This window comes from Alexandromys fortis, unplaced genomic scaffold (assembly GCF_014885135.2).
Source record: "Alexandromys fortis isolate MF-2015 unplaced genomic scaffold, M_Fortis_MF-2015_v1.1 scaffold_28, whole genome shotgun sequence".
Taxonomy (NCBI): Eukaryota; Metazoa; Chordata; class Mammalia; order Rodentia; family Cricetidae; genus Alexandromys; species Alexandromys fortis.
The window spans coordinates 8,633,207-8,773,106 of record NW_026067901.1 but is presented as its reverse complement, the minus strand read 5'-3'; the positions used below and the strand labels follow the sequence as shown (position 1 = coordinate 8,773,106).

At 49.4% G+C, this 139,900-nt stretch overlaps 4 protein-coding genes across 15 annotated transcripts; 2 read left to right on the top strand and 2 right to left on the bottom strand.

The window, feature by feature from the left end:
• The first annotated feature begins 3,500 nt into the window (after positions 1-3,500).
• Positions 3,501-11,975, top strand: Mapk8ip2 (mitogen-activated protein kinase 8 interacting protein 2). Its single transcript, XM_050129949.1, has 12 exons — positions 3,501-3,867; positions 4,762-4,867; positions 6,095-6,373; positions 6,461-6,560; positions 6,639-7,880; positions 8,242-8,317; positions 8,438-8,610; positions 8,688-8,797; positions 9,699-9,806; positions 9,977-10,047; positions 10,665-10,763; positions 10,961-11,975. Exons 1-12 carry the CDS (start codon positions 3,803-3,805, stop codon positions 11,031-11,033), a joined length of 2,502 nt encoding a protein of 833 aa, XP_049985906.1. The 5' UTR covers positions 3,501-3,802; the 3' UTR covers positions 11,034-11,975.
• An 8,266-nt stretch (positions 11,976-20,241) lies between these two features.
• Positions 20,242-24,457, bottom strand: Arsa (arylsulfatase A). 2 transcript variants are annotated; one of them, XM_050130292.1, is made up of 8 exons: positions 23,758-24,451; positions 23,371-23,611; positions 23,041-23,259; positions 22,800-22,969; positions 22,349-22,473; positions 22,130-22,257; positions 21,796-21,898; positions 20,242-21,697 (listed from the first exon to the last, which is right to left on the bottom strand). In XM_050130292.1, exons 1-8 carry the CDS (start codon positions 23,973-23,975, stop codon positions 21,378-21,380), a joined length of 1,524 nt encoding a protein of 507 aa, XP_049986249.1. In that variant the 5' UTR covers positions 23,976-24,451; the 3' UTR covers positions 20,242-21,377. The 2 variants fall into 2 exon arrangements, with proteins under 2 accessions (XP_049986249.1, XP_049986257.1); XM_050130300.1 differs by having other exon boundaries at positions 21,491-21,713; positions 23,758-24,457.
• Positions 24,458-47,302: 22,845 nt separating this feature from the next.
• Shank3 (SH3 and multiple ankyrin repeat domains 3) lies at positions 47,303-120,159 on the top strand. 6 transcript variants are annotated; one of them, XM_050128577.1, is made up of 25 exons: positions 47,303-47,420; positions 48,577-49,229; positions 49,525-49,728; positions 50,706-50,777; positions 52,360-52,468; positions 52,556-52,707; positions 52,799-52,966; positions 53,043-53,159; positions 53,536-53,613; positions 55,146-55,212; positions 69,675-69,951; positions 72,665-72,858; positions 73,821-73,934; positions 79,231-79,306; positions 79,530-79,612; positions 80,001-80,125; positions 80,235-80,367; positions 81,305-81,385; positions 89,722-89,852; positions 90,406-90,490; positions 94,188-96,447; positions 115,043-115,249; positions 115,437-115,720; positions 118,756-118,901; positions 119,442-120,157. In XM_050128577.1, the coding sequence occupies exons 2-25, from the start codon at positions 48,942-48,944 to the stop codon at positions 120,063-120,065; spliced, it is 6,075 nt and encodes a 2,024-aa protein (XP_049984534.1). In that variant the 5' UTR covers positions 47,303-47,420; positions 48,577-48,941; the 3' UTR covers positions 120,066-120,157. The 6 variants fall into 6 exon arrangements, with proteins under 6 accessions (XP_049984534.1, XP_049984560.1, XP_049984543.1 ...); XM_050128603.1 differs by lacking the exons at positions 115,043-115,249; positions 115,437-115,720; positions 118,756-118,901; positions 119,442-120,157 and adding exons at positions 101,510-101,626; positions 104,202-104,342; XM_050128586.1 differs by lacking the exons at positions 115,043-115,249; positions 115,437-115,720; positions 118,756-118,901; positions 119,442-120,157 and adding an exon at positions 104,202-106,628.
• Positions 120,160-125,303: 5,144 nt separating this feature from the next.
• On the bottom strand, positions 125,304-135,273 carry Rabl2b (RAB, member of RAS oncogene family like 2B). 6 transcript variants are annotated; one of them, XM_050129658.1, is made up of 9 exons: positions 135,149-135,273; positions 133,428-133,581; positions 131,221-131,250; positions 129,883-129,962; positions 129,042-129,121; positions 127,089-127,200; positions 126,699-126,796; positions 126,341-126,424; positions 125,304-126,180 (listed from the first exon to the last, which is right to left on the bottom strand). In XM_050129658.1, the coding sequence occupies exons 2-9, from the start codon at positions 133,532-133,534 to the stop codon at positions 126,103-126,105; spliced, it is 669 nt and encodes a 222-aa protein (XP_049985615.1). In that variant the 5' UTR covers positions 133,535-133,581; positions 135,149-135,273; the 3' UTR covers positions 125,304-126,102. The 6 variants fall into 6 exon arrangements, with proteins under 6 accessions (XP_049985615.1, XP_049985624.1, XP_049985621.1 ...); XM_050129667.1 differs by having other exon boundaries at positions 126,699-126,793; XM_050129664.1 differs by having other exon boundaries at positions 135,063-135,192.
• Positions 135,274-139,900: the final 4,627 nt, after the last annotated feature.

Below are 139,900 nucleotides of genomic sequence, written 5' to 3'. Positions count from 1 at the left end.
AGGCATACAGGCATGAAACAAAACTAACCAACCAAACAAATAAAAAAAAAACCTCCTGAATTTTAAAGCCAGGTATAGTGGTCCATGCATGTAATCTCACCACTTGGGAGGCTGAGGCAGGTGGAGCTCTGTAAACACAAGGCCAGTATAGTCTACATATCTTTTTTTTTTTTTTAAGTATTACTAAATGTCTATGGTTTGGGAAGATAGCTCAGTCAGTAAAGTACTTGCCTCATAAACATGAAGACCTGAGCTTGATCCCCAGAACTCAAGGAAAAAGGCCAGGTTTGATGGTGTATATGCCATGTCTCAGGTTTAGAGAGACAAATAGGATCAACTCTGGGGCTCACTAGCCAGCTTAGCTGGTGTGCTCCAGGCCAAGGAGAGACCCTATCTCAAAGGAAGTGGATGACATACATTCCTGAGGAGATACCCAAGGTTATCTTTTGGTCTCCACATACAAAGTTGCTTTTGTCCTCCACATGCAATGCACACATGTATAATCGGAACTTTCTTTCCTGCCCACCAGTTTCCAAGTAACCACTCAGAGGCTTACTATTACTTATTATTTATAAATGCTTTGCTGGTGGCTCAGGCTTATTATTAGCTAGCTCTTACATTTAAGTTAACCCATATTTTTTTAATATATGCTTTGCCATGTGGTTTGTGGCTTGTTACCTCATTTTTTTACATGTCTTGCTTCTGACTGGCTGGCATCTCTCAGACTCCATCCTTCTTCTCCTATATCTCTGCTTGGATTTCCTGCCTGGCTCTATCCTGCCTTGCCATAGCCAAAACAGCTTTATTTATCAACCAATGAGAGCAACACATATTCACAACCTACAGGAAGATCATCTCACAGTACATATGTACATTTGCACATACATAAATACATGCATAAATAATAAAAATTAAATAAAACATATTTAACACAGCTAAAATAATAATAGAGAAGGCTGAAATAGATGTAGAAATCAAAATGAGCCAAATGTGTTGGTGCCTGTTTATTAACTCAGCACTTGGGAGGCTGAGGCAGTAAGATTATGAATTTGAGACCACAAAATAGCAAGACTCTGTTTTTATAAGTAAATAAATGGAAGTTTTTAAATGTATTTGAAATAGTTTAGTTTTATTGTTTTGGGACAAGGTCTCACTGTGTAGCCCTGGCTGTCCAGGAACTCACTATGTAGACCAGGCTAGCCTTGAACTCTAAGCGATCCACCTACCTTTGCCTCCCAAGTGCTGGGATTAAAGGCATATGTCACCACCACACCTGGCTTTGTAACTGAAATTTTAGTTGACTCTTTAATTTAATGAAATTTGAAACAGCATACAGCTTTATCCACAGATTGTAAACAGTTGAAAATTGTTGAGAATATTGTCTGAAAATACTTAGACAGAAATAAACATAAGAGGAGGTTAAAGGAGCCCTGGAGGCCAGAGACGGGAAATTCAGCATGAGTTTAATGGGAGTGCCGAAAGAAATGAAGGAATGGAGCCGAGGTCATATGTCTCGGTTTGCTTTCTTGGTAGAAGCGTTTCACTATGCAGCCCAGGCATACTTGAACTTTTCCTGCTTCAACATCTTAAGTGCTGGAATGACAAGCCTGTGCCACCGTGGTTGGCTCTGAGACAGTAAAGAGATAATGGGAAAAAATTTCTAAGAGGTAATGGTTGTCAGATTTTTCACTGATGAAAAGTGATTCATGTAATTAAGGTCAGTGAGCCTCATGAAGACATGTTAGACACGTTAAATAAATTTACACTGTGATGGAAACTTCAAACACCAGGGATGGAGATATTTTATGCCCAGCTGAAGAAGAAAGAGAATTGTTAATGTGTTGCAGTGGAAATGGACATTGAGGTAAAAAGAGAAGTTCTGATTAAAACGGTGAGGTTGGAAAACACTGAAGGTGATGAATAAGAGGGTCAGAGCCAATGTTAGTGGACTCTCTCAAATCCCCTCCCTTAAAGGTGTGCAAGCTACTATTGCCTTTTCATGTATCCTTTTTTGAGAGGGGTAAGGGTCTCACTATGTAGACCACGCTGGCCTTGAACTCATATGTAGACAAAACTGGCCTCAAACTCACAAAGATATACCTGCTTTTGCTTCTTGCATGCCATGATTAAAAACATGTGCCACCATGCCTGACTGTGCATTTTTGAAGGATGGACCTCGAGTGGTGATTCATAAATCATTATGCCAGGGGCTTTGCGTGTGTCACAGTATCTTTGTGCAGGGGAAGAAACTGAGTTCTGATGCATTGAACAATTAATTGGCTGATGTTCAGAAAGTTACTTGGTGACTAAATAAAGCAGGTACCACAATCTCTCAGATCCTAAGTCTAGAGACTGTGCTCTTGGCGACAAATAGAAATCTCACAAGTAAATTGGAGGTAAAAAGCTACCCCCAATGCTATTTATGCTTTTGGAATTTGGGTGTGATCACGGAAGAGAGAGGCTTGTGGAGGGTGTAGAAATTATAGACTAAGATGAGTTCAAGGTTGTGCAATTCCTAATGAATCCTGAAACATTCTGGAGACTTCGCAGAGAAGCCACACACCATTGGCCATTCAGAAATTAAGAAACTGGTTGACCAGGTGTTGCTACTGATCATCTGAGTTCCCTTTGCTCTGTGATTTCCAGCCTTCACACTCTAGTGGCTCCTGCTCCCTTCAAAGCTAATTCTGAGTGGAGGCTCCCTATCCCTTCTCTAGCTTGTCGTCCATCACCACTTTGATCTCTCTGTTTCACAGCTGGCGCCTTTTCTGCCCTTTCTCTCTATACAGAACTCCTTAGTAAGCCCACGTTTCAAATTGGAGGTTGTCCATACTCTGAACAGAGCCAAGAGCAGTGGTTCAGTTGAAAGAACACAGCTTCAACTTCTTCCAGTACCCACCAATATCTCTGTTCAGGTTCTGCAGACTGTACTACACACAGAAAGTTCAGTGTTGACCTCTGGATTGTGGGCTCTGAATCCAGACCTCTTTTACATCATTTGAGCCAGTGTCATTGTCCTGGCCCCGTTAGCACTGTCAGGGAAATGACTGCCCTAGCCGGGGTCAGCAAATTTTAGGGAGAATTTTCCTTTGGTCCCATCAGCACCCAGTGGAGAACAGCTCCGAAGAGCTCTGATCAGCACCCACGGGTGGACAGCTCCCTCTGCCACCCTTTTGGAGATCTAGCGGGTTAGGAGGTCAGGCCGGCTGGCCAACCCCGTTCTGCTTTTCGGATTTCCTGGGACATGAATGCTGCTCCTAGGGCCTCACCCACCCCCACTAGCCGCCCACCTCCCAGGAGCACGGCACCACGTAGATAACTAGAAGTGCGCAGACCCGGGCCGCCACGGTCCTGGCTCCTGGGTCTGTCGCACCCATTTCCCCGGCATCTTTCTCGGCTCCTGCAGAAACCTTCGGTCTACGAGCTGTTTCCTGCTCCCACCTATCCCTTCTCGCCTGTTCCTCGCTCTGACCACGCAAGCCACACGCCAGCGTTCCCGGCCAGAACCTCACCACCATCATCATCACATCACCACCACCACCCCAACACCCCGCATCCCCCTCGGCTCGACCCCCATCCCCCCGCCCCCCTCAGGCCCCGCCCTGCGCCACTCCCTCCCCTCACCCCTGCAGCGCGGCTTGCTGCCGCGGTGTCCTGGCAGGGCGCTGAGGTGTGTCGCCGGCGGGTGTCGCAGGGCGTGTCACGAGGTGAGTGGGGAGACAGAGGCCGCGAGCCTGAGCATCAAGGGCGCGCGGTGCTCCTCACCCCTCCCCCTAGCTGCCGGCCGGCGGTTCCTGGGAAGATGGCGGATCGCGCGGAGATGTTTTCTCTCTCCACCTTCCACTCGCTGTCGCCTCCGGGCTGCAGGTACGCACTCGGCTGGGTCTCATCTTCAAGTAGGTCTCCTCAGCCTGCTACCCCACCCCATCGATTGCAGCTACTCAGGCCAGGGGCCTCTTTGGTTTGCAGGCCTCTGAGTGATGCTGCCCATCCCCCATCCTGGGCTCCGGGTCCCTCCGTGTTTGCTCCCTGTCGCGCAGACCCAATGGTACCCCCTCACACAGACACACACCTTTCCTGTTGGGATACCAAGCCGCACCCAGTCAGGACAGATGACCTGGCAAGGGTGGGGTCCCTAGACTGACCCTTTGAGGGATTTTAGGCAGGGTGCCCAGCACCTAGTCCGTTCTTGACAGTGTCCTTTTGGCCTTGTTGTGTCTCCTTCCAAGAGGCTAGGGCCTGGCCCCTAGTCCCCAGGCCTGCGGAGAGTGAAATCAAGCTTGAACCTCCCGGAGTGGGATGGGGGATGCTGGGGTGGGATGGGGGATGCTGGGGAGGATGCGGGATGCTGGGGTGGGAGGGGGCTGGACCTTTGGGTGTAGGCCTGCTTGGTAGGAGGGGGATGGGGACAGAAGCAGAGCAGCTGGACCCCTCCCTCTCCTTTTGTGGCAGCTTCAGCTCCCCCTCTCCCTGTTGGCTCAAGGTGTCTCCCTTGAGGCTAAAGATGTGTGACCCACAGGGACTGGGAGCTGAGCTGAGGAAGAGTAGGAGGGGTTTGGGGAGTGATGGCTGCTCTGGGCTCATTTGTTGTGATGAAGGAAGGGATGCAGGGGCGAGCAGTGCCTGGGGTCAAAATGGCATGGCTTTAGCCTAGGAGTTGGGGGCCCCGGGAGCTGGACATTTCCCACCAAAGTCCTCAGGATCAGCTCTCAGGCCGGGAGCCTAGGATTGATGGCTGTCTTACCCTGGCACCCTCTTCAGGCCTCCCCAGGACATAAGTCTGGAAGAATTTGATGATGAAGACCTGTCTGAGATCACCGACGACTGTGGACTGGGCCTTAGCTACGATTCAGACCACTGCGAGAAGGTGGGGAAAGGGTTGGGTGTGCAGAACTGGCCTAGAGAGTAGCTTCACCTAGGCTCGGCTTCCCTAGCACCCTGTGGGTTTAAGAGTGTCTGAGTTCAGCTTCCAAGCAGGAAAGCCTCTGCCCTTGCTAATAGCCCTTTGGCATTTGTCTTTCCTAACATATGGGAGGCCCTTCGGGGGCCTTCTCTGTCAGATCTCCCCGACATGGTGCCACAAAAGATAGGAGATGTGTGCCTTTGCCAGGGTACCTCTGTACTCAGATCGCTTCCCACAGTGGTTTAAACTCTCCGGTCCCCATCACAACTCAGCTTCTGGGTCTCTTTTTTCTGTCTGGTCTCCCTAAAATCTTTTCCATCCTGCCTCCTGGTTCTGTCTCTACATGTTTCCATTTTCATTTGCTCTGAGAAAATGCCATGTGCCAAGTGCAGGGGGCTTCTAGGTGTTGGGAGCAGAGACACACACACACACACGCACACGCACACACCAGCTTTCAGTTTAGCAGGGGAGAAATACAAGCGAGAGATAGTGATCACCCAATATGCCAGTGGCAGGATTCCAACTGGACACAGAGTGTGATCAGGGGGAAGGGATTCTAATCCGGACTGCAGGAATCAGGAAGACTTCTTAGAGGAAATGTCGCGCATAACCCCGAGGTTAGCAGGAAGCAGGCAGATGGGGGTAGGTAGGAGGGTGTGTGTGTGGAAGAGAAGAATCGCTGGAAGAAGGACTAACTGTGCCAAAGACCCTGGGTTTGGTACAAATTTGGTGAATCATCAGAGTGCAGGCTCTCCGTATTGATACATACTTTTGTTACTTATTGATGATGTTCCCGTGGGAGAGTACACCAGTACATAATGTGGAGGTGAAGCAGTCTGCTGTGTAAGACAGATCAAATCCATGAGTTGTGGGTTGTTAAAATACTGTCAAAGCAACAGACTGGCAGTGTCAGATATGATGCGGTTTGGGGATGGATAAAGCTGGAAGCTTACTTAGGGTTACTCTGAGAATGTCTCAGAAATTTGGGCCCTTCCTGGAAGTGCAGTGATCAATATGTATCTTAAGCAGATTATTTTTTTAAAACAAACAAACAAAAAAGAAAAGTTTCTATGTTGATGGGGCGAAGTGGAAAGAGCTCTTTAGTTTCCTGCTTCCCCCTCTTCTCATACCTGGGACTCCATGATACTGTTGTCCTCTGTCCCAGCCCTGTCTTGTCCCTCCTTCCTGCAGGACAGCCTCTCCCTGGGTCGCTCAGAGCAGCCACACCCTATCTGTTCCTTCCAAGATGATTTCCAGGAGTTTGAGATGATCGATGACAATGAGGAAGAGGAGGAAGAAGAGGACGAGGACGAGGAGGAAGAGGAGGAAGAAGGAGATGGGGAGGGTAAAGCAGGGGGAGGATGTGGTTCCGAGGCACTTGCTGGTGAGCCCCTTATTCCCTCCCCTTCCTTAGAGGAGCCCCACAAGCACCGACCCACCACTCTCCACCTGACTACACTCGGGGCCCAGGTGAGCTTCCTGATACCCACCACAGGCCCCGCCCTCTCTTGATTGCTGGGGTGGTCTTCAGTCACACCACTTTGTCCTCCTACCTAGGACTCCTTGAACAACAACAACAACGGTGGCTTTACATCCGCACCTCCATCCTCCTGGCAGGAGACAGTGCTGCGTTCGCCAGCCCAGGAGCCCCTTAAAGGTGAGGGATGGAGACCAGTAGAAGAGGGAGGGAAAGGGAGGAGTGGCTGGGTGCTGAAAGGAGGCCCCTCTCTTTCAGAGCTCCCAGCCCCTCTCATGCCGGCAGAAGAGGAGCCCCATGAGGTACGGTCTCTGGTCCACCCTGGCTGTGACTGTGAAGGGAACCAACCCCCAGAGCCACCATTGTCAGGTGGGGCCTCGCCTTCCTCGGATCCTGGGATTGAGGCTGACTTAAGAAGCCACTCCAGTGGAGGCCACGAGGGTCGGCGAAGCAGTCAAGAGCTCTCGTCACCAGGCTCGGACTCTGAGGATGCAGGTGGTGCACGCCTGGGGCGCATGATCTCGTCCATTTCGGAGACGGAGCTGGAGCTGAGCAGCGATGGTGGCAGCAGCAGCGGCCGCTCCTCACATCTCACCAACTCTATCGAGGAGGCTTCATCGCCCGCCTCAGAGCCAGAGCCTGAGCCTGAGCCATTGCATGAACCTCCCCGCCGCCCTGCCTTCCTACCTGTGGGCCCTGACGACACCAACAGCGAGTATGAGTCCGGCTCTGAGTCCGAGCCTGACCTCAGCGAGGACGCCGACTCGCCCTGGCTGCTCAGCAACCTGGTGAGCCGCATGATCTCTGAGGGATCCTCGCCCATTCGTTGCCCCGGGCAGTGCTTATCTCCTGCACCACGGCTGCCAGAAGAGGCTGTGTCACAGGCCAACCGGGTACCCCAGGACTGCCAAGACCCCGAGGCAGTAGCAGGGCCCCACGTGGAGTTGGTGGACATGGACACCCTCTGCGGGCCACCTCCGCCGGCCCCCGCAGCGCCTCGGCTTGGCCCTGCGCAGCCTGGGCCCTGCCTTTTCCTCAGTAACCCCACACGGGATACCATCACCCCGCTTTGGGCCACACCGGGCCGCACTGCCCGCCCTGGCCGCTCCTGCTCTGCTGCCTGCTCGGAGGAGGAGGACGAGGATGAAGAGGATGAGGAGGATGAGGACGATGCAGAGGACAGCGTGGTCCCTCCTGGTTCCAGGAGTACAGGCTCTACTGAGCCGCTGGATGCCTCGCTGGTGTATGACGCTGTTAAGTACACACTGGTAGTGGATGAGCACACGCAGCTGGAGCTGGTGAGCCTGCGGCGCTGTGCAGGCCTGGGCAACGACGACAGTGAAGAGGACAGCAGCTGCGAGGCCAGTGAGGAAGAGGCGGGAGCCACATTGCTAGGTGGTGACCAGCTGCCAGAGGATGATGCCTCTCCTGACAGTCCCGACCTCACCTTCTCCAAGAAGTTCCTCAATGTCTTTGTCAACAGTACATCTCGATCCTCCAGTGAGTGGGAAAGTGGTGGAAGGTGGGAGGGGGGCAGCAGAGGAAGCCACCATCCTGGCCCCAGGCCCTATCTTGTCCCCCAAAGTGCCCAGGAGGCCTTAAGTTCTAGAGGTGGTCAAGGCTGGACACTTCCTTTTTTCCTGGGACAATGAGCAGTGATCCTCCCCAAGGGACAGGGAAGCCAGCCCACAGCCGGGTGCACTTCCTCCCTTCCTTTCTTGACTTAGGATACCCAACAGTGTGGTGCAGGGAAGGGATTTGGCTCCAGCCCAAGGCCAGTCTTTAAACACTTCCTTTCTTTTCTCCCTGTAGTCGGAGTCCCTAACTCTCCCTATCTCTGCCCCTCTTGTGTGTCTCTCAGGCACTGAGTCCTTTGGTCTTTTTTCCTGTCTGGTCAACGGGGAGGAGAGAGAGCAGACACACCGGGCTGTCTTCAGGTACATCCACTCCCTCGCCCCTGGGGACCCCCAGCCCCAGCCTACAGATTGCTTAGGACGTTGCGGTCTGTGGCGTATCTGAGGCCTGCCTGGTCTCAGTCAGTCTCTCCCTGACCTCAGGTTCATCCCCCGGCATCCAGACGAGCTGGAACTAGATGTGGATGACCCGGTGCTCGTGGAAGCTGAAGAGGATGACTTTTGGTTTCGTGGCTTCAACATGCGCACCGGCGAGCGTGGCGTCTTCCCGGCCTTCTATGCCCACGCAGTGCCCGGTCCTGCCAAGGACCTGCTGGGTAAGATGCCACCTACAAAAGGAAGCTGCCACCACAGACCTTTCTCCTGTCTCACCCCCTGACTTTCCTCTCCCCAGGGAGCAAGCGGAGCCCTTGCTGGGTGGAGCGCTTTGATGTGCAGTTCTTGGGCTCTGTGGAAGTACCATGTCACCAGGGCAATGGCATCCTGTGTGCAGCCATGCAAAAGGTCAGTGTGGAGATGGTGGCGGGCACAGGCTGGGGGCCCACCTGGATGTCACCCCAGTCTACCACAGCACAGCTCCTGTGACTCAGTGGCCTCCAGCCTTGAAAGGGGATGTTACTGGACTGACTCTTAGGCCTGATTCAGAAGGCTATGCAGAAAGACCTAGGGCAGAGTGAAGCAGCTGTGCCCTTTACCTCTGGGCCTATTGATTGGTAGCGAGCACCTTGAATCCCAGCACTTGGGAGGCAGAGGCAGGCAGACCTCTGTGAGTTCAAGGCCAGCCTGGTCTATAGGCAGAGCAGCGAGTTCCAGGACTGGCTCCACAGCTACTGAGAAACCCTGTCTCAAAAAACCAAAAACCAAAACAAATAACAACAACAAACAAACAAAAAAATCAACCAACAAAATAAAAACCCAACTCTTATCACCTTCTCTTCCCTGGGAGTTCCTTATTCCCTCATTTATCCACTCAGTGGACAATTATCAGTACCTTCTGACCTGACACCCCCCTCCCCCGCACTCTCTGCCAAACAACCGAGGCTAATGGACCCTGAGGAGCAGCATAAATCAACTCAGTATCAGATAGCTCCTGCCAGGCTTTGGGGATCAGGCATAAGGTGGCTGGAAGTGTGGGCAGAGAAAAAGTTCTTGGCACCTGAACCAAGCAAGAGAAGCAGCCTGGTTGTGACAGAGGGAGGCAAGCTAGGTGCAGGGTGCAACTGACTTGTTCGTAGAGCAAAGATGGCCAAGGTCATCCTTTTGTCTTCCAGAATTGTCTCTGGGGCCCTGAGGTGCCAAGAGTATTCAGATAATCTAAAATGAACAGAGGCATGATGAAGAGAGAGAAAGAGAGCCCGTGATGGGTTCCTCAAGACCCTCCCTTCTCCTCTAACTTCTCCCTCAGATTGCCACAGCCCGGAAGCTAACAGTCCACCTGCGCCCTCCTGCCTCTTGCGATCTTGAGATTTCTCTGCGGGGGGTCAAGCTGAGTCTAAGTGGAGGAGGACCTGAGGTGGGAGTGTGATAGGCTGGGGACCAGAGGGAGGCTTGGAGATAGTGGTGGTGGGGCCCTTAAAGCCCAGGGAAATGGTGGGGCAGGGACGGCAAGGATGCGTGTAGTGGGCGTGGTCTCGGGCTCGGTTTTTAGCCAATGTGGGATGATTCTGCTCACCTCTGCTCTAGTTCCAGCGTTGCAGCCACTTCTTCCAGATGAAGAACATCTCATTCTGCGGCTGCCATCCCCGAAACAGCTGGTGAGGACTTCCCTGTTCTTCCTACATTCCTTCAAAGGCCGAGGGTCACCTGGTCTCCCATCCCCGCCTACCCTCAGGGCTCCAACTGCCCTGATATGGTGCCCAATCCATGCCAGTCAGTCTAGACACTGATCCACCTGCAGTTCTACAGGGGTGAATCAGAATCCATCCCAGTTCCACTGTAAGGAAGATTGGAATGGGTGGATGGTTAATTTGCATGACTATGGCTAGGTGTTGGCTGAGGAGTAAGTAACAGAGCGAGCCATGTTTGTATAAGGTTAGGGATTACGGGGTGTTAGGTATTCAGATCACAGATTGCCTCCCTTACCTCAGTGCTGCCACAGACTGACTGTGTACCCTTTGGCAAGACACTAACGCTCTCTATGCTTAGTCACTATGGTACACCTACCTCACAGGGCTATTGTGTGTGAATTAATATAAATGCTTTATTAGCATCTGCTAGATACGGGGCAGTGCATCTGACTGGTCACAGTTTGGGGGTGGGGTGGGATCTGGAGTCTCAAGCTGCTCGCCTGGATCGCAGTCGCTCTGAGTACTGATGGCGTGCCCAGGGCTAGGGCAGTGCCCTGACACCTCCTTTGTCAATGTCTCCCCAGCTATTTTGGCTTCATCACCAAACACCCGCTGCTAAGCCGCTTTGCCTGCCATGTCTTTGTGTCCCAGGAGTCTATGAGACCAGTGGCGCAGAGTGTGGGGTGAGTGGGAAGATGGAGCCAGAGCCCAGGGAGGGAGGATACGGGGCATGGAAAGGCTCAGGTGCATGGGAGAGGCATGGGTGCAGGTTGCTAGAAAGGGTGCTGTGGGGACATGGTTGCTAGCGACGCCAGTAGTGCATGGCTGGGAAGAACTAGGAGGCGCTCTGGGCTGAGCACGGTCCTCTCCCTCTTTGCAGCCGGGCCTTCCTGGAGTACTACCAGGAGCACCTGGCATTTGCCTGCCCCACAGAGGATATCTACCTGGAGTAGCACCCACCTCCCTCAGCTCCCTTCTACACAGCTCTGGGTATCTCAAGGCCACCGCGGCTTGAGCAAGGACTGGATTGGGGACATTTGGAACCTTACTTTGTGGGAGTCTCTGGGCTGGGAACTCTTATCCTTTATCCCCAGGTCATGGCTTTCGGGAGCTGTTGGGGAGAGGAGCCTCAGCAGCCATACCTTTCTTCTGAAGCATCTTTTCTCTCGTATCCTCCTTTGTCCCGTTCCTCCAACTACCTTCCCTCTGTCTCCCAACCTCTTTCTGTGCCTGTAGACCTCGCTCTTTGCTCTCTCTTTTGGAGGTAGAACTTGAGGGAGGGGAGTAGGCTCAAGGTAACTGATGAAGTCAGGTCCCCCATGGTTCCCTCCCGCCCGTCTCCTGTGATTTATAAATGAATTTTAATTTTTATAGTGAATCTCAAGGGATCATCCCGTCTTTGATCGCAGGAAGGGGTACCCTAGCCCCAACCACAAGGAGCTCAGGGGAAAGAGGGAGGGGTTTCTAAGAGAACCTTTGGGCAACGAGGTGGTTCTTGATGCTCACCCAAAGCCCCCAATGCTGCTAGGAAGAGGGCACCCTAAAGGGTGCTCCCAACAGGTCATCTGCTTTGCCGCTAACACCCCTGCAGTCCAGCGAGTGAGTATCTGCCCTGCGTACGCCACCTGCTGTGTACGTGGGCCCTGCCCACGGCCTCAATAAACTCTGCTTGGTGTGACCCTGGCTGTTTTTAAGGTGGTGCCCAGGTGGGGGTCTAAGTCTCAGGTCCCTGCCTGTGGCAAATGGAAACGGAGGATCCAGGGCGAGGGGGTTATGGGAACTGGGAGACGTCTTCAGTACTTCCTGAAGCCCTGCTGAGGGTGGGTAACTGCGCGCTGTGCTAGAGCCGTGTTGGAGGTGGCGTTCGGAGGTCCTCACAGATGTCTTCTCCAAACACGCTTCATTTCCTGCAGAGACAGCCAAAGCCTTAAAGGAGGCACTGGCCACAGACCCTGTGTCTTTCCCATTGGGGTAAGAGGAGAGGCATGATGATCCAGATCATTGTGTGTGTGTGTGGGGTGTTGTGTGTGTGTATGTGTGTGTGTGTATGTGTGTGTGTGCACCATGAACAACTTGAGAAACAATGTCTGTGGGTCTTAAAACTGGTATTTTTTAAAAGTCTTACTCAGAAAGAAGAAAGTAGATGACTTTTTTTTTTTTTTTTTAACATGCCTGTAGCCTGTAGGTGATTCTAGATCCTCACCAAGATTCTCTCCTGGGACTCCTAAGTGACTCCAACCCCAGAAGAGTATCACTATGACAGTTGGGAGCCCCTGAGGGTAGGTCTGTGCCCTCTGACCTCTAGCAGTACTGTAGCAAGATCCCGGGTGAAGGTTCTGAATGAAGGAGTGATCAAAGGGACGTCTTGATTGTTTGCTACATAAACATCAGCTCTCAGCTGGTCATGGTAACACGTACTTACAATCCAAGGACACTGGAGGCTGGGGCAGGACAAAATGCGATCCTGACTCCACAAAGAGCAGTAACCATCAAAATCATCTTGACTTAAATGTTACTTCAGTGTGTCAACAAACAAAAAACCATTCACAATCTGTGTGAAGATCAGGGACGAAGACTGTGGAGTTGTCACCTTTTAGCTAGAGTGCCAGGACATCCCACACGTTCAAGAAGATTTGTAAATCCCTTTCTGCTACTTAGCAATGCTATAAAGAGGTAGACAGCCGCTTGGGGGTGGCATGAAACCTGTACCCCTGTGCTGGGTGATGGAGGCATGGCCTCCAGACCATTTCACTTCCAGTTCCGTGTCCTTAGTGACCTGTATCCCTCCTGGGGCCTGGCCTCCCTCCCATGACCGTCCAACACGTCTCTTTGGTTCTTCACATGGTTAACATCTTTCTTTCTGCCTAGCAATTAGGACAGTTGTGGACATGCTTGGCGGCCTTTCCTTGCTGTTTCCTCCTACCTCTCCAGCCGCCCCACAACCTGGGACTCCACTTGGTTTGGGCCTCCTCTCTCTTCTAATAATGCACTTGGCAGCCTGGGCTCCTTACCTGCATGCACTGTGCACACACATCCCTCTTCAAACAATGTCTCTAGTAACCTGGTAGCAATCTAGGAGCCCCACCTGCGTTGAGATGCACATACGTGCCACTCTGAAAAGCGGAATAAGTTTCTCCTTCCTAACATTCAGTGTGAGACTAGGGAGGCTGATTTGGTGTTCACTGGCTTGGGATAGATGTGCTTTAAGGCAAACTGTTCTGTAGGGGACCATTTAGGGAGAATTCCATATTTACCATTTTGTACCTATGCATAGTTGGGCATGCATGTGATTAAAACAAGATGCATTACAGGGAGAGACATGTGCACTGGACAAGGGGTTTATGTATTCCAAGCCTGCCCTTCAAAAGAGAACCACACAAAGGAAGCCAATAGTATCTCCTCCTTTCTTTAGTCTCCATAGAAGAAGCCTGTAGGCCACAACCTACTCATGCGGCCCGCAGTCACGCTTGACAGCATATCTGACCTGTATTATTGCTTTGCTTTGAATAAAATTACCTGGCTTATAATGTGTGTGCTTATTTCAGTTTCTCCACTAAGATGCCAAGAGCCTGAAAATACCCAGGTTACTGGTAATAGCTTTGTGTTGCCCATGGAACTGACCGTGAGTGCATGAACTCACAGCTCCAGCTGACCTCCCAATCACTCCCATAGAGTCACCCTGATAGCTAGTCACTGTTATTTGGAAAGGACCCCGTGGCTGCTCGGGGGACACCAGACACACTTTGAACTGAAGTTTTAATTTACAAGAGACTACCCCCCACCCCCTATATCCATTTATGTTCTGTGCTTACATTTTCCCCCCTCAAATCACCTAAACTTCAGGGCTGAGGATAAACCAGATTCCTGTCTATTGTCCCCACCTTCTCAACTTGGATCAAATTGCCTTGGGTTTCCTCCTGGGCCTTTGTACAAAACCCAGCTTCCTTGGGGTTCCCTGTCACCCTGGCTCCTGCATCCACCTGGGCAGATTACTGTCCTTAAATGCTGCAGCGATTCCTTTTAGACCTCAGTCTGACCTCCCTGCAACCTTCTCCAACTCCCCTCCCCTCCCCTGCTACTACCCGTGTTCTGTGTGCACCTGCTGTCCTTCCCTGCTTGTTGCCCGGTAACCATCCACCTGGGCATTAGGAGCTCTGGGCCTTGGTCACCTGCTTCCTTCCTTGGTGTTGCAATACCCTAGGTCCTCCAGACAGTGCAGCACCTGGTTTGATGCAAAAACCCCCAGAGCTCCGCGGGGTACTTCTAACTCTGGTGCTCTAACCCTGAAACCTAGGTCAACGGAAACACCCAAATAAAAAGCTTTCCACAGAGCACAAGATATGTTCATTTGTATCCTCATTTAAGGTACTGAACGTAGGCTAGAGTGCCCCATTGGGGGAATGTGTGCCTCCCTGCGTGAAGTCCCTGGGTCCAACTCCTAGAAATACAAATGGAAACAACAAAACCCAAACAAAAGGCATACAAATAATCTAACTACTGAGCAACAGGATTTACTGAATTTAGATATATTTACATAATTGGAATATTAAGAAGATATGAAAAAATGTAAATATTTCATAATGAAAACATGTTTACTAGTAAGAGATATGAAGAATCATAATACATTGCATGTTAGAAATTATGAGTTGAAAACTGCTGAGAGGAAACTTTAAAAGTTGAAGCCAAGAGAATGGCTGAGTAAACACATTGATTTCATTTGTCAAAAATTTAGAGGTTGCTCAGCTGAGCAGTATGTTTCTGCACACTTTGTTTTTTGTTATTGTTGTTGTTGTTATTGTTTGCAGACAGGGTTTCTCTATGTACCTTTGGAGTCTGTCCTGGCACTAGCTCTGTAGACCAGGCTGGGCTTGAATTCACAGAGATCCGCCTGCCTCTGCCTCCTGAGTGCTGGGATTAAGGTGATTGCATCACCACCACCGACTCTACACACTTTTTAATGGTCACTTGAGTTGCCTTTTAGGAACTCAAACACATTAAAAGCATCGTTCCTCCACTTGGGCCGTGTAATCATCCCATGGGTGGTCTTCTAACATCAGAAGGCCCCAAAACAAACAAACAAACAAACAAACAAACAAACAAACAAACAACAAAACCCCTCACTCACCAAGGCTGCATTCATGAACAGGGGTCCTATGAAATGAACAGTCTGCTGAGTGCTTCCCTGTGTTTTCCCACCAGGCCTCAGATCATCCTGTTTATCCAGTAAGTAGCACTAAACCTTACCCTCTGGAGGCTTACTTGAGATTTTGGGCTCCAATCTTCTTACATGTGGACCATTTTGTATCTTAGTTAGGGTTACTATTGTTGTGGTAAAACCACACTATGACCAAACCCACTTCCATACCACAATCCACCATGAAAGAAAGTCGGGGCAAGAACGGAGGCAGAACCATGGAAGAAGGCTACTTCCTGGCTTGTTCCACAAGACTTGCTCAGCTGCTTATACAAGCCAGTGCAACCTGCCCACAGGTGTCACTGACCACCCCTGATGGCCTGGAGCCACCCACATCGGCCATCAGGCAGGAAAATGCACACAGACTTGCCTACAGGCCCATCTATGGAGGCGATCTCAATTGAGAGTCTCACTCCCAAATGACTCCAGCTTGTGTCAGCTGACAAAAAAAAACTTACCAGGACACCTTGTAAATGAACAATAGTGACTCTCCTCTTCCGCAATGGAATGTTAGAAGGACCTGTCTCCTGAGAGTCTCATCCCATGCAGGTAACTGTAACTGCTTTGATTTTGAGAGGGTTTTTTTTTTTTTTTGGTTTTTCGAGATAGGGTTTCTCTGTGGTTTTGGAGCCTGTCCTGGAACTAGCTCTGTAGACCAGGCTGGTCTCGAATGCACAGTGATTTTGAGAGGGAAATGGCTCTGTCTTGACTGGAAGATAGAGCCTCACCTCAGCTCATACTGGGATGGTCTCAATTAAAAGTCTTATTCATTTAGGAGCAGTACAAAGGGTCATACTGTTCAGATAAAGCTCCTTCCTTAGAAGGGCCCTTTTCTTCTTCTTCCTCTTCTTTTTTTTTTTTCTCAAGACAGGGTTTCTCTGTGGGACAGTCCCGACTGTCCTGGTACTCACTCTGTAGACTAGGCTGGCCTTGAACTCACAGAGATCCACCTGCCTCTACCTCCCAAGTACCGGGATTAAAGTTGTATGCCACCATTGTCTGGTTAGGGTCCCTTTTCTTTCTTTTTTCTTTGTTTTTTGTTTTTGTTCTTTTTTTGTTCGTTCGAGACAGGTTTTCTCTGTAGCTTTGGAGCCTGTCCTGGAACTAGCTCTTGTAGACCAGGATGGCCTCGAATTTATAGAGATCTGCCTAGTTCTGCCTCCCAAGTGCTGGGATGAAAGGCTTGCACCACCACCGCCTGGCCTCCAGTAGAAACTTCTAAAAGGGAATTTATTATTTACTGGGCAGATATTGGGGTCAAAAGAAGGAAGAGCAAAGGAGACTAAAAATACAAAGTCCTCTTCCTTCACTGCTGATAGGTAGACATAGGGCTTCTTGACTCCTAAAAGGAGTGTGTGTTCATGGTGAACAAGAGTAAGACGAGTGATGAAACGTCTCGGGTTAAATATTTTAGCTCCCCAGAGAATGATGCTTGGCTACGGTATCACTCCCTTCCCAGACTGAGGCTGCTGCGTGTGTGGTGTTTGTTCTGATGATGATGCATTGTAACTGACAAAAGTATCTAGTTCGAGGAGAACCAACGGACTAAGCCACCCATTCCAAAACACAAATAAAAAAAGCCAGGCGGTGGTGGCACATGCCTTTAATCCCAGCCCTCGGGAGACAGAGGCAGGTGGATCTCTGTGAGTTCGAGACCAGCCTGGTCTACATGAGCTAGTTCCAGGACAGGCTCCAAAGCTACAGAGAAACCCTGACTCGAAAAAACAAAACAAAACAAAACAACAAACAAAGGGGGGGCAATAGATGGGGTCAGGGTTGAGAGTTTTCATAACCGAGAGCATCTAGATAATCTTGTGGCGTGGACCACATGACGACCATTGCTGCCTGACAAGGTTCTAGCATTTCAGCATTGCAGACCATACTTCTCCAGCACAGTTTACTTTCAGTTTTAACGATTCTCAATACTAATCCCCTTTCCTTTAGGAAATTTTGTGCGGGCTTTTGGTAAAAGGATAAAAATGTGTACAATGGTAGCCTCTAAACAAAATAATTCATCGGAAAAAAAATCCCCACAACCACGGAACCAGGAATCCCATTGTGCCCTCCTAATAACACCAAGTGCAGGCAAGTGAGAGATTTACTAGACACACCTGATCCCAAGGATGAACTGCCTACAGCTCAGCTCCAGAGCCTGAGGCCATTAAGGGCTACTGTTCAGTTAATAAATACAGAGAAATCAGAACGGTGGGGTATAATGGGAGGAGAGTAAGACTTTTCCTTTTGGGAGTGTATGAGGGAAACTGGCCAATAGAGTAAGACTAAGAAATTGTAGTGTCTGCTCCCCAGAAGTCCTTTTCCCAAGGCCAGGCGTTTGGATCAGGGTCTCCATTCCCTTGAGGACTTGAGAAAACTTCTTGCTTGATAAAGCACTCATTCCTCTATCTAGCAAGAGGAATTTGTGTCCCTTCATAAAAACATAGGACTGGGGCCAACTGTCAAGATCAATGCTAGTTCCTCAACTCCTGATCTCAAGCCACACCCCAGCTCACATGCCCCTTGTCTGTGTGAAACTACGCAGTATAAAAGGTGTAATCTTTTCTCAATTAAAGGTTGCAGGCAGCCAACCTGATTCACCCTCAGATTGTGTCTGTCTTCCTCTCCTCAGAGCCTCCCTCCGCCCCCTGACACTCCACACATCCTCTTTGGGAACCCCCTGCGGAAGCTGGTCTCGGGCAAGGCAGTCTTGGTCAGGTCACTTTTTCAGTTCTTGTTCTCCAAGGGATGCTGCAGAAGTCACCACTGTCATTACTTAAGGGCAAGCCGGTTTCCAAGGGATTGCTCATTGCCATCCTAGGCAGTCGCCCTCATTTGAGGCATGATCTGTCTTGCAAAGCTCAGCTGTTGCTTTGTGGGTGGTTCGAATCCCTGGATAGAACGATGTTTATCAAGCAGTTCTAAACAGAACTGTCGTCCCCAGCACAAAGTGGGAAACACTGACTCAGGGGAGAAGAAAGTTAAAGAGGTTAAAAACAGAGCCAGAGAGGGGACAAAGTGGAGTCAGCCCAGTGACTTGTGCCCTCCTCGAAAACTACATTTGGAATTAGGAACACTGGGAGAAGAGGTGAATTGAATCCAGCATTAGTCCATGAAACATTCCCTTTTACTCCCCCTTCTGGTCACTTGGGAAAATGCATAGGCAAGGACAGCTAGGCCAGGGACAATACTTAGGCTCCTAGGGAGAGGTGCTGGCTCCCCCCGCCCCCCCATATCAACAGTATAGAAATGAGAAAGATAGAAGTCCTTTGATGGCACCTTGCCACAGCACTGCACAGAAAACATTATGAAATCAAAATCATATGGGTACAGCATCTGGAGGCCATAACTGTTTATGAGTGCATGTATAAATGTATGTATATATTCAAGTGCATGTGTATATGCTTGCCCATATCATCCATGTGTGAATACACCTGCTACTGTATGCACGTACCTGCACAAAGACCCATGCTATGCCTGTGTGGATGTGTGCATGCATGTGTCTAAACACATGTGTATATGTATCGGTATATCTGTATATTTGTGTGGGCACATGTAAGTACACACAGATGTGCCTCTGTGAGCAGATGTTGCATTAGGCTAAGATGATGAAAAACAAGCATTTATGCATGCCTACGAACATAACAAAGACAGAGTTTGTCTGTTAGAGTGTCTGGCTAACTCCTACCCCACAATTATGCTCTCATAGTAATATGACCAGTATTGCTTTGGGGGGTGGCTACTGATTTTATTGAAGTGTAAATTACAGAACGATATAAGGAAGTATGAAAATCCTGAGTGTGTGGCTGCTGATTGCTTCATTACATACATGTCTCATGTTACCTCTTGTTCAGACTGTAGAATGCCCAGGTTTCCTTTTGCCTGTCTAGGCAATACCCACATGCTGCACTCTGCAAGAGCCAGTGGTTTCTACGTCACAGAAATCCCACATGTGCCTGATGTCCCCGTGTTAAGATCATCTTTATATTTGAGCACGCCTTGTTCCAGCACTACGGTGTAGTATACATATGATGGGATCAGCATTAAAATACACTCTATGCTGGTGAAGGAATGGAGCAGAGGTTCTTCCCTAGGGTTGTACTCAGGTGCTAACAGGGACTGGTTTTGGTGGTGGTGGGGGGGAAGGTTGTTGTTTTTAATCTGACGTATGGATGACCCATGTTTCAGTTCTCTTCTCTCTTCACCTCAAACTGCGGTATCGATCATCTGACACCAGCCCTCCACTTAGATAAATTCCTGCTGGGTACCCGCAAAAACCCTCTACCTTGTGTGCATAGCCTGGGATGCAGCAGATCCTGGAGTGTGGCCAGTGTAGCTTCTTAGCCAGATAAGAGGTTATGGAAGAGTTCTATGGGAAATGGAGTTGTGGAAGACCTCAAGCAAACATGAGGTGTCCTTTCCCCGCAAAGTGGGTCCCGTATACTCCATTCAGGCCTCATTCGGACCAGGTCACGTCAACTGCAAGTACTTTTGATGCTCTCCAGGCAGGGCAGCTGGAGACACTGGTTTAACAATTGCCTGGTTCCGTCCAGGGCCAGCAGCATTGCTAAAGTTAGGTTCTCACCCATATCACCCCAACCTTTCACTACCAGGACTCCTAGTCACATGCCACTCCTGGACCAATCACTGCTCACCATCTTGAAGGAGAGAGGCTGAGTGCCTGACTCCTGGAAGTTTGTCCCCATTGAAAAGAGGCAACAGTAGAAATATTGCTGGAGATATCAGGACACCCTGAGGCTTCTGTTCTGAGGTGACCAGTACTGAGGGGCACTTGGGATGCACAGCACACCCTGCCATACAAACACAGCCCAAAGGTCTCTTTCTACAGAAGCTAACATCTGAGGCAGAACAGTGCCATAGGAAAGAACAGCCAGGCCAGCTCGCAGTGGGCCTGAGGGAATGGTGGGTCACTGAACGACTCTGGAATTTGAATATGGTGGACTCCAACCCAATAGACTTCTTCTTTTGACATTTATTATTAGTATTATTGTTGTTCATGTGAGTGTGATATATGTAAGTTCAGACATGTGTGGGCCACAGAGCGTGTGCAGAGGTCAGTGCACAACTCTGGGGATCTGGTTCTCTTCCTATCTCGCTGAGGCGGGACATCTCTTGTTTCTACTATGCTGCATACTCTAGGCTAGCTGGCATACAAGATTCTGGGCAATCCTCCTTTCTTCCTATCTTCCCTGAGAATGCTTCCCTGGGATTACAGGTGTGGGGCCCCTTTTATCAGGCTTTTTCACGTGAGTTCCTGGGGATTGAACTCAGGTTGCCAGGCTCACAGAGCCAGCATTTTTACCCACAGAGTCATCTCACTGGCCCCCTGACAGATTTTTTTTTTTTTAAGATTGCTTTGTAGAAAATTAGAAGGGATGAGGAGACTTGAAGTATGCGCAATGGAGGAATGCAGAGCTGGGGAGGCCGGCGAGCCCTCAGGGGCTGTCTCAGGAGCTGCTCATGTTCCTTCTTGGGACCTAGCAGGGCCCCCAATTCCTAAACTCTATCTGGAATGAGCAGTTTATCACCTAATTCCAGATGACAGATTTCTTGTAAGACCCAAGGTGGCCAGCTGCAGTGCCTCTAACAATGCTTCTTGAGGAAAATCTATGTTCCAAGGATTGGGCACTTTTAGGGTCTCCTGGATACCATGCCCTCACCACCCTTCCCTCACAGTTCCTGGCACCTGAATGCACTACTGGCTTCTGTGAACAGACATGCCCATTGCTTCTGTGATGGACACGTGCAGATCACCAGGGCAGGGCAAATTTCAGACCCTGGATGCCCGGGTTCAAATCCTAGAGCACGTTCTTTCTAGTAAGGTGACACTGGACTTGGACAGGTCCATGAGATTTTCCCCATGTCTCAGTTTCCTCATTTGTAGCACAGGAGAAGAGCACTGATCTCAGAGTTACCACAAGGACTAGATGAATTAGCACACCTGCAAGTCTCAGCTGATGTTATTACACTACCAGATACAAACTACACACTTGCCCCTGCCCTTCTTCTGGTGGACCATCACACACTCAGGATACGGTTAGGGGTCCTGGGCTACCCTTGGGGGACCCCTGTGATTTTCTCCAGGACCTTAGGACTGGGAGTCTGGGCAGTGGCAGCAGGCTGGGTGGGGAGTGCAGCTCGGTTGACAGCAGATCTGCAGGGCAGGGTCCTCACCCTTGGCTATCTGGCTGGGGCTGAAGGTCACAGTTGCATCGTACTGGGCCTTGAGTAGCTTGAGGTGTTTCAGAGCCTGTAGAACTTCTGGGGAGACCTCTTCCATATTTTCCAAAAGATTGTAGTTCTCACCAGGGTCCTCAGACAAGTCATAGAGGAGCGGGGGATCATGAGCAGTAAGAGGGCTGGCAGCGTGACAGGCAGGATCGGAAGTGGTGTCGCTGTGGGCAGAGCCTGGGGAGGGGGCCAGCTTTTTATACAAGAAGGGGCAGAGGATAGAGCAGCTAGGGGCCAGCAGGGTTGGGGAGAGGAAGCCAGGGAGAGAGAGTTACCCTGAGTGAAGAAATGAGCCTTGTATTTCCCACTCCGCACAGCAAAGACTCCATGAATCTCGTTTGGGTAGGGCGGGTAGAAGAAGACAGAGTTCCGTTGGCTCTGAGGGAAAGTCAGGGTCACAGGGTAGGGAAGATGTCTAAGAGCTCTTGTGTAAGGCAATGGTAGTGGACCCCCTTTTGGCCCACCCGGGAACTTGAGAGGTGGTACTCAGAGACCACTCATCAAAGGAGACATGAGGCGTGGACTCTCCTCTGCCACCGCCCAGATTCATACCTAAAGGAGGAGCAGTATGGAGTAGTGGAGTTGGGATCAAGGGATTATCGGACCTACCTTGCCTGTGCCTAGCAGCAAGGAGCTGATGTCAACACCATCCAAGGTGACATTGGGCAATGGAGCTCCAGTCAGGGCTGCCAGGGTAGGCAGCAGGTCCAGAGAACTGGCCAGCTCATGGGTTACACCTGTGGACAGATGGCTGTTTGGTCACTCAGATACCATCAAGGCTGTGGAGATGGGGTCAAGGGTCTACAAAAAGAGGGCCAGAGGACTGACCAGGCTTAATGTGGCCTGGCCAGAAGGCCAAGGCAGGTTCTCGGACACCACCTTCATAAGTTGTTCCTTTCCCACATCTCAGGAGGCCAGAGGAGCCACCTCTGGACATACGCATCAACTCGGGACTAGGACAAACAAGGAAGTTATCAGTAATGAGGGGCCAAGGGCCCTCACCCACCACTGGTGACCACCAGCCCCATATTTTAAAGTTATAAATCTTGCCAAGAATGACTGTCATATGTCTGTTTCCTCCTTTTCCTACCAAGACCAGCAACTCTGTGTACCTGTGGTCCCCAGAGGTCCCCATTCTGTGACCCATGGATTACTGTAACAAGATTAGCATCTCTCTTAAGAGCCTTTTATAACAGTCTTCAACAAACAGCTAGTGTGGATGGACCCTAGAATCCTCACCTATGATCAAGCAATGTGCATCCCCTGCTCTGGCTCGTACCCATTATCTGCGGTGAAGATGACCAGTGTCTCTCCGAGCAGACCCAGGTCTCCCACAGTTGTCATCAAGGCCCCTACAGCTGCGTCCAGCTCCATCAAGGAGTCCCCAAAAGGCCCACGGCCTGAGCTCTCTGCGAAGCTTTGTCCACTGAACTGAGGGTAGTGGGTGTGCTGGGGGCAGAGAGTGGAGTCAGCACTGAGCAGTCTTGGGCAGCCAGGAGGGTGAGGCCAGGGTCACTCACGTGGGAAGCGTAGTACAGGAAGAATGGTCGGCCCTGGCGCTGGGCATCAGCCATGAGGTCTCGGGCGAAAGACACATAACGGGCCTCTAGACCAGGCAGCCAAGGGGGCTGGGCCTCCACAGACAGGTTAGCCAGCAATGGGATGGGAACCAGGCCTTGGTCACAACCACCATCGCAGGGGGTGTTTGGTGGGAAGCAGGTTAGGTTCTGACAGGGTCCCTAGGGAAACAGTTCCAGTGAGGGAGATCTGGCTATGGGTTAGGGGACATTGATAAGAAGATTTTTTTTTGGGGGGGGGGAGGCCAAGGAGGGCCCAGGTAAGGTTTGTACCTGGTCATGGGAATACGGGATGCCTAGGAATCGATGGAAACCTTGATGTGGGGGCAGGAAGGCCCCTTCTGGCCCCACTCCAAGATGCCACTTGCCAGCCATCCCTGTAAGATAGCCTCGAGCAGCCAGGATCTCAGCCAGGGTCACCTCCTCCAGGGGCAGGCCCCCTTGGGAGCTGGGCCCCAGAACTCCAGGGTACATTCCTGATCGAACTGGGAGCCGGCCAGTCAGGAGAGCAGCCCTGTAGTACAAGCCACATAACCCATACTCTGTGAGACCCACAGGGAAGAACATAGAGAGGCCAGGGACAACTGTGGATCCACCCACAGAAAGACCCAAGTGGGATGGGCGAGGGGGAGGGGAGAAGGGTGAAGGTCCCTCACTCACCGAGATGGTGTGCACAGAGACACAGGCACATAGAAATCTGTGAACCGCATTCCCCCTGCAGCCAACTGATCCAGGTTGGGGGTGGTGGAACTGGGGTGCCCATAAGAGCCTAGGTCCCCATAGCCCAGGTCATCAGCAAAGAACAGCAAGATGTTAGGTGGGCTGGCAGTGCTCAGGCCTGCAGCCAATGCCAAAAAGATGGCCTCCAGGGCCCCCATGGCAGAGATACAGATGGGCCTATGTCTTCAGACCCGTGGTAGGGAAGGCAGAGCTATTCCAGCAGGCTCGTCCCCTGAGTCCCCAGGCCAGCTCCCACCCCTCACCTGAGTCCCCAGGCCCAGTCCTTCTCCTCCCCTGAGTTCCCAGATCCAAATACTCCTTCTATCAGAAGGCCCACTTTCTGAAGCTTCAGCGAATCTGTCAGAACTCGGGAGGTGGTGGTCTGGGGAGTAACTCCTCAGAGCCCCTAAAGGACCAGGGCTTCTTTAGATTCACGCGCGGGAATCTGACCCTGTTCACCCAGGCTTGAGATCAGGAGCAGACGACACTTCACGTTTACCCGGGGGAGCTCCGGCGCCATGGGATAAGGGCGGTTCAGAACTGAGGAGGAACTGGTCATAGACAGCGTCGATCTCAGGCCGTCTGGGATACGCCCGTGGTCACGAGACACTCGGCTGCTCGGGAACGGCGGGGCTGGGATCAGGCGGTAGCGAGTCGGAGCCGGGTGGAGCTGCGACGGGGCGGGGCGGGGCGAGGCGGGGCGGAGCTGGGCAGCTGAGCGAGGCAGGTTTGTGTGTCGATTGGCCCTTCCGGGGTTGAGCTTGTGAGGACCTGGGCTCTGGGAGGGGTGGGGTGAGACTGGGGGATTGCTCGCGCGCTCCGGACCCTTTTCTGCGCCGGTTGGCGTGTCCCGTGCTGGACTTGGTAACCTGCGCTCTTTGCTCCTGCGCGGTGGGCTCAGCTGCTAGACTGTCTAGCCGTGCACTACATCAATTATCTGGCTCTCCTGCTGGCTCCCGTTTTCAGTGCGTGTCTGGAGTTCCTCTGGCGAGGGGTGGTTTGTTAGTCCCATTTCCCCAGATGAGATATTTGAGGGATCCTTGTTGAAAAGACCTCAGCATCCCCTTCTAAATGAGCAAAGCAAAGAGGAAAACCATGCAGACGGGTTGAAACGAAATCAGGAAGACGAATCGGATTAGGCTGCCGGCTTTTTGCTCACAACCACCTTTGGTACATTTTTGTGAAACACAAGCTATAAAATCTTTTAAAAATCCTTTTCCTTTTACATGTGTGCCTGGTGTTTAAGGTTGAATGTGTGTGTGTGTGTGTGTGTGTGTGTGTGTGTGTGTCTGTGGTGTTAGAGGTGGGGTGTGTATCTGTGGGATTTGAGTTAGCATTGTACGTGTCCTGGTGTTTGAGGTTGTGTGTGTGTGTGTGTGTGTGTGTTTCTGGCTGGTGTTTGAGGTGGGAGAGTTGTCGAGTCCGAGTGTGGCATGACTCGGTACATTAGTTTTGAGGAACTCGTGGAGACAACATGACTTGTTTCCAACTCTTTGTTTATGCAGTCTTGAACTACACCATTTTGGGGACCAGTTTTAATTGTCAAGGGAGAATAACAGATAAGCCCATCTGAGGGTGGAAGTGTGGGTACTTAGTGTACTTTTAACATCTAAAGGTCCCTGTGGTAATTGGATTTCCCAGATCACTCCACCCACAAAAGTCCCTGACCTGAGTCACTTTTCCAGGGCAAGTTTCTTCCAGGGTATTTCCCTGCATGTGGTTGTTCCTAGAGCAGTAATTTGTCCAGAGTCTTGGCCTCTTTCTATAAACTAGAGTTCCACTGGAAGACTCCTGGCATTTAGAAGGCCATGACCTCAGTACCCAGGAAGGAGAGACTTTCCCTGGTTACTAACTCTGGAGCCAGGGGGGAAGATAAACAGGGTTCTGGAGGGCCTCCCGACTACAGTAGGGGTCAGGACTCAGATTCACGTGGGGAGAAATGACCCTGTTCACCCAGAGGTCCAACACTGACTCGGGGTTGGGTCAGGGGCAGACACCCTGTGATACTGGGTTGAGGGTGCCCTCTGGCAGGCAGAATGAGAGATTTCAGAACTGTAAACTGGTCATGGACTTCCACTGAAGTCTGGCTGCCCGGGCATCTGGAATTTTCCTGATGAAATCTGCTAGATCACAAACACCACAGGTGCAAAGTTTGGGTGGCCGAGACCCCAGAGATGGCACAGAAAAGGAACCTGGTCTGAGGCTGCTGTGGCAGGGGAGGGGGGGATTGGGGCTGAGGGGACGGGGGGGGGGGGGACAATCTTCAGTTAGTGATTCTCTTAGAGTCACATTCCAGCACGGTTTCTGGGCCTGCGCATAGGGTGTGTGGGGGGGGGCGGGGAGTTGCCGGTAGGTCTTCTATTTAGAGTCAGGACAGAAAGCTCTTCTGTGGCCCAGAAATCTTTGAAACTGTAAATTGGAGCTCACACAGCTGGTGGGCACTGTGGATTGTAATTTGAAAGGAATCAACCAAAAGCACTTTCTTCTCTTTCAGTGGCAAGCTGGGAACTACCCCAGGGCCTGCCCATTATTTGCTGGGAGAGCCTGTGTGGGGCTGTGATGGTATGCAAATTGTGGTACTTTTCACCTAGGTTCCTGACGACCCTCAGGTGCCTATACACGTGAAGGCTGCTGGGGCTCAGCTCTGACCTGGAGCCTTGGAAAACTTGGAAAGAGTCTGCTGCCTGCTCTGTTCAAAGCTAAGCTCTGAAGGCCAACCTGACTTTGGAGATGTGAACTCTTTTTTTGGAAATAGCCTGCTAGGGTTCAGGAAGTGGCTTCAGATGATGCCTGGGGTGTTGCTAATTTTGGACAAACGCCCACAGTTGAGAAAGGAACCTTGCAACGAGGGGCAGGTCTTAGTTCTGTACCTTGGAAAGGGATGGGCGAGGCTTCTGCATGGGGGTAAGAGGGGGTTATTGTAGCCCGAGTAGAGTCTGTGGCTGTTCTTGCACCAGCTGCCTTGGGGACCTGGAACACATCAGGCTGACACCTTTCCTCCCCCATTACCGCCCCATGATATGTCGTTGCTGTAGTGTGGGGGTTGGGATGCTGAGCAGGACCAGAAAGGTAGTTCTCCCAGAAGAGGAAACATCCTAGCTGAGAACTGAGACCTGATGGAGACCAATTGATATCACAGGGCTTTGTGGGGGGGGGAGGGGGCTGGAGAGATGGCTCAGCAGTTAAGAGCATTGCCTGCTCTTCCAAAGGTCCTGAGTTCAATTCCCAGCAACCACATGGTGGCTCACAACCATCTGTAATGAGGTTTGGTGCCCTCTTCTGGCCTTCATGCATACATGCAGACAGAATATTGTACACACAGGGCTTTGGGGATTGCTGAAGGCAAGTTTTCAGTAGAGTTGTGATCAGAGCTTAGGTTTTGTTATAATCACAGATCTGAGGGAAAACCCTGAAAGATCCCCCTCAAACATACTTAGGGGAGGGACAAGAATTGCTGTCAGGTGACACAGAGATGACCGCTGGAAATCATGTGACCTGTGAATGACAGTCTGCTGGGCAGGTAACTAGTTTCTAAAAATAAGTCCTACAGTATAGAAAAATGAAAAAAAGATGTTGTAAGCATTTTATTAGGAATGCTGGTTCTGCCACAGCAAAATTCCTTCCCAATGCTTTCACAGAACCGAACAGAGCTCGCAAGAAGGACGTCCCCAAGCAAAGCCAGGCCCCAAAGTGACTACAGAGACCCAGGAGTCATGGTAGCCAGGAGCCAGAGTCAGTGTGGCTGTGAGGAGGGCGGGTTGAGATGCAGTTATCAGCGTATACCATACAAGTCCAAGGGCCTGGGAAGTGCACAGGCTGTGAGATGAAACATGGGTAGATCGACAACCAGGCCTTTCTGAAGAGGGAGGAGTCATTTCAAGTGAGTCTGGGGAGAGAAGACTCAAACACGATTTCACAAATCTTCCTCAACCAAGTCTTGAAGCATGGATATTGGAAGGAGTTGGTCCCAAATCAGATGGACCAATTTGCTGATTATTGGTTTTGGAATGCAAGGGTGGTTGGAAAGGCCAGAAGGACTGTTTCTACTTGGCTAATTAAGAGCGGGGTTTAAGAAACCTATGAGAACGATAGCAAAATATTAGGAGCTCCTGGATTTAGCGGAGAAAAAGACAGGAATGTGCATTGTGGATCATCAGCTCAGCTCTCTCCTGGGGAGGGGGGCGGCTGGAGGATATCCTCCAAGACTTTAACAGGTGTACTGTGGACGTGTGTTGAGGGGAACAGGACCTGCAAGAATGAGGACCTGAGCCCAGATCCCCAGCACCCACACAAAACCTGGGAGGCCAGCTCCTGTAGCACCCGTGCTAGGGGAGGGATGGAGACAGATGGGTTCTTGGGGCTTGCTGCCACCACCAAACCGTAAGTTCTGGAGAAAAAGCTGGGCAGAGATGGCGCATGCTTTTTCTTTCTTTCTTTCTTTCTTTCTTTCTTTCTTTCTTTCTTTCTTTCTTTCTTCCTTCCTTCCTTCCTTCCTTCCTTCCTTCCTTCCTTCCTTTCTTTCTTTCTTTCTTTCTTTCTTTCTTTCTTTCTTTCTTTTTGTCTTTCAAGACAGGATTTCTCTGTAGCTTTGGAGCCTATCCTGGAACTAGCTCTTGTAGACCAGGCTGGCCTCGAACTCACAAAAATCCGCCTGCCTCTGCCTCCCGAGTGCTGGGATTAAAGGCGTGCGCCACCACTGCCCGGCCCTGGTGGACCTCTGAGTTTAAGGCCAGCCTGGTCTACAGAGTGAGTTCCAGAACAACTAGGACTACAGTCTTACAAACAGATAAATAAAAACCAAGGAGGAAAGCAATAGAGAAGACAACTGGCATTAGCCTTGGTCGTCTACAAGTTCATACACATCACATACACATATATTACGCACATGTGCACATGTGCATACATGCACACATGCTCACATGTACACATGCATGCACAGCAACGTCCTTGGAAAGCCCTGAAGAGGCTGCTTGTCAGGCAGGAATGAAGGAGAAATGCAGCTAAGAAGCAGAGTGACGGAGTGAAGAGGATGCTGGTGGGCCAAAGACCACGTGATTAGCCAGGCTGGTGAGGTCACCTTTATCAGCACGCAACCCTAGGTAGCCTCCGACACCTTTGACTCACTGACCATGAAGTCACCCTAGCCTAGAACAAAACAGAAAGCAGCATTGGGGACGGTGGAAAAGATCTGGGTTTTAGGAATATGTCCTGGACTTGGTCTTAACACAATGGAGCAATTCCTGGATATGAGTCATTCCTGGATCCGGAGCCCTGTATTGAGTGCCAATCCTGTTGGAGACATTCAAGGCCACCCCCTTCCCCAAGGGAAGTACAGGCTTTAGGCAGAAAAGACGTGCCTTAGGGGAGCCATTCCATGCACTCAGGTTATTGGCTTTGGCTAGGAATTTGAGGTCCTTAACAAACACTGATGGTCTCTAATTCACTGGCAGATGGGGATTTTCAGAAGTCAGGTGATGTACTGTATTTTGTTTCTTGATATTCTGCCTTGCTATGTTGATACCCATGCTGGCTTCAGACTCATGGGCTCAAGTAGCCTTACCACTTTAGCCTCCCTGGTATTATGGTTGAGACTGTATGTATCACCATGCTTGGCTGGGACATTCATTTTGGATCACAGACCATCTTACAACGGACGCAGTGGATATATGGAACATCCCGTGTCAATTTCCGATTCTCAATCCTCTGAGCACTCAGACAAAGAGTGCTCAAGCTCTCTTTGTGTGTGTGTTATTTTATAATGCTGAAGATTAAACCCAGAACCTTACAAACGCTAAGTAAACATTACCTGTGAGCGACACTCAGCTTCCACACCAAGTTTTTACACCCTTCACATCCCCTCAAATCCCCATAGCTTCTCAATGCGTTTGTCTTACTGGTTATAAGAGTTCTCAATGCATTTGTCTTACTGGTTATAAGAGTTCTTTGTGTTTTCCTTCTGTGTCAAGTGAGCAAGCACTGACTTTGGCAGACAAAAATCCGCAAACCTCAATAACTTACGAGTGGCATTTATTTATTGCTCACAGTGAGTCTACATCACAACATAGGTAAGGCTTGCAGATACTTCTTGCTCCTTGTAGTCATTTAGGAACCCAGCTAAAGGAACTGTATCATTAAAATGTTTTAAATTATTATTTTACTTTAGTTTTTGTATATGGGTCTTTTGCCTGCATGTGTCTGTATACCATATGTGTGCCATGGCGGGGAGGCCAGAAGGGCTTTAGTCCCCTGGGACTGGAGTTACAGATGGTTTTAATAGTCATGTGGGTGCAGGGTATTGAACCCTGGTCTTCTGGAAGACTTAAACCGGTGCTCTTAACAGCTGAGCCATCTCTCCAGCCCTGGAACCAACCAATCAGCAGGAGGACTGAAAGAGTGTGTCACTCAGAAATCAGAAGCAATACGATTGTCTCAAGCTTGAGGCTAGCCAAGCCAATCATATCTACAGAACAAGCGTCTGTTACAAATAACAACAAAACCACACACACACATGAACAAATAAAATTGTAAAACGTCTAAATAAGTTTTTAAAAACAGTTCCATAAGATTAAAAAAATGCACTGTGCCATATAGTGTAGGATTTCAACCCCAGCACTTGGAAGACAGAGGCAGGAAGATCTCTGAGTTCCAAGCCAGTCTGACTTACAAAGTGAGTATCAGGCCTGCTGAGACTACTCAGTGAGACTTTGCAAGACCCCCAATTTTTTTTTTTTTTTTTGGACAAGGTTTCTCTGTGTAACATCCCTAGCTGTCCTGGATCTCACTTTGTAGATCAGGCTGGCCTCAAAGTCAGAGATTGTCTGTCTCTCTCTGCCTCTCAAGTGCTGGGATTAAAGATACGTGCTACCCCTCCCTGCCTGGTTCCCACCCCCCAATTTAAAAAATGCAATTAAAACTGAGCATGGTAGAGCCTGCCCATCATCTCAGCATTTGGGAGGCTGAGGCAGGAGCATGGTAGAGCCTGCCCATCATCTCAGCATTTGGGAGGCTGAGGCAGGAGCATGGTAGAGCCTGCCAGTCATCCCAGCATTTGGGAGGCTGAGGCAGGAGCATGGTAGAGCCTGCCCATCATCCCAGCATTTGGGAGGCTGAGGCAGGAGGAACACTACAAGTTTGAGGCCAGCCTGGGCTACATAGGGAATTTCAAGACAACTTTAGCTACAAGAGTGAGACCATCTCAACAAAGAAACAGCTAGACAAAAAAACCAGATAGACAGAACTAACCAAACAAAATAATGTATCCCAGGCCTGGCTTAAATTTCTGAGCTTCTTGTATCGCCTTTCAAGTCCTGGGGTTACAGATAGACATCACCACATCCAGCAACCGCCCTCATTCTTAAGTGAATAGAAACTGTAATTCTAAATTTGTGTTTATTTTCTTTTTCTTTTTCTTCTTCTTTTTTTTTTATTTTTTTGGATTTCTGAGACAGGGTTTCTCCTTAGCTTTTTGGTTCCTGTCCTGGAACTAGCTCTTATAGACCAGGCTGGCCTTGAACTCACAGAGAGTTCTGCCTCTGCCTCTGCCTCCCGAGTGCTGGGATTAAAGGCTTGCGCCACCACCGCCCGGCTTGTGTTTATTTTCAATAGCTCTTAATTAATTAATTAATTAATTAATTTCTCATATGTATGTGCTCAAGGAGAGCTCACAGGACAGTTATAAAAGTCAGTTCTCAAGCTCCTTCAGCCCCTAAGACTGAACGCAAGTCATTCAGGTTGGCAGGCTTGGCACCAAGTGCCTTTGCCCACTGGACTGTCTCACCGGCCCTTTTGGCTTTTTGAGAAAGGCTCTGGCATAGCCCAAGCTACAGCTTGAACTTACTACCTAGCTGAGGAAGACCTTGACCTCCTGCCCTTCCTGCCTGCTCCTCCCCAGCGGTAGGTTTACTTCTCGGGCTACCACTTCTGGTTTGCGGCCCTTTTCTTAACCATCATTGTTGTCTCTGGGAATGTTTTCTAAAACTGACAAATAAGTTTTATTTTATATTTGTTTTATACAACACATTATTTGGAAATTCATATAACACTACCAAATCGAATCAGTCTCTCTCTCTCTCTCTCTCTCTCTCTCTCTCTCTCTCTCTCCCCCCCCTGTATGTTTATTGTCTAACATATATATTTTTTTTCTGGTGAGAAAATTGATCTCAGCTTTTGTTCCTCACCAATCCTGAGGATTGAATCTGGGGTCTCACAAATGCTGAGCAACTGCTTTACAAATAATCTCAACAATATTCTTTTCCTTTTAAAAAAATTAGGAAGACATTTTATTTTCAGTTTCCTCAAAGATTATTATAAACACAGAGGAAATATCATTCTAATGTATCCCAAATTAAACCAAAGACATATCATCCAAGTGAAAAAACACTCGCAAGGCCAGGCATGTGGTACATACCTTTAATCCCAGCACCAAGGAGGCAGAGGCAAGTAAATCTCTGTAAATTCAAGGCCAGGCCACTGTAGGAAGAGAGACTCTGTCTCAAGTCAAAACAAACTAAAACTGTGACACGAAGGGTTCTTTTACTTTGCAATATTTTCACTATTTATTTATTTATTTATTTATTTATTTATTCATTCATTCATTCATTCATTCATTTTGCATTGGTGCTTTGTCTGCATGTATGTGTGAGGGTGCCAAATCTTGTAGTTACAGACAGCGGTAAGCTGCCATGTGGTTGCTGGGAATTGAACCTGGGTCCTCTGAAAGAGCAATCAGTGCTCTTAAGAGATGAGTCATCTCTCCAGTCACCTCACTGTTTTTTTTTTTAAACCACTTTCAATATTTGGTGTATAGGTCAGGTTTAGACTTAAAAAAAATTTAAACGGGTGATGGTGGTGCACGTCTTAATCCCGGTCACTCGGGAGGCAGAGACAGGTGGATCTCTGTGAGTTCGAGGCCAGCCTGGTCTACAGAGAAAGTTCCAGGACAGGCTCCAAAAGCTACAGAGAAACTCTGGCTCGGAAAACAAACAAACAATAAATTTAGGTTTCTTTTTATAAATTTTTAAAAAATTTATTCTTCTCTCATACAATATATCCTGACCACAGCTTCCCCCCTCCCCTCTTCTCAGACTCCTTCTTCCTCCTCTCCCCCCAGAGCCACTGCTCCTCCATTTCCCTTCAGAAAAGAGCAGGCCTCCCAGGAATTTCAACTGATGGTATAACAAGATGCAACAAGACTAGGCATAAACCCTCATATCCAGGCTGGATGAGGCAACCAGTAGAAGTCAGAAGGTCCCACCAGCAGGCAAAAGAGTCAGAGACACCCCACTCTCACTGTTAGGAGTTCAACAAAAAACCCCAAGCTAATGCCTTAAAAATACTTATTATTTAGCCAACACGATTTAAAAAAAATATTGAAGTGGTTAGATTTATACGATCTTGTTTCAAAAGTTACTATAAGATGTTAGAAATTAGACAGGCTGATCCTGAAGAAAGTCTATGAATACAGATCAGTGGAAGAATAGAGTCCAGAAATAGGCCATACATATGTGGCCGGCCGATTTCCAACAGAAGTGCAAAGGCAATTCAAGGTAAAGGGACAGTCCTTCAAAAAACCGGTGCTGAGCTGTACCTAGAATAGGAAGACCGTAGAAAGTAGAACAGTATTACAAGGGCCGTCAGTGGAAAGGGATGGGAGGTGGCTGGTTAATGGTCGCCTAGAAGGTTTCCTTTTTAACCGTGTGTTAGTGTACAGTTGTGTATATGAGGTATGTGCATATGTATGCAGCTATCCATTTCTCGAAGTTTCTCATGCCCCATGAAAGTTTTATGCTATGCAAATTTTACTGTAATTTTTTTTTTTGAGTCAAGGTCTTGTTATGTATCCCAGGGTGATATTAAACTAATCCTGCCTCAGTCTCCCAAGTGCCAGAGCACAGCTATGCCACTACATTTGATATAAAAGTACTTTATTTTTTTTTAAAATTTATTTTACATAGCAACCACAATTCTTCCTCCCACCCTTCCCCCAGTCTTCCTCTAGCCCCGCCTACCGCCCCCCCATCCACTCCTCAGAAAGGGTAAGGCCTCCCATAGGGAGCCAACAGAGCCTGGCACAAACTGATGAGGCAGGACCAAGCCCCTCCTCCCTGTATTAAGGCTGAGCATGGCATCCCTTAGGGAAGGGGCTCCAAAAAGCCAGCTTATGCACCAGGGATAGATCCTGGTCCCACTGCCAGGGGCCCCTCAAACAGACCAAGCTACATACCTGTCTCCTATATGCAGAGGGCCTAGTTTGGTTCCCTGCAGGCTGCACAGCTGTCGGTGTCGTCCCAGTCCCCCACACATTGCTCATATCTTCCCTCCTCCCTCTCTCAACTGAACTCCCAGAGCGAGACCTGGCTGTGGATCTCTGAATCTGCTTCCATCAGTTCTTGGATGAAGGCTCTATGATGACAATCAGGGTCACCAAACTGATAACAGGGGAAGGCCAGTGCAGGCACCCTCTCCACTATTGCTAGGAGTCTTAGCTGGGGTCATCCCGTGGATTCCTGGGAATTTCCCTAGCACCAAGTTTCTCCCTAACCCCAGATGGCTCTCTCTATCATGAAAGTATTTTTAAAGGGGCTGGTGAGATGACTCAGTGGGTGTCCTGGTTCATTCTTATTGTAAACTAGACAAGGCCCAGAGTCACAGGGAAAGAGGGAACTTCGCCTGAAGACTTGCCCAGATCAGACTGGCCTGTGCCCATATCTGGGAGACATTGTCTTCATTGATAATTGATGTGGGAGGGTGCAGGCCACCACGGGCAATACCTTACCTGGGCAGGTAACACTGGACTGTAAAAGAGCCAGCTGAGCACGAGCCAGTGAGGAACCAGTAAGTTGTGTTCTTCCATGGCTTCTGCTTCAGTCCTTGAACTGACGTCCCTCAGAGATTGATCGAGTCCTGGAAGTGTAAGCTAAATAAACTTTTGGTCATGGTGTTTACCACCCCAACAGAGAGAAAACTGAAACCCTGAGTTTGATCTCTGGGATCCACACAGAGAAAGAGAACCGACTCCTGCAAGTTCTTTTCTGACCTCCACACTCAGTTACATGTAAGTGGCTCCACCCCTTAAGTACCTGGAATGAATAATAGTTTTAAAAGGCTTTTAAAATTAGAGGGCTAGGGGGTTGTAGTTCAGTGGCAGAGTTCTTGTCTAATGTGTATGAGGTCCTGGAATTGGTTCCCAGGACACACACACACACACACACACACACACACACACACACACACACACTTAACTCTTTTTATGTGTGTGTGGCGCTAGGATTGAACCCAGATCTCACGCATATCAGGCAAACATTCTACTACTGAGGTATACCTCCAAACTCTAAAAAATGTTTCTGAGCAACTTGACACCCCTGGGGTAAAATATAAGCATCTACTTTTTTTTTGACACCAGAACTAGAAATAAAATTATTCAGGGACCTAAAAAAGTAAAACTGTTGGGCTGGACGTGGTCGCAGACACCGTTGGTCCCAGCACTTGGGAGCCAGAGGCTGGCAGATCTCTGTTCTCTGTGAGTTCTATGACAACCTAATCTACAGAGTCTGTTCCAGGACAGTCAGGGTTATGTAGAGAAATCCTGTCTCGACCCCACCTCACCTCCCTCCCCTCCCCCCTCAATAAGAAGAGAAACTATTGGGAGTGCAGCTGAGTGGCAGAAAGCTTGTAAAACACACTAAAGTTCCTGCACTGGGCAGTAGGCGTCTGAGGAAGGCAGGAGGAATAGGAGCCAAAACTATAAAACACAGGGGAATCTTTTTGTTTTTTGCTTTTGGTTTTTTTGTTTTGTTTTGAGAAAGGGCCTCACTATGTATCCTTGGCTGGCCTGGCACTCATTATATAGATCAGGTTGGCTTCAAACTCATAGAGATCTGCCCATTTCCACCTCTGGAGTGGTGGGATTAAAGTTGTGTGCCACTAAGCCTGGGAAAAATTTGTTGACTATGATGGAGGTAAAGATTTCTCGGGTAGGACTCAAAGAATTTTAATAATGATATTAAAAAAAAAGAGCATTGAATTCTATAATAATGAAAACTTAAGCAATGTGGCGTGGCATAAACCGATAATGCTTGACCAGGCTGAGGCAAGACCGCAAGTTCAAGAACAGTCTGAGACACATACTAAAACTGTGTTGAAGCACCAGAAAAAAAAAAAAAAAGAGGAACATAGCAAAACCAAAAGAATTCACTGTGGGATGTGGTGGTGCCCACTTTAATTTTGCCATTCTAGAGGCAGAGGCAGGTGGATGTCTGTGAGTTCGAGGCTAGCCTGGTCTATTTGGTCTATATAGTAAGTTCCAAGCCAGACAGGGCTACATAGTGAGATGTCTCAAAAAAAATTCCACAAAGTTATTATGAGGCATGAAGTTATAGTGTTTTATTAGGTTGTAAATATTATTTGGAGGCCAGTCATGGTGGCACATGCCTATAATCCCAGAATTTGAGAGGCAGAGGCAGAGGCAGGTGGATTTCTCTGAGTTTGAGGTCAGCATAGTCTACATAATGAGTTTTAGGATAGCCAGGGCCCTGTCTCAAAACCAAAATAAATAAATGAATAAATAAAAATTATTTGGAGGGCTGTGAGATGGTTCAGGGAGTAAATGTACTTGCCAATTAGCCTGATAACCTGGTTTTGATCCCTGGAGCCCACAGGGTAGAAGGAGAGAACCAACTCCTGCAAGCCTCCCCTTACCTCCACATGTTACAGACCTCGTTAAGAAAAAGCGTTTTATGTGTAAGGCTGTTTGCATGTATGTTTGTGCATCACATGTATTGTATGCCTGTGGAGGCCACAAGGGGGCATTGGATCCCCTGAGACTAAAGTTACAAGTGGTTATTAGAAACCATGTAGGTGATGGGAATCGAACCAGTATTCTCTGGGAGAGCAACCAGTCAGTGCTCCTAACTGCTGAGCTATGTCTTCATCCCTGACCTAAACTCTTGATCCTCTTGCCTCAGTTTCTTGAGTGTTGACCTTCCTGAGATCAATACACTAAAAGAGATAGTTCATGAAAGATACTTGGAGGCCAATAAGCCCATAAAATATGGCTCGGTATCAGATAGTGATCTAGGAAATACAACTCAGACCTACTATGGGCGAACAGCTTACAGTTATGGGAAGACTGAGGCCTAGGTCTTATGATACCAAATTCTGGTCATGACACACACAGAGGAAGTGGGAGACGCTGGAATGTAAGCATGCTGTCACTCCAGGAGCCTGCTCAGGATTTAAAAAGCTAGCAAGTATCTACCACAGAGGTACAGCCATTCTTTCAACCGGGAGAAACAAGGAGCGTAAGTTTAGATCAAAAAGTGTGTGACTTTTGTTTATGCTGCATTTGTTTAACTCTGTGTTGAAGCTGTGATTCTTGGCCTGTCTAAAACACTTGATGGTCTCATAAGGAGCTGAACGGCCAATAGCGAGGCAGGAGCAGGGATAGGTGGAGTTGGCAGGCAGAGAGGAAAAATAGAAGGAGAAATTTGGGAGGAGAAGAGAGAGCAAGGAGCAAACAAGGAGAGGAGGATGTCATGGGTCAGCCACCCAGCCAGCCACAGAGTAAGAAGGATGATGAGATATACAGAAGTAAGAAAAGGAAAAAGCCCAGAGGGAAAAGGTAGTTGGGATAATTTAAGTTAAGAGAAGCTGGCAAGAAACGAGCTAAGCTAAGGCCAGGCATCCATGACTAAGAATAAGCCTCCATGTGCGATTTATTTGGGAACTGGGTGGTGGGCCCCTCAAAATGTCAAAAGAGTAAAACATCGCACAACTTCATGGCGTTCCAAAATGAGGCTCGAATAGCCAACTAGAGCCTGGGAAAGCTGGGGGGGGGGGGAAGTGGCTCCTTTAAGAGTTTATGTCTGCTGGTGAGCACTTGAGCAGCCCGTACGTTAAGTAGTACCAAAAATGAAGTAAAAATGCCTGCCACAGCACAGGTCCCGGTATTTTAGTGCTCTCGGAAGGTTGAGTGCATTTCCTGGTCACGTATCTCTGGCCTGCTTGTGAGCTTTGGACTTGGCTTTCACTACCCTACCTGAGAGTGGGCAAAATCAGTTGCTAGTGCCCGTGGAGGATCCAGATATGAGAGCAAGGAAAGAGATATCTGGATTGAGGGAGCCATTCTGGGGTTAGCAAGAAACCTGGCCCTAGAAAAATTCCCAGGAATCCACAAGGATGACCCCAGCTAGGACCCTAAGCAATAGAGGAGAGGGTGCCTGAACTGTCCTTGCCGTGTAGTCAGACTGATGATTATATCTTAAATATCACCATAGAACCTTTGTCCAACAACAGATGGAAACCCACATCAAAGCACTGAATTGAGCTCCTAAGGTCCAGTTGAGGAGTAGAAGGAATGAGAATATGAGCAAAGTGGTTAAGGCCATGAAGGGTTTATCCACTGAAACAGTTTACCTGAACTAATGGGAGCTCACCAACTCCAGCTGGACTGGGAAGGAACAAGCATAGCACCAAACTCTGAATGTGGTTAACAGTTGGAGCAGAGTGAGGGGGCCACTGGTAGTGGCACTGGGATGTATCTCTACTGCATGTCCTGGCTTTTTGGGATTCTATTCTCTTTGCATATATACCTTGCTCAGCCTAGATGTAGTAGGGAAGCCCCTGGACCTTCCACAAAGCAAAGTGCCTTACCCTATTTTAGGATTAGAGAGGGGTGGGGTGGGAGGGTGTATGGAGGGAATGGGAGGAGGGGAGAGAGTGGGAATTTGGATTGTTTTTTTTTAAATAATAAAAAGTAAATAAAGTTTGCTTGTGCAGTCAAAAAAGGCTAAAAAGATATGCATTAAAAGAAGTTCACATGGAAAAAAAAACCTCTAAACAGGTTCTAGTGTGTTTTACGATGCGTGTAGGATTAAGAAATAAAGAAAATGGGTTCAGGCAGTCATAGAAAGAAATAAATAGATTAAAAACAATGTCTTTAAAGAGACAGTAAAAGTAACATAAAAGAAAAAAAAAAGCATGTAAAGATGGGAACCACACAGGGAGTCTGGACCCTGTATAATATTGTGTTGATTTTGAGTTTTTTGATTGCCGAAAAGCAAAGGACAGCTGCTAAGAGACCTGGAACTGAAAGAGGGGATGTTGAAATAAACCAGCCTAGGCATTTTAAGAATGCCTCAACTTTAAAAAAGTAAAAAAATGAATTTGTCAGCTGGGCAGTAGTGGCACATGCCTTTAATCCCAGCACTCGGGAGGCAGAGGCAGGCAGATCTCTGTGAGTTCGAGGCCAGCCTGGTCTATAAGAGCTAGTTCCAGGACAGGCTCCAAAGCTACAGAGAAACCCTGTCTCGAAAAAAAAAATGTATTTGTCAAATGGAAACCAAAAATGCTTTGGAGAAGCAGTTTTGCTTTTGTTTCCACAGTAAACAAGAGGCTGTGGATAAATTCCAGGTTGATTTGTACCTGGTTTGATCAGGGGAGACCTCTTGAAACCTTATAGGTGATATCTATCAACAAAGGTTATCACTGGTGGTCTTCCCAGGGCTTGGCCACTATTTCAAATTTTCCATCTGGGACCCTAAAAATATTTTGTCCACATTCAGCAAGAAGCCGTCTAGAGAACACAACATCCACATTCCCAAGAAAAAAGGGGGTGTGGGTAGCCCTTGGTTATTTTGTGGGTCATAGATGTTTGTTGTACTTAGGGGAATATAAGATAAAAAGACAACTATTAATCTCAGATATTTTGCATTGGCATGGATTTTGGTATTTGGGTACAAATTCAAAGTCAATTTTGTTACTCTATATATATGTTTTTACTCTTGTTTAAAGAACTTTTGTAGATTGATACAAATTTAAGGTAATTTTTGTTATAACACACTGTATATTTGTTTCTTCTCTTGTTTAAATGATTTTGTATATTGATACCAATTAAAGGTTACAGTATTACATATTGTATACATATTTTTGCTCTTATTTAAGGTATTGTACCTATGCAGTTCATTTTAAAATTTAAGGTAAAATTGTAGTTTTGAAAACTATTATTATGAACTATTTAGAATAATCAAGAAACACAGGCCAGTATCTAGTCATCTATAACAATCAATTTTGTAGATGATGCTAGGTATGTTTTCCAGATCATATAGAAATACATTTAGATCCATAGATTGTCTTTAAACCTTTCAAACCTGCAGAATATGGGTTTCAAAATGTTTTGTTAATTTAGGGCTTTTCATGACAATGAGACACCTCTGCTCCTGGCAGTACCAATTTAGAGACAATAGGGACAAAATAGAGACAATAAAACTTCTTATGGAGTTTGCTTTCATTGTAGCAAGATTAGCCACTGAACAAAGAAATTGCTCTTGCCTTTGCTGACTACATGCTGTGCAGACTGGACATGCAGAACCTGCTGTAAACTTTGCCGAAACAAGGTGGGATGGTCATTCAGGGTTCCTGTGTCACAGAAGAAACTGCCAGACATTCCGCAGGACACAGAGGAAAGTGACTGACAAAAGTTGCCAAAATAGGCAGGACAGTCTTTCAAAATTCCTGTTTCATTGAAAAGTCTGCCAGACAGTGTGTACCTTTAGGTTGAAGATAGATGTCCCAACAATGCAGAGGAACTCTGGGTGACTGTCCAGGCCGTCAGATGTCTCTGTCATTTCTAGAGTTTTTGGTAGTTGTTTGCAATGCACTCTTTGTTTACTCAAATAATATTATCTTTCTGGGGTCTTTGATGGAGTTGAAGGCAAGATAGTTACAGTTGCAGTTTTCTTTAGTTACAATAGAGAGTAAATTAGAAGTAACACTTTAGATTCAATAAGATAGGATAGACAATAGGATATTTTCTTTTAATTTAAAAGACACAAATGAACTGGAATTCATTACATTGTAATCTTTACTTGATAATTGTTCTTTTTGTGTACAGTCTTATTACATTAAAGTTAAAACCTTTCTTTTTTTGTTTAAACAAAAAGGGGAAATGTAGAATATTATTTTAAGGTGTGTTACTTTTGTTTGTGCTCTGGAACATTTGTTTAATGTTGCAAGGATATGTCTGATTAAATAAAATTCACTTGCAGTCTCGAGGCTGAGTCAGCAACTAACAGGAAGGAGCAGGGAGGAGCCAGGTAAAGAGGGTTTATGACGAGGGGCAGAAAAAACACCAGGACTTCTTGGGAGACTAGAGGAGGTGAGCTGCTTGCCATTCAGCATCTCTGGGAAGCAGGATTCTACCTTGAGTTCTTTAGTGAGACAAAGATTTAGATAAGTTCTCTTAGTCACATTGAAAGAGTCGGTGCCTGAGGGAGCAGAATTTCACAGCGGCTCCTGTGTCCTAGCTGCTGCTGCTGGTGGTGGTGGTGGTGGTGGGGTTGCAGTTGCTGACTAGGATAGCCATAGCTTAAAAGGCAGCAGAAATTAGAAAAGAGGACAAAAGTGTGTCACTGGGGGGATGGCTTTGAGGTTTCAAAAGATCAAAGTCTCAAGCTCTCTCTCTTCCTGCTGTCTGTGGATCACGATGTAAGCTCTTAGCTACTGCTCCAGCACCGTGCCCATCTGACTGCTTGTTGCCTGCCTGCTGCCTGCTGCCTGCTGCCTGCTGCCCACCATCATGGTTAACAACTAACCTGAAACTGTAAGCAAACCTCCAAGTAAATGCTTTCTTTTAGGAGTTGCCTTGGTCATGTCGTCTCTTCACAGCAACAGAACCGTAACTGAGACACTCACATAGTCACATCCTAGATAAATCGATAAGCAAAATGTGCTTTCTCTCTTTTTCTCGCCCTCCTTCTCTTTCTTTTTTCTCCTCCTGCTTTCCCAGAATGTGTTCATTCCACCCACAACTCCCTAGTCTCAGGTATCTGTAGTCCAGGACGGCTCGGAATTCATATTTGTGAATGTTCTGCTTCGTCCTCCGGAGTGCCGGGATCCAGGCTTGCACGGCTATGAATAGCTCCCACCGGTTTCTCGACTGCCTCTGTGACTTTGAGTAGACTTACTTAATCTTGTTTGTGAAATGCAGACCATAACAGTGATTTGCTCAGTGATTCTGTAACCACGGAATGAGTTAATACATGTAATATACTCAGAGTGGCATGTTAAGTGCCCAACATAATTGCTATTACTCATATCTTTTTAACTTAAACAGTTTTCCCAAAGCTTTGCCAAGATCTGGTTAAAAAAAAAAAGCCTCTCTGTGTGTGAAATAGTAACCGTTATCTACCCCGACTAGTTTTGGGAACCCTATTATCCTCTTTGTTCCTCAAGGCTACATAAATGCTGTTGGGCTGGTGGTCGTCCCCTGAAGGGACATATCAAGGTTCCTTGGGATTCTCACTTAAATCCAAGGTGGTTATGAATTTATAATCCTGAACCATCAAACCTTCTGTGAATCCACCTGCCACAGTAAGATACTCTGTAAGAAATCTCAAAGGCAGAGCGGAACAGCCTATCACCACAGTGTCACAGAATAAAACAAAAATTTAAGATAGTTACATTCCATTTTTATTTTCAAGACAGGGTTTCTCTGTATAGCTTTGGAGCCTGTCCTGGAGCTAGCTCTGTAGACCAGGCTGGCCTCGAACTCCCAGAGATCCACCTGCCTCTGCCTCCCGAGTGCTGGGATTAAAGGCGTGCGCCACCACCGCCTGGCGATAGATACATTTGAAAAGACTAAGAATGAAAGAAACTTCGAAATTGAAATAAGTGAAAACAAAAAAAAAGGTAAAAAAAAAAAGAACATGAAGATTTAAGAGTGTACCATGTGGAGTTTCTAAAAATAAAAATTACAGTTCCTAGAACGCAAATAGGGTTGATAGCAAATTAAACACAGTTAAAGAGAATTCTGTTATAGGAGTAAGAATTTCAATACTATCCAGAAGGTAGCACACAGAAAGAAAGCTTCACAGTGGGCTGGGGATGTAGCTCGATGGTAGAGTGCTTACTCAGCATGCATAAGGCCCTGGGTTCTAGCCACAGTACCACAAGAACGAGGGGAAAAAAAGACTTCAAAAAACTTTGAGGAAAGTAATTATTAGTTTAGGATTATAGTATCGACTCAGTTGTCATTCAAAAAATAAAGGTTATTGGCTGGGTTTGTGTGTCAACCTGACACAAGCTAGAGTCATCAGTGAGGAAGGAGCCTTAACTGAGAAAATGCCTTCATGAGAGAGCCAACTGTAAGGCATTTTCTCACTTAGTGATCAACAGGGAGGGCCCAGCCATTGTGGGTGGTGCCATGCCTGGGTTCTATAAGAAAGCAGGCCGAGCAAACTAGAGGAAGAGAGCTGGTAAGCAGCACCCCTCCATGGCCTCTGCATCAGCTCCTGCTTCTGGGATGCTGCCCTGTTTGAGCTCCTGTCCTGACTTCCTTCAGGGATGAACAGCAATGCTGAAGTGTAAGACAAATAAACCTTTTTCTCCCTGACCGGCTTTTTGGTCATGGTGCTTCATCTCATGGCATTTCATCTCAGCATTAGAAACCCTAGTTAGGACATCTGTAAGTATGGTGGTATAGATCTACAATCCCATCGCTGAGGCAGAGGCAGGAGGATTGCAAGTTTTAAGCCAGACCAGGCTGTTTGGTAAGACTCTGTGTCTTAGTCTTGCTGTGAAGAGACACCATGACCATGGCAACTCTTATAAAAGAAAGCATTTAATTGTTTACAGTTTGAGAGGTTTAGTCCATTGTCATGATGACTGGAACATGATGGAGGCAGGTGGACATGATGCTGGAGAAGCAGCTGAGAGTTCTATATCTGGATCCACAGGCAGCAGGAAGAGAGACTGGCCTTGGCATGGACTTTTGTTTGTTTATTTTTGGAGACTTGGTTTCTCTGTGTAAAATCCTGGCTGTGCTGGAATTTGCTTTGTAGACCAGGATGCCTTGAGCTCAGGGAGATCTGCCTGTCCCTGCTGCCTCTGAATGGACTTTTTGAAACCTCAAAGCCCAACCCCAGTGACACACTTCCTTCCTCCAACAAGGCCACACCTCCTAATCCTTTCAAATGGTACCACTCCCTGGTGATCAAGCATTCAGATCTATGAGCCTATGAGCTTGGCGATCAATTGTGTGTTCTGCTCTTGCAGGGGACTTGATGTCACAATCCTCTTCTGGTCTCTGGGGTCACCTATGCTGACACATACAAATTCACACCCAGACACAAATATACACATAATTAATAAAATACATCTTAAAATCTCAAACGAAAGCAAAACAAAACAAGAGTAGGGGCAAAATGAGACATTTTAATGAAAGACAAAGCTTTCACCACACTTTACAAGCCAGTCCTGGGAAATCTCTAAGGGATGTATTTTCAAGAGGGTGATTTAAGCTCCAGTTGTTTTAAGAGTGAGTGTCAAGGAAGAAGGGCAAGTAAAGAAACTCATCAACATACGATGAAGACTGAAGAAGTTCTTACTGTTTTACGCCGGGGAACAGTGACAAAAAACGGAAAGACAAAGACCTGTAGGATGAGAAGATCAATTGGAACTTGCTATAAATTCTTTTTATTATATGAGAAAGGGGATACTAATTAGCTTTAATTTTTATTAACTATGGAATTTAAGTATACTTGTGAAAATAAAAGAGACGGCATCATTTCCCACCCAACGGGAGAGGAAGAAAAGAGGAATGAAGAAAACTTGATTAATCGGGAGGTGGAAACAGAAGAAAGCCACACAGAAAGGACAGCACAAAATGCATGAGAGAAATTAGTTAAGATGATCAGTAATCCCAATAAACACATAAATGCAAATGGTTAGACTGCCTTTATTTTGGTTTTTAATGCTGAAAAAGGGTATATTACATGTATTAAACATATATCACATGTATTAAACCTTAAAAAAAAGATTTTAAACAATTCTATGTATTGGAGTGTGTTGCTTGCACTTTATGTATGTGCACTGAATACATGCAGTTCTTACAGGGGCCAGAAGAGGGCATCCGAACCACTAGAACTGGAGTTACAGATCACTGAGTCATCATGTTTGTGTTGGGAACTGAACTGGGTTCTCTCCAAGGGTTGTAAGAGCTCTTAACAGCTCAGCCATCTCTCCGGTCCCATCCCCTCCACCCCCCAGGGTTTGTATAGCTTTGGCTGACCTGGAACTCCCTCAGTAGATCAGGCTAGTTTTGAACTTGGAGAACCACTTGTGCTCCATGCCTGGCTTGCTTAGGTTTTTGAGATGTAATCTCATTATGTGGTCCAACTTGGCCTAGAACTTGTTATTTTTCTTCCTTCAGTTTCAGGATACAAGGGAAACCTCTGCAAACTGCACAAATATCAGTGTTGTTCAGACCATCTTTCCTGACTATAATGCAGGAAGAAATCATTAATCTTCCACAAAAATATAGTAAACATTTGAAAACCTAAATAAGCACATTCCTGTAATTCTCGAGCCAAACTATACGACATCAGAAAATCAGTACAAAATGAAATAAAAGCATTACATATCAACATTCTAACGCAAATGATATTGGAAATTAACAGTGCTGAATGCTTGTGAAGAACTTAGAGGAAAAGGGGTCACTGAAGCGAATCGGATAAATATCTAGGGGGTTTAGCAGGAATGAAAAGTAGAGAGAAACATAACAGTGTACAATGAAAGAAAAGAGACGAACAAACCCCAAAACTTGGAGGCTGATGCGCTGATGGTTAAGTCTGAGGCAGCCTGGGATACAGAGCAAGACTTTCTCAACCAACATAAAACACAAACCGAAAAAGCTGAATCTAAAGAGATTCTGATTCCTGGGGGGAAAAAATCAGACTCAAGATGAGATAGAATATGAATCTACCTTTAGATATTATATAACCAGGAGCAATAAAAACTACACACACACACACACACACACACACACACACACACACACACAGGATCCAGACAACTTTGTCGTTACTCCAGTACCCGAAGTTCCAGCTGCTGCACAGCAAGGAGGTCAAGAGAAGTTCGGTGTTATCTTGTAGACGCTAGTTTAATCTCTGGCTTACTTACAGTAAACAAACTGTGTAACACAGCTTGGACACAGCAGAAATGGAAAGGCTAAGACCTCTCTGCAGGGAGCCCACCTTCTGGCAGGGAAAGAGAGATGCTGAGCAACAAATTTAGGAATTACAGCGTGTCGAAAGATAATGGCAGCTTTACAGAAGAGAAACCAGATCAGTGCACTCAGTAAAGAAACATAGGGGTGAGGTGGGTCCACAAAGGGAAAGATGCAGGTTGGGAGAAGGACATCTAGGAGATGAGAACTTTCTCTAGGTGAGTGTAGAATACTACGGAAATTCAAGGAAGAGCTTCAGCAGGAGACAGGTTAGACTAGACAGAAGCTTGCCTGTGAGCCGTTCAGCAAGAGGTCCATGCACTCGGTAACCTAGGGGACAGGCCAGGGTCAGCTGAGTGGCAAGAGTGAGGTGTGTGCAGGGGTGATGGGTGGAAGGTGGAAGAGAGGCAAACCAGCTAGCATACAGAGGAGCCTACGGGTCAAGTGAGGTCAACCAGAGGACCCGAAGGTGGGATGGGAGTAGGAATGGAAAGAAAGATTATACTTAGGATGTGGAAGAGTCAGAGCATGGAGACCCCAGCGAATGCTAAGCAGTGGGCACTCGGAGCTGTGCGGCAGTGGGCTGAGGACTAGAGTTACATGTTTGCTCCCAATCCACACACCATGCACTATTCTGGATGCACTAGTCACAAGTCCTTCTCCACCCCCAACTCTCTTGAAGCTGTGTAGCTTAAAGTGCACTGGGAGGTGGGGAAGATGTGTGGATGGTCAAAATAAGATCTTTCTAGAATTTTGGCCCTGGTAAAGGAAGACGTAAGCAAAAGGCACTGGTATTTGAAGGCAGGGCCAGGCAAAGTGTCACCCTGCCTGGAAGATGGGGTCTGGCGGGCCTGTTCAAGAGACTAACAGTTTGCAGGTAGCTGGTTAGCAAACCGTCAGGCTGTCTCCCCGGAGGGGTTGGCAACAAAGACGCTAGGCCTATGAGGATAGTTAGATTCACCTAGCAAGGGGGTTGTCAGAGGAGGCTCAGGGGCTCCCATGAGGTCCAGTTTTGGACAGAAAGCCAGAAGGGGTAACACTCAGGACTCTGGGTTCATTCAGGTCAAGACAGGTTTACGGAATGTCCAAAAGGGGTCTGCTGTCAAATTTAGGGCACGGGATTCCTCCATTTCAGTCTCATCACTGGAGGATTCTGGTCATCATTTCCTGCCAGCAGGCAGCTAGTTGAGGGAAAAGGAAGGCTGGAAATAAAGGTAGGTGGAGATTTGCAGGGGAGGGATTGAGTTTAGCCAGGAAGGAGTTGGGGGCCTGGGTCAGGCGGAGAGGAAAGAGAGGAGGGAAGAAGATGGCCGACAGGCCAGGAAGCAGAGTTTCCTCTCTGGGCTGGGACACAGGAAACCCAGCCCTGAGCTTCCCAAGGTGCTTCCTGGAGATAAGAGAGACCCTATCCTGCTCCAACCCCTCTTACATCCTGCCCTAGCCCCTAGGGTACCCTCAGTTGCACCACTCAGTCAGACCTTGGGAGGGGCTTGGAGGTCAGGGCCTTCTGGTGCTTCACTTCCTCCAACACTGAGGGGTCCACCCAGGCTTGAGAGCAGCCGGGAACAGAGGCACAGAAGCGCTGGAGACTTAGTTCTGCCGGGTAAGAGTTCTTTTGAGGGGAGAGATTGTTTCTCAAGGGTAGCCAAGTGGGAATGGACCAGGTGGTCCATGGAGGACAGGGCTGTGGGGTTTGGATTGGTCAGAAGGTCCTGTATGGAGTCACGAAACACTTTTAGAAGGTGGTGGATCGGGGAAATGCAGGCTGTTTTGGGGAGCAAATCTAACCAATCACTGTTCTGTGTGGGGTGAGGGCATGTCTAAGGTGAACCAGGTGGTCAGGGGGGTGGGATTTGGTTAGGCTCTATAGGTGTATAGGACCAGGGCAGTCCAAGGTTATTCCTGGGATGTTCAGGAATAACCAGTTTTGTGGGCGATCCAGGGCTGCTCACGGAGAGGGTTGGGGAGGCTGGGGCTGAGGGGATGCTTCCTGCCACTGGCAGAGTTCCCGGCCAGGCTGCTCCGCGAAAGCTGTCCAGTGTGTGCCGTCAGCGATGTGTGGCTCTCTGGGGCCGTTAGGGGGTGGGGTGTAAGTCAAGGTAGGTGGGAGAGTGCTGTGGAAGGCAGGACTAGACCCTGTTATTAGTAAGGCAATTCATCCATTCAGGGGCTGCACCTTTCTGGGCATTCGGAGCGGGGTCCCCGCGCGTTGGGCACTTCCGAGGCAGTGCCGGGCTAAGGCTGGCACGCCACGCGGGCGGCGCCTGAGTTGGTTCACTCGCAGCGCTCCCCTCCCCGCCCACTCGTCACCCCCTCCCGCGTTGCCACGACAACGTGTGAAACTAAAATTCAGTTCCCCGTCGCAGGTGGAGACTAGTGGCGCCCCCTCCCCTAAGCCCTTCCTCGTAGGTCGCGCCCCCATCCTGCTGTCGCTAAGGTGACGGGGAGGGGGCGACCAGCTGCAGGGTTGGGCCAGCCAGGGTTGGGGAGGCCGCAGAGTCCGGACAGACCCCCCAAACTCGGTTGCAGCGGGGGCCGAGAGGAACACCCTGGGTGCGGCTAGAAGGGCTGATTTGGGGGGCCCTTCCGTGGCACAGCAGCTCCGCCCTGATCGAGCCTGGGGTCTGCGGCCCTCCACCCAGTACGATTCCCCGGCTGATCCCACCACCTCCTCGGGGTCTGGAGTGTGGGGTCGGCAGACTGGGGAGATTTCCACCCCGGGACACCAATTTTCCTGCTTATCTCTCCCTCTCCGTCAGCTTGTGGTCCTCTTGCCCCGACGCGTAGAGGTCCCTCACCCAGCTCCAGAACCCTCCGTCACCCTAGTACGGTGGTCTGCGACGCTCGCCTGCAGCGGAAGCGCGGCGTGCCATCCCCCCGCTGTGTCAGCCACTCCCCCTCGACAGCCACCCCCCCTCCCGCGCGGGCCCCCCGGCCCCCGCCCTCTGCACCACACGCCCACGCCGCCCGACCCCGCGGGGGACCCCAGTTTCCCGGCCCTGGGCTTCCCGTCCCCGCCTCCGACGCGGCCCCCTCCCCGCCTCCGCTCAGCTCCGGGCTCGGGCCCCCTCCCCCCGCCGCCCCCGCCCCCGGGGAAGGCAGGCGCCGCTCGAAGCCGGGGCCGATGCAGCTAAACCGTGCCGCCGTCGCCGCCGCCGCTGCGCCTGCGGAGCCCCCGGAGCCGCTGTCCCCCGCGCTGGCCCCGGCCCCGGCCCCCCCCGGCCCCCTCCCGCGTAGCGCGGTCGGCGGGGCTCCGGCGGGGGGTCAGGGGGGGCCAGGGCGCCGCGCGGAATCCCCGTGCGCTCCTCTCTCCGCCGGCAACAGTCCGGGCCCCGGCGCTAGCACCGGGATGGACGGCCCCGGGGCCAGCGCCGTGGTCGTGCGCGTCGGCATCCCGGACCTGCAACAAACGGTGAGCCCTCGCGATCTCGCCGTACCCCTGTGCAGCCCACTAGCGGTGACCCCCGCCGGGCGCGCCCTGCGCCAGGACCCCCGGCCGCGGCCACTCGCCCCTCCCCCGCCGCCTCCGCGGGACCCTCCCCATAGCCGGGGCGGGGCCCTGGAAGCCCAGCCCCGGGGCGGGGCCCCGGCCTCGGCGCGGTGGCGCGGGGTCCCTGCTCTTGCTCCCCCAAGTAGCCCTCCAAGCGGGCCCCGGGGCGGGGTGCCCTGCGCTCGCAGGTCCGTGCTCACGACTCACTCCGCTGCAGAAGTGCCTGCGCCTGGACCCAACCGCGCCCGTGTGGGCCGCCAAGCAGCGTGTGCTCTGCGCCCTCAATCACAGCCTTCAGGACGCGCTCAACTACGGGCTATTCCAGCCGCCCTCCCGGGGTCGCGCCGGCAAGTTCCTGGATGAAGAGCGGCTCTTACAGGACTACCCGCCTAACCTGGACACGCCCCTGCCCTATCTGGAGGTGCTGGGCAGACCAGGGTGGGGGGTGGAATGGAGCGCACTGGGTGTGATCTTTGAGCTCCGTGGCTGGAGCAGTGAAGGGCAGGCGGGGAGGAATTGGCAACAGGAGCGGTGGGGGGCTATGTGCAGCCTGAGCAGTGTGCTGAGAGCCAGAGGTGGGTACATTGAGTGCAGCGGGTAGGGTGAAGTGTGAGCTGCATGTGTGGTAAGTGGTGTGTTGCAGCTTAGGCGTGGAGAGCGGTGTGAGCAGTGTGTAGAGTACTTGCAGCAAGCAATGTGTGCAGCACACAATGAGCACCTGCAGCACATGCACTCAGCATGCGTGGTGTGAGCAGTTTGAACACGGGAGGGAGAAATGTGAGAAGGACTGAGCGCCTTAAGGGTCATGCGGTGTGAACAGTGTTCTCTGTGTGCACATCGGAGGTTAGCCGAAAATATTAACACCATTTATGATGCATTAAGGTGATTTGAGTGCCACTCCAGGATGGAGATTCGGTCCTCATTGGAAGGTCTTTGTGTGTATGTTTGTGTGTGTGTGTGTGTGTGTGTGTGTGTGTGTACCAAGGTCAGAGTTGGTCCAATCCTCGTGGTAGCACCAGGAATTGGGTTATTTCTACTTGGAGAGAAAGTGTCTAGGAATAGAAGCTTAGTTTCAGATCTTGGGAGAGAAGTCAAGTTTTCCAAGTCCTGGAGGTGGGAATGAGACAGACAGGCTGCAGGCCCGCCAGGCCATGAATTGGCCGAGTGAGTACTGTCTCCTCCGGACCACACATTGTTTCTGTGCAATGGGTAGTCTGTAGCTGCCAGTTGTTGTCTGTCCCCTCTGTAAGTGTGTGTCTGGGACTTGTCTGGCTGTGTTGCAGTGACAGTGTGGGCAGGAGGGTGGTGAGCAGGAATCAGCCTGCGGTGGTGGCCACCACCCCTTGCTCATTGGACCTGTGTGCGCGCCTTCTCTCCCCCTTTTCTTTATCCGAGCAGTTTCGATACAAGCGGAGAGTTTACGCCCAGAACCTCATAGATGACAAGCAGTTTGCAAAGCTGCACACAAAGGTAAAGCAGTCACTGGAGGGGACCTTCCATGACCACTGCCCCTCTATTCAGGTTTGGCCCAGTCTGCTTTCCCAGAAGTGGGTTTCAGGACCTGGTCCGGGGCTGGGCTCAGGCTCCATGCCCAGGACTGGTCTAGTGATGGGTTCCCACTAAATCAGAGTTTTGCTGGTAGTGGGGTGAGTGTCTTATTTGAGGCTGGGAGAGAGGGAAGAGGATAAGTGTCCAGTTCGTTGGCTGTGAGGACAAGAGGTCCTGTGGTTAGTGCTCCTTAGGACGAGGAAGAAGAGTTAGAGATCTCACTAATTCCTTCCCAGGAGGGATTAACCACCTCATTTCACAGGTGAGGCAGAGGGGTTGAGTCACCTGCTGTGACTGCCCACTGCCCAGTGAAGCTGGCTCAAATCTGCCTAGGTAGGCCCTGTGTGGCCTGTGTACACCTGTACAGTGTCTTTGCTCCTGGGGCCTGCACCCAGGTGTACCTGACTCTGTTTGCTTCTTTTTCTTTTGTATTTTGAGGGAGCACTTCACTCTTATGGGTGTCCAGAGGGCAAGGAGGGTGTCCTAGGCCTTTTCCAAGTCCGCCAGCTCTGCGGGCAAATGGGAATTTGCTTGTGGGAACTTCGCTGATGGTCTCTGGAGCTTCGGAATGGAACTTAGTGACCCTGCCTAAGGTCCTAGATCCTTAGGCTTCTGTCAGACTTTTCTGCTGTTCCAGGGCAGGTGACAGTCAGTGGCTCTGGCTCTGTATTGGGCAGAGACCACGTCAGAGAGAGAGGTATCTGTCTGCCTCCACTGGCCCTTGTGTGACCCTGTCATCCTGGGTTCTCTAGATCTTTTCTCAGGCCCACAGACATGAGGGATTTGCTTTTCAGTGAGTCTTGTCTGTGTTTTGGACGAGTCTGAACTCCTCCCTACAGCCCTGTCCTCTTGCTTGCCTGGGGTCAGGCTGTCCCTACCTTCTTCCCCTGTGACCTCGAGGCTGTCTTAATGTTCTTCCTAGATGATTTTTTGTAGATTCTTCCTCTGGTTTTGTCACTCTGACCCCATGATACTGGTCCACCAGGCACCCACCCTCTCCTGTCTATGATACCCGTTGTTTTTAGATGCCTGGGTGGGGACACTATGCCACCAGACAAGGCTAGTGAGGCTTTGCTGGGTGAGGGACGAAAAGACAAAGTCACTTTGTGGGTGCTCCAGGGGTCTACCACGGAATGTAGGAGGAGCTGGTCAGAGGAATGAGGCTAGAGTTGTTAGCATTCGGCTCCTGTTAGAATGGCCTCAGTGTTCTTTTAGGCTGAGGGAAGGGACTCAATTGGGGTCTGTGACTAAGGTGATCTGGCTGTGAGGCTCAGGCTGGGTTTGTAAGAAAGGCTTTGAAAGCACAAGGGGCTAGCCAAGATGGAATTGGCGTTGAGGTAAAAGTATGGGGTCGAAGATGAATAAGACAACAGACAGGTTAGACAGAATGGGGCTAGGGACAGTGTATGCCTTACAGGCGGTCGGGAGCTTGCTGGAGGAAGGGGGTGATGGGAAGATGACCATGACTGCCACACCCCACTGATTGGGATGGTTGGTGTTCTAGGCAAACCTGAAGAAGTTCATGGACTATGTCCAGCTACATAGCACAGACAAGGTGGCCCGCCTGCTGGACAAGGGGCTGGACCCCAATTTTCATGACCCTGACTCAGGAGGTAGGAGAAGAGCAGGGAGGGGCTGGTTTGTTTGTTTTTGTTTTTTGAGCGGCTGGGACTCTAACTTTTATTTATCTCTAAACCCAGAGTGCCCTCTGAGCCTTGCGGCACAGTTGGACAATGCCACTGACCTCCTGAAGGTTCTTCGCAATGGCGGTGCTCACCTGGACTTCCGAACCCGTGATGGGCTAACAGCTGTCCACTGCGCCACCCGCCAGAGGAATGCAGGGGCATTGACGGTTAGTGAGGGCAGGACCCTGGTCTGGAGGGACTCACGGGCTCATGCAGAAGGCTGGGCCTGGCATGGATCCTGAGGTGCCTTATCCTCAGACCCTGCTGGACCTGGGGGCTTCACCTGACTACAAGGACAGCCGCGGCCTGACGCCCCTGTACCATAGTGCCCTAGGGGGCGGGGATGCCCTCTGCTGTGAGCTGCTGCTTCATGACCATGCACATCTGGGGACCACTGATGAGAATGGCTGGCAGGAAATCCATCAGGTGAGCAAGGGGGCCTGGGCTGGGTCCAGGCTGTAGGCCTCTGTCTGGGATGCTTCAACACCTCTCTTCTCCTCAGGCCTGCCGCTTTGGGCACGTGCAGCACTTGGAGCACTTGCTGTTCTATGGGGCCAACATGGGTGCCCAGAATGCCTCGGGAAACACAGCCTTGCACATCTGTGCCCTCTACAACCAGGTATACCTTGAGACTCACCCCCTTCAGGTTCATTTACATTTTCTGTGTGTAGTAAAGTGTGACTGTATACCTGCACATACATCCCAGCCTGTGTGACACTTCGTGTGTATGTTCTGTGCCCGGTCTGGTTACTGGGTGGCCTACTTAAACATGTATGTTTTCTTAACACACATGTGTCAATATGTCTGCGTGTATGTTCTTAACAGCTAGCTCTCTGTTGAGAGCTGCGCACATAGCCCTGCTTAGCTCAGGCGTGCGTCTCTGTGTGTGCGATTCCTGTGCCCTGCACACCTGCGCATGCCTATCCACGTGTGTACCTGCCGTGGTTGGCCCTGCCTCTCTGCGGCCCAGTGTGATTGTTTTTGCCTCCCAACAGGAGAGCTGCGCTCGTGTCCTGCTTTTCCGTGGTGCCAACAAGGACGTCCGCAATTACAACAGCCAGACGGCCTTCCAGGTACAGGATGTGTAAGACTGACCCAGGGGGCTGCTCGTGTGTTTTACTGACTTTGAACTTGGATTCTTCTTCAGAGGGCAAGGAGGGAGTGCTCGCTCTGAGGACTGCCGCCGAGTGCTCAGAGTTTGAGGGAATGTTTGGTGTGGTGTAGCAAAGATAATAAAAACACAGAGACAGATGTTGGAGTTCAACCCGAAAACCAGAAAAGCAAAGCAGCCAACCCACTAGAGAAGTCTTTCCTCTACCGAGGCTGGGTGACCGTAGACTAAGCAGACTAAGCAGCCTAAGCAGCCAGAAACTTTAACTAAGCCTCTCTCCTCCCATTTAATATTCCCACTAGTGCTGGGATTAAAGTTGTGAGGCACCACCACCTGGATTTGTTTCTGCATTATTCTTTTGTAGCCCAGGGTGGCCTTGAACTCACAGAGATCCATCTGCCCGTTTCCCAAATCCTGGGATTAAAGGTGTGTGCCACCACTGCCTGACCTCTATAGTGGCTTAGCTTTGCCCTTCTGATCTTTAGGCAAGCTTTATTTATTAAAATACAAATAAAACATCTCTGTAGTGTGGTGGTTGCCTCTACCCTCCTCCTATGGATAAATGCCATATGACTCCAGGACTCTGGGGAAGGGCCGAATGGACAGGTGTGGTTGGCCTGATTCCCTGGAAGCAGGCAAGAGTGCAGAGGACTTGAGAGGGATATGTGACCGCTACACCTGACTTGACCCAGGTTATGTTTCTGAACTGTTAGTCGCCAGGCTGGTTGGCACTGGATAGCCAGGTAGTTTTGGAGGAGTTGAGGGTATCATGGGAATTTACGAACCATGAAAGCAGTGTGGAAAGGGGTATCTATTATTATTATTGTTATTATTATTATTTTTGGTTTTTCGAGACAGGGTTTCTCTGTAGGTTTGGAGCCTGTTCTGAAACTAGCTCTTGTAGAGCAGGCTGGTCTCGAACTCACAGAGATCCACCTGCCTCTGCCTCCTGAGTGCTGGGATTAAAAGAGTGCACCACCACCACCACCCAGCATGTATATATTATTCTTAATGGGAGCACAGGCCCTTGAGAATGTTAGAAAGGCAAGCTGTTAAGGCCGTGTCTGTGAGTGTAAGGTAGAGGTTGAAGATTTGGGCACATCTGGAAGTAGATACACCAAGGTGTATTAGATGGGCCAGGTTTGGGGACAGAGGTAGGAAGAATGAGGGCTGAGAAGCTGTGGGACCAGGATTGATATGGGAATCGTGGCTGCATATGGGGCAGATTAAAAGTTCTACTGTTGGGTTCGGGTTTGTTCATGTTTTAACTCTAAGCCTTGTGTCCCAGAAGCACTCTTGGACTTAGGCAGAGGAGGACAATGGGCCAACCCCAGCTGCTGGTATCCTGTCTCTTGTCCAGTAGAAGTGATGTGTCCACAGACATTGGCTGCTGTGACTTGAGAGAAGGGTGGCTTTGGGAAGATCCCAGTAGGAGCACCTGGGGTTTGGGGTGCCTCCCTCCTTGCCCTCCATGTGTTGATTTCTCTCTCCCAGGTGGCCATTATTGCAGGGAACTTTGAGCTTGCTGAGGTAATCAAGACCCACAAAGACTCGGATGTCGGTGAGTTCTGCCCACCCATAGATCCTTTCTGAATGTGCTGTGGCTGTCATAAGCCTGTCATACACCCTGATGGTGTATCAGGGTCTCCATACTCCAAGGCGATTGTCTGCTAGTGGCCCTTGCAGACACGGGAATGCAATGAAAAATGGCTTGTGGGGACCGAACGGAATTTTTGGTTGGGGCCTAGAGCAGGTCTGGGCTCTAGGCTGTGATGGCACGGACCCCGGTGGGCGACATCTAGAATGGGCTCTGTGCTTCCCATTGTGTGCTAGGGCAGTGCTTAGCTTTAACCTGCGGAGAGAGCAGGACACAGTGGCGAGGATGAAGACAGAAGTGGGAATAGGCTTGCGGCTATCTCCTTCCACAGAAGGTTTGAGCTCCCAGCAGGTAGCGCATAAAAGAAACTTGGCATATGTATGAGCGCTTGGAGGAGGACCAGAAGCTGCATGTGTAGTTTTTGCTTCACGACTGGCAGGCAGAAGGCTCCAGCCTATGCTTTGGTGTGTGTGTGTGTAAGAGAGACAGACAGACAGACAGACAGACAGACAGACAGAAAAAGTATGAGAGAGAGGTGTGGTGTGTGCGCGTGCATGTATGTTTGTTTCTGGAGCCCGGCTGTCTCATCCTGGGTACAGGTGAGTAAGTCTGCAGGGTACTGTGGGCCCCTCCTTCAGCAAAGGGTTGCTGTTTGGCTACAGCAAAGCCTTCTAGCTATAGGGATCCCTTAATGTTCTGGGTAGGCTTTTCTGCTTGTGACTCTTTGTGGAACATGGAGCCCCAGGCTCCCCTTTCTTTGTGAGCGTTACTTGAAGTGTCCCCATTTCTTGTTTCAAATTGCAGTGACATTGGGCAGCAAAGGGATGGAGCTGGCATCAGGGTTAGAATATTCCTCAGTTTATGACAGTCTGGCCTGGGGGTTCATCTTTGGTTGGGGTTAAGATTAAGGTCAGTTTCATGTTTAGGGCACTTCCTTGAGCTGTTCCTTGCTAATAAGGCTTGGTCATGTGCCCCTTGTACCTTGCAAGTTGGGGCCGTAATGGTGGATGAACTGAGGGTGGGTGGCTTCCCCAAGAGAGATCCTGCCGCAGTGCTAAGTAACTTCATGATTCGTGGTACAAAGCTGGGCCCTAGTTCAGGTAGAAAGTTTTTAGGTTGATAGAGACGCACGTGATAGCTACAGTTTGCTTGGGGCTGACAGCATCAGAGATGGAATTTTCTGGGATCATCCTGTGTGTGGATGCCTCGTTGCCCGAATGTCTAATCTTGAGAGAATTGTTGAATCTGTGGTGCCTCCCTTTGTCATAAGTGAAATAGAGTGTCTTAGGTACCGCCTCTTCTTCTCACCTTGGACTCCTGTAGCATTTGATCCTGGAAGGGACTGAATTCTAGGCAGTGACTTGTTTGTAACTGATTTCTCAAGAGATGAGGGACTTATTTAATATCTAGGATGAGCCGCAGGACTATCCCTCTGCCCTTTGTCCCAGGATTCTGGGGGTCACCAGCCGGGGCGCACGTCCGTTTTCCCAAAGCGTGCTTGCTTAGTTGGGGCTAGGCACATCGTGGCTGAGCAGAGTGGGTATCAGTGTCATCTGCTCTCACAACCGTATAGAGCACTGTAACATCTTAGTGTTACAGACCTAGGTAGATTTCTACTGCTGTGATAAAACACCATGAGCTCAGCAGCTTAGGGAGGAAAGGGTTTGTTACAGCACACACATTCCAGCCACACCCCATCAGGAAGGGAAGGCAGGCAAGAAGGCAGGAACTGAAGCAGAGGCCACGGAGACATGCTGCTTACTGGCTTGCTCCACACCGTGGTTTGCTCAGCTTGCTTTCTTACAGGCTCCAGAACCACCTGCCCAGGTGTGGCACCGCCCACAGTGGGCTGGGCCCTTCCATATCGGTTATTTAATAATAATGAAAGAAGTGCCCCGCAAACTTAACTCTAGGCCAATGAGATGGAGGCGTTTTCTCAGCTGAAGTTTCTTCTTCCTAGATGACCCTGACTTGTGGCCCTGTGCAATATGGGGTGGTCATGAGATTTACTGTGTATCTCAGTTCACCTTCCTAATGTTCTCTTGTGAAACTGATTATTGGGCCTTTATTTATTTATTTATTTATTTATTTATTTATTTATTCATTACAGAGAAGAAACCCAAATCTTAAAGGGTTAATGAGAAAACCTATCAGACCTGGGGACTCAGGGTCTGGGTTGCCCACCTCCCTCTGCACATATCCCTCCACTGTAAGGACATTTCTTAAGTGACAGCTCTAAGTTACTCTGTGTCCCTCTGGGGCTGTGGGACCCCACATAGGAGCTGCGTGGAACTCTCTGCCTGGCTGTCCTCCACTCCTTCCTCAGGGTTGTGTCTTGCACGCACTCAGGTCGTGTTTCAAGAGACACCTCCTTGCTTCTCTTTATGGACCAACAGACCCTTGGGTGGGACTCTGGTCAGTGGCTTTCTCTGCTTCCTGTTTCGGTTAGTGGGCTATGGGCTTTCAGTCAACCTTCTATGTATGCAAAGCATTCTATGTATGTATGCTCACGTGGACTGCCCAGCTCATGTTTTTGGTACGCGCCTCGGGCAATGCTTCTCATATGGTGACATCACCTGGAGAGCTTGTTCAGTGTAGGTTCTGAGTCTGGGCCTGGGTGTGGCCTGAGCATCTATACTGGTCACCAGCTCAAGGTGAAGCCTGCTCGGCCTATCCTGGCTCCACGCTTTTTATTATAGGTGTAGACAATCTTGGCGGACAGTGCTGCAGGCCAAAGCCTGCCCACGGTATAGTTTTTGTTTTTAAATCAAGGCGAAATGTTCCTTACTTAAAATTGACTACTTTTATTGACAATCCGGCAGCATTCCTTACATTTACAGTATTGAATGCCAGTTTTGTTGAATCCCAAAATGTTTTCATTGCTCCAAAGGGTACCTTAGATGTTAAGTTCTGTGTTGCCCTCCTCCCAGCCTGTCAGCTAAGAACATAATTTCTCTTGGCATTTACCTGTTATTGCTGTTTCGTATCAATGGAATTACACTATTACCCTTTCTTTGTGCCTTTGAACTTCATCTGCCTTGCAAGATCATTTCATTCCTTCTTATGGCTAAAATGTATTCTGTGTGCATGGTATTTGGCTTATTCATTCACCTACTGGTGGATATATAAGTTGTTTCTACTTTAAAACACACACATATATATAGTGTGTGTATGTTGTGTGCTTGTGTGCCTGCCTGCTTGTCTGTATGTGTACAGCATGCATACAGGTGCCCTTGGGGGCCAAAAGAGGGTACAGATCCCCTGAAACTGGAGATACAGACGGTTGTGAGCCACCCAGTGTGGGTACTGGGACCCAAACCTGTGTCCCTCTTCAAGTCAGTATCCACTCTTAAGAGCTGAAGCCATACTGGGCGGTGGTGGTGCACGCCTTTAATCCCAGCACTCGGGAGGCAGAGGCAGGCGGATCTCTGTGAGTTTTGGGGCCAGCCTGGTCTACAAGAGCTAGTTCCAGGACAGGCTCCAAAACCACAGAGAAACCCTGTCTCGAAAAACCAAAAAAAAAAAAAAAAAGGGGGGGGGCGGGGGGTGAAGCCATACCTCTGCTGGTCTTTACTTTTCGATTTATGAATATTGCTATCACAAACATGTTTGTACATGTGTTTATATGAATAATAGTTTATACTTCTTTTGGGCTTATCCAGAGGAGTAGAATTGCTAGGTGATATGTTAGTTCTTACATTTTTGAAGAGTTTCCAAACTGTTTCCACTAAACTTCTTTCATCTATCCGTGGGTTTCTAGCTTCTTTACCTTCTTCCCAATGCTTGCCTGCTTTTTTTTTTTTTAAATTGTAGTTACCCTGTTGGATATGGTGTGGTATTTCATTGTGGTTTGTGGTTTCCTAATGCCCAATGCTATTAAGCACATTCTCAGGAGTTTTTCATTTGTGTGTCTTTGGAGGAAAGTGAAGGCCTTTACTCACTTAAGTTTTTTTCCCCTTATTGTTGAATTATAAGAATTCTTTATTTCCTTTGAATATAGTAAAGAATATAGGGCCAGCAAGATGGCTTAGTGGGTAAATGTGCTTGCTGCTAAGCCTGGGAAATGCACAAGGTGCAAGGAGAGAGCTGACTTCTTCAGGACCTTGACGTGTTTCACAGGGCCATGGCATTTTGTTCATGTATGTACATATGCAAATAAATAGATGCAACAAACTGAAAATACATTGTATATGGTCTTGGTGTTGTTTGAGATAAGTTTTCACTGTGGCCCAGTTTGGCGTTGAGCTCTGTATGTATCCCAGACTGGTCTCAAATTCTTGACAGGTCTTCTGCCTTAGCCTCTGAGTATCCGGATTACAGGAAAGAAACTACCATGTCCTGCTTTGTTTCTTGCTCAGATTGGTTTTGAATTCTGGGCTCAGGTGATCTTCCTGCCTCAGCCTCTTCAGTAGCAGGGTCTATAGGTACTTGTTATCATACTCCGTTTTGTTTTTTTTAATTAAAATTAAAACAAATTCTCGTTGGGCGGTGGTGGCGCACACCTTTAATCCCAGGACTCAGGAGGCAGAGGCAGGCCGATCTCTGTGAGTTCGAGGCCAGCCTGGTCTGCAAGAGCTAGTTCCAGGACAGGCTCCAAAGCTACAGAGAACTCTGTCTTGAAAAACCAAAAAAGAAAAAAAATTCTCATGCTTTTGATGTTGTACCTAGGAATCTATTGCCAAACATAAGGTTGCACCATTTATCACTGATAGAAGAATACTTAAGCATGCTTACATTTTGTGGAGCTTTTAGTATTCTGCAACTCCTAAACAGAGGCTGCACTCTGCTGGAAGGAGCCTAAGGCCAAGTACTTGTAGAGACAAGACAGGACAACCTTTGTTTAGAAGTTAGCTGGTTGGTCTGATTACTGTAGTTTCTGGCCTCAGATGATGGGCTCTACTGTGTTTGGCATTAGAGTGCCAGAGCCACTCCCATTAACGACATCCCAGTGAGATGACCGGTCTCACTGTGTAGCCCCGCCTGGCCAGGAACTCACCATGTAGATCAGGCTGACCTTAGACTCGTGGAGACGGGGCTGGGATTAAAGACACTTACCACCATGCCTTTTTTTTTTTTTAAAACAAAAATAGTTATTCACTTTGACCAGAACTTGGGCATAAGTATCAATATAATGTGTCATTTCTAGATGGATGTCTTTGACTCAAATCATACTGTTAGATGTTGAAGATTGTTGTTGTTGTTGTTGATCTCATTTTTGTTGTTGGTGTGCTGTGGACGGCTGTGAAGACACATTTGAGACCCTAGAAGAAAATGTAGCACACTGGATGATTATGCTAACTATGAGGCAGATGCTCAAGATTACAGTATGCCCTTAGCCGGGGATTCTAGCAACCAAAGTATGTATACATCTTTTTGTTTTTTTGAGATAGGTTCTCTCTTCATCTTGGAACTCATTATATAGACTAGGCTGGCCTCCAACTCAGAGATCCACCAGCCTCTGGGATTAAAGGTGTATGCTGTCATGCCTTGCTCAAAATAATATTTCTATTGAACAAAAGCATAGCGAAGGTGAATCATTAGAACAAACAGAATCAGTCAGAGTCCAGAAAGAAGTTAGCCAAGATTTCTGGAGTTGAGTTCGAAGCGTTATTCTTGGCTTGCATCTCAAATGCCCGTATTTCTGGCACTGGGAGAAGGCTGACCTCCCTTGGTGGCCAGCGCTTGGGCAGGGTTATCCTCTGGAGTTGTGTCAAGGTGTCTCTCTCCAGCTTTGGAGTTTCAGGAACAAACAGCTCCTGTTCCTAGTGATTCTAAGTTGGAGAAGTGGGAAAACATTCAAATGGAGGAATATAGAAGATCAACATCCAGTTCGGTTTATAGGCAATAAATGATACTAATAACAATTTCAAACCAGTGAGCAGGCCCACAGTCTTAGAACAGTGTTCTGCGGTTTTCTCTGAAGCAGAACTCTCTGTAGCTATGTCCGTCTTTGAACCTTAGCCTATTTAGACACATTTAGTAGGAGAGGCTTGGAATGTAGCTAAAATTGGTAGGGTGCCTGCCCAGCTGTGCAAAGCGCTGGTTTGTATCACTAATCCCAGCACTCCGGAAGTGGAGACAGGATCAGAGGTTCAAAGTCATCCTCAGCGCAAGTGAGTTTGAGGCCAGCCTGGGCTACATCAGACTGTCTCCCAGCAACAACAATAACACAGCAACACATTTAGTAAGGAAAGTAGTTAACCACACAGGCTCTTTAGTTTGTTTTGCTGAAACTTTTGGCAAGGAACCTCAGTTTGGCTTTTTTTTTTTTTTAAGGTTTTTAAAATCCCCTCAGGTTTCTAGAGGAAACAGGCAGAAAGTGACATTTTACTCACAATAAGGCTTGGAACAGCTCTTGCAGGTTGGCATCCTGTGCAGATTCTCAAATCACATTCTAATCAAAGCTTTGGTAATAGGATCGGTTTCTCCAGTTGTACGCTATCGAAAACAGCACAGTTTCTTAGTGAACTTGTGCAGATAATATATTACCATGTAATACACATGCCCATGCTTAGCTCTAACAGTGCCGAGGATCCGGTGGAGAGAGAAAGTGAATATTTCAGGGTTTCTCAATGTAGCCCAGGATGTCCTGGAACTCACTCTGTAGACCAGGCTGGCCTTGAACTCACAAAGATTCGCCTGCCTCTCCCTTTCGAGTGCTGGGATTAAAGGCATGCATCACTACTGCCTGGTAAATATTTCAGTTTTAATTTTCAAAAAATCTCCAACAGGCCACAGACAGTGCAAAAGGAAAGCATAGTCCTTAAATCTAGAACATTAAAATGAAAAGTTCAAATAAACATAAAATTATTCACCTCATTTTTTTCAGTTAAAAAAACTTTATTAAAAAAGTCGCCAAAAAAATCACCCACTGAAATTAACCAGACTCAGATACTTCATCAGTGTTCTCCTTTTGTGTCATGATTTCTTTTTCTGTTTATTATTTTGAGACAGGGTCTTCTTATTCTACATCCCAGAAAGCCTGGAACTCATTGTGTAGTCCAGGCTCATCTTGCACTTACAGTGACCCTCTTGCCTCAGCTTCAGAGTGCTAGAATTTCAGGTCCAGACCCATGGCCCTACTTCTTGTTTTGCTTGGACTTGGTTTAGTAGTTGGAACAAACCACCAGGTATTTTTTTTCTTCCTCCTCTTCTTCTTTAGTCTGTTTTTCTCTCCCCTTTTCTTTCTCTGCTCTCTCTCCTTCCCTCCCTTCTCTTTCATTTGCCTTTTCTTGTTCTTTCTTTCCTCTTCCTGCCCCCACCTCTTCTCAGTGTTATTGCCCAGGCTGGCCCTGAACTCCTGGGTTCAAGCAGTTCTCTGGACTCAGCCTCCGAACTGTCAGGACTTCAGGCTCAGGCCACCATTGCTGGTCTCATTTCTTCATTACAGTTCTGACAATTCTTCTCCAAGCTAGTGGTATGATCGTGAAGTTACTGGGAACCTAGATTCCACAGTACTTGCCTGAGTCCAGCAGTGTTTTTGAAGGATAAGTGATTTTGGGCTGCAGCTAATTGCACATACTTTTAGAGAAGAATGACAATAATAACTGTACACTTGGCAAGACTCCCAACAGCTATGGCTGAAAGCTGGTGACAAAGTCAGAAAGGATCGGGTTTCTTTTTGTGGCTTACAAGATTTTAACGCAGCCGGACTTACACGACTGATAGGATTGTACCCAAAACAAGTCCAATTTCCAGGAATTTTACATACTTTTATAATATTTGTATTTTGAAATTATGTGAAAGTATAGTTTAAAATTTGGTACTGGGGTGGTGTATGCCTATGGTCCTAGTACACTGGAGGCTGAGGCGAGATAAGGACAAGTTTGGGTCCGGCTTCGGCTATATCCCCACCCTCGACCCCAAAAGGTTTAGTACTACAATGCTTTCCACACAATTTAACACATCAAACAAGATTAATTAATTCAGTATCTCTTTAACATTGCAGGGGCCTTTCTGGATTGTTAAAGTTAGTTTAGGATTAAAGACAAATCAAGGAGCCAGGCATAGTGTCAAAGGCCTTTAATTCCAGCACTTGAGAGGTAGAGGCAGGCAGATCTCAGTGAGTTCCTGTCTATCTAGGATACACAGTGAGACCTCTCAACAAACAAACAAACAAGCCCAAACCAAACAAAAACCCCAAATTACCTAGTGCACTCTGAAATCAGTAACGTATTTTTCTTTTGTCCTTAAGTCTGGTTGGCTAGTAGCCTGGGTAAGAAACACTTTAGGAATGACTTTCAATAGGTTTCTAGTTTTTCTAATTCACATGTAACCTGTATGTGGACTCCATGGGGCTTGTAGCCATGGAGCTGGCGATCTTCAGGGTGACACCAGGTCCTAGCAATGTGTTTAGATTATACATGAGCTCAGGTTGGCACCTATGAGAGAAAGGCAAAGTGTTATTTTGTTTTCAAGACAGGGTTTCTCTGTGTAACAGCTCTGGCCGTCCTGGAACTCAATCTGTAGGCCAGGCTGGCCTTGAACACTTAAGAGATTCGCCTATCTCTGCAACCCAAGTGGTGGGATTAAAGGTGTGTGCCACCACTGCTTGGCGGCAAAATGTTTTTTATCTAGACAGGATTACCTTTATTTATTTCTGAGCTCAAGATTTTGATGGAAGTCTTACAGTGGTTAAAAAGCAGACTGAAGACCTTGATTGTGGTGTGTGCTGTAATTCTGGAGGCAGAGGTAGAGGGGTAAGAGACTGAGGACAACCTGAGCTATGAAGCAAGACACACAGACAGACAGACAGACAGACACACACAGACAGACAAACATACAGACACACATACACAGACAGACAGACAAACATACAGACACAGACAGACAGACAAACATACAGACACACACATACACAGACAGACAAACATACAGACACACATATACACAGACAGACTCTCTCTCTCTCTCTCTGTCTCCCCCCACCCCCACCCCCACTTTATGGTTTCCAAGCTGGTAATTTTCCTTGGTAAGATTTACCCTTTGTCTAGAAAAGAGCAAATTCTGAGATAGAGTCCCAGTTGCTGGATTTAAACAACCTATTATTTCCTGTCTTCCTGGGAGTTTCCTACTGTGATCTATTCATTAGACCCAGTTAAGACACCCGAAGACTCCCTACAGGACCCAGGACAGTTTTATTTCAACTTCAGAAGTCAGTGTGACTTCAGGATCCACCGTTGAGTCAGAATACTCTCAAACAAACCCAGAGAATTTCACACAGAATGTGGTGCACAAGAGGGTTGGTTCTAAGTGGTGGCCAACAGGGCTCAGCAGCTGACCGCTCCTATTTGTGTGTGGCTCCGGTAATTTCTTCTTATATTAGATCTGATACAAGAAAAACCTAGGCATGTTTAAATTTTATTCTGTAACTCATGAATAGAGGGGCAAGAAACACTGCCAGGAGAAGCAAGATAAGAAATACGGTTTTGATCGCTTAGATGTTACTTGGTGCTTCCTAACTGGTGTCTAATTTCGGTTCACAGTTTACATTAGATGTTGATTTGCTCAGGTGGAATTCAAAGTGTGAGAGTCACCACGCTGAATGGCATCCCCCCCCCCCCCCCCCCCCCCCCCTTTTCCTCTGACTTTCACGCGCCCAGCTTTTATATTTAGGTCACTGATCAATTGTAGCCTAATTTTTGTATGAACTGTGAGTTCAGAATCGGCTTTCGTGTGTCTCTTTAGTTGTTTGGCAGTATTTGGTGAAGGACGTTTTCCTTTTCCACTGGTACTCACTGCTGGTGTGTAGAACAGTAGCTGGCTGTTACCAGTTTTTCTGTATTTGCTTTAGTGGCTTTCTTGGCACATTATTGGGATTTTCCCCTTCCTTCCTTCCTTCCTTCCTTCCTTCCTTCCTTCCTTCCTTCCTTCCTCCCTCCCTCCCTCCCTCCCTCCCTCCCTCCCTCTCTCTCTCTCTCTCTCTCTCTCTCTGTCTCTCTTTCTATGAAGCCTATCCTGGAACTGGCTCATGTTTAACAGGCTGGCCTCAAACTCACAGAGATCTGCCTGCCTTTGCCTCCTGAGTGCTGGAATTAAAGGTGTGCACCGCCACCGCCTGGAGTATAGGATCATCCTGTCTGCAAATGGATTTACTTCTTCTTTCTAATTTGGATACATTTCATTTTTTTTCTTTTCGAGACAGGGTTTCTCTGTGGCTTTGGAGCCTGTCCTGGAACTAGCTCTTGGTTGGCCTCGAACTACTGAGGGCTGAGGTTAAAGGCATGTGCCTCCATGCTCGGCCTCCCTTGCTTTTGTTCCCTTAGTGCTCTGGCTTGAACTTCTCTGCCATATTGAACAGCAGTCATGAAAGCAAGCATCCTGGCCTTGCTCCTTGTGTTTGAGGAAAGCTTTTGAGTCTTTGACCACTGAGTGTGATGTTAGCTGTGGGTTATAAAGACACCTTAACATATCAAAGAAGTTTCTTTCTGTTCATAGTTTTCTGATAATTTATCATTAAAGGGTGTTGGATTTTTAGTGATGATTTTTTCTGAATCAACTCAAATAGTGATGTTGTTTTTCCATTTTGTTCTACTGATGTATCACACTGGTTCCTGAAGTGTTTATCCTTGGAATGTTTTATCTAGCTTGGGGATCTAGAATACAAGTCAGTTAGGAATTGTTTTCTTCTTCCTGTTTCTTTGGGCGAGTCTGGGAAGGATTGATGCTGATTCTTCAAGTGTTTCTGGTCATGCCATCTGTTACCACCTTTTTGTTGTTGGTAGGAAGGTTGTGATTTCTCAGTCAGTTTCCTTGTTTTGAGTCCGTTGAGATTTTCTATTTCTTCTTGAGTCAGTTTTTGTAATTTGTGGATTTAAAAAATAATTGTCTGTCTAATTAGCTTATCTAGTTTGGTGGCAAATGATCGTTCATAGTATTATTTTGTGTTTTATTTATTTTGAAAGATTGGTGACAATACCAAGTCATTTCTGATTTTATTGTCTTTTTAATATATATATATATGTGTATGTTTTAAAGTCAGTTGTAGCTGGGCGATGGTGGTATACACGGTTAATCTCAGCACTCAGCACTCAGGAGGCAGAGGCAGTTGGATCTCTGTGGGTTCAAGGCCAACCTGGTTTACAAGAGCTAATTCCAGGGCAGGCTCAAAACTACAGAGAAAGCCTGTCTTGAAAAACCAAATAAATAAATAAGTCAGTTATAGCACAATTAATAACTCAGAGACAGATATTGAGGTTCAATCTGAATATCAGGGAAGCAGAACAGCCAGCCATTGGCTCTTACTTTACCTCAGTCTGAAATGATGATCCTGCCTCCAGGAATCCTCAGAATGAGACTGCCTGAGAGCTGTCTCCTGTCTTATATTCATTCCTCTCTAGTGCTGGGATTAAAGGTGTGTGCCACACTGCCTGGTCTGTACGGCTGACCGTTGCAGCTGTTTTACTCTCTGATCTTCAGACAAGCTTTATTTATTAAAATACAACTGAAATATTACTACAGTCAGTCTAGCTAAAAGTGTGTTGACTCCTTGCGTTATTTTTGTGTATGAAGATTCTGCCAGCGTGTATGTCTGTGCACCATGTGAGCGCCCTCGTGCCTGCAAAGGTCAGAAGAGGACTTTGTGGAGTTCCTGGAACTGGAGTTGTGGATGGTTGTAAGCTATCAATCATGTGGGTGCTGGGAATTGAACCCACGTCCTCTGCAAGAGCAACAGCTGCTCTTAATGGCTGAGCTATCTCCCCCAACACACCTGTATTTTTTGAGACAAGATCTATGTTACCCTGACTGTCCCGGGGTTCACTATGAAGACCAGGTTGACCCGTAACTTGCAGAGATACAACTGCCTCTGTCTCTAGTGCTGGGATTAAAAGTGTGTGCCACCACATTCAGAAGGCTGACTTTGTTGTTGTTGAGACAAAGTCTTGTTATGAACCCCTGGCTGGTCTTGAACTTGCACTGACTTTCCTGCCTTTGCCTTTCCAATGCTGGGATTATAGACATATGCTACCATGCCTAGATCTTCCAACTCTTTTTTTTTTTCCAATACTGGGATGGAACCTGACACTTGGGTATGCTAGACAAACACCTTTTTACATGGAGGTGTTAGCTATCTAGAAGTACTGCAGTTGAATGTGAGGCCCTAGATGGTTAGTCAGGTCTCACTGGCTTGGCTCCTGTGTCCTCATTTACGGTTTTGATCTTCTGTTCATAATCGGAAATGAGTATTGAAGTTTTTGGATATAAATTGTAGAACTGCCTGTTTCTCATTTTTGGCTTCGTATTTTAGTATTCAGGACAGGATTTCTCTGTGAAGTCCTGGCTGTCCTGGAACTCACTCTGTAGATGAGGCTGCCTTCGAACTCACAGAGATCCGCCTGCCTCTGCCTTCCAAGTGCTAGGGATTAAAGGCGTGCGCCACCACTGCCCTGCTTCTGTTTTTCAGGCAGTGGTATTTGTTTCATATATTTTGTTTTTATGTTCTTTGGTGCATATATGTTAATAGTTGTTAATATTCTTGATGAACTGACCTTCTTATTGACATATAATATATCTTTTTGACTCTTGTTACACACATACACACACTTTTTCTTTTGTGTGTGTGTGTATGTGTGTGTGCATGTCTGTGTGCAGATGTATGTGCTTGTATGACTGTATAGTCCTGAGGTCAATTTCCAGTGGTGTTCTTTGGCAACCATCCTGAATCTTGCTTGTTGAGACATGGCTTCTGACTGGACTGGACTGCTGATTAGGTTCGGCTAGGTGGCCAGTCAGCCCCAGGAATCTCCTGTCTCTGCCTCCTCAGCTCTAGGATAAGTGTATTCAACAACACCTACTTTATGTGGGTATAGGGAATCGAACCCAGGTCCTCATGCTTGTATGTCAAGCATTCTACTATATGAGCTATCTTTCCAGGTTTACATTTTTTTTAATTTAAAGTTTATTGTCTGATATTATTATGGTTTCTCAGCTCTTTTGGTTACTATTTACATATGTTAGTTTTTTAAAAAAATTATTCTAATTTTATCCATGCATAGTGTCATATACCTTTAATTCCAGCTCTTGGGAATCAAAGCCAGGCAGTTCTCTGTGGGTTGGAGGCCAGCTTGGTCTACACAGTGAGTTCCAAGACAGCCAGGGCTACATAGTGAGACCCTGCCTTGAAATAAAACACAACAAAGAAATGAAAATATTCTAACTTTCAATATATATATATGTCTTTGGATCTAAAGTGATTTTCTTACACATAACGTACAGTCAACATCTCGTCTGTCTTTAAAGTAAAGTTTTACTGGAACATAGACAAGCCCATTTGTTGACATACTGTTTGTAGCAGTTTTTATGGTGCCATGGTAGAGTTTGAGACATGGCAGTGGAGACTCTGCTTTGCGGATCCTGAAATAGTTACTGCTGGATTCTTTTTAGGATGTTTGCTGACTCTGGTCTAGAACGCCTTTTTTAGTTTCCTTGGCGATAGTCAATAGTATACAGTCTCACATAGCAGTAGCCTGGTGAGATCTGTCATGTGTAGCCTGATTTATCCCGAACCTTGTAAAGTGGGAAGTTCTAACAACGCATCTGGGCATTCCAAAGCCTTAGCTGCGTGAGAAGGGGAGCAAGTTTAAAACCTTCAGGTTAGGGTTGGAGGTAGCATGGCTGGGATGTGGTCACCCGGTGGTGACTTCATTCGTGTGGCTAACTGTTCTGATTTCCTGGGATCGGGACACTTCTGGAACACATTTTAGACTTCATTTGTCTCTGTAGGTTTATCTATACACAGGTAGGTGTGTGTGTATGTGTGTGTTGAAGCCAGGAGCCAACTTCGGGTATTTTTCTTCAGGAGCTACCCATCTTGATTTTGGAGACAGGCTCTCTCCCTAGGCTTGGGGCTCACTGATTATGTAGGCAGGCTAGCCAGGGAGCCCCAGGCATCTACTGCCTGGCTTCATGTCCCCAGTGCTGGGATTACAAGTGCATGCCAACATATCTGTTTTTTTCTGTGGGTGCTGAGGATTGAACTCAGGTCCTCAGTTTTTCACAGAAAGCACTTTACTTAATTACCTGAGCTATCTTCTAGCCCAGGATTTTAGTCTTAAAAGTTCAGTTGCCCTACAGAAAGAACTACAGACAACTGGGGTATACTGGGAGTGGGAGAAACAGTGTTGCCCAGAGAAGAGCAAACTGATTGGTTTTCTAGTACCAAATGGTTAACCCTGAAATCATCCTTATAAGTAACATTATATGTACTGAACAGCTTATATTTAGGAATATATATGCATATGCATATATGCATGTAGTACCAATGAAAAAAAGAGGCCATGAATTTGAAAGTAAGGAAGGGTATACGGGATGGTTTGGAGAGAGGAAAAGGAAAGGAGAAATGTAGTCACAAAGTTGTCAGCTGTCCCCCCCCCCCTCCCGGCAAATCACTTAGTCCTCAGAGTCTAACTTGTGCCCCTCTGCTCTAGTGCCATTCAGGGAAACCCCCAGCTATGCAAAGCGACGGCGTCTGGCTGGCCCAAGCGGCTTGGCATCCCCTCGACCCTTACAGCGCTCAGCCAGTGATATCAACCTGAAAGGCCATGCCCAGCCCGCAGCTTCTCCCGGGCCCACTCTCCGAAGCCTCCCTCATCAACTGCTGCTTCAGCGGCTTCAGGAGGAGAAAGACCACCGGGACAGGGATAGTGAGCCGGAAAAGGACATCAGTGGCCCTGCAGCAGGCAGGGGTAGCCACAACAAGATCAGGTAGGAGGGTACGAGTGGTCCTGGGGGGCATCAGAGTGGGCCGAGTGCTATGACCAACCAGAGCTGAAAGGCAGGGAAAGATGGTTCGTGGTACCTGCGCTGGCGGTGATGGGTGGGGCTCGTGGCCGGAGTTCCTGGGTGGCTTTACTCAGGCTGATCTCCGGTAGAAACTGGGGCTTTCTCTGGGGATAGCGGTCAGCGGAGGGAGTTGTGGGTGGAGAGGGTATGGTCCAGGTTGTTGTTAGAAAGTTCATTTGCAGCAGGGAAACTGGTGATACTGGTAGGAAGTGGGTTGGGACATGCCTTTCTATGTAGGCTCAAGGCCTGCAAGTGAGAGGTAGCGCATCCTCCCCCCCCCCCCCCCGCATCTCTGCAACCCAGGCCCAGCCCTGTAGACATACCTACTTTTAACCTCCCTCCTGAGTCCTGGAATTGCGAGAAACCAGGATATTTGCAGCACTGATTTCCCCGTAACTTAAGAGTAGGAAGCGTAGCCTGGAGCTCTTAGCCCTTTATAGACTTAAGAGTAACCACCTTGCTGGCTCCTCACCAGTCCAGTGCAAGGTGTTTCCTTTGAGAAGCTCTCTGGGGTTGCCTGTGAGGGTTCGACTTCTTAGACCCTGGTACGCTGTCTGTGTTAACCACTAGTTGTAGTCTTAAATTTGCCTGGCGGTCAGGAGCTATCCTTCTGGCCTCCTGCCGTTTCTCCAGAGCCAGGTCTAGAGAAGGTGTTTGGAAGCCTGTTGGATGCAAGTGTTACATAAGCAGCATGTTGTTTTCACAGTGTCGGCCAGCTCTTACAGCCCTATGGGTTGGTGTACCACTGGGCTGAGCAGCAGAGCCTGTCACTCAGCTAACCTCGATCGCTTAGGCTGTCTCTGTTGACATCATTGTACAGGCTGGGGTCCTGAGGCCCAGCTTGGGCCGGAGACTTGTTTAAAGTCACAGGGAGTAGGGATCAGCTGACCTGGGTACAGGTGTTTGGTAGAAGGCATTTGATGCAGATTACATGAAGCTTTCCCTTCTGCGTTGTTCCCCTGCGTATGCTGCCTGCTTCTAGGGCTGTAGGCGTCTCGGAAGCCCCCCCCCCCAAGGTTGTCAGTTTGGTTCCATATCACAGTTCTCCCCTGAAGCTTTTGCGTTGCCCCTCAGGTTTTCTAAGAATCGAATGGGTTGGTGGCTGAAAGAGTGCATTCTAGGATGTCGCAGTTTGCCAGGAGGGCTGCTTTCGAGTGGAACTGTATGGCTGCCACTTTGGTCCCTTTCATTTGTGCTTGCTGAAGCTTGCAGCAGGCACAGAACAAATGCCTCTTTTCTAGGGTCTCCAGCTCACCTGCTCTTTGGGAGGGCGGAATTCCTTCTTCTCCACATTTATTAGGTGACTCGAGTGCCCGATCTGTGTGTCTGTGCGTGTGCGCGCGCGTGCGTGTGTGCGTGCAGGCACCTAAGCTTGCGCAGCTTGCCTATGGCTCACCCCACCCCCCACCCCCACGCCCCAATCTCAGCAGTGGTTCTGAGGAAGTAGAAAGCTGGGCTTGGGGCTGAGAAGCACTTAGAAGAGTTGTGGTACAGGTTAAGGAGGCTTACCTGGTGTGACAGTGGTCTGTCTGGATGTGGAGAGCAAGTTGGGCGCACTGAGGAGGAAGAGACCCCTTCAGGCACAGGTTGCCTGTTTTGCAAACAAAACCAAAACGGATGGTGTTCATGGACCCTGGTGGGACTGCATTGGCTCATTGTTGCTCGCTGTTGGCTGAGCCTGGCATGGAGCCCAGAAATATGGTCTGTAGGTTTTTGCTCCAACACCATAGTGGAGCCCACAGGGGCAAATTTGAATCGGATTCAGTAACTTAATCTCTGGTCAAAAGGGCAGGGTCATAGTTGTCTAGGTGGTGTTAACAGTGTAGCGTATTTCTTAAGTCTCAGGGAGCTGGTCATTGGCAGAGCAGGTGAATTTGTCCTGTCTGGGAACTAGGGAGCCCAAGCAGGCTTTTGGGCAAACAGGAAAATCAAGACCTCAGAGTCTATACCCAAGCCCAGAGAAGTGGTATGGGAAAGGTGGTTAACATATAATGAGCATGGGCATTAGACAGGTGTCTAAGGCGAGAGGAGACAGGCCCGGAGGCAGGAGAATTGGGGCGCCCAGTGCATGCTGGTGGTCAGGGTGTGAGGAGGCCGGACCGCTGCGCCCCGCCTGTCCTTCCCTGATGCCCGAAGCCTCGGTGCCAGCCCTTCTCCAGCTCCTACCTGGCACTTCTGGCCGGCGTCCCCCGTGCGCCCACCTTCTGGCTCTCGTTGTTTCTCTCCAGCCGCCCGCGCGGGGGTCGGTCTGTTGGGGGCTCCGCGGACCCGGGGCGAGCCGGCCGCCGCCGCCCGCAGAGGGAGGAGCTGGCGGAGGAGGCGGGGCGCGGAGCGGCCGTGGCATGGAGCGAGCCCGGCGCGCCCGGGAGCGCAGCCCCGCGGCCCCCGAGCCCTGAGCGGGCGCGGTTCGTGCGCTGGCGGGAGCGGGCCGGGCGCGGCGGCGCGGCCCATGGAGCGGCCCCGGGCCGGGCCCCCGGCGGGCGGGCGGGCGGCGGGCGGGCGGCGGGCGCTGCGGCGGCGGCTGCGGTGAGGCCGGCGGCGGGGCCGGGCCGTGCGCCATGGAGGCCCCGGGCGCCGGCTTCGCGTGCCCGCTGCCCCCCGGCATCGCGTCCGTCACCTACGTGTTCGTCTACAGCCCCAGCGGGCCCGGCGGATCCGGCCCCGCGCCCGGCCCCGGCCCGGCGTCTCCCGCGCCCCCCGCGCCGCCGCCCCGGGGCCCGAAGCGGAAACTTTACAGTGCCGTCCCCGGCCGCAAGTTCATCGCTGTGAAGGCGCACAGCCCGCAGGGCGAGGGCGAGATCCCACTGCACCGCGGCGAGGCCGTGAAGGGTGAGGGGCGCGGGCGGGCGGGGTGAGGGGCGCGAGCGGGCTGGGGGGCGGGCCCCGGGGCACGCGGCCTAGTTCAAGTCATTTTGGGGTCTCTGTGGTTGGGGTGTCTCTGGGTCATGACAGCAAGCTGCTGTGCCTGGGTCTCTGCCTCTGGCCCTGGTCTTACGGGGCTCCTGGCATGAAGCTCTAGCCCTGTCATGGTAGAGGCTTGGCTCTTGTGGGGCGGTTCTTGTTGTGATGGGGGCCAACGCCAACTGGGTCCTTGTGTTGGAAGGACCCTAACCCATTACAGAGCTCCCACGCCTTGTGGGGTTCCTGTGTCACTCTGGGGCTTCTTCATTGGAAATCCTTGGGATACAGGTGAGGGGGGCTTGTTTTGTCATCTTCCGGGGATCTGTAACAGTTGTGGTTGTCCGTGCACAGTGCCCATTTCTTCCATGGATGATGCCTATTTTGGGGAGACAGGCCCATCTCATCATGGGGCCCCCTGTCATTATTGGGTTCCTACCTTGGGCACTGTGGCTCTGAGGTGGAAGTAGTTGTGAAGATCAGTCCTCCTGGTACATCATGTGGCTCACTCCACTGCCTGCCTCCCGATGACCCTGAGCTCTTGGCAGTGACTCTTGGGTGGACGTCAGTTACCATGGTTGGGGGAAGTGGTCACTGTGGGCAGGAGCAGTAGTGTGGCCCCTGCTTCTGCCTCTGTCCTCTTCAAGTGTGTCCATCTGTGTCTGTCTGTCTCCCACATGTCCATCCTTCACTGAGGCCATCTGTTCAATTCTCTCTTCCATGTGGATCCCAGAATCTTCCCAGGGAAAAGGCTAGGGGGAATGTGGGCTTGGGAAGAGAGCAGAGCCTGGGTTAGGGCCTGTGGGCACACCTGAACCTCAGGTGGCAGGGACGTGGGTGCCCCCCCCCCAGCTCTGCTTTGCCCTGACAACCTGTCTGGCTTCTTTCCCCAGTGCTCAGCATTGGGGAGGGCGGTTTCTGGGAGGGAACCGTGAAGGGCCGTACTGGCTGGTTCCCAGCTGACTGTGTGGAGGAAGTGCAGATGCGACAGTATGATACACGGCACGGTAAGTGACCCCAGTGTTGCCCAGGTAGCCCCCAAAGGGCGTATGCTTCTAGTCTCCCTTTGGTCTTCTTGGTAACAAATATGGACGTTCACTAAGACTGCGGAGTTAACTCAGTTACACTCAAGGTACATACAAATTTGTACATACACACTGCGGGTAAGCCTACATGTCCTTAGGAACATGATTGTGTGAACCCGACAACAGTGGAGAACCTTTGCCATGCCAACAGGAGGTAGACACTCATGGGCATCCTCTCTCCGTGTGGGGGCACTTGAGTCTCCAGGGATGGTGACCACCCCTCTGGCCCTGGTACAGTCTTTACAGAAATCCCAGGTTCTTAGAGCTCCGGATCACGAGCGGCTGGTAGATACGTAAGGAGGTCAATGCGAGAAAAGAGGCACTTTTCCAAAGTGGACAGATTGCCCAAGTGGGCAGAGCAGGAGGCCTGGACTAGCTAAGAGGAAATGAGGCCAGTTGGGCTCCAAGGAGTCATTCGGGGTCCTCTGGGGTTGATAACGTCTCAGGGAAGCTAGCTGATGAAGGATGGCCCCTGTTGTATAGAAACGGGAAGGTGAGGGCTGCGACTCGTGGGGCTGCTGAGCAGCTATGGACCAATGCTGAACACTTGGACTTCTAGGAAGGCTCCCTTTAGGCATCAGTGAAGCAGTGGCTGGTCCTCTGGAGCCCCCATGTGGGCTGGGTACACGTCCGGGATATACCCCTTAATTGAGTCCTCAGGTATGCTGGGAGGCCTCATGATCAATGATATTATTTCCGGTCCAGACAGTGAGTATGACAGTTGACATATTAGGGGGAATATGACACTCCTTCTAAGTGGTGGTCCGGGATGGTGATCAGTGGTATGTCTGGATCAGCGTACATGTGTCCCTTTCTCTGTACATAGAGGGTTTGGGCCCTGGGTTTAGGGCCTCTACCTTAAGTTGGCAGTTTCCCAGGGGAGCCCCCCACCATGTGGCCAGGAGCCTTGACTCTGTGTTCCACTTGAGGGATGCCTCGCTTACACGGGAGCTCAGTTGCTGGCCTCCTGCTGGATAGCTGCCTTGCTTTCTCTGCTAGTGGCTGGGAATATTGGAGGGAGTAGCTTCTCTTATTCACAGTCTGTGGAGAGTAGACGGAGTGGGATCCAGGTGAAAATGATTTCTGGGGTTTGGATCCTATTTCCAAGAGGACAGAGAAAGGGACAAGGGGTAGGAGAGGGGCTGCACACCTGTTGAATAGGAGCTAGTCTTGTGCCTTCCCGTAAGGATAGGGATACGGTTCTGAGAACCGTGGCTCCAGGAGGGAGCTTTGGAGTCAGGCTTCAAGAGGGGTGGATGTTTGTTTCTCTCCAAGCTGGACCTTATGCTGGCTCTTTGTGGCTATGGCAAGTATTGTCCCATGTCCTCCCCCGCCCCCAGCCCCACTCCGGGCATAGGCCCTTGAGAGTGGGTGATCCAGTTAGCCTGAGGAAGTCAAAGAGGACTTCAAAGCAGAGGTGTTGTTTAGGCTGACTTCTCTGGGTAGTTTGCAGGTGGGTCTCCCATGTTTATAGGGATCCAACACAGTGTTTTAGAACTATGCCCGTTGCCAACTTCTGTATTTGAGCAGTGCCAGACATGATTTTAGCATTTTTTATATGAATGAAATTGTATACATATTGTAGCAATCTTGGGAGGTGGGGCCAGTGGTCAGTATGTTTCCGGGACATCATTAACTGCAAGGGACAGGGATGTTTAATTTAGTTTTTATTTTGCTTTGCCAGCAGTTAGCTTTGTGAGGCATGGCACAGCTGGAGTAGGGAGCATGATCTTAGCGACCTGTTCTTGGGGTCAAGATAAAGAGTAATCTTGTAGTAGGAGCTGACTGAGCAGATTATTTTAGGGTGAAGATCAAGATCTGGGCAAGGCAGACCGGAGAGTAGGGAGTGTCAAGGTCACGGAGAAAGGAGAGGGCCACAAGGGAAGTAGTGACATTTTCTAGCAAGCACAGGACTCCTTAGCAGGGCCACAGCTGTCACAATGACCTGCGGGAGTGGGATTCAAAAGTACCTAAGTGGACGGGAGCCACGTTTGCGGGCCTTGCTCTAGCTGCCTTCTGGGAGTGGGGTAGGAGCAGTCATAGGTAGCCTTCCTCTGACCTCAGCTACAATGCCTGTCTTGCTGGTCTGGGCAGAACTTGTCTGGGATTTAGGCTGAGTTGTGCCAGAGAGCAGAGGGCATCCTACCAACAGGAACCTGTTTCCAACACCCCCGCCCCAACTCTAATTCAGGAACCAGAGTGGGAGTGAGGGACTTTTAAAGACCAAGGACTAAGGACAGGTGCTGAGGTGCTAGGTTAGGTCGGCATGAGCAGAGGAGACAACCTCTATAACCGGAAATGCTGAGGCCGGCGAGTGTAAGGATCTCGAGGCCTAACATACCTTCCCATGCTGTCTGCCTTTTCCCCTTCCAGAATGTTCCACTTGGGAGCTGGTGCTGGGCATATTCCTTTCAGCTGGCTTTCCCGGGTGTGATTAATAAGACCAGAACACGAATTTGTGTTATATAATAAATAGTTTGTTTGGTTGATGAAAATGTGCAAAACAGGAGGCTGTGTGATAGAAAGTGACCAGGATAGGACTGCTCCACTGTGCTTATCTCTTAGGGTCAGGGGTAAGATCTGGGTAGGGCACAGCAGAGGGGTGGGTGGGGTCAGCCAAAGTCATAAAGAAGGATGCAGGCTGCAGAGGAGCTGCTGTGAGGCTGGTGGGACTTGGGGCTTCCTGTCCACTGCAGGGCTCCCAGACAAGGTTCAGCTAGCATAGCATCTATGTGCCTGGGTCAGCTTGAAGAAGGATATGTTGGAGATTGGAATTTCAGGGCCTGATTGTGCGAGGGTGAGGCTTCACCTGCACTGGTCTTGGGGATGGGTGGCAAGGTGTGTTTGTCACTTAGAGCAGGACAAATGCAGGGAGTAAGCAAGCTGATGCGGCTAGAATGTAACAGGCTATTCTAATCCGGGCGCTTCCAAGCCGGCTTTTCCTGCTGTGTCAAGAGAGGTTCAGGTAGAACAGCTCACTTATTGAGAGTCTCACACATAGTGAAGTCTGGACCAGTACTTTTCTTGATAGCCGTGTCATCTGATGTGAAGATCACCCAATCACTGCTCTATTCCTGTCTGTGTCCATCTGTCTTTTAGCTCCTTGATTCATCTGTCTGTCCACCTACTTATCCAGCAACCTATCCAGCCCTCAGCTCCCCCTTTTCTCCATCCACATATCCCTCCTGTCCGTCCGTCCGTCCGTCCATCCGTTCGTCTGTCCATCCATCCATTCGTCCATTCATCCATTCGTCTATCTATCTTTTATCCATCCATCCATCCATCCATCCATCCATCCATCCATCCATCCATCCATCCATCTTTTGACCCATCCATATATTCCCTCATCAACCCATCCAGTCGTACGCACTTTGCATTATCTTATGTCTCATCCATCCGTTCGTCCATGCATCAATGCAGTCACCCACTCACCTGGCCGGTTGTGTTCCACCTGCTGTATGCCCGGTTGAGCTCTTGGGACCCCAGGAGTAATTACATCTCATCTTTTGCGTTAAGGAGCTCACAGTTACTGAGAAACCAGGTCATAAAAAACTCTGTTTTTGCTGGGTATGGGAGGCTCATGCCTGAAACTCTAGCACACAGAAGACTAAGAAAGATATCCCCGAGTTCAAGGCTCAGGCTATATGTAGTGAGATCTTGTCTCAGAAAAAAAAATTCAAAACAGGGTGCTGTAAGACTCTGGTACCCAGTACCCACATTATATCTAGAGGATCTGGCTCCCTCTTCAGGCCTCTGAGTGCCCCAGACATATATGTGGTATATATATACATACAGGGAAATACATAAAGTAAAAACAAACAACTCTTTTTTTAAAACCCCAGACAATAGAGAACCTAACTGAGAAACCCATAGTTTCCCTCTGATCTCATTTTCTATCCGTGCGCCTCCCTCTGCTCCTGCTGCATTGGCTCCACACTGTTCCTGTCTGCTTCAGATTAATGCCATGTGCATGATCTTCTCCTTGGCTGTCTCACCCTCCTACCTGCAGGCTGCTCCCTCGGCTGTCTGGACCTCTGCTCAGCTCTTCTTTCTGCTGAGGCCTTCGCTGTCCCTAGAACTGTATTTTCACACCCCTATCCTGCTCGCGTTTCTCCAGTTCTTACTTGTTTATTCCATTTCTCGGGGTAGCTTATTAACTCCTCAAAGGCAGGGACTTTGCTCTGTTCTAGAGTAAACAGTGCCTGGCATGTAGTAGAGGCTTAGTGAATGGATGCTGAAGTGAAAAATTGAGTCTTGAAAGGTGCTATAGCAAGAGGGACTGAAGGAGGGAGGTGCTGAGGGATGAAATTGAAAACAGTGGTGGTGCCATCTTGCGGCCTTCTGAGGCACTGCAAGTGCAGCCAGAGGAGCCATTCTGAACCTCGAATCTGTTGTCTATTGCAAGGCTAAGTGAGGGTCAGCGGGAGGTGTGTGCTGACCAACTCCATGGTGTCTATGAAGAGCTTTGAGATCAAAGGACATATTAACATATTCTGTGGAATTTATTAATATAGTCCTATGGGATACAGTGATATTAACATAGTTACTGTTGTAGTTATTAATTATTATATTAATATAGCTCATTGGGATACAGTGAAGTCAGGGTAGAAGCAGAGCTTTTTGTAATCTCTTTCCTCATTCCTTGAGGAAACTAGTGGACACCCTGGGGTGCGTCCACACTGGTGCGCATACGCTCACAGCCTAGACACGTACATATGCCTGAGCCCAACACTTGGATTGTACACACTGTGGGTTGTACACACCCGTGTTTGTTACTAATGACTGGAGTCATGTCCACATAACAGATATGGCTCTCACTTGGACAACATGAGTGGGTGCCAGACACACAAGCACCAACACAGCATTTATACTTTACCGTGAGGTTCACATACATGTCCTCTCAGCATACGACTTGCTGACTGGACCAGTCTGGCCTTGTATGGTTTTCTGTGTCTAGCTGCATGTTAAGTAAGGGGTTGGGGGTGGGAGCTGCTTTCTTCTTGGGCCCTAACTCCCAGAGGCCAGAATTCCCTGTATGATTATCTGAACCTTCCGACCTCAGGACGCTTGGTCCTTGAGCCCCAGTATTTGCCCTCCTCCGCTCCCTGTTGCACCTCTGCATTGGGGCGCGTGGGGACACAAACTGATCAGTGCAGTTTGGGGAGATTCAGCTAGGTAGAAGTCATGATCATTTCTTGGCCCTTGCTGCTCCCTCCAGAAACCCGAGAAGACCGGACAAAACGTCTCTTCCGTCACTACACTGTGGGTTCCTATGACAGCCTCACTTCACACAGGTATTGGCAGGGGTGTGGACACATGGGGACACTAGCTGGACCTAGTATATCCTATGAAAGGGGAAGTCGGGGTGTATGGAGGGGGGAGGTGGATGAGGAGTGGGTGGCTAGCTACCTCTGTTTTTCTTGTTCTAAGTTGACTGTGTGTGGGACCCCGTAGGGTCGGCCTCTCGGCTAGGCTCCCTCGGGGCTCCCCTCACTCAACCTTGCTTTCCTCTGTCAGTGATTATGTCATTGATGACAAGGTGGCTATCCTGCAAAAACGGGACCATGAGGGTTTTGGCTTCGTTCTCCGGGGAGCCAAAGGTAATGGGTGTGGATTTCATGAGGAGGGTACTGCATTGCTGGTGATGTCTTCTATGCCCTGCCCTTTTCTCCCCCTTTTTAAGCCCCCCCCACCCCCGCCCCATGGTTGTATGTCTTGATTTGGAATGTCCCAGGACAAGGCTGCGGGTCCCTTTTTGTTGCTTCCCATTTAGTTGTGGGGAGTCTAACAGAGTAGAGATCTATTTGGGGAGAGTGAATGGGGGACTTCACAGAGGGATGTACACTGGTCTGGGTATCCCCATCTGCTGCCCACCCCACCCCAGGTTTCTGTGCCCGAGTAGGCAGGTGCCCCGAGCTGGCCGAGGTTGCTCTGTTGAGCTGTCACTAGCTGTGCTTGTGAGTGCCTTTTCTCTTCCTCTCCCTGCAGCAGAGACCCCCATTGAGGAATTCACACCCACACCCGCCTTCCCTGCGCTCCAGTACCTGGAGTCTGTAGATGTGGAAGGTGTGGCCTGGAGGGCCGGGCTTCGAACTGGGGACTTTCTCATCGAGGTGAGACCCCTAGCTGTCCTTGCCCTGCAGGAGGGGAGGGTGCTCCCAGCTCCTGAGCTCTGAGGTGGGTGGCACTCGGACACACTGCCTAGCTGCTTATCTGTCCCAGGTGAATGGAGTCAACGTCGTGAAGGTGGGTCACAAGCAAGTAGTGGGTCTCATCCGTCAGGGCGGCAATCGCCTGGTCATGAAAGTCGTGTCCGTGACCAGGAAACCCGAAGAGGATGGTGCTCGGCGCAGAGGTGAGTTCAGATGGCTGTCTGTCGGGTCTTGCCCCTGGCACTTGGCCCTAGCCCTTTAACTCCAGGCCCACATTCCTCTCCCCTCCTCTGATCCCACATTGCTGACATCCCATTTCTGCCTGAGATGACATGAGATGCCCTCATTTGCTGCACGGGTCCTTGATGTCAGATAACCTGACCCTCCTGACCAGGCCTCTGACCCTGGTCCTTGATTCCCCCGCCTCAGATCCCTGTCCTCCTCTTCTGTGAATCCCCCAGCCCTGGTGTGGCAGAGCCCTCCTTCCCAACGCCAGCAGCTGCCTGGAGGCCGGGTTGTCATGGCAACTGTGAGGTTGACGCTGCTGCTGCTGCTGCTTATTGTGCAGGGAAGGGGGAGGCGGCACCTGAGGGAAGAGGAAAAGCGTCTTCTCCCCGCGCCGACGCCAAAGACGCGGCACAGCCTGGGCCTAAGAGGCTTTACCGCTGGCCCGGCCCGGGTGTGTGGCTTGCCTGGCCGCACTGGTCTCACAAAGAGCAGTGGTACCTGGGCCTGGGGTGCTTTAGGCAGCAGGAGGTAGTCTGGCAGGAGATCCACCCAGCCCCCCATGGGTGGTGCCCACTCACTGGGGCCTTGGAGCCCGCAGGGTGGATGCTCAGATCAGAACCAGCCAGCCTCCTAATGTCTGCTGGTACTCTTACTACCATTTGAGGCCTTGGCCCTGGGAGTCTTAAGGGCCCTGGGGGCCCATCTGCCCTGGCTCCACTGCTCCCTGAGCGCCTCACGCCATGAAGAAGTTCGCGTCTAGCCGCAGCCTGAACAAGATCTTGGCACAGTGTGACTCGTCTTCAAGGGAGTACGAGGAAATCCAGGCAGTGGAGCGCAAGTGGCATTTGCACCTGGCCACGCCGCGCCGCCTGCTGCTAGACAGGAGGGCCAAGGCCTCCCTCTTCTTTGCAGCCCCACCACCCCCAAAGAGGGCCCCCAGCACCACGCTGACCCTGCGCTCCAAGTCCATGACGGCTGAACTCGAAGAACTCGGTGAGCATTGCGGGTGGACAGGGGGTGGATGGTCTGCGGTGGGCTGGCCAAAGTGGAGTGGACACAGGCAGTTCGGGACGGTCGTGGTGCCGAACTGGGGCTCAGGCCAGGTAGAGACAGAAGGAAGAACAAACAGATGGTTGCCGAGACAGATCAGCACTTAGGGTACGGACTGGAGGGATGGGGAAACCGGGTACCTGTGTGGTGAGGAGATGAGGACTCGGGGCAGCAAGAGGGGCTGGAGTTGGGCAGGGACAACCAGGACAGATGGCTGGGGAACAAGGTCTGGCCCTGTAGCATGCCCGCATGCATGCACATGCATGTGTGTGAGTGCTTTCCCTGGTTCTGTGCTTTTTCCACTAAGACTTTGCTCTTGCATTTCAACCTAGCTGGCAAAGAGCGGTGGTAGGGCAACCTAGAGTCTGCTCCTGGATCGGACTGGCATGAGCTGGGTCCTATTTGTGTTTCTTTTACTCGGTTGGTACCTGTTCACTTATCTGCCAATTGAGTCTACTGACCTAACAGAGGCATTGTAAGCACTTCTAACAGTGAGGGCATGGGGCCTGGCGGGCTGTGGGGGGTGGACCGAAGTATGTGAGGCATTGATGGATACAGTCCCAGGTTGACTACAAACAGCCTCATCGTGGGCATGTCCTGATATACATGACCCCATCCTGGCCTATGACAGTTACCAGCTTTCTCCTGGCCATGTTCCATATGCATAACACATCCTGTATGCATGTGCACACGTATGGCAGTTTCCAGTCTCATGTACATGACTGCAATGTAACCAGGCTCACCATGGACCTGTCCCATGTACATGACCACCACATCTTGACAAGTGTAGCAGTTACCAGCCTTGTCATGGGCATGTTTCATATGCGTGACCGTATCTTGACACATATGCCAGTTAACCTTGTCATGGACATGTCTCATATTTACAGCCATGTCCTGACATGTGACATTTACCAGCCTCGTCATAGGTATGTCCTATATGCATGCTCACATCTTGACACATAGGACTGTTGTTAGTCTCATCCTAGGCATGTGCTGATGTGTGTGATTTTTATTGTCGTTGTGGGCATGTGCTAATATCTTTGACTGTTGAGAGTCTTATTGTGGGTGGCTATTGGTTAACAGTTTCATGGTAGGTGTATTCCAACACATGTGATAGGTTGAAGCAGTCTTTGCTTCAGTGGTTTGAGCCTAGTCTCAATCCCAGACTTTCTTCTGGCTTCAGTCATAAAAGGAAACCTTAATCCTGGCTCCCAGAACTACCCCTGTCTTGGCTGACCATGTCCCAGCTGTAGGCTGAGCTGCCACATTCTGAGCAGGTGCCTTGACTGAAGTTTGGAAAACACTTACCGAGAGATAGAATGGGCTGACATGATCAAGGTTTCCCATGATAAAACTCTGAATGAAATAAATAGAAACTACAGACAGTGTAAAGGAGGAGGGATTCTCTTGCTTCAGGAGTAAAGCAAGAAATCAAAGCCAGAGGAGTGGGAAATTGGTGCTTCCAACTCCTGATAGAGGTTCTCAACAAGGCTAGAAGATGTGCTGTAGACTTGGGAAAGCCGGAGACAGCCATAGGCACTGGGGTTAGCGAAAATGAACTGGAGGGGCTGGAGTGATGGCTTGGCACTTAGAGCGCTTGTGGCTCTTGCAGAGGACCCTGGTTTGGTTCTCTACACCCACGTGGTGGCTCATGACTCCATTTCTCATGGATCCAGCCCATCTGACCTCTGGGCAGGGAGGGAGCACCAGGCATGAATGCGTTGCACACACATATATGCATACATACATTCAAAATAGAAAAATCTAAAAAAAAATTTAAAAAGAACTAGAGATAAGAGTATGAGAGGCAAGAAAACCAACAGAATTGATGAAATTAACAGGGTAAGAGGAGCAATAATAGTAGCATGTTTGGGAATCCTTAACTTATTGAAACAAACAGGCACAGATGAGAAGGGTCTGCAGCTCGGTTACACAGGATCTAGGACTCCCTAAAAAACATAGCAGTGAGTAAGAAGATCAGGCAGAGCCTGCCCAGAATCAGCTTAGGAAGCAGGTGAGGTGGAGCATCAATAACCAGTCAGGAGCCATGAGGACAGGTGAGGAGACCTCAACATCTACGTGATAGGAATTCCAGAGGAAAATAATAGAAGGGCTAAGGATTTCCCAAAAGTTAACAGAAATGTGAGACTCCATTCTGAAGAAATATGTCACAAATAAACATGATCTGTCAGAGTCAAACTTTAGAATACCATAGGAAAGCAGAAAGATGTTGCCCGAGCCAGTAGAGGGAGCCAGTTGGCTTAGACGTGAGTGGTGGCTTGCTTTCTGACTTCATCAGTTATGATAGAAGGTAGAAAGAAGATAGTGAAAAGTGGGGTGCAGACAGTAAGAGAGCAGACCCATGACATGGGTCAGTACACCAGTATGAGTAGACCGCTGGGTCTGACTGGACATTTATGCATGGTCCTGGAGTCTCTTGCTAGAAGCTGTCCTCCAGGAACTGAGAGGCATCCCCGAGAGAGTGGAAGAGCTCCGTCTGGCTACGGCTTTTGCCTGTAGAAATGGGAGCAGAAGAGTCCAGTCTTCCCCTCTGTCCTGGAAGCCTCTGGAGAGGGTCACTCCTGTTATTACAGACCTTGGTGGGCCAGAGGAGCAGGGTATCATATTTCTGAGTAGAGTCTGGAAGAGGTATGGGGGTCATTCAGCAGGAGCCTCTGCCTACACTTCTGGGCCCAGGATCAGAGTTATTGAAACTGCCCAGTGAGCTGCTCTGACACAAAGACACTTATCTTAGGAGGTAATCTGGTCCTTCTGGGCATGCCTGATAATGAAGAAACCAGACCAACCAACATAGAGTTCTCCAAGTACCCAACAGAACAGCCCACGATCCAGTGTTCATTCTTTCTGTAACCGAGGCTGCTGTTGGATTGCCCATGCCTCCTGAGTTCTGGGATTACAGGCATACACGACCAGGCCTGACTTTGTGTTTTTAAAAAAGACTGCTGAGTCAGCACCGTTATAAGCATGTCTGTCCCGCCACTCCCCGATGCATCCCTTTAGGAGTCGTGTTTATCAGTGTGAGGTGAGGGGGATGTGGGTGCAGAGGTGGAGGCTCATGCCGTGTAGAGGGTGAGGCAAGGCAACGCAGGAGGAAGAAGAGGGGTGAGTTCCCTGGGAACTAATGGAGCGAGCAGAGGCTGATCCAGAATTAAGTAAATTAATTAAATAAAACGATGCTGGTGGTGGCTGGCGGAAACCAGTGGGAGAACTCTGTGGTGCGGCACATCCCTATCACCCAGGAGGTTGAGGCGGGAGGATTTCTGCGAGTTCCAGGCCTGTGTGGGCTACAGAGTGAGTTTAAGGTCAAGCTGGCCTGTGTAGCAGAATCCTGTCTCAGAAAGAGAAGGTTGGTCATAATAGTCGGGGGTGGGGGAGGATGGATAGATAATCCCATCCTCCACTCTCATTCTAGTCTGGGACTCTACCTTGTACATATTTGCTCAGCATGAATCGGACACGGGCTAATGGGGACCCGTGTCTGGGCCCTAGTGTAAGCAGACTGTTCCAGTTTATTTATTTAGGGGAAATTAAGACTTCCCTTATTTTCTGGGTCTTTCTTTTGTGATGAAGTCAGGGTAGGTCCCTGCTACTGCCTTAGCCTAGAGAAGATGTCTTTACTGTGCGCTTTGCTGCTCACATCTGCTTGTTGCTAGCGACCTGCTTTGGAATATGGAGGTGTCAGTAGCGGAGTGCTTGCCCAGCATGCTCAAGGCCATGAGTTCCACCTGCAGTACCACAAAAGCAAAACACAGCCGAAGTCTCAGTACAGAGTGCTCATAGGTGACCACTTTAACTAACTATCGCAGACTCTGAGCTTTGTTTTTTTGTAGTTACGTATCTTCATTCTGAACACACATTGGGCTGCTCCAAGTACAGCTTTATTGTGCACATCTTTGTGTGTGCATGTGCACATGTGCGTGTGCATGTGTATGAGTGTGCATGGACACACAGTGTGTATTCCTGCTTTTGCTTGTTCTCTTCTAGAGTTTTAGAGCATTGGTAGGCTTGTGCTCCTGGGCTAAGAAGGAGACATAGATGGGGACAGACCCACGAAGGCCTGGTTGTCGGGAGGTGGGGGTGGGGAGAACGGGGTGGGGAAACCGTTGTGCAAATGGTCTAGGTGCCATGGAAAACAGCCTTCCTCTTACTCCCTTTGCCCTGTTTCTCAATTCCAAGCTTCCATTCGGAGAAGAAAAGGGGGTAAGTCTCCTGCTATGTTTTTAGGCCTGGCTTGCCTGCCCCTGCCGAAGGGTACTGGCGTGTGATGAGGCTCCAGCCAAGTCAGAGTGGTCTGGAATCTGGCACACTTTCTTGTTCCTGCCTGGGGATTTGGTGGGGATGGATGGGGAGTTCCCAGGGGTATCATTGGGATTAATAGGGGGTACAACCATAGTCCTTGTGGGTTCAGGTGAGCTCGGGGATGTGATCTATGGAGATAGTCTGGTGGGGAGAATGACGGAGAATCCCTAGTGGGGGCCCCTTCAAATAACATGACCCAGAGTGGGGAGGGGATAGTTTGTGAGGGTCAGGGCATGGAACTCAGGACAGCCAGGTGCCTAGGCTGTGTTGGAATGGTGCTGTTAGGGTGTTAGGCTATGCCTTGTGCTGTATCTTTTGTCCCTTCTTTGCGCAGGCAGACTTCATGCTGATGAGTTATAGAATTGAGCCCAGAGCAGAGCTGCCATAGAATAGGGGTTTGAATCTGTTGGTATTGAGAAGGGAGCTGGACTCCCTTGCTTAGAACCCTCCCCCCTCCCCCCCAGTCTATTGACTTCACTATCCCCTCTTCAGGTTCCACCCCTGTGTCCTTTGAGGCTCCTTCTCCTATGACTTGTGTGTCCAGCATGGCTGCATGAGACACAGGGTCCATGTGGGGCCAGAGACACCAGGGCCTCAGTGGGTTTTGAGGTCCAGCATCTGGGGACGTCTACCCCAGCTTCTGTTGCTTCCTCTGCCTCTTGAGTGGATGGGAGTCAGCCTCAGATAGGCTTATAACTCAGTGTATGTGGATTTGGGCAGCCAGCATCCCTTCTCCTCTTACTTCTGATGCACTGGGTTTTGCCTGGGCAAGGGAACTCTCTGACTCTCAGCATATGATCCGTAGATTCCCCCACCTGACCCCCCAGTCTCCTCTTGCTGAGATCTGCCTTCTAGCTCCCTTATAGTAGGGCTCCTGTGATGCTAGGCTGTGGCCATGCACCTCTTCCAGCTCTGGGGGAAGTGATTGTCATTTCTGTAGGCCCTTCTTTTCATCTCTGCTTGGGTTCCCAACATTCTTTCCCACATGGCTGGCCGCTTGAAAGGCTGGTGGAAATAACTATACTTGGTTCTTAAGGGGTTTTATTTCATTTTTAAAATATCAACTACAGAGAAACCCTGTCTCGAAAAACCAAAAAAAAGTTATCTAAAATAATTTAGGATTAAGTTTTCTAATTTTGTTGTGGGTTTATGTTGGGGAAAAGTGTCCAACTTTTCATATGTAGAATTCCTAAATTCTCCCTCTTGGAAACAGTGCTTGCTGGGCCTCAGCACTATAGCAGCATAACCCTAAACAGCTGCTTTGTTAAAGTGTGTGTGCACTGACTGCTTGGATCTCTTGGACCAGGTTCTGTTGGTTTTTTTAGTTAAGAGACACGCATTCTCTAATCCATGGCTTGGCTGACAGTGTACCTTCATAGGACACGTCACCATGGTGTCATGGAGTTCTCATTCCCCTTATGTCTTTACTTCTACAGTTTCTGGATGGTGTGACTGCAAGGATCTGTGATAAGGAGAGTGCTCTGTGTGCATCAGTTTGCTCCTGGGAAACAGGAGGACGATGGCAGCATCTTGAGGTGGTCACTATGGCAGTCTTGTAAAACTCGGCAATACTGTATATCATCAAGGACTTGGCCAGGGTAGTGATTCTGCCTATCAGGGCTCATTTCATTGCAAAGATAAATGAGAACTTTGGCATCTGTGGTCTTTATCCTGTTACCTGGTGGTACCAGAAGCCTTGCTTGGGCCCCTGCACACTTCTCTACAGAGGGAACATGTTTTGTTGGCCAAGTGCTGTGTTGTTCAGGGCTCCAGAGGGGCAGAGTGTTTTCTTTATGAGGAACTCACAAATTGTCGATGAAGATAAGGGAAATGTCCTGACTGTGTCGTCAGCATCTTCATTGGTCCGTGTGGTCTGCATTGGCTAGAGTGGCTTAGGCTCCTTTGTGCTAATCTCCCCTAGACCTATGCCACATAGGTGCCGTTTCTGATTGTTTTATTAGGTGAAGGCACTGGGGCTCAGAGGGCATACATCTGAACAGAGTCCGTGTGCAAGGTGGGGGTCTCAATATGCCACTTAACAAGATCAACTTAGGAGTTAATTTACTCCTACCCAGCAATTGTTGTTAGATAGCAACAGTAGGTGCTGGGGCTTAGGTTTGGAAAGAATAGGAGGTTCAGACTGGCATTGGAGTTCTTGTTCTTTGAGAGTAGAAGGGTGTCTAGGACACGTGTCCCCTGAAGATGGGACTAGACTGGGTGGCCAGTGAGTCCCTAGGACCCATATGCCTCTGTTTCCTAGTGCCAAGGTTATAGGCATGCACTACTAGGCTCAGCCTTCAAGAGTTAAATATGGTCTGGAGACAGATGGAGCCTGAGGGCGCTGAGTGAGGATAGATACATAAAGCAGTGCCCCAGCCTCCAGTGTGCACCTGAGCACTATCCCTGAGTGGACTCTGGGTAGGAATTACATAGCTATTATCTCAGACAGCCATCATAAACCCCTTCCTCCTGCCGAAATGATTTTCTCTTGTGGTTCAGTCTGATCTCAGACTTGTAATCTTGCTTCAGTCTTTCAAAGAATGGGATTACAGGGATTGTTCAACCACGTTCCCTGCTGGGAGGATAAAGTACTGTGAAATAAAATGCTTGAGGAAGGAAGGATTTATTTGGCTTCCAGTTTGAGATCTTTTCCATCCCTAGTTGAGAGGAGAATGATGAATATTCTTGCTAAGCTGGTCCCTGTCCCCCCCCACCCCCTTTTTTGAATGGGGTAGCTTTGGAAGCTGTCCTGGAACTCTCTCTGTAGACCAGGCTGGCCTTGAACTCACAGAGATCTGCCTGCCACTGCCTCCTGAGTGCTGGGATTAAAGGTGTGTGCCACCACCGCCCAGCTTTTGCCCCCAATTTTTAAGCAGTTTGGGACCCAAGCTCAGGAAATGGCGCTACCCATTTTAGGATGGGCCTTCCCACATCAGTTAACGTAGTCAAGAATCCCTCACAGGTGTGTCTGGAGGCCCGTCTCCTGGGTGATTCTGAATTCTGGCTTTGAGGTTACAGGCCCGCACTCCCAGGCTCAGCTTTGACGTGGGTGCTGAGGATCTGAACTCAGGCCTTAGTGCTTAGGTAGCAAGCTCTTGACTTGCTGAGCTGTCTCCACAGCCCCCAAAGTCCCATTTTTTTTTTTAAAAAAAGGTTGCTTTAATAAAATTTGACTACACAAAGCTTTTCATTTCATAACTGATATGACAAGAATATGCCTGAGGCCGCCTGGTGTCTCTCAACCAAGCCTTTCTTAGGCATCAGCCTTAAATGGAGCTGAAGTCTGAGGAGTTTGGGTGGGTAGGCTCTCCGCGAGGAGAGTCCTTTCGACGGCACACCTACTTCTCCTCTTTCCTCAGCTGCCATCCTACTGGAGCCTTCCTTTTGTGTGGGCAAGGAGGAAGGAGCTGTGGCCTCCTGTTTTGTATCAAACCACTCTTAGATCCCTAGCTCAGGTTTAGTTCTTAGGAGGAACTTCCCATTGGTCTGTTCAGCCCTTGGTTATCAGCTTAATCACTCACATGGCATCTCTTGCTTTAACGTTAGTATCTGCCCCTGGGGCTGTGGTCCCACTAGAAGTAGCTTCCTGTGGGGGAGTGGATAGGCCATGCGCCAAGAAAAGACAGTGGGCAAAAAGGAGAGGTTAAAAGACAAAGGGAATTCATCTAAGTGGTCTGTCTCTGAGTCTGGTCTCCTTATGGCCGGTCATTGTGGTCACGCCAAGTGGTCACAAAGATACCCTGGGTCTCCTTAAGGACAGACTTTGGCTGGTTCAGGAACTGGGTCCTGAGGTCTGAGGGGGCACTGATAGGATCTAAGATCTAGGGCCTCAGGCCGTGAGAGACCTAGGGGAGGGCAGGGTTCATGGACTCATTAGTGCCATGGGGCTGGCATTGGTGGGTGTGGCGGTGAGGCCAAGGCGCCTCTGGGGCTGAGGTTGCATCTCTTTGGTTGTGCAGAAAAGTTGGATGAGATCCTGGCAGTTGCTGCGGAGCCGACCCTGAGGCCAGACATTGCAGATGCTGACTCCAGGGCAGCCACTGTCAAGCAGCGGCCCACCAGTCGGAGGATTACCCCTGCCGAGATCAGCGTAAGCCAGCCTTGGGCCAGGGCTCTGGGATGGTCAGGTCCAGGGCCTGGGGATCAGAGGGTCATGCGCCTCGCTTTTGAGGTAAGAGTTCTTTATTTGGCTCCCTTCTCCAGAGGAGGCAGAGCTCTCCATGGCCCCTCTGGGAGACACATGGGATCGTTTCAGTCTGTAGAATGGTTGCATGTAGTTCAGCTCGCTTCTATGGTTGCAGCTTTTAGTGCCTCTGACCTCAGTCAGATTCGGTGTCACCCTGGGACTACTAAGGTCCACAACTCTACTGAGCCTTTGGCACAGCATATGCCTGTTTGGAAGGCATCCGTAGCCCACATGGCACTGTGGACTGTTCCTCCCTCTATTCAGATGATGCCCAGGGCCTGTAATTCTGTGTTCATTTCACCACCCATACAACGAAGGCCTCAAGTGAGCATGGGCACCAGTGCCTTTGGGGTTTCTGGTGTGTGGGTGTCTAGTCTAGCTTAGGATGGGTGGGGCTGGATGGAGAGCTGGGTGCTCCAGAGCCCTGGAACTTCCATGTTCCTCCCTGACCCCACAGTCATTGTTTGAGCGCCAGGGCCTCCCAGGCCCAGAGAAGCTGCCGGGCTCTTTGCGGAAGGGGATTCCACGGACCAAATCTGTAGGTATGGCTGGGCTGAGGGACCGCTTGGGGTTGGGATGGCTGGGCTGGGCTGGGCGGCTTCAAGGGTTGGAGGACCCCATCTCTCTCTGCGGAGTTCAAGGATGCCATTTTGTTTATGGATCTGAGTTTGTTCTCCCACCCAGAGACGTGCCGTGGGAAGACACCCTTGAGGTTCTTTTTCCAGTCTGTCTCTCTCCATTCCTGGGCACTCCTTAGTTCTTTCCTTCCTGTCCTTCACTCCCGCCTTACACAGATAACAGCTGCCACCCGGACAGTTATTCCCTGTCCTGTCAGCCAGAGTGCAGGCCCAGGTTTTTATTCTAAAATTACTCTTTCCTTGAACCTACTTCATCTCTCCAGGTAGCATCCTCTCCCTGTCCCTTCATGGTCAGACCCGAAAGGTCACCTGTTACTGCTCTCTTGTCCCCATATGCTCATAAATTGGAAGCAGCAGGGTCTCTGCACAGCCAAATTGAAGCTGCTTCCACTAGGGTCGCCTCTCACTGAGGTCACCAGCAGCCTCAGGGCATCCTCCAGGCAGACACTGTTAGCCTTCCTTTCGCTGACTCCGGTTGGCATTCATTTCTTTGCACCCTGCTCTGAGCGACTCCTTGTGGGAGCGAGTTTCTTGCCCTCCCTCCCTTTCTTGGATGCGTTTGGTCAGCATATCCAGACAGTAGGCCAACTCAAGGCTGTGCCTCAGCCTCCTTTTCTTCTGTCCGTCATCATTCCCTGGCCACTACCACCCTCCACGCTTGCCTGCTGCTTCTAATCTCAGGCCAGAATCTCTGACAAACCCCGCTCACTGTGTGTTTCTCAGGCGTCTGGTCTCCTTGCAGTGCTGACCCATCCATCCACCACTCCCACCGTCTGTTGTGCGTCAGAGTAAACTCCTGCCAGCCCAAGGACAGGCCAGACATGAGGTGCTGCTATGCACACGGGTTCACTTAATATCTACAGTAACCGTGTGGGGGAGGGGGAAGGAAACAATTATTCATTTTACTTAAGGAGAGTGAGAATGACTTGCCCCGAATCACATAGCTGCCTTGCTTATACCTCCTGTCCATCCTTAAGCCAAACTAACTCTGCCCGTTACCCATCCTGGGATTCCTGCTTACTCTAAGCTGGCCCTAGGCTAGATCTGGGTCTCAGTTGGAAGGTGACCCGTCTATAATTAGGCCAGTTATAATATGGGTGTCAAAGGTACACTTATAAATGGAGACGGACTGGGGAGGTCCAGACATACACGGGCATCTGCATTTACACTTAGAACAGGGCAAGCAGAAGTTTCCCAGGGATGATGGTGTGAATGTCTGACGGAGGCCAGTGCGTAAAAACATGTGTATATATACGGGAGAGTCCATGAGCTGGTAGTGAGGATGGAGGGCAAGGGCAGCAGGTACTCTGGACCCCAGAGATGCTACTTTCTGCTCTCCCAAGCGTCTGGGCATCCTCTGAGGTTTCTTTATTTCCTGCCTCACCTGCCTTATCCAGCACAGGCTTGTCTTTCCCATGGCCTCTTGCAGTGGATCTGTTCTCTAGCCCATCTCTCTGGCAAAGGAAGCTTTTGTAGCATATTTATCACCTGATAGCCCTCTAGCTGGTCCTGCCCTGCTTCATCGGGGGCATCTGGTGCAGACTTTCTAGGACACTAGTCTTCCTCTACCCACTGCTGCTTGTCTGCCCTCACTCTTCCTGGATGGCCTTTCCCAGAGTTGGCTATTGTAGACCCAGATCTATGTACTCCTCATATTGGCCTCAAGCTCCTTGGCAAGCTGGCCAGCGCTTCCCAGCTGGACATAGCTGACCAGTCTGGAAGCAAGTGCTCAACTTTAGTTCTCCATGGCTAGCACACTGCCAGTTGCCAGCATGACCATCGGCCGAGTTCTCAGGCTCCTTGGGCTTCTGCTTCAGATCTGACTGCTTGACCCTGGGCATGTAATACAACTGTTGGAACCCTAGGACAACAGTCTGCAAACACGGATACTGCCAGTAGGGACTGTTTGGGGGATCATCCTTGAGTTGTGGTGGTTGCAACCGTCTTTTTATTCGGGCCCTGTGTCTTGAGGACACATCCGGTACCCAGAAAACAGTCCTGCTGCAGACCGGAAGACAGAGGTCTTTCTTTATTCTAGGGTCTCCAACAGACCCTTATTCCGTTCGAGGCAGGTGATTTTGCTTTTCCCTCAGGCACAGCCTACCATGCCATTCGTATTAAATTCCACCCCCTCTTCCATTGTCATACATCATTCCTACCTCCTGTAACCTTAAGATCTATGTGAGTTCTTCCTACATAGTTCCACCGAGCACACAGGCTTGCGAATGTTCAGTACATGTTCTGTGCTCTGTAGGAATGGCATCGGGAGGAGACCCAAGACCGGCTAGGCAGACCTTGAAATAACCTGCTGTGGCCTCAGTTGTCTTTCTTGGTGTCGCTCCCTGTTAGCCTTGAACTGTAAGCTGTAAATAGCCCTGTGATAGGGGCAAGAAAGGTCCTGGGATGAAACAGATTCTGAAAAGTGGCTAAGCTGGAATTCAAGCCTAAGTCTGCAGCAGCCTACCCTTGCTAGTCCTGAGTGGGCTCCTGACAGAGCCAAAGACAGTGGGTCACTGCCAAGCCTGTGTTCTACTTCTTCGATTGAGCCTCTCAGTGTTTACAAGTCTCACTGTATGGAACCCTGCACAGGTCTTATGTCTGAAATGACACGGGAGGTTCCGCAAGTGTCTAATCCTAATGACATCTCTGGACAAGAGGATGGGGCTCATTTTCAGTCAAGTGTAGCCTCTGAGAGAACAGGCCCAAGTGGGGCTTACCCCCTGGCTTGGGGGTAGTAACACGAGACAGTAGGGGTGAAACCGAAACCTGTCTTCAGTTTCAGTTTAGTTTACCCATCCATTCTTCCTTCCGGCTACCTATCCAGCTTCTCTAAATTTTAACCTCTGGCTAGGGTACCAACTTCCTAGTATCCTGCAGGCCAGTGCTTGAGAGTCTCTCCAAGGAACCAGTGTGGCGTATTTCCCAGCCACCTACCCTGGGTATCAGCGCCACTTCTTTCAGATGTGCGTGGGTCCATTACCACTGTTCTGCATCCCCTCACTGCTGTGTTATTACTTTGGGTGCTGGGGGGAGGGTATCCTTTCTGACCATCTTTCTTCTGCCCATCTCTGGTTGCTACCAGGGTCTCTGTTGGCTCCTGCTTGTTCAACACTATGAATGCTTCTGAGTTAGCTTTGCTCCTCCCTGTGTGGGAAGCCCCTAACCCCCTCCCCCACCCCATTCTCCTAACAGTTTTTGTGTGTATGGGGGGGGGGAGCTATACACTCCTGGTGTCTTCTCATGGCCTGCTCCATGTGTACAGGGCTTGGAGAGATTATGGCCTCAGTCCAGGCAGTCAGAGTTTGGGTCCTGTCCCAGTTCCGCTGCAGGAGCAGCCCTCCACACTGTGGGTGGGGTCGCTTCTGGACTTTCAACTGAGCTCTCCCTACCTGTACAGCATTTGGCACAGAGCGTGGGTGGCCTGCTCAGAGCTTTTGCGCTCTTCCTTGGCCTTCCACGGGGCTCTGATCCCATCTTCCTTGGTGGGGCTGTGGCCACTCAGGGTTGAAGGCAGGATAGGACTAGCCAGTGGCACTGGGTCCAGAGAGGTCTTTCAGTGGCCAGCATCCTTGCCAGACTTACCTGGCCCCTCCGTCCCCAGGGGAGGATGAGAAGCTGGCATCCCTACTGGAAGGGCGCTTCCCACGCAGCACATCCATGCAGGACACAGTGCGTGAAGGTCGTGGCATTCCACCCCCTCCGCAGACCGCTCCACCACCCCCACCCGCGCCCTACTACTTCGACTCCGGGCCACCTCCCACATTCTCACCGCCGCCACCGCCAGGCCGAGCCTTTGACACTGTGCGCTCCAGCTTCAAGCCAGGCCTGGAGGCTCGCCTTGGAGCGGGGGCCGCTGGTCTGTATGATTCTGGAGCTCCTCTGGGCCCGCTGCCCTACCCTGAGCGTCAGAAGCGTGCGCGCTCCATGATCATCTTGCAGGACTCTGCGCCAGAAGTGGGCGATGTCCCCCGGCCGGTGCCTGCAGCTACACCGCCTGAGCGCCCCAAGCGCCGGCCTCGACCGTCCGGCCCTGACAGCCCTTATGCCAACCTGGGCGCTTTCAGTGCCAGTCTCTTTGCTCCGTCGAAACCACAGCGCCGCAAGAGCCCACTGGTGAAGCAACTTCAGGTGGAGGACGCTCAGGAGCGCGCGGCCCTGGCCGTGGGTAGCCCCGGTCCAGTGGGTGGAAGCTTTGCACGAGATCCCTCCCCAACGCACCGTGGGCCCCGGCCGGGTGGCCTTGACTACGGCTCCGGAGAAGGTCTGGGGCTCGCTTTTGGCGGCCCTGGCCCTGGCCCCGGCAAGGAGCGGCGCCTGGAGGAGCGACGCCGTTCCACTGTGTTCCTATCTGTGGGTGCCATCGAGGGTAGCCCTCCCAGCGCAGAGCTGCCATCCCTACAGCCCTCCCGCTCCATTGATGAGCGCGTCCTAGGGACAGGCGCCCCCACTGGCCGTGATTTGCTCCTCCCCTCCCCTGTCTCAGCTCTGAAGCCATTGGTCAGTGGCCCTAGCCTTGGGCCCTCAGGCTCCACTTTCATCCACCCTCTCACTGGCAAACCCTTGGATCCTAGCTCACCCCTAGCCCTTGCTCTGGCTGCCCGAGAGCGGGCTCTGGCCTCGCAAACGCCTTCCCGGTCCCCCACACCTGTGCACAGCCCTGATGCTGACCGCCCTGGACCCCTCTTTGTGGATGTGCAGACCCGAGACTCCGAGAGAGGGTCGTTGGCTTCACCAGCCTTCTCCCCTCGGAGCCCAGCCTGGATTCCGGTGCCTGCTCGCAGAGAGGCAGAGAAATCCCCTCGAGAAGAGCGGAAGTCACCAGAGGACAAGAAATCCATGATCCTTAGCGTCTTGGACACGTCCTTGCAGCGGCCAGCTGGTCTTATTGTTGTGCATGCCACCAGCAATGGACAGGAGCCCAACAGGCTGGGGGCTGAAGAGGAGCGCCCGGGTACTCCGGAGCTGGCCCCAGCCCCCATGCAGGCTGCGACTGTGGCAGAGCCTATGCCAAGCCCCCGGGCCCAGCCCCCTGGCAGCATCCCATCAGATCCCGGGCCAGGCCAAGGTAGCTCAGAGGAAGAGCCAGAGCTGGTATTTGCTGTGAACCTGCCACCTGCTCAGCTGTCCTCCAGCGATGAAGAAACTAGGGAGGAGCTGGCCCGCATTGGGCTAGTGCCACCTCCTGAAGAGTTTGCCAATGGGATCCTGCTGGCCACCCCACCCCCTGGACCGGGCCCCTTGCCCACCACGGTACCCAGCCCGGCCTCAGGGAAGCCCAGCAGCGAGCTGCCCCCTGCCCCTGAGTCTGCAGCTGACTCTGGAGTAGAGGAGGCTGACACTCGAAGCTCCAGTGACCCCCATCTGGAGACCACAAGCACCATTTCCACAGTGTCCAGCATGTCCACCCTGAGCTCGGAGAGTGGGGAACTCACTGACACCCACACCTCCTTTGCCGATGGACACACTTTTCTACTCGAGAAGCCACCAGTGCCTCCCAAGCCCAAGCTCAAGTCCCCGCTGGGGAAGGGGCCGGTGACCTTCAGGGACCCGTTGCTGAAGCAATCCTCGGACAGTGAGCTCATGGCCCAGCAGCACCATGCTGCCTCTACTGGGTTGGCTTCTGCTGCTGGGCCTGCCCGCCCTCGCTACCTCTTCCAGAGAAGGTCCAAGCTGTGGGGGGACCCCGTGGAGAGTCGGGGGCTCCCTGGGCCTGAAGATGACAAACCAACTGTGATCAGTGAGCTCAGCTCCCGTCTGCAGCAGCTGAACAAAGACACACGCTCCTTGGGGGAGGAACCCGTTGGTGGCCTGGGCAGCCTGCTGGACCCTGCTAAGAAGTCGTCGCCCATTGCAACAGCTCGGTGAGCAGGGTGATGTGGGGAGGGGCCCGTCCCCCTGTCTTTGTTCCTTCTGTTCATCTTCAGGCTTCCTTCTGTTCTTCCGCATTCTGTCCCATCTCTCATTTGTCCATGGCACGGGTGTCCCCCATTCACCTCTTTATCTTCGTCTGGTCTTACTTTGCTGTCTGAGGTAGAAGGCTCTTTAGTACAGATGCTCTCTGCATCCCTTTTGGTGCAGGCAGTGGGCCTGGGTACCCACGAATCCTATCTTCCAGGACTCTTTGGAGGTCCTGCTGCAGGTTCGCAACTCTTTACTCTGGTTTCTAACTCAGGGCGCCTCTGCCGTTCAGGGTCTTTTCCTGTTGTGCTCTGTTGTGCTCTGGGGCTGCTCTTCCTTCCCAGCAGCTCTTTGGCCCTGTGTCTTCTGTCCCATGGCTCCATTTCGTTTTCTCTTTCTGATAGTATGGCTGCTCCATATGACAGGTGTCACCTCTCCTAGAGCAGCTTTCTTTCTGCCTTGCTTCTTTTTCTTTAGGGACTTGATACAAATTGCTTATGTTCTGCCCTAGAAATATTTGTCTTGTGGCACCTTGTGGGACCCTTACACACAGAGTCCTGGATGTGATATATAAGGCTTCATCAGGAAGAGTTGGAAATCACACCATCTCCTCTTCATCTCTTTTCCTTCCTTGTCCTGTCTGCCCCTCCCCCCGGTGATGATGAGGACAGGAGGAGTTGCTGATCTGGGGTCTGGATGTTGCTAAGGTTGTTGCTAACATTTTGTAGGCAGAAGCTGCCAGCACCTTGTGTTGATCCTTCAGGTCCTTTTTCGGGAGCCTTCCTTGGGGCTCCCATGTGGACTGCATAGGTTCTTGTGACAGCTGACCAGTTCTGGCTAGCTTCTTGTCTGTGTTTCTCAAGCTGCTTCTGCCTTTGCCCCAAGGTCCCCCTGTGTTGGGTTTGGGTGGAAGGCCACCTCTTGATTCCACACTCCTTGTTTCTTAGGTGCCCTTCACTGTCAGCTGTGGAAGACAGAATTCACAAAGTGGTGAGCAGGGCACAGCCTAAGAACCGCAGGTCTTACTCGAAGGGCCTGCTCATTTTACATTCTTCCAGGTTAGGATCCAGAAGATGAATGGGAGCTTGAGAAGTTCACACTGCCTCTCTTAAGAGGTTCAGGGACATCGCTGACGTTCAAGTGGCTTGTTTTCAGGCCTTCTCCCTTTGTGGCCTCTTTTCTCAGCCAAAATTGAAAGCCCTTCTCAGTAGTTCAGTGATGAAGGCACCCTTAGAGTAGGTGCAGTAGATATGGACTAGTCAGGATGAGTGGCTGGGCTCTCAGGTTTGCCTACAAAACTGGGTCCTCAAAGATAGAGGTGTCCTGATACAACCTTCACCGGACCTTTTTCTTCATTGTCTTTCCACCCATCCACTAGCCCTTCTGTTCCTTCCTGCTGCTTTTCTTGGTGAAAGTTGTGCATAGCTTATTGCTTAGCTCATTGCAGGGCCTCAATAAACATATATTAAATCAATAAAAGGAAGCTTAATGCAAGTGCTATATCATGGGCGCACAAGCAAAGATCTCTTAGGTTCCTAGTAGCACCTTTCGTAACACACTGCGTTTGTACTCCGTAATTTTACATTGCAGTGGTAGACTTTTGCTGTATCGCTGTTACTCATGGCATTTCTTAGCTATATAAGTAATAAATTATACTGAGCGCTCACTCAGCTTAGCATCACTAAACTGCCTTGTACCCTGTGTTCCTCCATTTGCCTCTGTATTTCGTTCTGTTCCCACTCACTTTTCTTCTACCTTTTGGGCTCTTTATTTTTGGTTTTGGTTTTGGAAACAGGGTCTTGCTATGCTGTCTGAGCTGGCTTTGATCCTCCTACCTCTGTTTCTTCAGTGCTGGCAATCACATTGTCATACCTGGGTGTAACAACGGTCACCTGGAGTGTGTCCTGCTGTCTGCCACAGGGCTTTCTTTTCTGGCTACAGGCATGGGGCACTTGTGACTTTGTGTACATCCAGCTTATTTCAGACCTGGTCTTTTGTCTGTCTTTGTGGACACTCTGGCTTTGATGTCTGTTGGGGGCTGTAGCTCAGCACTGGCCTGGTAGCCAGTGGGGGCTGGAATCCAGTATTCATGTCTGACTTTGGGATCAAAATCACCAATGAGCCTTTCTCTTAGAGAAGTGTCTAATAAAGTGTGTGACTTTCTGGTGTCTGGGTGTGACTGTGTCCTTCTCAGGATCTGTCCTGGCAGAGGTCACATCCTTGTGCCACATCTTTGGTTCGTGTGTGGTCCCCTGGTTTTACCTACCAGGCTCATCTGTCTCTTGATGGATTCCACCAAGTTGGGAATGACCCTTTTTTGTCTACCTTCTCTACAGATGTCTTAGTCCAGGCAGTGATAAAGTCTAGCCACAGGAGCTCAACAATCTGAACTTTTTGAAGAAAGCACAGTAACTTGTAGATCAGCCCATTTACACTGGGCCCATCGTTGGGGTTGAGGCTGGAGGGTAATGTTGTTCTTGGTGCTGCTGTGAGGTCCGTGTTCCCACCTGTACTTTCACTTCTGGTTGAAGTTCTAGCCCCCGCTGGTCAGATTCTCATGTCTGAAAAGGCCTTACTTAGGCCGTGTGTTATTTGCTCATCGTTTCAAACCCAACCTTGGGCCCCGCAGCTGGTTGTGGAGCCCCACCTGCCTGTCTTGAGACCTGCGCCTGTCTCCAGATTCCACTTTCTTCTGGGTCTCGTGTTTGGGCTTGAATCTTCCATGTGGTTTGAAACCTACAGCAGTGCTGTTTTGCCTTGGCTTTCTGGGAAGGGATTGGTGCTGAGGATTGAACGCAGGGCCTTGTGCATACTAGGCAAATGGTCAGCTGTTAGGCTACGCTCCCCTGCTTTGTTTTATTGATATATAGAACCTTTCTTTTTTTCTCTTTTCTTTTCTTTCTTTCCTTCCTTCCTTCCTTCCTTCCTTCCCTCCTCTCTCTCTCTCTCTCTCTCTTTCTCTCTTTCTTTCCTACCTTTATTTATTATATGTGTGTGTGTGTGTGCACCTGTGCATGTGTACACATTTTATGGTGTACATGTGGAAGTCACAGAATAACTTATGGGAAGTCAATATTGTTTTTGCATTTTGTGGGTACCAGGGATTGAACTCAGGTCATCAGGCTTGGCTGCAAGAGCCATCACCTACCGAGCCATCTCACCCACTTGAGATAGAGCCTTTCTATATAATTTTAGGGTGGTATTGAACTCACTTTGGAGCCCAAATTGGCCTTAAGCCTAAGATCCTTCCCCTTGTTGCCTCCCAAGTGCTGGGATCACAGGTGTGTGCAGTCATGCCAGCTGACTCAGTTTTATACCTGGCAGATCCTCACTTGTGTTTAAAGAAACCACGGTGAAATAGCTTTGGAAATGTTTGCCGCAGTGTTTCTGAATGCTTCCCCCCCCTGCCCCACATGCTTGCGTGTGGGTGGTCAAAGTGTGCCCTGTTCATTCGACCTGTTGAGGTCACTGAGGAGATCTCACGGGAGACCCATTTTCCAGTCAGGTGGCTCTGCAAAGCCCTGCCCTGTCTGTCTGATACAGGTCCCGCTTGCGTGTTAAGGGTGTGGACAGAGCCTGTGTGCACAGTCATACATGAAGGTTCTTGAGACCAGGTGGATCCTGGGGAAGGGATGCATATGTGTCTCTGCAGATCAAATGCACATGCATTCTCACAAGTCCAGACTCAGGGTAGAGAAAGAGATCATAAGAGAAGACAGAGGGACCCTGGGCATGTCAGTGTTACACAGGCCAGGCGGCAGAGAGGACTTATGCTTGATCTGTGTTCCTACTAAGAATTGTCCTGTAATGAGATGGGGCCTCCAAATTGCCAAAAGCCACAGGCCTAGACCTGACCCACCTGAGTGCAAAGGCAAGTAGGCCTGAGGTACTGGCCAGGCCCAAATAGGAATCTTTCCTTGCCTGTTGGTATCAGTGGGCTGACAAAGGTAAGGCGGTCTCTGGAGGAAGATGTTGTGGTGTGTTTGTAGGGTGACATCTTTTTGTCAGGGTGTATTCTATTCCTGAGTATGTGCCCGGATCCAGGAGTCAAGGAAACTGCAAAGAAGGAATTGAAGGGCTGGGGTGTCGCTGAGCTGTGGAAGGCTTACCTGGCATGCATGAGGCCTGTCTTTTATCCCCAGCGGAGAGAAAGGGAGGGGGAAGGAAAAGGTGAAAGGAAGGGAGGGTGGATGGTATAAGGACCTGAAACTATGAGGGGCCTGGGCTCCTGTGATGAGAAAGGACCTGGATTAATGTGAGGAATTGGTGATATTTGCCAAGGATAAAAAGGTAGAGGAGCCCCAGGCCTCTCATGTGGGTGCTGTTCACCGAGGCAGGGTTGGATATCCTGTATGTTAAGAGGGGTTAAGAGATCCCAGTAGAAACCTTGAGCTCAGAAGAAACCCATGGGTTCTCACATATGGCATTCCTGGGCTTATTAGTCATAGCAGAGAATGGGGGTAGATGCCTCGGCCTCAGAAAGTACAGCTTATGAAAGAGTGTGGGCTAGAAAATTCATGCGGGAAGGAAGCCGCTGAAGAAAGGGTTCCTCCAAGGAAGCAGATGAGCCGGCCGGTCAGCCAGGGGACCCTGCCTACAGCCTTGGTGGTGGCCAGGGGCAGAGGTCAGATCTCACTGACTGGGACTGCCTGGGGGGCAAGGTCTTAGAGGCGGCGTCAGCCAAGGGCACCCTAGAGGGCAGCAGATGCTGTGAGGTGACCTTGTGGTGGACACAGTCTGACGATTCAGTGGTCAGTCAGTCCCCTGTTAGTGGTAATCGCCAGAGGTAGGTGTGCAGAGGTGTGTGTAAACATGTTGAAATCAGATTTGTACAAACTGGGGTTTCTGCCCTGGGGACAATGTAGGTAGAGCTCTTCCTCAAGAGGTGGGCAGGGAACAGACACTAGTAGTTTGGCTACTTCTTGCATACACACCCTTCCTTGGGCTTCTCTTCTAGGCCTCCCAACATCTCCAACACTGGTGGAGGTTGTTGAGGTTTATGACCAGCCCTCTCTCTACTCCCAGTCCACTGGCTACAGACTCATGTTTCCGGACCCTGGGTGCCTCTGAAGCCAGTTTGCCCTCAGCCCAGGCCTCCAGTCACCCCTGCCAGGAAGGAAAGCCTTGACGCTATCCAGACAGGTATAGCTGCTTGGCCCAGCTTAGACCTTTTGGACCCAGACTCTCTTCTGAGCTCTGCTTAAAGCTCCCACTGCACTGCCTTATGACTGTTTTGTAGCCTCCAGTGTAGCTGCTGAAACCTAACCCTTGGAGTAGGTCTTGTGTAGATGTCTGTTCCGTGACACAGATGCCCGGGTGAGGGTCAGTATGAGTTCAGGGGGAGAAACAGGCAAGGTGACATTCCTGGCTTTGTTTTACTCTGTATGTGACTACACTCTGACCTCACAACTCTGCTTCTAGTGCACCTCACCTCTGTTTGCCACTCCACTTTGCCCCCAAAGCCAAGATGGCTCCATGAGGCCAGGTTCCATAGGAGTGAAAGTTTCTTCTGGGGGCTTTGCCTGTTCCTGTGTGTATACCTTGGATGTTCTTGGAATATTTGTGTTGGGGCCACTATCTGGCTTCTTCAAGAAGCTCTACCAGGGGGTCTGAGCAGTTGGGAGGAAGCAATATGGACAGGCTGAGGAGAGAGCCATTAAAATAAGGTCTCCAGGGAAGGAGTAATCCGTGCAAGAGATAAGTAGAAAGTTGCTTTAACGGAATGTGTTAGCTTTCTCTTCTCTGTGACGGATTTTGCCTTACAGGAACAACTTGAATAGGGAAGATGTATTTTGGTTTATAGTTTCAGAGATTTCAGTCCATGATTTCTTGGCCCCATTGCTAGGGAGAGCATTATAATTGGGGAGGGGTTTGGGGTAGTGAGTCATTTCAGGGCAGCCAGGAAGAGAGAAGGACCCGGAAGGGGAAGGAATAAGACCATCAAATTATGAATTCATCAATGTATTGTTGTGATCATTATTGATTTTTTTTTTTTTTTGCGGGGGAGCAGAGTCTTAACATGTAGCCTTGGCTGGCCCGGGCTTGCTATGTAGATCAGGCTTGCCTCAGAGTGACAGAGATCTGCCTGCCTTTGCCTGTTGAGTGCTGGGATTAAAGGTGTGTGACGCCATAGCCAGCCCCCCATTATTAATTATTAATAATTCATATTAATTCATTGGTTAGGACAAAGCCCTCATGATCCAGTTACCGCTCAGTGATTGGATACATCACTGCACCTTCAGAACGCAAACCTTTTAAGGGAATATTACATAGCTGAACTATAACAAGGAGAGAGAGGTATTGAGGGGACTCCGGCTGGTGTGGAATAGGCACTGTGGATACTGTGCAGAGTGGGCAGGAACTTAGGCCAGCTTAAAAGAGAAGGCATTGTGGGGGTGGGGGGTGAGGTGGCAGCTGGAGAGAGGTTGGTCAGACAGTGGAGAGACTTAGCAGACTGCAAGACACCGCTAAGCCGCGCTTAAGGGTCTGCACTGCACAGCGGAGAGAGAGCCAGAGAGAGGAGGCAGGTAAATCGGACACCTTCTAGCCTAGCTCTCCTAGGGACTTTCTCTTCCCCAGTACCTTCTGAGTTCCAGCCTCCATAGAGTGTCCCACAGGGGTCCCTGAACCTGGCTGTCCATTGTGTGGTTGTGACCGAAGGCTTTGTGGGCCTGGCCTGCTAACACTCTCTCTCATTGCTCTTTCCTGCCCATCTGCATGTGGCTGCTCTGTCTAGCTGCGCGGTGGTCCCGAGTGCCGGCTGTGTAAGTGAGCATGCCCATCCCATGCCTCTCGCAGTTCACACGCTGTGCCTGGCTGCCCCTGGCTGCTCTGCATGGCTACGTGGGGCTTTGGTGCTACTGACGGCGACCGAGACTGTCCTTGGCCGTAGTAAGGGGTCGAGATGGGAATGCGGGGCCGTGGGAGCAGGCTTCCTTTAGGGCAGCCGCCTCAGGTTGGCCTCCAGCCAGGCAGGCTGGGGCGGGGCTGGAAGTCCAGGATCCTGCCAGGTGAGGCTGGGAACGGAGGTACCATTTGCCTTGTGTGTCTGCCTGTGTGCGCCTGCATTTCTACCATTACTGCTGCATGTCTGCAGCACATCTAGTCACCATTGCTGCTGTGGTGTGCTCTTCTGTGCAGGGAGACTGTCTTCCAGTTACCGTGTGCTATTGCCTCAACCTCTTGTGGGTGTGAGCCCTGCCTGGTGTTTGTCTCCAGTGTTCGTGGACCTGTTTGGTCTTCTGCCACTGCCAGCCTTTACCATGACTCGGCTGTCCCTGAGACTGGCCCGGGTTTTCTGGGTCTGTTCGAGCTTGGGAACCGAGTTGTATGTGGGGAGCGGTCAAGATACTGTTCTAGTCTTACAGTCCAGAGCATCTGTGCACGGAACCCATGCCCGCAGACGACTGTGTTAGAGGCTGGCAGGGAGGGGCAAGCGGCTCTTGTCAATGAGAAACTCTTCTTCGGTGGAATGCTATTGGGGCCTCCATGGAGAGCTCTGTGGGGGACTAGTCTTACTCCTTAAGATTCCAGTCAGTCTGAGAATCCCCCAGAGTAAGGCAAGGCACAGGCCAAGATGTTTTTGGTTTTCGTTTTTAAAAAAAGAGTGACCACAGGATATTCCTCCAGCCCTAGTCCTCCTGGCTCTGCTCCCCTCTGTCCACCCCGACTTCACTTTCCGCCCCTCACCGGGCCCTCACCCACTCTCCCTCCGCAGGCTCTTCAGCAGCCTCGGTGAGCTGAGCACCATCTCAGCGCAACGCAGCCCCGGGGGTCCTGGCGGAGGGGCCTCCTACTCGGTGCGGCCCAGCGGCCGGTACTCCGTGGCGAGACGAGCCCCGAGCCCAGTGAAGCCCGCATCGCTGGAGCGGGTGGAGGGGCTGGGGGCGGGTGTGGGAGGCGCGGGGCGGCCCTTTGGCCTCACGCCTCCCACCATCCTCAAGTCGTCCAGCCTCTCCATCCCGCACGAACCCAAGGAAGTGCGCTTCGTGGTGCGAAGTGTGAGTGCGCGCAGCCGCTCCCCCTCGCCATCTCCGCTGCCCTCGCCTTCTCCCGGCTCTGGCCCCAGTGCTGGCCCCCGTAGGCCATTCCAGCAGAAGCCCCTGCAGCTCTGGAGCAAGTTCGATGTGGGCGACTGGTTGGAGAGCATCCACTTGGGCGAGCACCGAGACCGCTTCGAGGACCATGAGATCGAAGGCGCACACCTGCCTGCGCTCACCAAGGACGACTTCGTGGAGCTGGGCGTCACACGCGTTGGCCACCGCATGAACATCGAGCGTGCGCTCAGGCAGCTGGATGGCAGCTGACGCCCCACTTCCTCTCCCGTTCCTGCTGCGCCCTGCCGGCAGGGCCCCTACCCCTACTCCAGGCCGCAGGCTCGGCTCGCCCCCTACCACGGCGCCCGGGCCAGGAATGTTGCATGAATCGTCCTGTTTGCTGTTGCTTGGAGACTTGCCCTGTACATTGCTTAGTGCCCTCCCCTGCCGCTGAACCCCACCCAGCACACAGTAAGGGCGCGGACCAGGGGGGCTGGGTGGAAGGGGGTTAGGGCAGGGTGCTCTGGCCTGACCACCTCCTTCACAGCTCCTGGTGGCCATTCTCCCAGAGGGGGAACCTAGTCCAGCATGCGAGGTCAGGACACGCCTTGGTGACTCGGGGGGAGGGGGGAGACATTGGGGTTCTTGATGGGGGCCACGGAGCCCCCTGTTTTACATATTTTAATCCACTCTATATTTGGAACGAGAAAATGAACAAATATCTCTGTCCGTAACAGTTCCCACCCTCTTCTCCTCTAGTCCTCTCGCTGGTCCCGCCACAGCTGCCCAGTCTTCCATCTCTGGCCCCTCACTGCCACCCCATACAGGGCAGGGGACACTCCAGCTGGCCTGGGGTTAGCCAGGGTCCTGGCAGCCCACCCTGGGGACCCCGGCTCAGCCCCCTTTCCCTTGCTGAGCTATAGTATGCCCCACCCACCCTTTAGGTGCTGCTCAGGGGGACGGGTGGCAGGCATTGCCTGCTGGGCACTAGCAGGGCCAGGTGGCCTGGGAGATTATTGCCCTGGGGCTGGGCCCCGGTAACCCAACCCCAGCCATCATCTTCACAGGGTCTCTCCCAATGGAGGGGTCTAACCTTCCCACTTCTTGGGCAACTACAGCAGAGAAGCCTCCCTGTCTCGCACCCCAAAGACTCCCCATTCCTGCCCTGTGTGTGTGCCACATATGTGTGTGCACGCCTGTGTGCTTGTGAAAAGTGGGTGTGGCTGAGCGCATGGGTGCCCTGTATGTGCCTGATTGTGGAGTGGTCCCCAGGGGCTGTTCTGGATGGGTGGGAGGTTGCGGAAGCTTGCGCAGGGTGCCTGCATGGGTGTGTGCCTGTGAAAGTGCCCTGTCTTCTCCAAAGAAAGGCTGCTCTTGCGAGTCGTGCTGTTTTCTCAGCCTGCTCTTGAGCCTCACCCAGCTTAAGCAGGATTTCTTGGTGAATCCTTTTAACTTCGGGAGGCCTCAAGGGCCCCCTGCAGGCAGTATCCCCTTTGGGCTTCTAAAGGGATTGTGGGGACCACTAAAAAAAAATCAGGCCACAACAGCCCTTGGAGAGAGGCAAAGACTCCTGAGGGTGCCCTGGCCCCCTTACTGTGACTCCCCACACTCAGCAATGACCTGTGGGGTGGGGGCCCTGGGGCGTTTTTAAACATAGGGTTTGGAGTCTGGACTAAGCTCCATCCACGTCACTCACAAGTTTCTGTTTCTATTTCTAGCTTTTTTTAATAAAAATAAAAAAGACAGAAAACAGATGTTTTCATGGCCCAGGGGCTTGGCACGCCGGTCTGTGCTGGCCCACCGGCCCCATTCCCTAGACAGAGTCACACCCACTATAACCCCCTCACCAACAGACCAGGTCACACACAGCAGCGGTCACTGGAACGGACTGCCACATACACAGTCTCACCTTTACCTGTGGGTTTTTGGTTCTGTTCAATTTGGGTTTTTAACTTTACAGGGTCAGTTCCGCTTCACCCCTCCTTTTGTATGGAGTTCCATCCGGGGGCTTTCACCCCTGCTCCAGTCCTGAGGCCTCCTGACCCTGACGTTGTGATACACCCCACAGAGATCTATGTTTCTTATATTATTATTATTAATAATAATTATTATAATATTATGTAATAAATTTATAAGAAATGAAACCCTGTCTCGGTTGCTTGCTTAGGGTTAGGGAGGAGCGTCTGCTCTTCAGACAAGTCACAAAGGCCCACAGCCTCGACCCAGTGTACTCTCGACCCAGCGATGTCTGGAGCAATCCTTTGTAGGCTTTCCTGTTGGACCAACCTATTCTAGATTGCTAGACCCTGGCTGAGGTTTTCTACATACTGTTGAACACACCTCACTAGGTAGCACTTTAAAAAAATATGCATTTTTATGTCTGTCCATGTCTGTGTAAGTGTATGCCACGTGTGAGGGTGCCCTTGAAAGCTATTTGGCATTTAGGCAGGTGTGAGCTCTCCAGTGTGGGTGCTGAGAACCAAACCCCAATCCTCTGCAAGAGCAGCAAGTGCTGTTAATGGCTGAGCCATCTCTCCAGCTCTGGGTGACAACCTCTAGACTGATGGGCCTCTGAGATCCCGGCCACTTGTTTTTCTTCTGGTGTTGGGGATGGAACCCAGGTCAGTACTTTACCACTGAACAGTGCCAGCCCCACTCTCTAACCTGAGATTTGAAACCTGCCTCCAGTGTCCATTTGTTTATAAAATCTGCTTTAAATTTCAAGCCCCACGTCCCTCCCCGTTGTGCTGATCCTCGGCTGCTGGGTTGCCCACCCTTTACCACACTTGGTGGCCCTGCTCTACATCCCTTCTCCCTGGGAACTCCTGGTTCTGCTGTTTCCAGAGTCCCAGGTGGAGCCTCCGGGTTCCCAGCGATGTCTCGTGTTAGAGGAAATTGGTGCCTCTCGCCTCGGCCACCTCTGCTCCCTCAGAGGCCAGAGCTAGCTTCTCGAGGGCGTGATGTTTGCCTTTTCCTGTTACTCTGAGCCACGTGCCGGACACAGACTTGACCTCCGAGAGCCCATTTACAGACAGTGTGAGCTGCCATCTGTCACTAGCCAGTCACATAGCGGGGAACCCACACTTCAGGGCATTGGGACAGGTGCCTAGCTGCAAGCATAGTTAAGTGAACAGGCAGACGGATTCTGACTCAGCACGAAATTGGAGAGAGAGCTAAGAAATCAAGAGATGGAACATGCCTGAAGGAAGGAGCTTGGGACCGCAAGTGGGTTAGTGGCTTCAGCATCATGAACACCAATGACAGGTTCTGAAGTTATCTGAAGTTGTTCTGAGTCAAGGGTGAGGCTAGGAAGGAGCTGGTTAGGAAACTGGGGAGTAGAAGGTATCCTTGATGGTGGGAGAAAGAAAGTGTCCCAGGTGGCTTCAAGGAGTAGATGAAGGTCTGGCGTCCTAAAATCGCACTCCCTTCAAACGCCTGTGCTTCCTAGAAGCTTTATGACAAACTCAAACCTGGGTGGGCAGAGCACCTCACTTGTCTTTGTAACCCAGGGCAGGTGCCAGGCGTCTAGTCTGTTCCAGAATTGGAGTAGGCTCATTCTGCAGTGACTTGTAATGATCTAGAATGTAGACACGATGTAGAATGATCTCCAGACTCAGTCCTTACGTACTTCTCGTGTGCGTGTCTGTGTTAGACACATAGACACACACACACACACACACACACACACACACACACACACACACACTTGGTTTTTGAGACAGAGTTTCTCTGTGTAGCCTTGTCTGTCCTGGAACTCACTCTGTAGACCAGGCTGGCCTCGAGCTCAGAGATCTGCTTGCCTTGGTCTCCCGAGTGCTGGAATTAAAGGCACCCATCACCACTGCCCAGCACCATTTTTTTTTGTTTTTAAAACATATAATTGCATTTTAATTTATTTTGTGTGTATGTGTGTGAGCCTGTGTGCTTGTTGCACGTGTGGGAGTCGGGTGCCTCCTACCATCATGCTGGTCCTGGGACTGAACTCAGATCATCAACCTTGGTGGTAGGTACCTTTCCATGCTGATCCATCTCGCTGCTCCCCATTTCTTGGCCATTTCCCAAGCCTTTGGGGGCTGCTTATCTGCTACGAGCCACAGGATTATGCAGTAATTATACAGCCATCTTTTCATGAGGTCAGCCCATCAGAATCAAGGCTTCTCTTGGAGGATTACCCCAAGATGCAAGGAGTATTGGAGTTACTGCCTTATGAATGAACTGGCTGTTTCTTGCTGTAGATTTCTCCTATAGCTTATTCCCAACTGTTACAAGCTTGGGATTTGTCTTCCTCAGTTCAGCACTATTTATTTGATCATTTATTGGGCACAGTTACCCCTATGCATTTGGGGTGTATTGATTACACCCCCTAGCTATGTGTGAAAACAGTCACAGAGTCAAAATACCTGTTTCCCACAGGTGCCTTGTTAATTGTATTTTAAGATGAGCTATTACCAAAAGAATACAATCTTATTTACTAGGACATGTGGCCAACTGTATGATTTGTTGAACCAAGGTAAATAGTGCAAAGTAACCTAAGTGCAGTACCAGGGACAACAATGAACTCTTTGCAAGGATTCCTATCCTCAGTTTTATGGCCTTTGCTCAGACACCAGGGATTAAGATTCCATGACTGGCCAGGGCTAGTGACAAAATATAAGCCGACTTCATAACCCCAAAGTAGAGTTACAAGTTTCCCTTTCTATGGTAGGGTTGCATACTGGACAGAAAAATACCTTAAGATTTACGATGCTTTTAATGTCACTGCGCCTTACCAAGTGCTGAGTGGGCTCCTCTGTCCCTCGCCCCTGCAGCTCCAGCTGCTGCTGCACTCTCTCTGAGGACCCGTATGTAAGCAAACAAGTCTTCAGTCCGAGAAGGCCTGGCCTTTCTGACTGCTAACCACAAAATATTGAAGATGATATGTACTCTCAACAGTATAGGATATAACACACCGTTTCCCTTATTTCTCTTACTGGCTTAGTTCTACAAGGCTCCCTCTATAGATGAGGTGACAAAAGACTTCTCCTTTCCTAGCTGTGGCCTGCAGCCCACGAGTTCCGGGCCAACTGGAAGAAAGTGCTTTTTTCTCCCCGTCTGGGTCTATTGCACTGTGAGTTGTTGGAATGATTCATGACTCTGTTTCTTATCATTTGCTTAAGACATGGTATGTGACCTTCAGGTAAATGCCTGTGAGATTTTGTGGGTCTGTGTAGCTGGATAAGAACAGAGAGTAATACACAGAGGCTGGAGCAGAAACATCCCAGAAATGAGCAGAAAGAGGAAGGAGGAGAAGCAGGAGGAGGAGGAGGAGGAGGAGGAGGAGGAGGAGGAGGAGGAGGAGGAGGAGGTAGCAGAGAATTGGAAGTGGAATTAGAATTGAGAGAGAGAATTAGAGATAAGACGTTATAGACAGGACAAAAGAATTGGAAGAGAGGACAATAAAGAGACATGCNAGGAGGAGGAGGAGGAGGAGGAGGAGGAGGAGGAGGTAGCAGAGAATTGGAATTGGAATTAGAATTGAGAGAGAGAATTAGAGCTAAGACGTTATAGACAGGACAGAAGAATTGGAAGAGAGGACAATAAAGAGACATGCTGAGGAGAAATCACGTGTGAGTTGACTCGTTTTCCCCTCAGATCCCCTTTGTTATTTTTCCCTTGCTGACTGTTGCGTCTTAGCTGCACTTTGAAGGGGTCTGAGGGGCTGGTACCCCCAAAGACCCCATTTATTATCAGGTAAAACCTGGCACCCATTTACAGTAAGGGAGGTCTTCTAACACTCAGTGGTTAAGAAAAGGACAATCTAACCTTCCTGTTGGGAGGGTGAGACTTACTATCTAACATCAAGGTTGATGAAGGGCCCTTACACTCTAAGGCAGGAGAGGAACCTCCTGACACAGAGGAGAGACTTTTTTTTTTTTTGTATTTAGATAAAAGCTCCCAGTGATGGTCAGAAGCTCCTGAGAACCCTGAAGTTGGCTTAAGTATTCCTTTACATTCAGGTAGAGGAGGGGCCAATTTATGACATACAGAGATAAAAATCTCATGGTCCTCGGGTAGTTGTACCCCTGTACCCCGCTCCCCTCTGACCTTGAACTCATTCTATAGCCCCAGCAGAATTGGAACCTATGATCCTCCCTTTGCTACATACAGCCTCCTGAGTAACTGGGACTATGAGCCTTCATCATGAGATTCTGCTTGCATATGGATATTTAAATCACAACTTTGTTTTTTACAACAGAATTTAGGTGTTTGTGTGTGTGTGTGTGTGTGTCTGTGACAGGAATTCTCTGTAGCTTTAGACCCTGTCCTGGAACTTGCTCTGTAGGCCAGACTGGCCTCAAACTCACATAGATCCCCCCATTTCTGCCTCCCGAGTGCTGGGATTAAAAGGTGTGCTCTACCACCACATGGTCAGATTTAGTTCTTAACAAGTAGAAGTCATGTAAAAAGAATTTGAGAATCATGTAGATTATGTGAGAATTACAGAATTGCTGTCGTGTAAAAGAATCTGAGGTATTTCCTATTTGAAGACAGAGTAATGGTTTAAAAATTTCATTAACGCCCGGGCGGTGGTGGCGCACGCCTTTAATCCCAGCACTCGGGAGGCAGAGGCAGGCGGATCTCTGTGAGTTCGAGACCAGCCTGGTCTACAAGAGCTAGTTTCAGGACAGGCTCCAAAACCACAGAGAAACCCCGTCTCGAAAAACCAAAAAAAAAAAAATTTTTTTCATTAACGATGTAAATTTGAAAATTAACATTCAGCATTCCTGCCGATTAATGAGGAATCTTAGGAGGAATGTTAATCACAGCCAGAGATTATGTTCATTCTTCACGGCTGCTATCTTGCTCTAGCCAGTATGTATTTCTGATGTCTTCCTTCCCTGTCCCGTTAGCTGCTGTGTGGGATCAGGTGCGTCTTCCTCCCATTGAGAAAGTAGAGCATTCCTGTGCTTCAAGGGTGGATGTTCGAGCTGAGGTCCTTTCCCTTAGGTCCCATTGTTCTTATTGCAGTTTAGAGGTTAGAACTCGGGGCAGAGCTTTAAGGGGAGAGCCCATGTTTGCATTAGGGAGGAGGTTCTCAGGCCCTGAGGTCATGTCCCACTGACTGGCGTTGGAAGCTGAGATCTCATAGTTATTTAGGGGAAACAAAACCTGTTGTTAGAATATAAAGGGAGAATACGTTTTCGATACAGAGATAAGAGAGTTAAATCTTCCTGCCACTCAGATAGTGGAAATGAGGTCATAATCAATTTCTGGTAAAGAAAGGTGAGCTGGCCTGGCCTGGCACATCTGACCTGGAGTGAGAAAAGGCACTGGGACACTCAGCTCTCGGCTTGTAAGCATCAGAGCTAGGATGGAGAGATGGCTTGGCGAGGAAGTGTTCTTGCTGCTCTTCCAGAGGACCAGAGTTTGATTGCCAATTCCAGTATTGGACAGTTCATAACTGCCTGTAACTCCAGCTCTACTGGATTACTGGATTCAGTGCCCTCTTCGGCCTTAGGGTAACCCCGCCCTGCCAGCATATAGTCACATAGACAGATACACATAAGAAAAAATAAAATAAAAAATTTTAAACCAAAATAATAATTTTATTTATTTATTTATTATGTATACAATATTCTGTCTGTGTGTAAGCCTGCAGGCCAGAAGAGGGCACCAGACCCCATTACAGATGGTTGTGAGCCACCATGTGGTTGCTGGGAATTGAACTCAGGACTTTTGGAAGAGCAGGCAATGCTCTTAACCTCTGAGCCATCTCTCCAGTCCCCAAAATAATATTTTTTAAAAAAGTGTTAAAGCTACAAGTTGAGACTTCAGAACAGCTCTAGAAGGGGAAGGGCATAGAAATCAGAGGACATTTAGCAAAGGAGAGGAGAATGCTTGATGCTGTGGTAGGAAAGAGAAGACTGTACCACTCCCGTAGAGGAGATGTGTTTCCAACCCGAGGTCGGATGAAACCCTCTGGTCACTTACAGAGAGCCAGACGAAACCTCCAGCCCAGTGGTTCTCAGCCTTCTCCAGGCTGTTTGCAGTCCTTTAATACAGTTCCTACTTCATAACTGTGATTTTGCTACTGTTATGGATCATAATGTAAACACTTGGTATGCAGGATATCTGATATGAAACCCTAAGGGGTCATGACCCACAGGTTGAGAACCACTGATCCAGATGCATGCCCAAACAGATGAGTCCCAATTGTCAGATAGAGACTGGATGTCCCAATGCCCTATGATACTCAAGATAAGTAAGGCTTCCTGGTAGTCAAGTAGAAGACAGGGAATTTTGTGACCCTTAGGCAGTGAGGATGGGATCTTGAGACAGACAGACATGAAGCTGAGGTGAGGACCGTGGACAGGGGAGAGAAGACTGAGATATTGTTGGAGAGGAGGGAAAAGCAATATGACATTTGGGTAAGAGATGCGACTGGACTCAAGTAGGGAGAGGAGACTTCTTGGTAGGGGACACGAATACTTTCAAAACTTCATTATGGAAGTTGAGAATACTTAAGGTACAGTCTTTCAGTATTCAGGTAGGGGATGTAAGATTTCCTGATCCTGGTAGAGAACGTGCGACAAGGTACTGCTCAGACCTCGGAAGAAATGAGACCTCGGGCCCTGATGTGGAAAAGAGGAGTTGCTTTTACAGGGGGAGAAGTCAGAACTTTCTGATGCTCAGCTAAGATATTCAAGACCTTGTTGGCCACTTTACGGAGATGTGAACTCCTAAAAGTCACATAAGAAAGTATGACATTTACTTAGAGGAGGCACGTGGAGACATCAAGATCATCCCATAGTCCAAGAACTCAACATACGGGGGTGGGGAGATAAAAATGTCTTGGTGGGTAGGAGAGGTGGCATCTTTGAGGAGATGTAACCGGTCCATCTTATGGTGGACTGGTAGGGACTTGAACGAGGTCTTCGAACATCGTTGCAGGGAAGATGGAACATCAGAGTAGGATGCTCATGCCGTGCTGTCTTCTGATGATATATAAAAAAAGATGCTAGATATTGTAGATAACTGTGATGACATTTCCTGCTGCTCAAGTGTCGGTGACCATCACATGTGGCTGCACGAGGGTCAGGAGAAGAGACTGGAGAACTCCAGGAAACCCTGTGGCACTCATCAATGGACAGGAAGTTGGGCTTCCAAGTCCCATGTCAAGCAGATTCAAAATTGCGATTGAAAGTGTCCTGATGGCGTATACTCCCACCCCCACCATGTACCGAGGATCTGTCAGTCAGTGGAACCTGACTTCTTTTAGCCGTGAACATACTGTACCACCTCATTATAGGAGGGCCAAGCTGTCTGTAGTCCATGACTCTCTAGTGATTCCAGCCCCCAGAGGGCCCTTCCTGAGCATTCACACAGTGCGACTTCAGGAGACTCACCAAGGATGAACGAAGGAAGGTTGCACGTGGGGCCCTCACCTCCCCGAGAGAGTTTACGCAGGAAAGTTAGGATGCCACTCCAGCATGGATCAGTTAATCAAGGAGGCCTTCCTGGCCTAACTGCTGAGGTGGGGGTGGGATATCATCTTGCTGATTGGCCAGAAGGCCGTGGAGCTTTGTGAGGTCACAGCTTGAAGACCGGGTTAGGGCAGGAGTATGGTAGAGATGCTGCCAACTGTCGTTGTGCTGGTCTTGGCGGTGTCCGTGGTTGCCAGAGATAACTCCACGTGTGAGTAAGTTTCGGGGGCACCTTGGTGGGGTTAAGGACATTTTAATGAATATCAGGTCCTACCCAGGCCCCCTTTGTCCGGGGCTGGGATGAGTAGTAAGCTCAGCTGTAGCAGGCTCTGGATAGTCTCACAGTTTCTGTGACCCACAGTCCCGACTCAGACCCTTCCTGCTTCCGGAACCATGATCCCAGAAGCATTAGGTTTCCAGCTGCCCATGGTTTCCCAGAGAAAGAGATCTCTCATCGCTAGCTCTCTCCCCACTGCTTCTCCAGTGACTGGCTTCATTGCTTCTCAAGCGTTGGGTCCTAAACTTTAGGATGGACAGCTGAGGTAAACCCCCGGGGCATGAATTCAACCGTTGCCTTTACACCGCTGTCTGCCTGGAGACACTTAGTCCTAATGGACCCACATAGCAAGCAGCTTCAAAACTGTTGTTAGCCTTTCCACTGTGACACAGCTCATAGAATTTCCCACTCAGGAGTCTCACTGTGGCTAGCGTGACCCCAATGCTTGTGAGCCAATTGCATCAGCTTGCAGCTCCTTTGTCCAGGTGGTATAGCCTTGAGATTGAGTCTCCCATCCAAGACTGGTCCTGAAAACCATCACACCCCTCCGCCTCCGTAGCACTTTTGACTTCTGTTATGTCCAGGGATCCCTCAATACCTCTAGTGCCCGTTTAGGTATTTCCTGGAGACTGTGGCCTCTTGCATACCCACACTTGATTGCCTGTCTTTCCCCAAAGTTCCTCCCCATCTTTCCCAACCCTATGTCCCTGCCTCCCCCCAGGTGAGGTACAAAGACTGGATGCCTCTTCTTGGTTTGAACAGTGTCCTGGTCTCTCCTCAGTGGCTCCTGTGGGTTACAGTTCAGGCAGCACCCACAGACAAGTGTCCGGATTGTCGGAGGGCAGACTGCGCAGCGTGGGGCCTGGCCCTGGATGGTCAGCCTACAGATCTTCATGTCCCATAACAGCCGCAGGTACCATGCCTGTGGAGGCAGCCTGCTCAACTCCCACTGGGTGCTTACAGCTGCTCACTGCTTCGACAACAAAAAGTACGTGTGGGACTCAAAGAGGGAGGTCTCCGGAGTGCTTCTAGTGGAAAGGGACTCGCCCCAGGGGCTGTGCCCAGGGTCTCTGGGGTAACCAGCTCCTGACAGGGCTCTGAGGGTCACTCTCGCCACAGGCTTTGGTCCAGCCAGTCTGTAAATGAGAACGACGGGCTTACCTTTGTGCCCACAGAAAAGTCTATGACTGGAGACTGGTTTTTGGAGCCCAGGAAATTGAATATGGAAGAAACAAGCCAGTGAAAGAGCCTCTGCAGGAGAGATATGTGCAGAAGATTATCATCCATGAAAAGTACAACGTCGTGACCGAGGGCAACGACATTGCTCTCTTGAAGATCACTCCTCCGGTTGTGTGTGGGAGTTTCATCGGGCCCGGCTGCCTGCCTCATTTTAAGGCTGGTCCTCCCAAAATTCCCCAGACCTGCTACGTGTCTGGGTGGGGATACATGGAAGAGAAGGGTGAGTATAGGTGGGGGCTCCTTGGTGGGCGCTGGTGCCCATGCTCTGTGCAGCCTTTTCGTGGCAGGGCTCATGTATTGACGTGTGGCTGAGCTGTTTGAGTTCTCCTCGTGGAAGCATGACTGGAGCCTACCATAGGCCCCTTTCATAACTGGAGAATTCAGCGTGAGAGAAGCTGAGTCCAGTGTCTAAGGTCATGGTGTCCCAATTGTCAGAGGGCATGACTGGCAATAGCCTACCTATGGGAAGGCTGGATGGCAGGTACAATTAGACCCTTGACATACTTTACAGTGTGGCAAAGCTGTGTGGCATATCAGCCAGAGGCCTACCCGCTAGACTCTGAGCATTGGAAGCTTAAACTGAAGCAATATTTGCAAAAGACCTCTGGAGATGGCTTTGTTGTTACGGTGAAGGGCTGGCCTCTGGAGCTGAGCATCTCCAGCTTCTGTGGTCTCAGATGCATCGGTTCATCACCATCCGCAAGTACCTAGGCATTTTTCCTTGGATGGTCATAGCACCCGACTCATCATTTCCTTCCAAGTTACTTGGTGCTCTCTATGTAGACTCGGAAGGATGTAGGTGCTGGGTATAATTTTCTTTGGGTTGTTAGTTCAAGGCCCTTGGCATTGTCCAGCAGATCACTTGCCATTCAAGATGAGCGTAGCTGCTTTTCTAGCCCTCTGTCCTTGTTCAAAGTGTTTGCCCTTTCCCTGGCTCAGACCTTTTCATGCACTAAGGTTACCTGGCCCACATGACACCAGGTGAGTAGAGGAATGTCTTCTGTAGTAGACCAGCTGACAGGGGTACAGGAAATGTTCTAGAGTCATTAATGACCCCAGAGTTATAGCCTGAGTCCCAGACAACCTCCCGCATCCTTAAAGTCTAGGGCCACTGTTGGTACCAGGAGTACAATGTCACACCCTAAAGTCACAACACAGGCAGCAGGGCATTGTCAATGGGACAAGACCAAATAGAATGTTTCTCTTGCTCACGGGCAGTGCTTTCAGCTTCTCATAAGTGGTTGTACAGATTTTTATTGTCACATTAAGGATGTGGAAATGTGACTGAAATTTGCTGAGCCATCATTTCTTCTTTGATTTTGGAAAACTTAGGTTTTCTAATCTGGGGCAGCTGAGTCATTTGGAATGTACAACTCAGCCCTTTTTAAAGTTTGGAATTCCTGCTCCCCTCACTTTTACTCTTTTCCTAAGGTGATCTCATTCTCTAGAGCAGTGGTTCTCAACCCGTGGGTCATGGCCCCTCTGACAAACCTCTGTCTCTGAGAATATTTACATTATGATTCACAACAGTAGCCAAATTACAATTATGAAGTAGCAATGACATAATTTTATGGTTGGGGGGGTCATCCCAAACATGGAGAGACTGTATTAAAGGGTTGCAGTGTTAGGATGGTTGAGAACCACTGTTTTAAAGGATTACTCCCAGTCCTGTTCTTCAGGGGAGGGGACCTTCACCCTAGCTACTTTAGTTCACCAGCCTTTGTTGGCACGTGACTGCAGCTCTCTGATCTGCTGGTGCCTGTGGCTCTGCCTAAGTCTGAGGACACGTGTTGCTCAGCCCCGTTGTAGCTGCCCTCTGGTCATAATGTGTGCATTGTGTTCTTGGGGTCCTTGAGTAGCTGGTCTCCGGTCCTAGAATCCTCTGAATCAGTGGGGGTGTCTCTCGTTTTTGTCTTCCAAACAAATATCTCCTATAAAGGCCTCAGTCTTTAAAAAATCCCCAGGCTTCAAACTCCCATGACCTGTGTGTGTATATGCTTGGCTCTGCCTCTGTTCTGGGGCTGGACGAGCTACTTTGGTATTGTTCTTTTCCCTGGGATTTTAAGTTCTTACAGGCCTCTTATGTATATTGTCTGGTACTGAGAACATTCTGTTTCAGAACACCTGGCTTTTCGCAGTGAGGTCCATGACTTTCAAGACTATGGCCTCAGCCACAGGTCTAAAAAGTTACCTTAATGGCTAGCAGGTTAGGGCTGTTGTTGTCTTACAGTCGTTCCCACCCCAGGAGCAGTGTGTTGTACAAACTTCTCACTGATGCTTGCATGTGAGGAAAGGTGGGAGTTTTATTGAAAACAGAAAGTGAAATACCCGCCCCCCCCAAATCCTTACATACCCAAAGCTCAGGAAACATGTATTGAGCAGATAGCTACTGCCTGCCTACTGAGTGTTTAGCCCTGCATATAAGGACTCCATGCATTTCCCGTCTCACCACCTGCACTCACGCTTCTTTCGTGCCTGTCTTGCGTCAGGGTGCTCCATGTCTGTGCTGCCCATGACATTCAGACCCACCCTGCCTTGGGAGGGTGCTCTCCGAGGTGCCGCTGCTAAGGACCCTGGCTGCTTGTGACGAAGAGACAGAGCTGTGCTGCTTCTGAGCATGTGTCTAAGTCAGATGCATGCTGGTTGCATGAGTTGAAGTGTAACTGTCTTTCCTAACCCCCCTGGTAGGGTCTGTGGTAGTGAATGAGGCCCTGACTCAGCTCTCCTCTTCCAAAAATCTCCTCAAAGCAGATCTGAGAGACATGGGAGGATCCCGTCTGAAGCTGGGTGGAGGAGCCCTAATGGAGGATAAAAAACTGGGAGGGTGACTTCTAGCCATACAGTGGAGGATGAAAGGTGTGTCTCAGGCATGGGTGTGGAGAGGGGCAACCCTGGCCAAACGCTGGACGTGTGTGGGTGGTGCTCTAGTCCCTCACCCAAAGTGGGAGTAATAGGACCATGGACAGTGCTTGGCATATACTAGCTGCGCCCGTTAGGGCTACAGCTGACTTCCACAGCCCCTCCTCCATCATGGATCTAGGCGTCATCGACCCTTCCTTTCTTCGTCCAGGTAGCCCCCACCTGCCCTTTCACTGTGCTTTTCCTCCCCTTGAGCACGCGAGGTGAGCCTGAGGGATCTTTGTTTAGCCACAGCATGACACAGGACAGGACGGATGGAAGTGCAGAGTGGGGGGAGGAGGCTGGGCTTTCTTCGACTCCTCCTTGAGCACTGACTGCTGTGTGGCCTGGCTGCAGCCCCCAGGCCATCGCCTGTCCTGATGGAGGCACGTGTGGATCTCATTGACCTCGACCTGTGTAACTCAACCCAGTGGTACAATGGGCGTGTCACATCAACTAATGTGTGTGCAGGGTATCCTGAAGGCAAGATTGACACCTGCCAGGTAACTTCCTTCTGGTGCCCAGACCCCCCCCCCCGGGTCCCTCTAAGGAGCTTAGTCTCCGAGAAAGCCTCATTTTAGGTCCCTGATCTCCAGCCTCTCCTCTCCTTACCCAAGAGCCCACTTTAGTGACATCCACCATCACAACTAGTATGGGGACGATATCTACCATCTGTCCCTGCTGAGAACCGATGATCACACTTTGAATCCCAACATTAGCACACAGAATACACTGCCCAAACTTAGTCCTGGAAGACAGTGTTTCCTCTTCCCCAGAGCACACAGTACCCAAAACCACGGTGTTCATGGATGCAGGCAAAGCCACATGCATGTACATGTGAGCTCGTCTTATTGCAGGGCATCTCAGGACCATCCCCCTGCCCTTCATATCCCAATGGATATCGGTAGCTCCGACTTTACCAACTGTATTGAAGGCAGCGGGAGATAATGTGGTTACAGACATTGTGCTCCCACAGCCCCATGACCCTTCTGGGAAGGGAGAGTGGCTCAGGCTGAAAGTGACCCCTCTGTCCTTCTGGACAGGGGGACAGTGGTGGGCCTCTCATGTGCAGAGACAACGTCGACAGCCCCTTTGTGGTCGTGGGGATCACAAGCTGGGGGGTAGGCTGTGCCCGTGCTAAGCGTCCTGGAGTCTACACAGCCACCTGGGACTACCTGGATTGGATTGCTTCCAAGATCGGCCCTAATGCCTTGCGCTTGATTCAGCCAGCCACCCCTCCCCCGCCGACTACTCGACCACCGGTGGTCTCTTACCACCCTACTCCTCCTCGCCCTCCTTGGTATTACCAAAACATCCCACCTCGACCACCTCGGCCACGACCACCTCGGCCTCTACCACACGGACCTTCTCCAGGCCAGCCCCAATCCCCATTCCCACCCCTACCGCCCCCAACCCCACTCCAACCTGTACCCTTTACTTTTGGTTCACAACGCACGAGACGCCGCACAACACTTTCTTTCGCCAAGCGTGTACAGAATCTCATAGAGGCCCTGAAGATGAGGACTTACTCTGTGCACGATTCCTCACAGTTCCATGGATCAATGAATGACGACCACCACCACGACGACGACGACTCCACATCTGAGCCTCTTTACAACAAATCATTGAGCCTCTCCTTCATTCCTGAGAAAAGAAAAACGAAATAAAGCATATATTTGTATTAAAAATATTTATATACATGAGGACATGCTTTCTGGACTTCTGCCTTCCCTAACTCCACCCAAATCCCCCTCCATCAAATTTATCCCCTCCCTCTCCCATCCTCCAATAAAATGGGATTGCTCACACATTCGTATCGGGTTTTTCAATGTTGAATTTTAACGCTTGGATAAGGCAATTTTGGGCCATAGGCCAAAGCATGGTCCTTATTCCATACTCATTGATGCTGGCGGGTATTATATGACTCTGTTTATGGAGCTGGGGGGGAGGGGGTGAAACAGTTCTACCAGAAAGGACAGGCTCCCACTAGGAGGCTATGCTCTTTTAATGCTACCAGGAGACTGGCCCACAGAGATGCCTCTGTGTGAAAGGCCAGGCTCCTCAGAGGCACAAGGGATAGCAAGGTTGCTTGGCAGCCCAAACCAGTGTCCACCACCAGTCTTCCTTGTGACTGTCCGGACATCACCTCTTCGGGGTTATTACCGGCCTGTAGCTAAAATCTATTAGTAGTTCCTGAATTCAGATACATAAGAACTTATCCACTAAAGCTCTCCGGGAATGACAGTGGGGGAAGGGGTATCTTTTTTTTTTTTTTTTTTTTCCCCGAGACAGGGTTTCTCTGTGGTTTTGGAGCTTGTCCTGGAACTAGCTCTTGTAGACCAGGCTGGTCTCGAACTCACAGAGATCCGCCTGCCTCTGCCTCCCGAGTGCTGGGATTAAAGGCGTGCACCACCACCACCCGGGAAGGGGTATCTTACGGATGCGCTGGAGTTTGCAATGTCTTTTTTACCATCATCTGATGCTTAAGAATATCCATGGTAAGGAACAGAAACCGGTTTGAATCTTTTTAGTGAAGCTATGCAGAACCAAAAGGAAAGGGCCAGAAGCCTGCTCAAGGATCAGAGAGCCCAGCGAGGCATGGACAAGGGCTGACGTTTCCTCAGAGTGACTATTGGATGCTCAGCCTAGGCGTCAGACTTGTCCCATGCAGCTTGAAATGGGGGTCGGCCTTCAGTCAGATTACATTTGTCTGCAAAGTCCTGGGAAGGAAGTCCTGGGGGGCTCTCTTCTGTGGTTCACTCTGGTCAAGAATCAAATCTGGTGTTTGGATTAACTGCTTGTGTTACTAAGGATGGCAGGGCAGAGAGAGGCAACACCTCTTGAAATCACAATGAGCTTAATGTTGTACTTTGCTTTTCAGCTGTGCCTTTTGGAATTAGTAGGAGCGTGAGGCCACACTCCGACCCCTTTGTGTTAGGAACAAGATCCCGGTAGGACTTCTGCTGGGTGTGCTTGCCCGCTTGATTTGACATGGCCACGTGCCTATGTGCAGAAGCGAAGCTTTTCGCCCCACTGACACACTTCGGGTTGTATGGTCACTTTCTTGGGACCCCCCCCCCCAGTCCTATTTCTAAAAGCCTGGCACCCAATGTGAGAGGCTCTTTTTCTGTGACCAAAGGTCCTGGGAACTGATTCCCATCCTGGGAGGTGCATCCTGTTGCCTTCTTGCAGTGGCCCTGGATATAGATACATTACCAAGCTCCTGAACTAATGGAAACCCAAATTGGAAAATAAATCGGCATTGTCGAGATAAGGGCCTCAAGCGAGTAAGATGACAACCAGGCAACTTTCCGCGCACAAACCAAGGTAAGAAAATTGGACTATAGAGCACTGTCGTGTGGTTGGGCGTTTCTTTTGGAGGATGAAAGTGGCTGAAATGTCAGTCACAGGCTCCCTCAAAGTGGAAAACAAAAGGCGCAGGGAACACAGTGCAGGGGTTTGAGGAACTCCAGAGAGGATTTGGGACCAGGGGAAATGAATATTGCTTGTCTGGTGTTCCCCATTTAGCCCATTAGGGTGAACTTTGAGCTTCTGAACCAAGAGAAGAAGAAAAACAACAAAACCTGGACATGTTAATACTGCTTTGGTGGGTGGACGCCTGGGGGTTGTCTGAGTGTGATGGAAATGTTCACTCCCGTGGGATGCAGCTCCAGCTTCCTGCGAGGGCAAAGCAATTTGCGTGGAGTTCAGGTGGTATGAGGGTATCCACACAAACTCCCATGTTTTTCAAGGGCCTTCACTACAGGAGAAGAGAGGCAGTTGAGCCTCTGATCAAGACATTACGGTACAAGAGAAGGATGGGAAACCTGGCTCCCTCTTTGGGTAAGCAGAAGGACAAAAGTTATGAGACCGATAAGAATCATATGTCTTCTAAAGCGCATGCTCCAGTGTCCGGGAGAACAAAAGGGGGACATAAACCACAGCTTAAGACTGGGTGTCTTAGGGTTTCCACTGCTGTGATAAAACACGACCAAAAGCAACCTGGGGAGGAAAGGGTTTATTTTAGCTTATAGGTGTCAGGTCTATACTTCATCATTGAGGGAAGTCAGAGCAGGAACTCAAGCAGGGCAGGAACCTGGAGGGAGAAGCTGAGGAAGAGGCCATGGAGGAGTGCTGCTTACTGGCTTGCTCCTCATGGCTTACTTGGCCTGCTTTCTTATACCACCCAGGACCACCAGTCCAGGAATGGCATCACTCACAGTGATCCACATCAATCATTAAGACATTGCCTGTAGGGCAATCTTATGAAGGCTTTTCCCTAAGATCCCCTCTTCTTGGTATACATAGCTTTGTGTCAAGTGGACAAAACCCAGCCAGGACACTAGGTAGGTGAGCTTACAGAATGTTAATGAAAGGCCAAGAGTGTGGAGGAGGTGATTATGCTCTTTGCTGGAGATAGGTGATGTAGGAGGGTCTTCTGTCTATGGGTTACTTTCATTGGTCAAATAAACTGCCTTGGCCTTTTGATAGGCCAGCCCTTAGGTGGGTGGAGTAGACAGAACAGAATTCTGGGAGGAAAAAGGCAGTGATGCAGATGCCATGAAGCTCTGGCCCGAGATGGATGTAGGTTAGAATCTTCCTGGTAAGCGACAACCCCGTGGTGATACACAGATTACTAGATATGGGTTAAAGCAAGATGTGAGAGTGAGCCAATGAGAGGCTAGAGCTAATGGGCCAGGCAGTGTTTAAATGAATACAGTTTCCATGTAGTCATTTTGGGTAAAGCTAGCCGGGCGGCGGGAAGTGGCCCGCAGCTCCTCATTACAACAGAAAAGGACCTGGGGTCCTCTTTTCTCTGAAGCAACAGCAATAAAGTAAACAAGAGAAGAGAGAGCCCACCTTCTAAGGGGTCCTCTTGATCACCTCTCTTTCCATCTGTGCTTGGAGCCCCAGTTCTGAACTGCCAGCTCTAGTACCAGGTTCTCTTTATTTCTCAATCTCTAGATTAAGAATGAATCTTGAGCAATGACACAAGGATACCCCAAATTTTCCCTTTTCAGCAAAGGAATCCCCTCCATTCATATTCTCATTCAGCAATATTCTGGGTGGGAAAAGGACAGTATTGTCAGCATCCCCCTTCCCAGTTCAGAGGCCTTAAATTCATAAAGGGAGCTAACGCCTTTGCTTGAACACCCATATATGATGTCTGGTCAATTGGACCAATACCGTGGGCCCCAACTTTATACCTCTCATACCATAGCTGATGCAAAAGCATGAGGATTTTTATTAATTCTGTTATGACAGGGTCCCTCAGCATTTGGGAAGCCGAGAGACTTCGAATAGCTGGTACATTCAAGCTATTCGAGAAGAGGAATAGCTTCTCCTCTTTTAAAGGAGAAGGCCACAGAAGCAAGGGGGGGGGGTTGTTCTTTGACTATTATGATTGGCTTATTCAAAAGGGCTATTACCAACAATTGGCTGGAGAGCTGTTGCCAGATCAGATGAGGTAAGAGGTCATTTTGACCTCTTTTCCCAGGGGACTGAATCAAAACATACGTGTATGGGTAATTGTTCAGAAACTGAGTCAACATCTTAAAGGTTATCTTGCCCCAATTTCTGGAGAACACACATGCATGTGTAGCTGTTAGGTACTTGGTTCCCAGGCACGGAGGCTGAGAGGGTTCAGAATTGTCAGAAATGACTTCAGAATTGTCTTAAAGTTTTATACTTCAAGGAAACCTCATACAAGACAGCTATGTGGAACAAATACTGGTACATTTTTTAGTACATAAAGTATATCTCAATAAAGCTATTTACATAAAAGAAATACTGGGATAGAATGTACTCTGTGGCAGAGCACTTTTATAATGTCCTGGGTTCAATGTCCAAAACTGGAACACACGTGTGTGCAACACACACACACACACCCTATTAACCATTTACAATAACTATTTTTTTTTCCTTTTTAGGTAGAGTTTCACTCTATAGCTCTGGATAGACTGGCATTCACTATGTACCAGGCTGGACTTGAACTCAGAGATCTGCCTGTTTCTGCTTCCTGAGTGCTGGGATTAGTTCCACCAGGCCCAGCCTAGCAACAAGCTTTTATTTTTGTTCTAGAAATCTTACCTCGTCTGAGTCATGCATTCCTGAAAATTCCTGATCAGAAGTCCAAGTTGAACATGCGACTATGGCTTTAAGGGGAAAACACACTTGTTGCTGAGCTCTCAAATCAATGTTTAGTTAAAACCCTCCCAAACAATAAATTTCACTGAAATGGTCTCCTGTAGTCAATTAAGAGTTAATATGGAGCGAGGTGGTGGTGGTGCACATCTGTAATCCTAGCATTCGGGATCTCTGTGAGTTTGAGGCCAGTCTGTTCTACAAGAGCTAGTTCCAGGACAGGCACCAAAGCTGCAGAGAAACGCTGTCTCGAAAAACAAACAAACAAACAAAAAAAGAAGAAAAAAAACCCTAAGAGTTAATTTGGACTCCAGCATGGTAGCAGATCAAGGCAGTCTTCCTCCACCAGTGTGGTTGATGATGTTTTCTTTGTATATTTCAGGTCCTAAAGAACAGATACTTAGTGTGGTGGTCTGAATGAGAATGGCTCCCATTAGTCCATCTTTGAATGTTTGGTTCCCAGTTGGTAGAACTGCTAGGAGGGATTAGAGTGGCCTTGTTGGAGGTGTCTCACTGGGGATGGGCTGCAACCGACCACGCCATTCACCATTCCCACTGGTTCTCTCTGCCCTGTGCTTGTGGATCAAATGCAAACTTCAGCTACTGCTCCAGCTCCATGCCTTCCTGCCTGCAGCCATGCTCCCCAGCACAATGGGCCTGGGCTCGCCTTCTGGAACTGTGGGAGCCCCTTAAATGCTTTCTTCTGTAAGTCATGGTCATAGTGTTGTGTCACGGCAACAGAAAGAAACTAATACACTTAATGTTTATGAAATTTAATCTTTATTGTAAAAAAGGAAACAATACAAACAAAATAATAAAGACAATGCAAACGATGCTCAAGACAGTCATAAGAGCAAACTAACAAGCTGTGGACTTAGGGCAGCTCTTCCTCTGCCATTTCCTGCCATCCACAGAAGATGAGTGTTTAACCTGCTCTAGACAAGTGGAGTGCTCTCTGCCCTGAGATGGAGGCTTTAAAAGCTGTTGTTCATGTGGTGGGGAACAGTAATGTGTGTGTATGACTAGATATGGCTAGACTGCATATCACGTGACTGCAACAGCCTGCTCCTGTGCTCCCAACCCGACCAAGAAGAGCTCCTGAAACAGCACTAAAAAAATCTGGAATTAACAGTTGTCTGTCCAAAATAATGTTGAAAAAGTTGGTTGGGAAACTCAGAGGGAAAACGGACAGAAGTGTCACAAATTCTGCAGGACACATTCTGTCCGCAAGAGTGCAAGGAGAGTCCCTGAGGTCAGTTTGGGATGAAGGACGACAATCTTAAGTGTCTAGTAAGAAGACATGAGTGTGTTCACTGACTACACTGCCAGGCTGCTGGTGTGTTGGAGAGATGTCAAAGACACGGTTCTCTCACCCTGCTGCAGGAAGCTGGTGGGATATCATGTCAGTCTAGTGTGTTTTTGTTGACCTCATCACGGACCACAGAACAGTGGGTTTGCAGGAAGCTGAGCAGGGGTAGTCTGGAGAGGTTCTCCAGAGATATTGGATATTCCAAATGGCTTCCAGTACCCCAGCTCAGCCATGTGTGGGTGTCCTCTTGATTAAGGAGATGGGCTCTTGATCACGTCACTCTGCTCTCTGTCTGGTGCATCCTCCTCTTTCTGTTCCAGCTTAAAGTTCTGTGAACAAGGTCATAGATGATGCCCGTCCCCGCATTTGTCCAATTGTGGTTCTAAGGCACGTAGGGGTGGCAAAGCAGGCAAAACCCCGTATGTTGGGTTATATCGCTGAAGAAATCATCTACTTTTTCTATCATACCAGAAACTGGGCCAGACTTACCTCAAGCTCCTGTAAAACCTCATCCATGAAGTCCTGGGAACTTTCCTTGTAAGCCACAGCTAATCGAATTGCATCATTGAAGAGCTGAAGGTGAGGCAGAAACGGCAGAAGTACAGCAGTGGGCAGGATCCTGGGCCCTACCTTTATAATCCGCAGTCTCCCCCTCCACTGGCCCTTCTCATCACCCTGATCCCACAGCCAGTGGACTTTGTCTCACCAAAAGTGGTCCTCCCAGCCTCGTTCCTCTCTGCTGCACCCCGCCACTCACTGTCCTGGTTTTCCCCTTTTCCCTTCCCTCCTCCTTGGAACTCCAGGGCTCACAAGCCGCTTCAGCAGACTGCCTCTGGTTTGCCATTACCTTCACAACATTGGTTCCATCAGCAGCAGAGACAAAGTACAGGGGCAAGGAGAACTTCTTGGCAAAACTGAAGTTCTTTTGAGTCATCTGTATGTCTGCTGCAGAGAGAAGAGCATTGGCCTGTCTACCCAGGGAAAGGGACGAGTTTGGAGGGAGGGTCAGTGGAGGCTCTGTGCTAGGAAGTAGGGAAGGGACAATCAGGGACTGCTCTCAAAATAGTTAACTGGATCTGTGTCTTGGGAGGGCAGGTTTTGCTGCTGGTATCCCCATGGGGAAGGGAATATCTTGGGAAGGAAAAATGACTGACAGCTACCCATTCTTTGAAAGTAGGAAATGTGTGGTGCTGGGTCCCCAGGAATTACTGTCACCCAGGTGCAGGGGTGGCCCCACCATCAATTTTATTGGCCACCAGGATGCATGGGATCTCCGGCCTGAACTCCCGAAGTTCTGCATACCAGGTACCCAGGTTCTTATAAGTGATTTTCCTCTGGACATCAAATACCTACAGAGGGTAGAAGACAGTTTAGATGTGTTAAAGTACTTTATCAGTTTCAGACAGCACACACCCAAATAGGTATATATAAAAGACCAGCTCCAGAAGAGGACCACAGAGTAACCAATGGGCATGTACTATAGGTGAAGTTGGTCCCAGACAGAAAGACTGAAACTAAAATGGTTTCTCTCTCTCTCTCTCTCTCTCTCTCCTCTCTCTCTCTCTCTCTCTCTCTCTCTCTCTCTCTCTCTCTCTCTCTCTCTCTCTCTCTCTCTCTCTCTCTCTGACTTCTGGGGTTACACTGCTCCATTTGCCTTATTTCACACTTTTATTTAGTACCCTTGGTTATCAGAATTAAGAATTTTTAAGTTTTCAAGCAAGGGCTTTGTGCTCAAGGAACTATGGAGGAACAGGTGATGAGTTCCTTTTGTGACCCCCTCTCACTGTCCTTACCTACCAGCTGGCAAGCCCTGTCATGTGGCCTTTCTGTGCACACCACTATCAATCTATATGCCACAAGGAGTCAAGAGCCCTGTGCATGCACACAGGGAAGAGCAGAGAAGGCTGGTGGGAGATGGTGGCATTTAAGCAGAGACTGAACCATGAGCAGCATTTTCACTGCATGGGTATAAACTGCAGAAGGTTAAGAGAAGAGCAGATGGGGGATGCTGAGAACGGACCAGACCTTTCTGTATCCCCTTTGTGCTACTCCTCATGGATGAGATGGTACCTACTCAAATGAGAGCAGTGGTAGGCATATTGTAGGAGGTAGGGCTAGACAGGTTAGGTGGTGTCAAATGCTATAAAATGCCAGGGCAAACAACATTTTGTAGGTAGACTTACACCAGTGGTGTTAACTTATCCACCCCGTGGGTTCTTATCAGAGATGTGGCACCTTGTTTCCTTCCTTTGTGATAGAGCCAGAGTGACTTTCAGAGCTGTCACCTAACAATATGGTTCCTATCTGGTTCTCTTTGGGCACTCAGCCATGAGGTGTAGCTGCCATTCTGTGAGCAAGTCCACACCAGCTTTTACTGACAAAGTGTTCTCACTTGGTGACAATACCTAGGGTTCACAATTCAGAGAACTGGACTATGGGGCTGGGGTTCAGCTCAGTGGAAGAACACATACTAAATATGCACAGTCTTGGGTTTATTCCCTAGTATTACACCCAATCCGAACCAAACTGACTCATGCCACAGATGCTTGGTATGGTATTCATGAGAATCTTTTATCCTTGGCTTAAAATAAAAACATATTCCTTCAAAGCATGTAAGAGTGGTGGCCTAGAAAATGAATGAGCAGCCTGGGAGCTGCGGGGCAGGAGCGCCCAGGAGACAGATTTTCAACCTCACTTGAGCCTTGTGCACACTGACTTTTGGGTACTTTTGTGCCATCTGGGGGACTCATGGTAACTATCCTAGGTAGCACAGTGAGAGCTTTGGAGGGAGGTGAGGGCTGACCCGAGAGGGAAAGGTCTCAGAGGCAGTGGTGATAGTGGGGGTTCTCTTCAAGTTTCACTGTGGGTGTGCTCCATCAGTAGCCAGCTATGGCCTTGTCTCAGCCATGTTTTCCTCGGACACTACAATGGTTACAGGAGCCCAACTTCTTTGTATTTTCTTTTCTTTCTTTTTTTTTTAAATCTGCCCCCATCTTAGGATAGCTCCTCTGTCTTTTTTTTTTTTTTTTTTTTTTTTTTTTTTTTTTTTTTTTTAGCAGCTCTAGGGTGAAGCGTTTGAGTGGTCTTGAACCCTCTCCTACACATCTATATCTGGTAGTGGGGCCATGGCTCCTTACCCCTGGGCCAGAATTGCCTAGTGCCATTTTTTACCACGCAGTTGGTTTCATACCATGATGCAGGCGTGAGCCTTGTGGTAGTAGGAGGCATGCATGCTCTGGAACCGCTCCTGGCCTGCTGTGTCCCAGAAGTCTGCAACATGAACACAACTCTGTCTGCCCAACGGGGTTGGGGGGTTGGAGGGCAGAGACCCCCCACATGCCCCAGGCATTTCCATGCAGGTCTCTATGCAGAAACATGCATGCATTGGGAGAGGTGTGTGTGCACTGGTGGTGTAGGAAGACATGGAACCAGAAGGAGGACAGTGCAGACAGCAGCCCCAGAAGGGAAAAAGGAGGTACTCTTTGTCCCCACACTGAAGACACGGGGCCCTTCAAAACTGAAATTCCCAGACGGTGGACATTCAGGGGTGGCCTAGTGACCCCACAGGAAGGTCATGTTCTACATTTGAGAAGTAGTCAGGCCACAGTTGTATTTCTGTTTTTCTTTTTCTCTCTTTCTTGAAACAGGGTTTCTCTGTAGCTTTGGAGCCTGTCCTGGCACTCACTCTGTAGACCAGGCTGGCCTGGAACTCACAGAGATCCACCTGCCTCTGCCTCCTGAGTGCTGGGATTAAAGGCGTGTTCCACCACCACCCAGCAACACAGATGTATTTCTTGGTACTGGCTGAACGCTAATCCCTGTCAAAGGCCTCTGTGCTCCTCTTCCCTCTTCCAATGTCTGCTTTTCTAAATCCCGACTTCCACACTGATCCTGGCCTGGGTGTTACGAGACTGTATGTGCTGTGTGCCTCTCTCCGACTTCCCATTCTTCTTCTTCTTTTACTCTCCCGTGAGCCTCTTTCCTACCACCCCATCCCCTGCTCAGCGTGGCCTGGGGCCCATGCTGCTCACCCACAAGGATGGTCTTGCCGTCTACTGTGGCCGTGTGCTTATACAGGGTCAGAGCATATGTGGACAGTTGTTGTGGCTGACTGGATGCAGGTTAAGGAGCAAAGGTGAATACAAAGAGCTAAGGAAATGGGGAAGGGGGACATTTGTGTGATAGAATTGGCCCTCTTCTTACTTAGCTTTTCTTAATTTTTTGAGACAGGTCTCACTCGGTAGCTCTGGCTGACCTGAAACTCACTATGTAGACCAGGCTGGCCTCAAACTCATAGAGATCTTCCTGCCTGTCTGTCTCCCAAGTGCTGGAATTAAAGGCCTGGGCCACCATGCCTGGTCCTTTTTTTTATTGAGATAGTTTTTCCAATGTAGCTCAGGGTGGTCTCAAATTTGTGGCTATCCTTCTGACTTTGTTCTCCCTAAAAAGAAGCTAGATTTCAAGTTGAATGAACTCTACAGACAGACAGGCCCAACTTTAGTGGCACAAGGTTAAGAAAGGGCCTGGGCACCTTAGTGTGAGGTAACACGGAGCAGGGTTTTGTAGAAAAGCTGTCTTAAATGGTAACACAATGCAAGAAAATGTAACTGTGGACACTTGGAGTCTTTTGTGGACAGAGTTCTTATAGGCTAGAGCATCATGACTGCCCCACAGTAAACACCAAAGGCCAGGCAGCTGACAAAGTATCTACAGATAGAAGTTCACTTGTGTGTAAAACACTAACAAAATACCTGAAAAACAGCATCGTTTGAAGTGGAAATATGCTGGACAGTTTACTGAGCAAAGATGAAGCAATTAGGTGGGGTTTGGTACAGATTGAGAGATATCAGCCTTTGGGGGCTAAGGCCAGGGGAGAGAGTCACAGGTCTTGCACTATTGCATGCAACCCTCAGGGGTCCACTTGGGGAACTTTAAGAAGCTCTCAGTTATGGCTCCTTACTCCAAATCTGTACAATGCAACAGTTCACAGTATGAAGGAAAAGCCGACACCCCACATTTTATAAAGCTTATTCCTATCAAAGACATTTTAGGCTCTGAGGAAAGGGGTGAGATGATTTACCCAAGGTCAGAACTAAGGAGGAGGCAAGACTGGCATCCAGGCATTTGATACAGACTAAGTGCTGTCTGCTACTCTTCCTGTCTTCCTGGCAGAAACCCCACTATACGTTAGCTCTAGACCCAACAGCCTGGATTCTAGAATGCAGTCTGGGTCAGCCAGTGAGGAGCTGGTGTGCAGGAAAACCATTGATCTTTCCTGGGCTGCGGGTAAAAAGGAGTGGACTGGAGGTTAAGATGCACGAGTGGGAAAAGCCACAGGGACAAAGGACAGTTCAAGTCTTTAAGGATACAATCCATCCATGAGAAACCTCTCCATGAGTCTGTAAGGGAAATGTGTGAGGTCACAGGTCACGCAGCATCTCTAACTTCTTGTCCCTACTTTATCACCCCTGGGCTGACAACCTGGAAGCCACGGGGGGCTTCTTATCTCTTGTGAATTTTCAGTCAGTTTCTAGTCAGCCTGCACCGTGGGAATCACCATTACCAAGGCCAAACGGCCAACCCACTGGTGCCACTCTCTGGGTCAATCTGCATGGGGCTCTCTGACCCCTTATTTTCCTCTCACATACTGCTACACACAGAATTACCCATCTATGCAGGGGAAACTGAGGCCAAGAAGACTATTCTTCAATCGGTAGTCATTTTCTCAAGACTCTGCTGTTCCTTAAGGCTTTGCTTAGATGTCACCTGAGCAGGAAGGTGACTGTAGGAGGTAAGACGTTCCACCTGGTTTGAACTCTTTCGTTTCTCCCTGACCTGCACAGAACCCCAACAGAAACACTTGTTGATTTACCTTAATGCCTCTATCAATCAGAACAGAGGATGTGGCACAGCAGTTTGGGAAGCTATAGTCTACGGGTATCTCCCAATGTCCAGGCAGTGCACTGGTGCCCAGTCAGCATCTGAACACATAGATGTGAACACAGCTAACAAGCTTAGTTTGGTATATGTCTTGGAGTCACAGGATAGCCTTGAAAACTTTTCTTGGTGTTATAACTACTGGTTCCCAATCAGACCATACAGTAAATCTAAAGAAAGAACAAAACAACAAACCTCCCATCTCCTAGAAAGATATTAAAATCATATGTATGTGTATATATATACATATAATTTACATAACAGTCATATAAGTTTTAAATAAAAACAGATTTTAACGCTCCTATGATTATTAAATTTCAAATGTCAACATGATGCAGTCTAGAATCACCTGGTGGGGGGGTCTTGGGGCCTTGAAATACTGAAAACTGGCAGAGAATTCTTGAGTCACATGAAATGAAAACAAGGTTTTCTCACCCACCAACCTTCTTCTAGACACAGATTCTACCATGGTCTCTCTCTCTGCTTGAGGTCTCAAAGGGGCTGGTCTTTAAAATGTCCTAAAGGTCAGAACTGTGTTAGTCTTTCGATGTTCTGTTAACAACTTAGATTTTTTTTTTTTTTTAAAAACTACATTAAGTTAGGCTAATGCTGACTTAGGAGGCCCCCTTGGGCTTCTCTCTAGCCCAAATTTCCCTAAAGGTCCATCAGTTGCCAAGTCAACAACTGGTCTTTTCTTGTCTGCCACTTTGGTTTTCTGTGTCAGTTCTAAATTCAAGTGTGGACGAAGGACTGCTATTTACTGGGTAAGCTTCCAAATCCTTACCTTAATTGTAAGGGACATTGTTGAGGTGAAGACAATTGTAAAATACGACATCATAACTTTAACATAAGGTAGAGAAACAAATGTGAATTCATGAAGCTGGCCTAAAACCAGCAAGGCCTCTAGGGACTCCTCATAGCTATCTGGGTCTGAAGTAGAATGTGAGGTGATCTGGGATCTGGCGGGGTGGAAGACTAAACCAGACATTTACGTAGGAACAACTCTATCCTCATTCTTTGACAGTAGAAATGGGCATGCACCCTGGCTACCTCACCCTGGATGGGTGAGAGGTAGGATGCTGGTGGAGATAGGCCAAAAAAGGACCGCAGAGCCTTTCTTCAGCTCTCCAGGTGGAGAGTTCTATCCCTGCTCAGACAGGCGCTGAAGGCAGAAGAATAATCCCGTCTTTAACACCATCACAGTCAACATCATTGCTATCTGTGCTTTCCTACTCAGGGAGTCCCTCCCAGAAAGCATCTTTACTGCCTCTATTCTACCCATCACATTCTTCTCTCCATCCCTGTCCCACCCTAGCCGTCCCTCAACCCTCACACACGTAGTGACACCCCACTTGCGACCTCCTTACTCTGTACTATTCCAGTGATTCCCAGGGTGACCCACTCTACAGCTCTGTCAAGACTCAGAAGGTTCCCCGATTTCTGTCCCTTTGGCTCTCTCCCATTTCCTCATAAATACGGTTATAGACATGAGCCTGTTGTTCACATACACACACATTTGGGCTCCAGTCAAGCCTCCCCCTCTTCAGCTAATAGAAACCACACTCTTCTTCATTTCTGGAGGACTTTTCTAATCAAGCCATTCTGGGATTGTTTCTTCTTCCCTAATCTCCCAACATACTTGGACTTGCCCACCGCACTGTCCCCCAGGCAGATGATCTTCACGTTGTCATGGGCATCGTATTTCTCTTGGTCCAGCTCACAATGTTTGGCTCTGTCCCCTGCCATTAGCTCTTGGCTGTAGACAAGACCCAGCCTTGGAGTCTTATCACTGTCTGGAAAAGTCAGTGAGAAGCCACTGTTAGAGATGAGAGCTCCCTTCAGTTAAATCCACTTTCTTCTTTTTCCTGAAGAGCTGACAGAGGGCCCAAGGACACACACACATCCTGACAACTTGGCCATCATCTACTGAGCCTTAGGGCTGCAGCTCTGCCTCTGGATTCTTCTGTCACTTCCTGTTGCAGATGTGCTCGGGCCACACCTCTCCTCCTACCTTCCAGACTAGATTTACAAGTTCAACATACAAGTGTCCTTACTTGTAAAACACAAAGCAACAAGCAACAACAACAGATAGTGCTTAAGTCACACAGTAAAAACGAGGGGACACTAACCATACAATCTGTGATGCCTGACCCATATTCTTGGCCTACCTTCCTGTTCCACCTTGTTGCCATCAGCAGCTGCCTCACACCCCCTTCACCTTGGTATTCCTCACAACTTTCTTTTGCAGGTGCTATTTTTGACCTCCAGTACAGTGGTTCTCAACCTTCCTATTGCTGTGACCCTTTAATATCCCCTCATGTTATGGCGACCCCAACCATAAAATTATTTCATTGCTACTTCATAACTGTAATTTTGCTACTGTTACGAATCATAATGCAAATACCTGTGTTTTCCGATATTCTTAAGGGACCCCTGTGAAAAGGTCGTCCGACCTTCCAAAGGGTCGTGACCCACAGGTTGAGAAATGCTGCTCTCATAGTGTCTAACGCTTTCTAAATGTAGGTGATACAAACCATACCTACATCAAGGTTTTGTCTTTCACGGCCTGAACTCAAATATTCAGCTGCTCATTAGATTTGTAACTAGGACACTAGGGCATATAGGAACGCTACCCTAAACATAAACATAAACTTTAGCTCTGTGCAAACTCATATTCCTATTTCCATAAGTACAAGACATCGGTGTCAGTCAGTGTCAACACCGGTGTGTCGCAGCGTCTCTAGCCTGGTCCACTCGCTTCATACCCGAACAAAACTGCTAGGGATGCCCAAGCCAGCTTCTAACTGGGCGCACAGCAATTACACTCCAGAGCAGCAGCAGTTCGCACGCACTAATCATTAACTCGAGCAGACATTGAAGCAGGCTCAGTTGGCTGCAGTGAGGGACATGACACCAGTCTGGAATACAAATCAGCAACAGGGTCCCGCGTTTGCACGACTGTATTTCGGCACGGCCCCGGCCCACGCAGGAACTCAGGCTCCAGCAGTGACTAAAGGAGAGCACAGCGGGGACTCTGCCCCTTCAACCTCCATCCTGCAGAGGGAGTGATCCGTTCGAAAGCCAACCCCCCAGTCTATCGATTCGCGAAGGAACCCCTCAGTGACTGCCATTGTCTTCACAGTCTAGGGGGGTAAAACTCTTTCGTGTGACAAACGTTTTTAGGCGTCCCACCAGGCCTAACCGCCATCTCTCGTAAAGGACTCGCGAACCGCGGTCGGGCCTCCGCCCGGTCCCCGCCTTCCCTACTCCCCACCTCTCAGGCGGGTTGTCCAGGCACTTTGTCCTCGCCTCGGCCTCGATGCGCTCGCTCACCACAGGCCCTGGGCCACCAAGGCTTACCCGCTAACAGGAGACCGCACTCCGGGTAGCGGCTCGGCCGCGTCTCCGCCGCTGCTACGCGACCGCACCAGGACCCCGAGCTGGGCTGTCCGGCAATGGCCCGAAGGACCCTATCGGGGCGCGGGCTGGCTAGCGCAGTGCCTGGCTGCCTGGCGCCCTCCTGGATGGCACGTCTGTGGCATTGACCAGGAGCTCGGCAGAGTGGCTGCACTCGGCTACTGGCTAGGGGTGGGAGTGGGAACCGCAAGTTGGAGAGGCAGCTGAGCAGCCGCAGGTTGCTGCAGGTTGTGGTACCTTGATAGGAGAAATCTAAGCAAGTTTCTCGACTTTCTCAATCTGTGGGCCATCACTGTATTCTGTTTATGCGGTCGGATGAATGTGTGGGTGGTGGGACACATTTGGTAAGTGTATAAAATCTCTGCGATTGAATGAAAAAAAAAAAAAAGAGAACTAAAAAGGAAGGACATGACTGCTCCTAAGTATGGTTGATAAAGTTTATTGTAGATAAAAGAGGAGGAACCACACCCTGCCCCACTACAGTTAGGGGTTTCTCTGGCAGATGTTTGGAAGTAGACCTTAATGCTGTGTGCTCTCTAGGACCTGCTGCTACTGGGTCCTCCTAGAATAAGGGATGGGGTTGTATGGTCGCAGTCAAGTCTCTGAGAAGTTTGGAGGACTGGACCAGACGCAACAGAGCTGGATAGACAGCATACACGGACAATTTGGCTAGCAAGCCTTTGCAACCAAAGGCTCGCGAGAAATGGGGAGAATTGTTCCAAGTGAGCCAGCAGGAACACCTAACCACCACAGCGACTCCATTTTTATCCTGAGCTCAGGGTGCTCCTTGAAGATTAAGAGAAGGAACCTATGGCCAGAGCTGTATTTTTAGATACTGGGAGACTTGAGATTTCTTCTGGAGGCTGGTGAATTGAAAGATATTTAAATATAAAATTGCTAGGGAGGTGTGATGTCAAAGATGATTCTAGATATTTGGTAAACATCCTACTTGCTGTTTGGTTACTTTACGCCTATATTAGAGGGAGGGAGGTAAGCAGGAGTTGCAATATAGTCCTTCAAGGTGATGGACTGACACCCTCGCTGGGGCCAGCTCTGTGATGTCTGGTTTTGTTTGGTTTTGGTTTTTTGAGTCACGGTTTCTCTGTGTAGCTTTGGAGCCTGTCCTGGAACTCACATAGTAGATCAGGCTGACCACAAACTCACAGACATTTACCTGCCTCTGCCTCCCAAGTGCGTGGATTAAAGGCGCGTGCCACCCCCCTGCTCAGGGCTTTGACTTCTATGACCTCAAGGCCACTGTAAGTAACCTGATTGTTCTGCATTTTGTCTTTTGTTACAAGCTGCATTTCAACTGTGAATTTAAAACTTTTTTCTCTTCATTTCTTTTTTCTTTTTGAGTCGCTCTATTGCCCCAGATGACTGCAAGTTTATGACATTCTTCTACCTCAGTTAAGATTACAAGTGTGTACCCTTCTCTTGACCCAACTCTGAGACCTTTTAATGGCTGCTAAGGAATTACTTTTCCTTTGGGTTAGAGAGATGGATAAGTGGTTAATAGCACTGACTGCTGTCCCAGAGAACCTGGGCTCCATTTCCAGCACCTACATGGTGGCTCACAACCATCTTTAACTACAGTTCCGGGGACCCAACACTGTTTTCTGTCCATTGTGGGTACCAGGGATGCACAGACATGCAGACAAAAACTGCCTGCACGTAGGAATAAGTAAATGAATGAATAAAAGGAATTGTATTTTCTTCCTGGCAAGGACCACTGTTGTTTTTGGAAACCCACCGGCCTAAGCAGCCTTGCCCTGAGAGACATTTTCATAGGGATGATGGTAGACTACACCGTTCTTAAGGACTGGATGGGGTGCACTGTTCTGTGTGTGAGGTAGTGAGCCTTCTGCTTCCTTCTGGGACAGAAATGCCTCCAACACAGTGCTGCTGGGCCACCTCTGTGCTCTGTGCCAAAGCTTTGACCCTCTTCCTTTCTCCTTGGAAGCTTTGTTTGTTTGTACCTGGAGAATGTGTTGCTCAGAACTTCTGATGAAGATCAGGCTACAGAATCAGTCTGGCAATGCTTCCGCCTCAGCCTCTCCCATTTCCTCGGGTTAGGGTTGCACAGGTGCTGAACTCATGGTCTGCTTTTACTATAAGTTTAGCAGCTAGCTGTGTTCTTAACGCCAGTTTGATTAAATAAATAGAGGCACAACTCTTGTTACATTAGGGATTCTGACGGAAGGCGCCAGCAGGGATAGTTCTTTGTTTCTCCTGACACTGAGTGTGAGCATGCTTGTGAAACACACGAACCTGTTATTAAGGCTTTTAGTACTCCATTTTAGAAAAACCCGTATTCAGTTGCTCATTCCATTTCTTTACTAGGCCATTACAAAAACAAACAAACAAAGCGACAAAAACCCTTAGTGTCCTTCTGAGCTTTATCGGTCATTCTGGACCACACAATGTGTCCATAGCCTGAAGAAATGTTGGGTTTTTACCCAAATCTCTACAATTGCCCTATTTCTGTTTTTAATTCGTTCTTATTCTTTTTTTGTGTGTGTTTGTGTTTGAATGCATGTGTGTGGAGACTAGAGGTCAACACTGAATATTTTTCCCACTCACTCTCCTGTAGTGATATTTCATTTGTATTTTAATAAATAAAGCTTGCCACAGGGCAGGGCACTCTGACTTTTCTTAGGACTGGAGAGGGAGGGGGAGAGGGAGGGGAGAGTGGGAGAGAAATGGGAGGAGGGGAAAATTTTTAATAAATAAATAAAGAAAGAAAGAAAGAAAAAAAAGAACCAAGCAATCACATCCTGAGTTGGGACATGCAATCTCCAACTCTTTGTCAGACAAGGTGGCAATTGGCCCACATTTTTGTGCCTCCACACTTCTCCCCAGGTGAAGGTTGAGAATTCACCTCACCAGAGAACAATCTTGTCTTTCCTTTCCTACGCCAATGTTTGGGACAATCTGTGCTCTTACACAGTGAATAAAGTGGTCCGTCTCCCTCCTATGTCTTTTTTTTCCTCCCTCATCTCTTTCTCTCTCTCCTTCTGCTAGTCCAGCAGCACACATGAAAATACAGACAAAGGACTGTGCGTGGGTTCGGTATTACAGGAATGGTCACGTATGCTCTCACATGGCAGCACGCCTGTGCCCTGGGTCACAGCGAGTCAGGAACAGGGCAGGCAGCTAGGCTCTTGGATGCTGCTAATCTGGAACAGCAAAAGCACGTGTGTTCAGGAGTGCCCCTAATCAGGGAAGGAAACTGGCACAGACGCCTGTGCTAGGGCTTCAGCTAGTCAGGAAAAACAAAGACACCTGGATTAAGGCTGGTAGCTAACCAGAAAATCATAAACACTGGGGGGCACAGCTAACCAGGCAGAGGACAGACAGCTGTGCCTAGGGCCACATCTAACTAGTAAGAGTGCAGACACAGTATCCAGGCGAATTGGGAAAGGAGAAAAAAAAAAGATGCCTTTTGTCCCTGGCAGAGCTGTTTGACTAACTGTGTGGTGATTGTGCACATTAAACCCAAGAGAGTGTCAGGCTTTGAACTCAGGCAGATGAAACTGGAAGTCAAATACACGAAGGCAGACTAAGCGTGGAATGTACACACATTCCAGTGCTGATGGGGAGCCGAGAATGACTTTTTGCCTGTAACCAGTTAATCTGTGGTGGGCTAGTACAGGCTTGGTGAGTCAGTATGAGCAGTACTGAGTCGACTTCAGAATTAAACACTGACCAGCAGACCTCTCTACAATTTGTTGCACGAAAGTAGAACCTAGGAACGTTGGAGGAAAGAAACAGGGAAAAATATCTCCATCATCTGTCATTATGTTTCTGTGCTTTTGTATTGCCAAGCCAGGTCTGTTCAATATACCTAGCAATCACCATTAAGTATTTTTTTTCCTCAAGTGTGGGATGTGAGTGTATATGCTTGAGTGTGAACACACTGAAGGTGGAGGGAGAGATCGGGGCTCAAGTGTCCTCTGACTTGAGACCGTACCACAGAGCAGGCTGATGACCTGGCAGTGAGTCCAGGACCAGGGTGAACAGGTTCTGAATGTGAGGAGCCCTTCCCAGTCACAACAAACACTTGACACTTCAGTGCCCAGCTTTGGTTAGACACTTGCTTTAAATGGTTGTTTAAGCAAATGAAGACAATTTAGAATTAAGTCAAAATGTCCTAGCTTAAATGCTCATGAAGTCTTCTGTGTGGTGTGTGTGTGTAAACCAAACTGTTTCTTTTTTATTTCCTTTTTAATTGATTTTATTGAGCTATACATTTTTCTCTGCTCCCCTCCCTGGCTCTCCCCTCCCCTTTAACTCTCTCCCAAGGTCCTCATGCTCCCAATTTACTCAGGAGATCTTGTCTTTTTATAATACCCATGTAGATTAGATCCATGTATGTCTCTCTTAGGGCCCTCACTGTTGTCTAGGTTCTCTGGGATTGTGATTTATAGGCTCATTTTCTTTGCTTTATGTTTAAAAACCACTTATGAGTGAGTACATATGATAATTGTCTTTCTGGGTCTGGGTTACCTCACTCAATATGATGTTTTCTAGATACATTCATTTGCCTGCAAATTTCAAAACGTCAGTATTTTTTTCTGCTGTGTAGTACTCCATTGTGTCATTATACCACATTTTCATTATCTATTCTTTGGTCGAGGGGCATTTAGGTTGTTTCCAGGTTCTGGCTATGACAAACATTTCTGTTATGAACAT

Bases quoted from the DNA above. Each gene is read 5' to 3' on its own strand.
- Arsa (XM_050130292.1), bottom strand. From the start codon at position 23,975: ATGGGGGCCCTGGAGGCCATCTTTTTGGCATTGGCTGCAGGCCTGAGC. The intron at 23,260-23,370 runs GTACAAACCTTA...CTGTTTCCCTAG, and splicing joins TCCCGTATTCCCATGACCAG to GGACCCTGTCAGAACCTAAC. The intron at 21,698-21,795 runs GTAACTCTCTCT...CCCCCTCCCCAG, and splicing joins GGCTCATTTCTTCACTCAGG to GCTCTGCCCACAGCGACACC.
- Shank3 (XM_050128577.1), top strand. From the start codon at position 48,942: ATGCAGCTAAACCGTGCCGCCGTCGCCGCCGCCGCTGCGCCTGCGGAG. The intron at 53,160-53,535 runs GTATACCTTGAG...GCCTCCCAACAG, and splicing joins TCTGTGCCCTCTACAACCAG to GAGAGCTGCGCTCGTGTCCT. The intron at 53,614-55,145 runs GTACAGGATGTG...TCTCTCTCCCAG, and splicing joins ACAGCCAGACGGCCTTCCAG to GTGGCCATTATTGCAGGGAA.
- Mapk8ip2 (XM_050129949.1), top strand. From the start codon at position 3,803: ATGGCGGATCGCGCGGAGATGTTTTCTCTCTCCACCTTCCACTCGCTG. The intron at 9,807-9,976 runs GTGGGAGTGTGA...CCTCTGCTCTAG, and splicing joins TAAGTGGAGGAGGACCTGAG to TTCCAGCGTTGCAGCCACTT. The intron at 10,764-10,960 runs GTGAGTGGGAAG...CCCTCTTTGCAG, and splicing joins CCAGTGGCGCAGAGTGTGGG to CCGGGCCTTCCTGGAGTACT.
- Rabl2b (XM_050129658.1), bottom strand. From the start codon at position 133,534: ATGGCAGGGGACAGAGCCAAACATTGTGAGCTGGACCAAGAGAAATAC. The intron at 131,251-133,427 runs GTATGTTGGGAG...TTTCCCTTACAG, and splicing joins AGTGCGGTGGGCAAGTCCAA to ACTCATGGAGAGGTTTCTCA. The intron at 126,797-127,088 runs GTGGGGCCACCC...TTCTCTCTGCAG, and splicing joins GGTGGCCAATAAAATTGATG to CAGACATACAGATGACTCAA.